Genomic DNA, 121354 nt, shown 5'->3' with positions numbered 1-121354 from the left:
TGAAACTTGAAGCAGCAGCCGCAGCACAATCAATCAGAAATGGACAGCTCATAGTGCTGAAAGAAGGCAAATTCAAGCAGTCATAATTCATTTAAACCATCTTCATTTGAATTAGACTTTACTAACAACAAGAGGGCTTTGTGTTGAAGACTATTTCTTCCTATTTAAGAAAAAGGAGGTAGGCCTACCTGTTTGACAAACAAAATTAGGCTTTTGACTGCTATATCCATTAATTTGTAGGTCAATTCCTCCACCAACCATGCACTCTTTAAATAGCCTACCTGTCAGTTGAAGGGCTGTTAAGATAAAACCAAGACACCAATTGAGAGGGTGTGAGAGGGTATGAGAGGGTATGAGAAGGTATGAGAGGGTATGAGAGGGTATGAGAGGGTATGAGAAGGTATGAGAGGGTATGAGAGGGTATGAGAGAGTATGAGAGGATATGAGAGGGTATGAGAGGGTATGAGAGGGTATGAGAAGGTATGAGAGGGTATGAGAGGGTTTGAGAGGGTATGAGAGGGTATGAGAGGGTATGAGAGGGTATGAGAATGTATGAGAGGGTATGAGAGGGTTTGAGAGGGTATGAGAGGGTATGAGAGGGTATGAGAAGGTATGAGAGGGTATGAGAGGGTATGAGAGGGTATGCCATAGGCCTACTTTTTGTTAAAGAAAATGTCAAAAAGCACACGCCTCCACTTTTTATCTTACGGATACGATTATGTAAAGTGATCTATTTGATCCGTAATGCTTTATGATAGAAATATGTATGTGACTCCAATGCATATGGGGATATCATTGTTTACTTTCTTTGACATTCAGAGTCCGAGCTACAACCTTCTATAACCGAGGAGACAAAAAATTGACTTTGTTTTGGAAGTAATCTAATTCTGTTACAATCAATTTTTTTAGTTATTCACTTTCTGTATGTAAAATAGAAGATGTTTAAACCCAGACAGCTTTTAGAGAAACACTTGGGACCTTCTCTCATTGTGTTAAACCACAGAAGAAGAGTAGCCAGCAGTTAAAGCTTACATTTTTCTGCGTCGGTAGGTTCTACTCTGTCCGGGGTGGAAAGGTAAGCCTAACTTTTGAAAGTACCATGTTCAGATTCCTAATGGCTTCTCAGATGTAATTATTTGCAAACAGGAACAGTTTCATTGCAAACAAGACACACTGATTTGGCATTGGAGAAATATGACAAGATGAACACACTCTGTCCATTCTTGGCCTGTAATTTGGGTAATGTGTGTGGGCAATCTTCTGGCCCGCAGCCTGGGCACAATCAACATTCCTGGGCTGCCATGTAATGCTTCCTGGATGAAGAGCAGTTTGTAAAACTGCATATCTAAGACTGGCCTGTCCAAGAAGTGAGGGTAAATGGTGAACATGTTCTCTGCTATCCACTTTATGCTTGGTTTATTGTTTTGGATACAGACAAGGGCATTTTGTTTCAAGCGTTCGTTCGGGGAGGGTTTAGGTCAAATATATTTTTGCTGAAGGGAGGGCCAATCCACTTTCATTTCAGAGAGATCTGACTTTCTCCATGTAACGCTTATTCTAAATAACTTCAACAGCAGGGTTAGATTACGGTCTTAGACCAATGATGTACTGTAACCAGTGAACACAGCAGGGTTAGATTACGGTTTTAGACCAATGATGTACTGTAACCAGTGAACACAGCAGGGTTAGATTACAGTCTTAGACCAATGATGTACTGTAACCAGTGAACACAGCAGGGTTAGATTACGGTTTTAGACCAATGATGTACTGTAACCAGTGAACACAGCAGGGTTAGATTACGGTATTAGACCAATGATGTATTGTAACCAGTGAACACAGCAGGGTTAGATTACGGTTTTAGACCAATGATGTACTGTAACCAGTGAACACAGCAGGGTTAGATTACAGTCTTAGACCAATGATGTACTGTAACCAGTGAAACACAGCAGGGTTAGATTACAGTCTTAGACCAGTGATGTACTGTAACCAGAGAACACAGCAGGGTTAGATTATGGTTTTAGACCAATGATGTACTGTAACCAGTGAAACACAGCAGGGTTAGATTACGGTTTTAGACCAATGATGTACTGTAACCAGAGAACACAGCAGGGTTAGATTATGGTTTTAGACCAGTGATGTACTGTAACCAGAGAACACAGCAGGGTTAGATTATGGTTTTAGACCAGTGATGTACTGTAACCAGAGAACACAGCAGGGTTAGATTATGGTTTTAGACCAGTGATGTACTGTAACCAGTGAAACACAGCAGGGTTAGATTACGGTTTTAGACCAGTGATGTACTGTAACCAGTGAACACAGCAGGGTTAGATTACGGTTTTAGACCAGTGATGTACTGTAACCAGTGAAACACAGCAGGGTTAGATTATGGTTTTAGACCAATGATGTACTGTAACCAGTGAACACAGCAGGGTTAGATTATGGTTTTAGACCAGTGATGTACTGTAACCAGGGAACTTGAAACTGCACTTGCACACTAGCACTGTTGTACTTTGTGTAGTTTATTTAATGATCTCGAGGATTATGTGCTGATGGTTTCGGTTTCTCTCTCTCTCTCTCTCTCTCTCTCCCCTGCCTTAGAAACTGTGTCAGTATCAGTATATGAAGTCAGTGGGGACGTTCCAAATGGCACCCTATTCCTTATATAGTAGTGCACTTTATAGGGAATAGGGTGCCGTTTGGGATGCACAGATTGCTGTCCTTGGTGCTTTGTCTCAGGGAGGAAACCTTCACCAGGAGGGATAAGGAAGGGAAGGTGAAGAGAATGGATAAGGAAGTCAGTTTGGTTTTAGATTCCTTTCCCTCTGAGTGACTTCACCAGTCCTGACTAGCCTGCACCCACGTCACATGATCACCCTGACATGTCTCCACCTGTTCTATGCTTTTCTGTTTTTAAATCATGAATAATAAACAATCATTTTAAATCATAAATTAGTACTTTCTGGAATCTGGTGTTGCCTCAATATTCATGTCAGAGTACAGCAAGTGTCAGGATAAGTTCAAAGTGGTAAGCTACTGAACAGACAGACAGACTGTAATGTCTTTCGTTCTCAACCCTCAATTCGTTCCCGACCCCCAGGTTGTAGATGTGAAGTCTTAAAGAAGCGATGTGCTGCAGAGGGTGAGGACATTCTCTCTCTGTGTCTCAAAATGGCACCCCAGTATGAACACAATACAACGACTAAACACATGGACCTATGGTCAAAACAAGTGCACTACATAGGAAATAGGGTGCCATTAGATATGTAGTGTCTGTCTCTTTAGATTGTGTTTGTCTCCAGACAGGCCTAAGGAGAAGCTCCACAGGGAGGGGGAGTGTGTCCAGGGAGATACTTCACATGAAGGTCCCGGAGAGACTCCATCCACAGTGAAAAGAGGCGTGCTAGGATGTATTGAAAATTACGCCGCACAGCTTCCACAAAATGTCACTTTCAAACTATGAATTTGTGGCTAATTGAGCTTAAAACATTAATTTAGCTCATAAATGATGTATGTATGAGCTACAAATTGACACATCCAGCCCAAAGCGAGAGGTTAAAAAAATACTTTAATCACTGAAATGTAATTATTCACTGGAGGAAAGATACAGTCTCACATTCACTCCAATACTAACTGTTGAGGAATGGCTTGGCGTATCTAGACTCATGCCATTGCAGGGATAAACACTTTATGTTAGAATGCTTGGTATGTCATTTTAGGAACATGTATCCAAGATGGATGTTTTACACCCAAAAATGTTCACACGGAAATCTATTTTAACTCCCTAATCTGATTTTGATTCAATCATCCTCACTGCCATTTTAACACACAGTTATGGTATAGACTAAATATACAAAACATTCAGAACCCCTGGTCTTTCCCTGACACAGACTGACCAGGTGAATCTAGATGAAAGCTATGATCCCTTATTGATGTCACTTATTAAATCCACTTCAATCAGTGTAGATGAAGGGGAGGAGACAGGTTAAAGAAGGATTTTTAAGCCTTGAGCCATTTGAGATATGGATTGTGTACTGTATGTGTGCCATTCAGAGAGTAAATGGGCAAGACTAAATATATAAGTGCCTTTGAACAGAGTATGGTAGTACAGTAGGTGCCAGGTGCACTGGCTTGTGTCAAGACCTGCAACACCGCTGGGTTTTTCCACACTCAACAGTTTCCTGTGTGTATCAAGAATCGTCCACCACCCAAAGGACATCCAGCCAACTTGACCCAAATGTAGGAAGCAATGGAGTCAACATGGGCCAGCATCCCTGTGGAACGCTTTCAACACCTTGTAGAGTCCATGCCCCGATGAATTGAGGCTGTTCTGAGGACACAACTCAATAATAGGAAGGTGTTCTTAATGTTTTGTACACTAAGTGTACTTTTGGTACTTGATTAAGTCAGCACATGGTCTACCACATCTAAGACATACAAGTTAGACTGTGTTAATTAAGAGGGTAGTAATGATATCATTGTGGCTCTATAGTTAGACTGTGTTAATTAAGAGGGTAATTATAATATCCTTGTGGCTCTATAGTTAGACTGTGTTAATTAAGAGGGAAGTAATGATATCCTTGTGGCTCTATAGTTAGACTGTGTTAATTAAGAGGGAAGTAATGATATCCTTGTGGCTCTATAGTTAGAATGTGTTAATTAAGAGGGTAGTAATGATATCATTGTGGCTCTATAGTTAGACTGCGTTAATTAAGAGGGTAGTAATGATATCATTGTGGCTCTATAGTTAGACTGTGTTAATTAAGAGGGTAGTAATGATATCATTGTGGCTCTATAGTTAGACTGTGTTAATTAAGAGAGTAGTAATGATATCATTGTGGCTCTATAGTTAGACTGTGTCAATACAGAGAGTAGTGGCTCTATAGTTAGACTGTGTTAATTAGGGGGGGGGGGGGTTGTAATGATATCCTTGTGGCTCTATAGTTAGACTGTGCTAATTAAGAGGGTAGTAATGACATCCTTGTGGCTCTGTAGTTATACTTGGTAAGGATCCGACCCTTTTTTTCAATCTTCGCCTAAAGTTACATACCCAAATCTAACTGCCTGCCTTCAGGCCCTGAAGCAAGGATATGCATATATCCATATTTAAAAGGAAACACTTTGAAGTTTGTGGAAATGTGAAATTAATGTAGGAGAATATAACACAATAGATCTGGTAAACGATAATACAAAGTTTTTTTGTTGTACCATCATCTTTGAAATGCAAGAGAAAGGCCATAATGTATTATTCCAGCCCAGGTGCAATTTAGAGTTTGGCCACTAGATGGCAGCAGTGTATGTGCAAAGTTTAAGACTGATCCAATGAACCATTGCATATATGTTCAAAATGTTGTATCAAGACTGCCCAAATGTGCCTAACTGGTTAATTAATACATTTTCAAGTTCATCATTATGCACTCTCCTCAAACAATAGTATGGTGTTATTTCACTGTAATAGCTACTGTAAATTGTTAGATTAACAACAACAATTCTTAGATTACTGTAAATTAGATTAAGAATTTAAGCTTTCTGCCCATATCAGATATGTCTTTGTTCTGGGATTTTTTTAGTTACTTACAGCTCCATTCTAATCACATTAGCCTACGTTAGCTCAACCGATCCCAGGACACCGATCCCATAGAGGTTAATTAAGAGGTGGTAATGATATCCTTGTGGCCCTATAGTTAGACTGGTCAAAATGAGTACACTATGTAGGGAATAGGGTGCCATTTGAGACAAAGGGCTCTGCATTTGCATGAATACCTGGGGGATATGGCATAGTCTTTTCCTCATCCTCCACTGAGTCTGCTCACAGACTACTCCTCCTCTTCCTCCACTGAGTCTGCTAACAGACTACTCCTCCTCATCCTCCACTGAGTCTGCTCACAGACTACTCCTCCTCTTCCTCCACTGAGTCTGCTCACAGACTACTCCTCCTCATCCTCCACTGAGTCTGCTCACAGACTACTCCTCCTCTTCCTCCACTGAGTCTGCTCACAGACTACTCCTCCTCATCCTCCACTGAGTCTGCTAACAGACTACTCCTCCTCTTCCTCCACTGTGTCTGCTCACAGACTACTCCTCCTCATCCTCCACTGAGTCTGCTCACAGACTACTCTTCCTCATCCTCCACTGAGTCTGCTAACAGACTACTCCTCCTCATCCTCCACTGAGTCTGCTCACAGACTACTCCTCCTCTTCCTCCACTGAGTCTGCTCACAGACTACTCCTCCTCATCCTCCACTGAGTCTGCTAACAGACTACTCCTCCTCATCCTCCACTGAGTCTGCTCACAGACTACTCCTCCTCATCCTCCACTGAGTCTGCTAACAGACTACTCCTCCTCATCCTCCACTGAGTCTGCTCACAGACTACTCCTCCTCATCCTCCACTGAGTCTGCTAACAGACTACCTACAACATTGTAGAACATTGTTCTACTGAGGAAACACTTGATGAGCAAAGTGTTTCCTCAGACAATCTATTGGGTGGGTAGTGTTTCCTCAGACAAACTATTGGGTGGGTAGTGTTTCCTCAGACAAACTATTGGGTGGGTAGTGTTTCCTCAGACAAACTATTGGGTGGGTAGTGTTTCTTCAGACAATCTATTGGGTGGGTAGTGTTTCCTCAGACAAACTATTGGGTGGGTAGTGTTTCCTCAGACAAACTATCGGGTGGGTAGTGTTTCCTCAGACAAACTATCGGGTGGGTAGTGTTTCCTCAGACAAACTATTGGGTGGGTAGTGTTTCCTCAGACAATCTATTGGGTGGGTAGTGTTTCCTCAGACAAACTATTGGGTGGGTAGTGTTTCCTCAGACAATCTATTGGGTGGGTAGTGTTTCCTCAGACAAACTATTGGGTGGGTAGTGTTTCCTCAGACAAACTATTGGGTGGGTAGTGTTTCCTCAGACAATCTATTGGGTGGGTAGTGTTTCCTCAGACAAACTATTGGGTGGGTAGTGTTTCCTCAGACAAACTATTGGGTGGGTAGTGTTTCCCATTGCACTCGATCTTGCCGAGAGACTCAGAGAGCCCTTAACAGTTTAATTCACATAAACCCACTTGTTTATGTCACAAACAATATGAATGACGTAATAACATGATGCCTTGTCAAAACTGTGGTAAACACACATTACTTGACTCATAGTGAGACCAGTACACTTAGCATGCATATGATGTTATCCTCTGCTTTAGTAATGTTGTCATTTTATGGGATTTTAGCAAGTTATCTGCTTATGACAATAGCCATTTGTTACTCTCAGCAACCGGCGATGCAGCCAACCTGACACACATGATCACCTTTGGCATAAAGGGCCACAACAGCAAACCAATACCTATGGGGATATAGGAGTTAATGACAGGTGTCTGCTGCTTGAGGATACCTCAACACCCCCGTTCCCCTTCCATTCCCCTTGGACACTCTGGCCTGACTGAGGTGACAGCGTATCTGACTTCCCATCTGGAGGAAAATGATGTATGGGATGCATTTGTATTCATTGTGCAGCTGACGTTCCTCCTCAGCCCGTAACCGCTGAGGGACAGCCCTTCTAAAGACTAGCTGATCTGTCTGGTTAAGAAGGAGACTTTAAACCAAGGCTCTAGCGATGAAGTCCTTGTTTTGTTCCTCCAGTAAAAAGCAGATAAATGAATGTTTCAAGTTTTTATTTGTCACATGAACCAGTTCAGTGAAATGCTTAACTTGCAATCCCTGCAGTATTCAATATCAAAATAGTATAACTAACAAAACATATACAGTATAAACATTTTAAAAAACATTAGAAATTAGAGAAGAGATGAATGTGCTGTGTAGTCTATCTGTGCGTCCCAAATGGCACCCTACTCCATATACATAGCACTATGAACCCTGATCAAAAGTAGTGCACTAAATAGGGAATAGGGTACAATTTGAGACACAGCCTATAAATGTAGTAGAAACGTCCAGTTATGGATTCTCAAAGAGAAGGATGGGAGGACACCTGCCAATTCCTCGTGGCTTTGGAAGAACAAAAAGGAACATATCCTCATGGAACTCAACTGAAGCTCACATGGTGGAGGATGCAGGGAGGGTACCCCTTCTGATACTGGAGACCAGAGAAGAGAACAGGGGTATTTCTCATTTAGCTTTTGTGTGCATCAGCAGTTTTCTTCCTGTACAGTTGAAAGGCTTTGCTAAGACCCAGTCAACTATCACAGTACAGTTGAAGGGCTTTGCTAAGACCCAGTCAACTATCACAGTACAGTTGAAGGGCTTTGCTAAGACCCAGTCAACTATCACAGTACAGTTGAAGGGCTTTGCTAAGACCCAGTCAACTATCACAGTACAGTTGAAAGGCTTTGCTAAGACCCAGTCAACTATCACAGTACAGTTGAAGGGCTTTGCTAAGACCCAGTCAACTATCACAGTACAGTTGAAGAGATTTGCTAAGACACAGTCAACTATCACAGTACAGTTGAAGGGCTTTGCTAAGACCCAGTCAACTATCACAGTACAGTTGAAGGGCTTTGCTAAGACCCAGTCAACTATCACAGTACAGTTGAAGGGCTTTGCTAAGACCCAGTCAACTATCACAGTACAGTTGAAGGGCTTTGCTAAGACCCAATCAACTATCACAGTACAGTTGAAGGGCTTTGCTAAGACCCAGTCAACTATCACAGTACAGTTGAAGGGCTTTGCTAAGACCCAGTCAACTATCACAGTACAGTTGAAGGGCTTTGCTAAGACCCAGTCAACTATCACAGTACAGTTGAAGGGCTTTGCTAAGACCCAGTAAACTATCACAGTACAGTTGAAGGGCTTTGCTAAGACCCAGTCAACTATCACAGTACAGTTGAAGGGCTTTGCTAAGACCCAGTAAACTATCACAGTACAGTTGAAGGGCTTTGCTAAGACCCAGTCAACTATCACAGTACAGTTGAAGAGATTTGCTAAGACACAGTCAACTATCACAGTACAGTTGAAGGGCTTTGCTAAGACCCAGTCAACTATCACAGTACAGTTGAAGGGCTTTGCTAAGACCCAGTCAACTATCACAGTACAGTTGAAGGGCTTTGCTAAGACCCAGTCAACTATCACAGTACAGTTGAAGGGCTTTGCTAAGACCCAGTCAACTATCACAGTACAGTTGAAGGGCTTTGCTAAGACCCAGTCAACTATCACAGTACAGTTGAAGGGCTTTGCTAAGACCCAGTCAACTATCACAGTACAGTTGAAGGGCTTTGCTAAGACACAGTCAACTATCACAGTACAGTTGAAGGGCTTTGCTAAGACCCAGTCAACTATCACAGTACAGTTGAAGGGCTTTGCTAAGACACAGTCAACTATCACAGTACAGTTGAAGGGCTTTGCTAAGACCCAGTCAACTATCACAGTACAGTTGAAGGGCTTTGCTAAGACTCAGTCTGCTCTGGCACATATCATACTGAGAATGAATGTCCTTGTTTTAGTCTGCTCTGGCACATATCATACTGAGAATGAATGTCCTTGTTTTAGTCTGCTCTAGCACATATCATACTGAGAATGAATGTCCTTGTTTTAGTCTGCTCTAGCACATATCATACTGAGAATGAATGTCCTTGTTTTGGTCTGCTCTGGCACATATCATACTGAGAATGAATGTCCTTGTTTTGGTCTGCTCTAGCACATATCATACTGAGAATGAATGTCCTTGTTTTGGTCTGCTCTAGCACATATCATACTGAGAATGAATGTCCTTGTTTTAGTCTGCTCTGGCACATATCATACTGAGAATGAATGTCCTTGTTTTAGTCTGCTCTGGTACATATCATACTGAGAATGAATGTCCTTGTTTTAGTCTGCTCTGACACATATCATACTGAGAATGAATGTCCTTGTTTTGGTCTGCTCTAGCACATATATGTCCATATATCCTACCACACTCTATCAAGGAGCACATCTTTCTCTGTTCCCGCTACGATCAAATTATAATTTGTCCTGTCACTTTTGTTTTTCAAATGTCCTATGTAGAGTTAATTCAAACATTTCCCAGGACATAGACATACAGTGCCTTGCGAAAGTATTCGGCCCCCTTGAACTTTGCGACCTTTTGCCACATTTCAGGCTTCAAACATAAAGATATAAAACTGTATTTTTTTGTGAAGAATCAACAACAAGTGGGACAAAATCATGAAGTGGAACGACATTTATTGGATATTTCAAACTTTTTTAACAAATCAAAAACAGAAAAATTGGGCGTGCAAAATTATTCAGCCCCCTTAAGTTAATACTTTGTAGCGCCACCTTTTGCTGCGATTACAGCTGTAAGTCGCTTGGGGTATGTCTCTATCAGTTTTGCACATCGAGAGATTGAAATGTTTTCCCATTCCTCCTTGCAAAACAGCTCGAGCTCAAGGAGGTTGGATGGAGAGCATTTGTAAACAGCAGTTTTCAGTTCTTTCCACAGATTCTCGATTGGATTCAGGTCTGGACTTTGACTTGGCCATTCTATCACCTGGATATGTTTATTTTTGAACCATTCCATTGTAGATTTTGCTTTATGTTTTGTATCATTGTCTTGTTGGAAGACAAATCTCCGTCCCAGTCTCAGGTCTTTTGCAGACTCCATCAGGTTTTCTTCCAGAATGGTCCTGTATTTGGCTCCATCCATCTTCCCATCAATTTTAACCATCTTCCCTGTCCCTGCTGAAGAAAAGCAGGCCCAAACCATGATGCTGCCACCACCATGTTTGACAGTGGGGATGGTGTGTTCAGGGTGATGAGCTGTGTTGCTTTTACGCCAAACATAACGTTTTGCATTGTTGCCAAAAAGTTCAATTGTGGTTTCATCTGACCAGAGCACCTTCTTCCACATGTTTGGTGTGTCTCCCAGGTGGCTTGTGGCAAACTTTAAACAACACTTTTTATGGATATCTTTAAGAAATGGCTTTCTTCTTGCCACTCTTCCATAAAGGCCAGATTTGTGCAATATACGACTGATTGTTGTCCTATGGACAGAGTCTACCACCTCAGCTGTAGATCTCTGCAGTTCATCCAGAGTGATCATGGGCCTCTTGGCTGCATCTCTGATCAGTCTTCTCCTTGTATGAGCTGAAAGTTTAGAGGGACGGCCAGGTCTTGGTAGATTTGCAGTGGTCTGATACTCCTTCAATTTCAATATTATCGCTTGCACAGTGCTCCTTGGGATGTTTAAAGCTTGGGAAATCTTTTTGTATCCAAATCCGGCTTTAAACTTCTTCACAACAGTATCTCGGACCTGCCTGGTGTGTTCCTTGTTCTTCATGATGCTCTCTGCGCTTTTAACGGACCTCTGAGACTATCACAGTGCAGGTGCATTTATACGGAGACTTGATTACACACAGGTGGATTGTATTTATCATCATTAGTCATTTAGGTCAACATTGGATCATTCAGAGATCCTCACTGAACTTTTGGAGAGAGTTTGCTGCACTGAAAGTAAAGGGGCTGAATAATTTTGCACGCCCAATTTTTCAGTTTTTGATTTGTTAAAAAAGTTTGAAATATCCAATAAATGTCGTTCCACTTCATGATTGTGTCCCACTTGTTATTGATTCTTCACAAAAAAATACAGTTTTATATCTTTATGTTTGAAGCCTGAAATGTGGCAAAAGGTCGCAAAGTTCAAGGGGGCCGAATACTTTCGCAAGGCACTGTATCTGATATTGGCAGAAAGCTTAAATTCTTGTTAATCTAACTGCAGTGTTCAATTTACATTAGATATTACAGTGAAAGAACACCATGCTATTGTTTGAGGAGAGTGCTTAATTTTGAACAAGAAAAGCTATTCATCAACAAATTAGGCACATTTTAGCAGTCTTGATAAAAAACATTGAACAGAAATGCAATGGTTAATTGGATAAGACTAAAACTTTGCACATACACTGCTGCCATCTAGTGGTCAATATCTAAATTGTACCTGGGCTGGAATAATACATTATGGCCTTTCTCTTGCATTTCAAAGATGATGGTACAACACAATACAAAAGAACGGTTGGCTTTTTCTTTCTATTATTTTTATCAGATCTATTGTGTTATATTCTCCTACATCCCTTTCACATTTCCACACACTTCAAAGGGTTTCCTTTCAAAGGATACCATAAATATGCATATCCTTGCTTCAGAGCCTGAGCTACAGGCAGTTAGATTTGGGTGTGTCATTTTAGGCAAAAATTGGAGAAAAAAAAGTTGCGGATCCTTAAGAGATTTTCTACGGCAATTAAATAAATATCAATTTACAAATGAGACCTACTCAGCCATCATCACATGCATCCCGGTGGGGTTCTGTAGGAGCTAGGGTGTGGAAAGGACTTTCAATTTCACTCACACCCAACTCTTCAGTCTGGCCCACCTATTCAATAACAGAAAGTACAGAATGGAGCAAGGACAGGACGAGCAAAACGGCAGACCAACCTGTGACAGACCAACCTGTGACAGACCACCCTGTGACAGACCAACCTGTGACAGACCACCTTGTGACAGACCAACCTGTGACAGACCACCCTGTGACAGACCACCCTGTGACAGACCAACCTGTGACAGACCACCCTGTGACAGACCACCCTGTGACAGACCACCCTGTGACAGACCAACCTGTGACAGACCACCCTGTGACAGACCACCCTGTGACAGACCAACCTGTGACAGACCAACCTGTGACAGACCACCCTGTACAGACCAACCTGTGACAGACCACCCTGTGACAGACCAACCTGTGACAGACCAACCTGTGACAGACCACCCTGTGACAGACCAACCTGTGACAGACCACCCTGTGACAGACCAACCTGTGACAGACCAACCTGTGACAGACCACCCTGTGACAGACCAACCTGTGACAGACCACCCTGTGACAGACCACCCTGTGACAGACCAACCTGTGACAGACCACCCTGTACAGACCAACCTGTGACAGACCACCCTGTGACAGACCACTCTGTGACAGACCACCCTGTGACAGACGCCCCTGTGACAGACCACCCTGTGACAGACCAATCTGTGACAGACCACCCTGTGACAGACCACCCTGTGACAGACCACTCTGTGACAGACCACCCTGTGACAGACCACCCTGTGACAGACCACCCTGTGACAGACCAACCTGTGACAGACCACCCTGTGACAGACCACCCTGTGACAGACCACTCTGTGACAGACCAACCTGTGACAGACCACCCTGTGACAGACCACCCTGTGACAGACCAACCTGTGACAGACCACCCTGTGACAGACCACTCTGTGACAGACCACCCTGTGACAGCAGCACTGAACGTTCTATCAACTAAAATGTCTTGCTCTGTCGGTCATAGTTGGAAAGTGAACCCAGATTCGTCCACTGTGTTTACCTCTGTGTTCTCTCAGGGGGTCCAAAACCCCCCTACCTTCCCCTGTCTACCCCTCCCCCCCAGTGTTCACCCACCCAGGCCCAGTCCATCTCAGACAGCATGGACAGGGGGAGGTAGAGATAGTGGAACTTCCTCTGCAGGGGCTGGTCTTGAGTGGTTTACCAGATGTTTCCTGATCCCCTCTCTCCCTCTCTCTCTCTCGCCCTCCCTCTCTCCATGTCTCTCCCCCTCTCTCTCTCTCTCCCTCCCTCCCTCTCTTCCTTCCTTACTTCCCTCCCCTCCCTCTCTTTCCCTCCCTCTCTCCCCTCCCTCTCTCCCCTCCCTCCTTCCCCAACAGTGAAAGGGAAGGGAAGGAGGCAGTAGCAGTCAGTATCTCTCTCCCTCTGGATCTAAGCATATAGAACACAGGCACCTGGAGTCCATGCTGTTTCACAGCCCTCTCTATCTCTCTATTTCTATATATCTGCAGGCCAACCAGAGAGCCAGCCGGAGCTGTTGTTGGTGCTTCTACAGGGATCTGCTTTGGCTCAGTGAGAGGAGGCCGTAACTCACCTGCGCTCACAGACACACACACAGAGACAAACAGCCAGACAGACACACACTCAAGGTTTCCTGGCCCATCCCCCACACACACACCTTTGGAGTGCACTGTGAGAGAGGAGGAGAGGAGTACACCGTGCTGGTTCTACTCTATAGTAATGTCGTGGGACTGTGGCCTGAAGTACATGTTCTCTGTGTCCCCGGCGCTGAAGCCGGGGGGTGTGTGTGCCCTGCACGACAAGGAAGACCTGTCCCATCTGGAGATGGTCCAGAGACTGGCCAAGGACGGATGTCGCTTCCTCCAGAATCACAACAACAGCAGCAAGGCCGCCCCGGAGAGGACAGCAGAGGTGAGAGACAACGTCGCGCTGCATTCACAGAATATTAACACTGTGACAGAGCTAGAGAAATCATCACACTCTCAAACACTGTGACAGAGTTAGTCTAGAGAAATCATCATACTCTCAAACACTGTAACAGAGTTAGTCTAGAGAAATCATCACACTCTCAAACACTGTGACAAAGTTAGTCTAGAGAAATCATCACACTCTCAAACACTGTGACAGAGTTAGTCTAGAGAAATCATCACACTCTCAAACACAGTGACAGAGTTAGTCTAGAGAAATCATCACACTCTCAAACACTGTGACAGAGTTAGTCTAGAGAAATCATCACACTCAAACACTGTGACAGAGTTAGTCTAGAGAAATCATCACACAGGGAGTGGTGCTCTATAGGGAGTGGTGCTTATAGAGGGAATGGTGCTCTAGAGAGAGTGGTGCTTATAGAGGGAGTGGTGCTCTAGAGGGAGTGGTGCTTATAGAGGGAGTGGTGCTCTAGAGAGAGTTGTGCTCTAGAGGGAGTGGTGCCCTAGAGGGAGTGGTACTTATAGAAGGAGTGGTGCTTATAGAGGGAGTGGTGCCCTAGAGGGAGTGGTGCTTATAGAGGGAGTGGTGCTCTAGAGGGAGTGGTGCTCTAGAGGGAGTGGTACTTATAGAGGGAGTGGTGCTTATAGAGAGAGTGGTGCTCTAGAGGGAGTGGTGCTCTAGAGGGAGTGGTGCTTATAGAGGGATTGGTGCTTATAGAGGGAGTGGTGCTTATAGAGGGAGTGGTGCTCTTCCAAGATGGCGTAGCAGTGAAGACGCGTTTTGTTCGTGTCTTGTGCACTTTTGTATTTTTCGTATTTTTTGTATATATATATTTCAATTTTATTTTCCATCTATTTTCGATTTTTAATTCAACTATACCTTCCGGTAACCTGCCTCACCCAATGTGATACGGTATCGCTATTATTTTTTATTTTAGAACACATTCAAGAACCTCCAGAAGCTAACCAGCTAATTAGCTATTCAGTCATTGTTAGCCACTGCTAGCGGCTTTTACCTTCTGCACAGATACCAGCCCTGTTCTTAGCCTGGATAATACTTGCCAGTCTACCAGTATCGTACTGTATCTCCACAACAACGCCGGATTCCTGCCGTAATCCCTGGACCACTACTTCGGATCTTCACAGCTAGCTTGCAGCTAGCTAGCTCACCGTGGCACCCAGTACCGAAGCTATCCCTGAGGCCCACCTCCCGGCCTACTCAGCTGTTCACCAGAACCCCACTCATACACGGCTAGAGCCCAATACTCCACCGGATCCTTGCTGTAAACTCTGGACCTTGGCACCGGATCACCGCTGCTACCGATTGGCTATAGTGACTAACACCACTGCCACGAAGCTAGCATCAGTTAGCCGTGAGCCAGGCACATCTCCCGGCCAGGCAAACTAAATTCTACAATACCTCTTTCGCCATCTGGCTTGGATTCTCTGTCGACACGGCGCCCCGCCGCACCACCACGACTGGTCTGCCGATGAATACTCCCTCTATAAGCACCACTCCCTCTATAAGCACCACTCCCTATATAAGCACCACTCCCTCTATAAGCACCACTCCCTCTATAAGCACCACTCTCTCTAGAGTACCACTCCCTCTATAAGCACCACTCCCTCTAGAGCACCACTCCCTCTAGAGCACCACTCTCTCTAGAGCACCACTCTCTCTAGAGCACCACCATTCATCCAAATGATCTTAACTTGTCATCTGGTATTATTGGATGGTTCATATCCGGTAATGCCTCTGCCCGGAGGATCTCTCCAGGTACAGGGTTGGAGTGAAAACCTCCTGGAGAGTATCTCTCCAGGAACAGGGTTGGAGTGAAAACCTCCCGGAGGGCATCTCCAGGAACAGGGTTGGAGAACCCTGCCCTAGTGAACCAAGCCTATTGCCTGCCCACTCACTTGTTATTCTGAGAACTAGAAGGATCTAGAGGGGAGTATTATTAAGTCCTACGTAACACTCCATTCAGTTACCTTGGAATACACCTACTGTAAGAGCTATATGGCAAATGATTGACAAACGTCTAGCTAGCTACTGTGACTGCCTTATTAACCTGTTAAAAACAAATAGATTCATTTTGTTCCTAACTACCGTTTACTTAGAACCATCATAATGTCAATACCGTTAACTGAATCCAGTGTTATTGGGTGGTTAAGAGCGCTCACTCAATTTTGTGTTAAAATCCAACAGCCTATTAGAACACCTGAGAGGAGGTGGTGTCCTGATTGGCTAGCTCGGTGTAGAGTGAAGTTGCCACTAGATGCTGATCTCAGGAAAATGTAGCATTTTGCCCACTCATGGTTAAGGTCAGGACTGGGGGAGCGAAGCTGATCCTAGGTCTGTACCTAGAACCACCCTGGAGCGCTGAGTCCATGATGGCCTCAGTTCTTCCCTTCCTGCCTGGCCAGCTGTGTTTCTATCAGTGCAGCAGAACGACACAGCAACAATGGCAGGAAGAGCTGACGTAAGTTCCACAGGCCCCTGGCTGGCCCCACCGTGGGCTGGCCCCTCAGTCTCCCCACCATGCCAAGACATTGTGTTGGTTTCAGGGTGGATTTCAATTCTGTAGGTCCCTGACCTTTTCTCTAAAACACTGGGGATGAGTCCCAAACTGCACCTTTTCCCCTACATAGTGCACTACGATTGACCAGAGCCCTATGGACCCTGGTCAAAGTACTGTAGGTCACTATATAGGGATCCATTTGGGACACAGCCTGGAGCAGGGTTGGTTACTGTAACCCTGCTTGTCATAATTCACCACAATGAATGTGACTCTACTGTACACCGTAGCATGGCCTTAAATGCCATCTTAGATGTGATAACAACACCTCCTTGTCGTTGTGTCGTTTCAGTAAATGTCACCTTCTTATTCAATAGGACTAACTCTTCTACGTCAAGTGGGTGTCTCAAGTAGGGCTGTGCCCTCAAACCTATTTTTATTCTCAACCTTTTTAATATAGCCCACATCAAAAGAAAGGAGAAAATGTTTTGTTTTGTTGGTGGGATCTGAGTATGACCAAGAGGCAAAGATCTGAGTTGATTTATGTCATTGAAAATAAGAATTTGTTCTTAACTGACTTGCCTAGTTAAATACATTTTAAAAAGTGATGTGATGCTTCTTGAAAACTTTACAGCTTGACTAATTCTTAAAGGAAAATACCACTCAAAAATATGTTTTTATTACAGGATCTGTCTTGAATGTAGTCTGAATGCTAAAGCAACATGTTCTGAAATGCAGGTAGAAAAACATTTCCTTCATGAAGAATAATAATGTATTCTACACCTCTTCTAGTCTGTTACCGTTGTCGTTCTATGCATCGCATGTTCAGGGGCAGCTGTGTACTTCTCTCTGTGTGTACTCGTATTGCTACCTCTAACGCCGTTGTCGTTCTATGCCTCGCATGTTCAGGGGCAGCTGTGTACTTCTCTCTGTGTGTACTCATATTGCTACCTCTAACGCCGTTGTCGTTCTATGCCTCGCATGTTCAGGGGCAGCTGTGTACTTCTCTCTGTGTGTACTCGTCTTGCTACCTCTAACGCCGTTGTAATCTATAGCATCTACATAGAAAATGCTTTGCTGAGCATTTTTCATTCCTAGCCTACCAGGACAAATCCATTTTGAACACAGAGATAACTCTCCACAGTAAAGTACATACAGTATCTTAGCACTAAAGCCAGTGTCCTACATGTTGTTGTGAATGGGTGATTTTTCATGTCTGCCAGCACAGCATAATGTATGGTACTGATTATGAGACTTGTCATCTTCACTAGGAAGCCTGTGTTGATATGGAAGGTTATTGCTGCCTGGTCGTAAATATTCCACAAGCTTATGTTTCCCTATGTTAGATAGCTCCTATGTTTCCCTATGTTAGATAGCTCCTATGTTTCCCTATGTTAGATAGCTCCTATGTTTCCCTATGTTAGATAGCTCCTATGTTTCCCTATGTTAGATAGCTCCTATGTTTCCCTATGTTAGATAGCTCCTATGTTTCCCTATGTTAGATAGCTCCTATGTTTCCCTATGTTAGATAGCTCCTATGTTTCCCTATGTTAGATAGCTCCTATGTTTCCCTATGTTAGATAGCTCCTATGTTTCCCTATGTTAGATAGCTCCTATGTTTCCCTATGTTAGATAGCTCCTATGTTTCCCTATGTTAGATAGCTCCTATGTTTCCCTATGTTAGATAGCTCCTATGTTTCCCTATGTTAGATAGCTCCTATGTTTCCCTATGTTAGATAGCTCCTATGTTTCCCTATGTTAGATAGCTCCTATGTTTCCCTATGTTAGATAGCTCCTACGTTTCCCTATGTTAGATAGCTCCTATGTTTCCCTATGTTAGATAGCTCCTATGTTTCCATATGTTAGATAGCTCCTATGTTTCCCTATGTTAGATAGCTCCTATGTTTCCCTATGTTAGATAGCTCCTATGTTTCCCTATGTTAGATAGCTCCTATGTTTCCATATGTTAGATAGCTCCTATGTTTCCCTATGTTAGATAGCTCCTATGTTTCCCTATGTTAGATAGCTCCTATGTTTCCCTATGTTAGATAGCTCCTACGTTTCCCTATGTTAGATAGCTCCTATGTTTCCCTATGTTAGATAGCTCCTATGTTTCCCTATGTTAGATAGCTCCTATGTTTCCCTATGTTAGATAGCTCCTATGTTTTCCTAAAGGATCAGTGGATCAATGTTTTGATCATCCAACACAGTCTTCTTTGTTTTCTTGTTCATTGTATTTTTTTTGTCCACTTGCAGAACAGAACAGTTTGAGATAATGTGCAGATGTCATGTTTATCTATGTTCATCACAGAGCCAATTCCTAGAGAAGGACTGGAGGTTAACGGCCTAAGCAGGAATTTGAGTAACTCACTTCTGGATAGTAACCTAGGCAGACTTGTGTCACATCACATCAGTAAAAAACCACTTCTTCTACAGACATCTGATGTAAACACTTCTCAGTGGGAGAGAGAATTATATGTGTATCTGTGTTCTATCAAGACCCCGGAGGTCCTGCTGCGGACTTCATAGCGAACGTGTTTGAGATGCCTCAGCCGTGGTTACACAGAGAATGCCAACACATCCCTTAAGCCTGCACAGTGCCTCTGAACGGGAGAACAGCGTCTGGAGTGTTTCCATTTAGAAAGCTGTTACTACCCTGACTTAAAATGTTAAGTGCTATTAACTTATCAAACGTACGTTTTATCAGCTCAACTTGATTTCTTCGGATTTGACATAACTTAAGCAGTCATTTTTTACATTTGAAATAACTAAGCAAGCCAACAGAGGGAGCTTCACTGCTTACCCACAGTAGTGGGTTAGGAGTTCAGCCAAACTGGACGTGACCTATCAGGGTCTAAGTGATGGATAGTGTTTCTCCTCCACAGTGTTTATGTTAGGAAACATTCTAGTGGTACTGGAGGTCACCTCCACCACTTCTACAGGAACACTGTGTCCCAGAGAGAGAGAGAGAGAGAGAGAGAGAGAGGAGAGAGAGTTGCACTCTGCCTCATTAAAAGCATCCAGTCTGGAGTGGAGGCCAGTGCCATTGTTTATAAATGGACACTTGTGGTCAGAAAGGCCAGCCCATCCACAGAGTAGCACAGCAGCTGCAAAGATGCGATCAATAACTGTTGGGGGGGAGCACGCCTGGCCTGATGCTGGTTGACTGGTCAGAGGCACTCTCTGATTTCTGATTCTACTCCCGAGTTTGGTTTACTGTTCAAGGTGCCATAGCACGAAATACAGTATCTGTCTTTAAGGTTGTTGTTTTTTTAGAGCAGGGGTTCTCAAACATTTTGGGGCCTTTTGTGATAGCAAATTCTTCAAGAAGCATTGCCTGATGTGAACCATGCCTCGAACAAAAGAGACCTCAGAAGACTGTTGACTTGCATAAAGCTGGAAAGGGTTACAAAAGTATCTCTAAAAGCCTTGACGCTCATCAGTCCATCAGTCCACAGTAACGTGACACGTCATGCACTGCCAAGCTGTTGACTGCTGTGGATCAGTGGATAATCTGATTATGTTAAATACTGGACAACCTGTGGTTGGAAACGTACATGAGGTGACATCCCCATGTAGGTTTCAGATGAAGTGAGCCTTGTCCGAGCCAGAATGCCCCAGGGCACTGGTCTGTCACAGCCACTGTACAGGGCACTAGTCTGTCACAGCCCCTGTACAGGGCACTAGTCTGTCACAGCCCCTGTACAGGGCACTAGTCTGTCACAGCCCCTGTACAGGGCACTAGTCTGTCAAAGCGCCTGTACAGGGCACTAGTCTGTCACAGCCCCTGTACAGGGCACTAGTCTGTCACAGCCCCTGTACAGGGCACTAGTCTGTCAAAGCCCCTGTACAGGGCACTAGTCTGTCACAGCCCCTGTACAGGGCACTAGTCTGTCACAGCCCTTGTACAGGGCACTAGTCTGTCACAGCCCCTGTACAGGGCACTAGTCTGTCAAAGCGCCTGTCACAGGGTTCATAGAAAGCAGCTGTGTTGTTAAGCTTTCATCATGGTGTGAAGCAGGATGCCGAGAAGCACAGCCCTCAGATTCTGGGAAACTGTTATGTTCTGCAAATCCCACCTTGACTCACTGCCTGCATCCCAAATGGCACCATATTCCCTACATAGTGCACTGCTTGTCACCAAAGCCCCATCAAAAGTATTGCACTATGTAGGGAATAGGGTGTCCTTTGGGACACAGTCACTGTACTGTGTAAGGAACTGCCAATAACATTACCATTAATGGTCTTTTTGGATACGCATGTAAAAGTCCCTCCCTGTAAGATCTGCGTCAGAGACGGCACCTTTTCCCTATACAGTGCACTCCCTTTGACGAGGGGAGATGGGCTGCCATTTGGGAGTCCAGATCTGATTGTGTGAATTTTGTACTGCCTGTGTTGGGGAAAGTGCTCTGCTCATTGATGGACAGTTTTTTACTTATGTGCATTAGTTTGTGCATGTGTGTGTGTGTGTGGCCATGCTTTGGGATCAGTTGAAGTGTGTCAGGAAGTGGTGCTGTGCTAAAGGTCCCTGGATGCCTCAGTGCAATAGTCAATTAGAGCAGAAAACTGCAACCACTTCCAGCCTGTCTGCCTGCCTAATGGCATGCAGAGGCTTGTGTGTGTGTGTGTGTGTGTGTGTGTGTGTGTGTGTGTGTGTGTGCGCGTGTGTGTGTGTGTGTGTGTGTGTGTGTGTGTGTGCGTGCGTGCGGCATGCAGTAGACTCCTCATTATGTAATACTAAGTACTCCAGTCCAGACCCAGCAGTGTCAATCACTCAACGGGCACCAATTACTCCAGCTGCAGACATGATTAGAATGTGCATGGCTACTGTACCCTACCATCTAGTAATGTACTGTACTCTACCATCTATTAATCTACTATATATTAATCTACTGTTCTCTACCATCTATTAATCTACTGTACTCTACTATCTATTAATCTACTGTACTCTACTATCTATTAATCTACTGTTCTCTACCACCTATTAATCTATTGTACTCTACCATCTATTAATATATTGTACTCTACCACCTATTAATCTACTGTACTCTACCATCTATTAATCTACTGTACTCTACCATCTATTAATCTACTGTACTCTACCATCTATTAATCTACTGTTCTCTACCATCTATTAATCTACTGTACTCTACCATCTATTAATCTACTGTACTCTACTATCTATTAATCTACTGTACTCTACCATCTATTAATCTACTGTTCTCTACCATCTATTAATCTACTGTACTCTACCATCTATTAATCTATTGTACTCTACTATCTATTAATCTACTGTACTCTACCATCTATTAATCTACTGTTCTCTACCATCTATTAATCTACTGTACTATACTATCTATTAATCTACTGTACTCTACCATCTATTAATCTACTGTTCTCTACCATCTATTAATCTACTGTACTATACTATCTATTAATCTATTGTACTCTACCACCTATTAATCTACTATATATTAATCTACTGTACTCTACCATCTATTAATCTACTGTACTATACTATCTATTAATCTATTGTACTCTACCACCTATTAATCTACTATCTATTAATCTACTGTACTCTACCATCTATTAATCTACTGTACTCTACCATCTATTAATCTACTGTACTCTACTATCTATTAATCTACTGTACTCTACCATCTATTAATCTACTGTTCTCTACCATCTATTAATCTATTGTACTCTACCACCTATTAATCTACTATCTATTAATCTACTGTACTCTACCATCTATTAATCTACTGTACTCTACCATCTATTAATCTACTGTACTCTACTATCTATTAATCTACTGTACTCTACCATCTATTAATCTACTGTTCTCTACCATCTATTAATCTACTGTACTCTACCATCTATTAATCTATTGTACTCTACTATCTATTAATCTACTGTACTCTACTATCTATTAATCTACTGTACTCTACCATCTATTAATCTACTGTTCTCTACCATCTATTAATCTACTGTACTCTACCATCTATTAATCTATTGTACTCTACTATCTATTAATCTACTGTACTATACTATCTATTAATCTACTGTTCTCTACCATATATTAATCTACTGTACTCTACCACCTATTAATCTACTGTACTCTACCATCTATTAATCTACTGTACTATACTATCTATTAATCTACTGTACTCTACTATCTATTAATCTACTGTACTCTACCACCTATTAATCTACTGTACTCTACCATCTATTAATCTACTATATATTAATCTACTGTTCTCTACCATCTATTAATCTACTGTACTCTACCACCTATTAATCTACTGTACTCTACCATCTATTAATCTACTATATATTAATCTACTGTTCTCTACCATCTATTAATCTACTGTTCTCTACCATCTATTAATCTACTGTACTATACTATCTATTAATCTACTGTACTCTACTATCTATTAATCTACTGTACTCTACCATCTATTAATCTATTGTACTCTACCATCTATTAATCTACTGTACTCTACCATCTATTAATCTACTGTACTCTACTATCTATTAATCTACTGTACTCTACCATCTATTAATCTACTGTACTATACTATCTATTAATCTACTGTACTCTACTACCTATTAATCTACTGTACTCTACTATCTATTAATCTACTGTACTCTACCACCTATTAATCTACTGTACTCTACCACCTATTAATCTACTGTACTCTACCGTCTATTAATCTATTGTACTCTACCACCTATTAATCTACTGTACTCTACCATCTATTAATCTATTGTACTCTACCACCTATTAATCTACTGTACTCTACCATCTATTAATCTATTGTACTCTACCACCTATTAATCTACTGTACTCTACCATCTATTAATCTACTGTACTCTACCATCTATTAATCTACTGTACTCTACCATCTATTAATCTACTGTACTCTACTATCTATTAATCTATTGTACTCTACCACCTATTAATCTATTGTACTCTACCACCTATTAATCTACTGTACTCTACCATCTATTAATCTATTGTACTCTACCACCTATTAATCTACTGTACTCTACCATCTATTAATCTATTGTACTCTACCACCTATTAATCTACTGTACTCTACCATCTATTAATCTACTGTACTCTACCATCTATTAATCTACTGTACTCTACCATCTATTAATCTACTGTACTCTACCATCTATTAATCTACTGTACTCTACCACCTATTAATCTATTGTACTCTACTACCTATTAATATATTGTACTCTACCACCTATTAATCTACTGTACTCTACCACCTATTAATCTACTGTACTCTACCATCTATTAATCTATTGTACTCTACCATCTATTAATCTACTATATATTAATCTACTGTACTCTACTATCTATTAATCTACTGTACTCTACTATCTATTAATCTACTATCTATTAATCTACTGTACTCTACCATCTATTAATCTACTGTACTCTACCATCTATTAATCTACTGTACTATACTATCTATTCATCTACTGTACTCTACCACCTATTAATCTACTGTACTCTACCACCTATTAATCTACTGTACTCTACCACCTATTAATCTACTGTACTCTACCACCTATTAATCTACTGTACTCTACCACCTATTAATCTACTGTACTCTACCACCTATTAATCTACTGTACTCTACCATCTATTAATCTATTGTACTCTACCACCTATTAATCTACTGTACTCTACCATCTATTAATCTACTGTACTCTACCATCTATTAATCTATTGTACTCTACTACCTATTAATATATTGTACTCTACCATCTATTAATCTACTGTACTCTACCATCTATTAATCTACTGTACTCTACCATCTATTAATCTATTGTACTCTACTATCTATTAATCTACTGTACTCTACCATCTATTAATCTATTGTACTCTACCACCTATTAATCTACTGTACTCTACCACCTATTAATCTACTGTACTCTACCATCTATTAATCTATTGTACTCTACCATCTATTAATCTATTGTACTCTACTATCTATTAATCTACTGTACTCTACCATCTATTAATCTATTGTACTCTACCATCTATTAATCTATTGTACTCTACCACCTATTAATCTACTGTACTCTACCACCTATTAATCTACTGTACTCTACCATCTATTAATCTACTGTACTCTACCATCTATTAATCTACTGTACTCTACCATCTATTAATCTACTGTACTATACTATCTATTAATCTATTGTACTCTACCACCTATTAATCTACTGTACTCTACCACCTATTAATCTACTGTACTCTACCACCTATTAATCTACTGTACTCTACCATCTATTAATCTATTGTACTCTACTATCTATTAATCTACTGTACTCTACCATCTATTAATCTATTGTACTCTACCACCTATTAATCTACTGTACTCTACCACCTATTAATCTACTGTACTCTACCATCTATTAATCTATTGTACTCTACCATCTATTAATCTATTGTACTCTACTATCTATTAATCTACTGTACTCTACCATCTATTAATCTATTGTACTCTACCATCTATTAATCTACTGTACTATACTATCTATTAATCTACTGTACTCTACCACCTATTAATCTACTGTACTCTACCACCTATTAATCTACTGTACTCTACCATCTATTAATCTATTGTACTCTACCATCTATTAATCTATTGTACTCTACTATCTATTAATCTACTGTACTCTACCATCTATTAATCTATTGTACTCTACTATCTATTAATCTATTGTACTCTACCACCTATTAATCTACTGTACTCTACCACCTATTAATCTACTGTACTCTACCATCTATTAATCTATTGTACTCTACCATCTATTAATCTATTGTACTCTACTATCTATTAATCTACTGTACTCTACCATCTATTAATCTATTGTACTCTACTATCTATTAATCTATTGTACTCTACCACCTATTAATCTACTGTACTCTACCATCTATTAATCTATTGTACTCTACTATCTATTAATCTACTGTACTATACTATCTATTAATCTACTGTACTCTACCATCTATTAATCTACTGTACTCTACCACCTATTAATCTACTGTACTCTACCATCTATTAATCTATTGTACTCTACTATCTATTAATCTACTGTACTATACTATCTATTAATCTACTGTACTCTACCATCTATTAATCTACTGTACTCTACCACCTATTAATCTACTGTACTCTACCATCTATTAATCTACTGTACTCTACTATCTATTAATCTACTGTACTCTACCACCTATTAATCTACTGTTCTCTACCACCTATTAATCTATTGTACTCTACTACCTATTAATATATTGTACTCTACTATCTATTAATCTACTGTACTCTACTATCTATTAATCTACTGTACTCTACCATCTATTAATCTACTGTACTCTACCATCTATTAATCTATTGTACTCTACTATCTATTAATCTATTGTACTCTACCACCTATTAATCTATTGTACTCTACCATCTATTAATCTACTGTACTCTACCATCTATTAATCTATTGTACTCTACTATCTATTAATCTATTGTACTCTACCACCTATTAATCTACTGTACTCTACCACCTATTAATCTACTGTACTCTACCACCTATTAATCTATTGTACTCTACTACGTATTAATCTACTGTACTCTACCATCTCTTAATATATTGTACTCTACCATCTATTAATCTACTGTACCCTACCATCTAGTAATGTACTGTACTCTACCATCTATTAATCTACTGTACTCTACTATCTATTAATCTACTGTACTCTACCACCTATTAATCTACTGTACTCTACCACCTATTAATCTACTGTACTCTACCACCTATTAATCTACTGTACTCTACCATCTATTAATCTACTGTACTCTACCATCTATTAATCTATTGTACTCTACTATCTATTAATCTACTGTACTCTACCATCTATTAATAATGTGCATCCCAAATGTCACCCTATTCCCATCCCCCCACCCATATGCCTCTGGTCAAAAGTAGTGCACTATACAGGGAATAGGGTACTATTCTGTCTCTGTATCTACTGCCCACATATCACCAACTTTACTGAATGTCAAATGCTTCAACCATTAATTTAATTGGTTTATTATGCAAACTGTATACTTGTCAGAAATCCTCATGCATGGCTGCTTGCAAAGCTGACATGTTCAGACATCCGATGAGAGAAATAATGAGATGGAATGGAAGAGAGATGTAGAATCACTAGTCCTGGTTCAACCAGTCCATTACAATCACCATTACAGGTCCATTACAATCACCATTACAGGTCCATTACAATCACCTTTACAGGTCCATTACAATCACCATTACAGGTCCATTACATTCACCATTACAGGTCCATTACAATCACCTTTACAGGTCCATTGCAAGCACCTTTACAGGTCCATTACAATCACCATTACAGGTCCATTACAATCACCTTTACAGGTCCATTACAATCACCTTTACAGGTCCATTACAATCACCTTTACAGGTCCATCACAATCACCATTACAGGTCCATTACAATCACCATTACAGGTCCATTACAATCACCATTACAGGTCCATTACAATCACCTTTACAGGTCCATTACAATCACCATTACAATCACCATTACAGGTCCATTACAATCACCATTACAATCACCTTTACAGGTCCATTACAATCACCTTTAAAGGTCCATTACAATCACCATTACAATCACCATTACAATCACCATTACAGGTCCATTACAATCACCATTGCAGGTCCATTACAATCACCATTACAGGTCCATTACATTCACCATTACAGGTCCATTACAATCACCTTTACAGGTCCATTACAATCACCTTTACAGGTCCATTACAATCACCTTTACAGGTCCATTACAATCACCTTTACAGGTCCATTACAATCACCATTACAGGTCCATTACATTCACCATTACAGGTCCATTACAATCACCTTTACAGGTCCATTACAAGCACCTTTACAGGTCCATTACAATCACCATTACAGGTCCATTACAATCACCTTTACAGGTCCATTACAATCACCTTTACAGGTCCATTACAATCACCTTTACAGGTCCATCACAATCACCATTACAGGTCCATTACAATCACCATTACAGGTCCATTACAATCACCATTACAGGTCCATTACAATCACCTTTACAGGTCCATTACAATCACCATTACAATCACCATTACAGGTCCATTACAATCACCATTACAATCACCTTTACAGGTCCATTACAATCACCTTTAAAGGTCCATTACAATCACCATTACAGGTCCATTACAATCACCATTACAATCACCATTACAGGTCCATTACAATCACCATTACAGGTCCATTACAATCACCTTTACAGGTCCATTACAATCACCATTACAGGTCCATTACAATCACCATTACAGGTCCATTACATTCACCATTACAGGTCCATTACAATCACCTTTACAGGTCCATTACAATCACCTTTACAGGTCCATTACAATCACCATTACAATCACCATTACAGGTCCATTACAATCACCATTGCAATCACCTTTACAGGTCCATTACAATCACCTTTAAAGGTCCATTACAATCACCATTACAGGTCCATTACAATCACCATTACAATCACCATTACAGGTCCATTACAATCACCATTACAGGTCCATTACAATCACCTTTACAGGTCCATTACAATCACCATTACAATCACCATTACAGGTCCATTACAATCACCTTTACAGGTCCATTACAATCACCATTACAGGTCCATTACAATCACCTTTACAGGTCCATTACAATCACCATGACAGGTCCATTACAATCACCATTACAGGTCCATTACAATCACCTTTACAGGTCCATTACAATCACCTTTACAGGTCCATCACAATCACCATTACAGGTCTATTACAATCACCTTTACAGGTCCATTACAATCACCATTACAGGTCCATTACAATCACCATTACAGGTCCATTACAATCACCATTACAGGTCCATTACAATCACCTTTACAGGTCCATTACAATCACCATTACAGGTCCATTACAATCACCTTTACAGGTCCATTACAATCACCATTACAGGTCCATTACAATCACCTTTACAGGTCCATTACAATCACCATTACAGGTCCATTACAATCACCATTACAGGTCCATTACAATCACCATTACAGGTCCATTACAATCACCATTACAGGTCCATTACAATCACCATTACAGGTCCATTACAATCACCTTTACAGGTCCATTACAATCACCATTACAGGTCCATTACAATCACCATTACAGGTCCATTACAATCACAATTACAGGTCCATTACAATCACCATTACAGGTCCATTACAATCACCATTACAGGCTATTTTGTTGAAGAATACTATTTTTGTGTGTTTATGTATTCGTTTTCCAGTATTCATCCACTCCCTCTACTAATCCCTAATGCTCTCTGAGGTAACTGAACAGTGATTTCCATCTGGTATTTATGCATCCATGTGTGTTTGTGTTTGTCCAGTTATGACCCAAACAGCTACAAATGTTTGAATGTGACTTCCTTTTCCCAGTTCCCACAACCCCCCACTACACTTCTCTTGCACATATTCCCAACCTCGATTCCTAAAAGGGCCTTCATGTGTCCCTCGGTTTCCACTCCAGCCAATATCCCCCGGCCTAATTGGTTCAATTAGTTACTTCCCCTTCGTCTGCATTGGTGCCGGTGTTAAACCCTCTATGCAGATTATAGTGGTGATGTAACTCTCTTTCTAATTTACACACCCTTCAACACATTATTGTCTTATTGAACCAATGGTATTGATAAAGATAATGTACTCTTGATTAGGACTTAAGGGGAAAAAAACAACACACACACACACACACACACACACACACACACACACACACTTTCATTGCCTCTTAGTCTCTTAGTCTAATCTAGAGCGACACTAGCAATAACCTCGTAATATTATTTAACACCATTATCTGGGACAGTTACTACTACAATATCCCAATTCAACCCATGGGTATTCCCACAGAGTGAGTGGACTGCATAATCTGGCTACTACTGAATATACATGATGTACTGTATAGTAATTGATTTTGCTTCACAACTTATTCTCCTCTACTGCATGTGAGGAACAGTCATAAGTTGTAGTTGTTGTTGTGGTAATTGTCTCAGTGGGTTAAACTGCTATCCTTGACCCATGACTACATGAGACTGGGTGGCCAGAGGACAGGCATTCACAGCAGAGGAGTTTGTTGTTCCTGTGTGGGTGGAAAGAGAAGGGGGGGGGGGAGCGAGGGAGAAACAGTGAAGGGGGGATGGAGTGAGAGAGAGAGAGATGACCAGTTAAGTGTTTTCCCTATGTGCCTGAAGGCTGGGAAAGATTGATAACACTCTGGTGATTAAGTGACATTGCCGTTGCGGTGTGTGTGTGTGTTCCTGCGTGTGAACGTGTCTTCTGCACCAGTCCCTATCTCTCTTCCTTATGAAACCCTCACACAGAGCACACAGGGGTGAAATTAGAAAACCCAGAGCTGTCTCCTCTGAGGCCAACAGCAAACCCTTTAAAGCCAGTGTTTTTACTCCACACTAAGACCTGCTCCTCACATAAAACACATCCAAAGTGTTACGGAAGACAGATAGATAAATCATGGTCTAAACAGCATTCATATCCTCTAAAGAACAATTGTTCATTAAAATATGCTTTCATTTGATTGTAAATACAATTCCTGACTGGGGTTTACTGATAAAAAAATGAATGAATGATTATTGTAATCTATGGAGAGGGTCTTTCATTCAGAGGACTGGATGTGACAGGGCTATTGTGATGGAAATCAGTGGGATGCGGTGAGAGGAAAAGAAAAGACAGGGAATCTCCTTAGTGATTATGCTCCTCCCTCCCTCCCTCCCTCCCTCCCTCCCTCCCTCCCTCCCTCCCTCCCTCCCTCCCTCCAGGCCCACAGTGACGAGGCAGTCCGTGTATGTTTGCGGGAGCGGGGCCAGGAGGTGCTGGTGCTCCAGAGAGTGTCGTCACAGCGGCCAGCCCCCTCCGCATCGGCCAGGGGAGGGGGGAGACCCGAGGAGGGGGACAGGAGGTAAGCCTCTGTCTCTCCGCTTTCACCCCTCCCTCTCACTCTCTCTCTTTCCTCCCTCCTTCTAGTCCTTCTCCTCCTCAGTCTCCACACACACACACACACACACACACTTCTAAACACAGGCGGCGTGTGCTTGCATTGCAGCTCACAGCACACAGATGGATGGAGCTAGCGTGTGTGTGTGAGAGAGAGTGAGTTAGCCGGGAGTGAGCCGTTGCTGGCTGACTGGCTGACTGGCTGTGCAGACACAGGGGAGAGTGTCACCGTCTCAGGCTGGGTGTGGAGAACTCTCTCTGGGGTAGGGAGACCACAGGACCAGGGTTCTCCCAGGGCTCTATAGCAGCTGCAGCAGGTGGACAGCTAGCCGGATGGGCCAATGGGTGGCTGAGGGAAGGCATGCAGCAGTAACCACGGCAACAGTGGTACCGGCTGTAAGGGGCACAGGGACATGCTGAGGATGGGCACTCGGCCGCGGCAACCCCCGGACCTGCGGCAGCGGGAGAAGGGCAGGCTGCTGGCAGCGGTGGCTCTGGTGGAGCAGGAGGAGGATGAGGAGGAAGACTCAGAGGAAGGCAGCAGTGGAAGCGGGGGCAGTGACAGCGCCAGCCGGGCAGAAGAAGGGGCCAAGGCCACCAAAGTCCCCACCTTCGATGTCCCCTACTTCCGCTACATAGACGAGGAGGAGTCAGAGGGAGAGGGGGATGGAGAGGAGGTGTGGAGCAGCAGTCGCTCTCTGTCCTCCATCGAGGACGACTCGTCCAGTGACAGTGTTGTCTCTGACAGGTACGTGGTGGTGTCAGGGACCCCAGAGAAGATCCTAGAACACCTGCTGTCTGTCTTGAGGCTGGACAACCACCGTGATGACCAGGGGAGCACACAGCAGATCAAGGAGTCAGGTCAGTCACTTACCCCCCCAAATCAATATGTTTGGCCTCTGGCTACTACTTTTAATCTATGTTAAACTATGTTAATCTATGCTAAATTATGTGAATATTTTTAAAGCGGCGTGAGAGAGATAGAGAGACTGTTCATTTTTTGTTGTATATTTCACTTTTGTTTATTGTCTATTTCACTTGCTTTGGCAATGTAAACATATGTTTCCCATGCCAATAAAGCCCCTTAAACTGAAGAGAGAGAGAGAGAGAGAGAGAGAGAGGAGTGTCTCTTACTAAAGAGGGATCTTTGACTATGTATGGTGATGAGGAAATAGGGTGATAGAGAAAGAGAGAGAGAATAGATTGAGAGAGATAAAGTGAGAGATGCAGGCTGCTCCTGGGAGAGTGATATATAGAGTGGTGGTAAATGGGAGAAGAGAGGTGGGAGGCTGATATATAGAGCAGTGGGAGATGAAAGAAAGGAGATGGGAGAAGGGAAGCTGATATATAGAGCAATAGAAAATGGGAGAAGGGAGACTGATATATAGAGCAGTGGGAAATGGGAGATGGGAGGCTGATATGTAGAGCAGTGGGAGAAGGGAGGCTGATATATAGAGCAGTGGGAGATGGGAGGCTGATATGTAGAGCAGTGGGAGAAGGGAGGCTGATATATAGAGCAGTGGGAGAAGGGAGACTGATATGTAGAGCAGTGGGAAATGGGAGATGGGAGGCTGATATATAGAGCAGTGGGAAATGGGAGAAGGGAGGCTGATATATAGAGCAGTGGGAAATGGGAGAATGGAGATGGGAGGCTGATATGTAGAGCAGTGGGAGAAGGGAGGCTGATATATAGAGCAGTGGGAGAAGGGAGAAGGGAGGCTGATATATAGAGCAGTGGGAGATGGGAGAAGGGAGGCTGATATATAGAGCAGTGGGAGATGGGAGAAGGGAGGCTGAAATATAGAGCAGTGGGAGATGGGAGGCTGATATACAGAGCAGTGGGAGATGGGAGAATGGAGATGGGAGGATGATATTTAGAGCAGTGGGAGATGGGAAATGGGAGGCTGATATACAGAGCAGTGGGAGATGGGAGAATGGAGATGGGAGGCTGATATATAGAGCAGTGGGAGATGGGAGAAGGGAGGCTGATATATAGAGCAGTGGAAGAAGGGAGGCTGATATATAGAGCAGTGGGAGATGGGAGAAGGCAGGCTGATATATAGAGCAGTGGGAGAAGGGAGGCTGATATATAGAGCAGTGGGAGAAGGGAGAAGGGAGGCTGATATATAGAGCAGTGGGAGATGGGAGAAGGGAGGCTGATATATAGAGCAGTGGGAGAAGGGAGGCTGATATATAGAGCAGTGGGAGAAGGGAGAAGGAAGGCTGATATATAGAGCAGTGGGAGAAGGGAGGCTGATATATAGAGCAGTGGGAGATGGGAGAAGGGAGGCTGATATATAGAGCAGTGGGAGAAGGGAGGCTGATATATAGAGCAGTGGGAGAAGGGAGGCTGATATATAGAGCAGTGGGAGAAGGGAGGCTGATATATAGAGCAGTGGGAGAAGGGAGGCTGATATATAGATCAGTGGGAGAAGGGAGGCTGATATATAGAGCAGTGGGAGATGGGAGAAGGGAGGCTGATATATAGAGCAGTGGGAGAAGGGAGGCTGATATATAGAGCAGTGGGAGAAGGGAGAAGGGAGGCTGATATATAGAGCAGTGGGAGATGGGAGATGGGAGGCTGATATATAGAGCAGTGGGAGAAGGGAGGCTGATATATAGAGCAGTGGGAGAAGGGAGGCTGATATATAGAGCAGTGGGAGAAGGGAGGCTGATATGTAGAGCAGTGGGAGAAGGGAGGATGATATATAGAGCAGTGGGAGATGGGAGAAGGGAGGCTGATATATAGAGCAGTGGGAGAAGGGAGGCTGATATATAGAGCAGTGGGAGATGGGAGAAGGGAGGCTGATATATAGAGCAGTGGGAGAAGGGACAAAGATGCAGCCGGTCCAAGATGAGTTCCCTATCAGGTTACCTGCTCCATACCTTGCTTCTGCCAGACCACATCATTGCTCATTCTGATGAGTAAGTGTGTGTTTGTGGCTTCACTGAACTGATCTGAACACCTAGACCTTTTCCAGAGAGGGTTCTAGAATCACCAGCAAATGCAGGAAGCAGTGTAGAGGACTATCAGGAAATTGTGATTTTTGGGTCAATTTGATGTTCAGATCGGGTTTCTATCAGCAGGGGATAGCGACTCAGCTCTGTATGTCCCAATGAGACACTGATCGCCTGTCAAAGATTCTTCATACAGGAACTCCAGAGTCCATTCAGTCCTGGCTCCTCTAAACTAGTCATCTCTCTCTCCTCTCCCTCCCTGTTTTCACCCCCTCCCCTCGCTCTCTCTCTGTTCAATCTGCAACCCTGCTAATGCTACTGTTGGGGCCCTGGGCGGCTCTCACTGCTCCCTCCAGAATAACAAGGGGGGGGGAGATCATACGGGATAATATGGAATCTCAGCTTCACTAAAAACCATGCAACTATAAAATATTGTCTCTACTAAACCTGTCACGAGGAGATGGAGATGGTGGTGTTCTGATGAGAAGTCATTAGCTTCACGCAGGCAGCCGGCCATGAGAAGACTATAATGCTGTGTTCCAAATGGTACCCTGTTCTCTAAGTAGTGCACTACTTGGGGAATAGGGTGCCATTTAGGACGTCGTAGTCAATGTGTTGGGGGTTGATGATAAGCAGAGCTAATATAAATCTCCTCATATATAATTGATATCACAATGAAGTGAAAAGAACAATCTTTACAAATATAATATTCAAGCTGCTATAGCTGTTGAGGGTTAGTTCCCAGATACCCAGGCTAACCGAGACCTTATAAAGATATCTTTCTGCCAGAGAGCACTTATTTTAAAGAACACTACAGGCATGTTTTAGGAAGATGTGATTTTTAAAATATTTTTATTTAACTAGGCAAGTCAGTTAAGAACAAATTCTTATTTTCAATGATGGCCTAGGAACAGCAGGCAGAACGACAGATTTGTACCTTGTCAGCTTAGGGATTTGAACTTGCAACCTTCTGGTTACTAGTCCAACACGCTAACCACTAGGCTACCCTGCCACCCCATGAGCTGATAATATAATGTACAGCTCTAGTACAACACCATTGTATTCTACTATATACTATATTCCAGTGGTAATCAAAGTCGGGGTCATGACCCCTGTTGGGGTCACGGGGAAACTACTTTGGGGAACAAAGAAATAAGAGTACAGATTACTGTATGGGACAATATACACGTTTTTGAGATAATAATGACACATTTAATTTTATTGAGTAAATGTATCTATTAGATTCTTTTCATTTTGAAGATAATTTTTTGATGTAAAAACCTAAATGTACCGATTTTAAGGTTGCGTCATTAGATTTGGGGTGGGGTCTCGAAAAGTTATGGGATCCCAGCTGAAACAGGTTGAATACCACTGCTCTTGTCTAATGTAGCACACTATGAAGGGAATAGGGTGCATGTGGGATACACTATGAAGGGAATAGGGTGCCATGTGGGATACTCTATAAAGGGAATAGGGTGCATGTGGGATACACTATAAAGGGAATAGGGTGCCATGTGGGATACACTATAAAGGGAATAGGGTGCATGTGGGATACACTATGAAGGGAATAGGGTGCATGTGGGATACACTATAAAGGGAATAGGGTGCCATGTGGGATACACTATAAAGGGAATAGGGTGCATGTGGGATACACTATAAAGGGAATAGGGTGCCATGTGGGATACACTATAAAGGGAATAGGGTGCCATGTGGGATACACTATAAAGGGAATAGGGTGCCATGTGGGATACACAATAAAGGGAATAGGGTGCCATGTGGGATACACTATAAAGGGAATAGGGTGCCATGTGGGATACACTATGAAGGGAATAGGGTGCCATGTGGGATACACTATAAAGGGAATAGGGTGCCATGTGGGATACACTATGAAGGGAATAGGGTGCATGTGGGATACACTATAAAGGGAATAGGGTGCATGTGGGATACACTATAAAGGGAATAGGGTGCCATGTGGGATACACTATGAAGGGAATAGGGTGCCATGTGGGATACACTATGAAGGGAATAGGGTAACATGTGGGATACACTATAAAGGGAATAGGGTGCCATGTAGGATACACTATGAAGGGAATAGGGTGCATGTGGGATACACTATGAAGGGAATAGGGTGCCATGTGGGATACACTATAAAGGGAATAGGGTGCATGTGGGATACACTATAAAGGGAATAGGGTGAATGTGGGATACACTATAAAGGGAATAGGGTGCCATGTGGGATACAATATGAAGGGAATAGGGTGCCATGTGGGATACACTATAAAGGGAATAGGGTGCCATGTGGGATACACTATAAAGGGAATAGGGTGCCATGTGGGATACACTATGAAGGGAATAGGGTGCATGTGGGATACACTATAAAGGGAATAGGGTGCCATGTGGGATACACTATGAAGGGAATAGGGTGCCATGTGGGATACACTATGAAGGGAATAGGGTGCATGTGGGATACACTATGAAGGGAATAGGGTGCATGTGGGATACACTATAAAGGTAATAGGGTGCCATGTGGGATACACTATGAAGGGAATAGGGTGCATATGGGATACACTATGAAGGGAATAGGGTGCATGTGGGATACACTATAAAGGGAATAGGGTGCCATGTGGGATACACTATAAAGGGAATAGGGTGCATGTGGGATACACTATGAAGGGAATAGGGTGCCATGTGGGATACACTATAAAGGGAATAGGGTGCATGTGGGATACACTATGAAGGGAATAGGGTGCCATGTGGGATACACTATAAAGGGAATAGGGTGCCATGTGGGATACACTATAAAGGGAATAGGGTGCCATGTGGGATACACTATAAAGGGAATAGGGTGCCATGTGGGATACACTATAAAGGGAATAGGGTGCCATGTGGGATACACTATAAAGGGAATAGGGTGCCATGTGGGATACACTATAAAGGGAATAGGGTGCATGTGGGATACACTATGAAGGGAATAGGGCGCATGTGGGATACACTATAAAGGGAATAGGGTGCCATGTGGGATACACTATAAAGGGAATAGGGTGCATGTGGGATATACTATAAAGGGAATAGGGTGCATGTGGGATATGCTATGAAGGGAATAGGGTGCCATGTGGGATACACTATAAAGGGAATAGGGTGCCATGTGGGATACACTATAAAGGGAATAGGGTGCATGTGGGATACACTATGAAGGGAATAGGGTGCCATGTGGGATACACTATAAAGGGAATAGGGTGCATGTGGGATACACTATGAAGGGAATAGGGTGCCATGTGGGATACACTATAAAGGGAATAGGGTGCATGTGGGATACACTATGAAGGGAATAGGGTGCATGTGGGATACACTATGAAGGGAATAGGGTGCATGTGGGATACACTATGAAGGGAATAGGGTGGCATACACTATAAAGGGAATAGGGTGCATGTGGGATACACTATGAAGGGAATAGGGTGCCATGTGGGATACACTATAAAGGGAATAGGGTGCCATGTGGGATACACTATAAAGGGAATAGGGTGCATGTGGGATACACTATAAAGGGAATAGGGTGCATGTGGGATACACTATAAAGGCAATAGGGTGCATGTGGGATACACTATAAAGGGAATAGGGTGCCATGTGGGATACACTATGAAGGGAATAGGGTGCATGTGGGATACACTATAAAGGGAATAGGGTGCATGTGGGATACACTATAAAGGGAATAGGGTGCCATGTGGGATACACTATGAAGGGAATAGGGTGCCATGTGGGATACACTATGAAGGGAATAGGGTGCCATGTGGGATACACTATAAAGGGAATAGGGTGCCATGTAGGATACACTATGAAGGGAATAGGGTGCATGTGGGATACACTATGAAGGGAATAGGGTGCCATGTGGGATACACTATAAAGGGAATAGGGTGCATGTGGGATACACTATGAAGGGAATAGGGTGCCATGTGGGATACACTATAAAGGGAATAGGGTGAATGTGGGATACACTATAAAGGGAATAGGGTGCCATGTGGGATACACTATGAAGGGAATAGGGTGCCATGTGGGATACACTATAAAGGGAATAGGGTGCCATGTGGGATACACTATAAAGGGAATAGGGTGCCATGTGGGATACACTATGAAGGGAATAGGGTGCATGTGGGATACACTATAAAGGGAATAGGGTGCCATGTGGGATACACTATGAAGGGAATAGGGTGCCATGTGGGATACACTATGAAGGGAATAGGGTGCATGTGGGATACACTATGAAGGGAATAGGGTGCATGTGGGATACACTATAAAGGTAATAGGGTGCCATGTGGGATACACTATGAAGGGAATAGGGTGCATATGGGATACACTATGAAGGGAATAGGGTGCATGTGGGATACACTATAAAGGGAATAGGGTGCCATGTGGGATACACTATAAAGGGAATAGGGTGCATGTGGGATACACTATGAAGGGAATAGGGTGCCATGTGGGATACACTATAAAGGGAATAGGGTGCATGTGGGATACACTATGAAGGGAATAGGGTGCCATGTGGGATACACTATAAAGGGAATAGGGTGCCATGTGGGATACACTATAAAGGGAATAGGGTGCCATGTGGGATACACTATAAAGGGAATAGGGTGCCATGTGGGATACACTATAAAGGGAATAGGGTGCCATGTGGGATACACTATAAAGGGAATAGGGTGCCATGTGGGATACACTATAAAGGGAATAGGGTGCCATGTGGGATACACTATAAAGGGAATAGGGTGCATGTGGGATACACTATGAAGGGAATAGGGCGCATGTGGGATACACTATAAAGGGAATAGGGTGCCATGTGGGATACACTATAAAGGGAATAGGGTGCATGTGGGATATACTATGAAGGGAATAGGGTGCATGTGGGATATACTATAAAGGGAATAGGGTGCATGTGGGATATACTATGAAGGGAATAGGGTGCCATGTGGGATACACTATAAAGGGAATAGGGTGCCATGTGGGATACACTATAAAGGGAATAGGGTGCATGTGGGATACACTATGAAGGGAATAGGGTGCCATGTGGGATACACTATAAAGGGAATAGGGTGCATGTGGGATACACTATAAAGGGAATAGGGTGCATGTGGGATACACTATGAAGGGAATAGGGTGCCATGTGGGATACACTATAAAGGGAATAGGGTGCATGTGGGATACACTATGAAGGGAATAGGGTGCCATGTGGGATACACTATAAAGGGAATAGGGTGCATGTGGGATACACTATGAAGGGAATAGGGTGCATGTGGGATACACTATGAAGGGAATAGGGTGCATGTGGGATACACTATGAAGGGAATAGGGTGCCATGTGGGATACACTATGAAGGGAATAGGGTGCATGTGGGATATACTATAAAGGGAATAGGGTGCCATGTGGGATACATCCATCGCTCAGTGTTGGGTAGGGTTCGTACTTGCCTTCTCTCCCTGAGACAAACCTCTGAGTGCTGCTATTGATTCCCCCTCAGCACAGATTCACTCATTACCAGAAAGTACACGTCACAATACAAACAAACAAACAAAGTCCTACTGGAACATTGTGTTACCATCTACTTAACGAGAGAAGAGATTGTCAACAAAGAAGATTGATGATTTGGTTTGAGGTCTGTCCTGTTCACTAACGAGCAGACTGATTCTTAACCCGTAAGGCGTTGCAATTCTGCTTCTTTGGAATGTGTCCCAAATGGCATCCTATTACCTATAGTGCACTACCGTTGACCCAAGCTCTCTTTAAAAGTAGTGCACTACAAAGGGAATAGGGGAACATTTGGGACACACTCATAGTAGGCCTACATTATTTTTAATGTGCTATTTTTAATAACCAGACCACTGTGATTGTAAGCCTTCATTATGAATCTATGTAATTGCTCTCTGGTGTATTGTCAGAGATGACTACTGGTATATTGTCAGAGATGACTACTGGTATATTGTCAGAGATGACTACTGGTATATTGTCAGAGATGACTACTGGTACATTGTCAGAGATGACTACTGGTATATTGTCAGAGATGACTACTGGTATATTGTCAGAGATGACTACTGGTATATTGTCAGAGATGACTACTGGTATATTGTCAGAGATGACTACTGGTATATTGTCAGAGATGACTACTGGTATATTGTCAGAGAGGACTACTGGTGTATTGTCAGAGATGACTACTGGTATATTGTCAGAGATGACTACTGGTATATTGTCAGAGATGACTACTGGTATATTGTCAGAGATGACTACTGGTAGATTTTCAGAGATGACTACTGGTATATTGTCAGAGATGACTACTGGTATATTGTCAGAGATGACTACTGGTGTATTGTCAGAGATGACTACTGGTATATTGTCAGAGATGACTACTGGTATGTGGTCAGAGATGACTACTGGTATATTGTCAGAGATGACTACTGGTATGTGGTCAGAGATGACTACTGGTATATTGTCAGAGATGACTACTGGTATATGGTCAGAGATAAATGCTTATTGAAATGCATAGTTGGGATGCTTGTTGTATAATGGGAAAGTAGATCTGGTTTGACCTGAGTGTTTGGATGAAGTCATGGCTATTGTATGATAGATTTGCATGCACATGCTACAGTAATAATAATAATCGTACACTTACAATTTTGCTTACGTATTCATTCCACATTAGCTTTCTCTTCCAAGTAACTTCACTTGTAGGGAGAATATGAATAGATAGCAATGCCCATAGTACATAGAGATATAGATGAATAACATCAACGTACAGTTTCTCATGCAATTTGCATGCAAATCCATTTTTATCTTCTGGAGTGCCTCTTTCTCTCCTTCCCTGATTAAGTGGAAGATGTGGACTGTGTCCTCAACTAATCTCTCCCTGGTCAAGTTCTAGTGGTAGTAACAGGGGCTGTGGGCCTATCTGTGCTGTGTTCAGAGAGGTAAAGGCAGACCAGATTCTGTGTCCCAAATAGCACCTTATTCCCTATGTAGCGTACTACTTCTGACCAAAGCCCTATGGACACTGGTCAGAAGTAATGCACTATAAAGGGAATAGGGTGCCATTTGGGACACATAGAAATTGACTGACCGTTGGTTAATAGAATAGAGTCCATGTCCCCAGGCCATTCACTGATCCTTTAGACTGCCTCAGCATGAAAACAGTAAGGAGGACGACCTGAGCTCTTATTGTAGTGAACTGTGTGTAATATTTATAATGTAAGAGATATTTCCAGCATGGCTAGACTTGCAAAAGGATGGTAACTTTCCTAATATTCCCAGGAATTCTGGTTGAAGGATTCTGGACTTCCGGCTTCTGTCCTCCTGAATCCAGAACCTTTCCAACTGGGATTTCAGGAAAACCTGATAATTTTACAATTTTGCTCAGCCCATAGCCTATTCTTTCCTTTACTGTGGTCTCCTAAAGCTTCTTAGGGCTAGGCCCCTTTTTTCTCCACTTCCTGTCTGAATGACATGCCCAATGTAAACTGCCTGGAGCTCAGGCCCTGAAGCCAGGATATGCATATAATTGGTACCATTGGGAAGAAAACACTTTGATGTTTGTAGAAATGTTAAAATAATGTAGGAGACTATAACACAATAGATATGGTAGGAGAAAATCCAAAGAAGAACCAACCGGAACTTTTTTTTCTGGAGAAAAAATGCAAGAGTAGAAATGCAAGAGTAAGGTCATATTGAAAATTAGCTCCCTGGATGCAATTCCTATGGCTTCCACCGGGTGTCAGCAGTCTATGTTCAAGGTTTCAGGCTTGTAACTTCAAAAACAATTAAGAAATATCAGTTTTAGCAGAAGACACAGTCTTGGAAATTCGTGTTTGCGTGCACTATAAAGGCAATACGCACCTGTTAAAATCAGTTTCCTAAAGAACATACTTCTTTCTGTAATACATATTATAGTTTGATTATATTTTAGGGTATCTGAGGAGTAAATAGAAACCTATTTTGACTTGTTGAAACAGAGTTTAGGGTGTAGATTTTCGGATTCCTTTCTCTGCATGTTGAACGAGTGGATTACTCAAATCGATGGCGCCAACGAAACACTTTTTGGGATATAAAGAAGGACTTTATCTAACAAAACGATACTAGATGTTATAGCTGGGACCATTCGGATGACAAATCAGAGGAAGATTTTCAAAAAGTAAGTGAATATTTAATTGTTATTTGTGAATGTATGAAACCTGTGCCTGTGGAAAAATATTTTAACGTGGGGCGCCGTCCTCAAACAATCGCATGGCATGTTTTCGCTGTAAAAGTTACTGTAAATCGGACAGTGCAGTTAGATTAACTCGTTACCTGTATAAAAGACACCTGTCCACACACTCAATCAAACAGACTCCAACCTCTCCACAATGGCCAAGACCAGAGAGCTGTGTAAGGACATCAGGGATAAAATTGTAGACCTGCATAAGGCTGGGATGGGCTACAGGACAATAGGCAAGCAGCTTGGTGAGAAGGCAACAACTGCAATTATTAGAAAATGGAAGAAGTTCAAGATGACGGTCAATCACCCTCGGTCTGGGGCTCCATGCAAGATCTCACCTCGTGGGGCATCAATGATCATGAGGAAGGTGAGGGATCAGCCCAGAACTACACGGCAGGACCTGGTCAATGACCTGAAGAGAGCTGGGACCACAGTCTCAAAGAAAACCATTAGTAACACACTACGCCGTTATGGATTAAAATCCTGCAGCGCACGCAAGGTCCCCCGCTCAAGCCAGCGCATGTCCAGGCCCGTCTGAAGTTTGCCAATGACCATCTGGATGATCCAGAGGAGGAATGGGAGAAGGTCATGTGGTCTGATGAGACAAAAATAGAGCTTTTTGGTCTTAACTCCACTCGCCGTGTTTGGAGGAAGAAGAAGGACGAGTACAACCCCAAGAACACCATCCCAACCGTGAAGCATGGAGGTGTAAACATCATTCTTTGGGGATGCTTTTCTGCAAAGGGGACAGGACGACTGCACCGTATTGAGGGGAGGATGGGTGGGGCCATGTATCGCGAGATCTTGGCCAACAACCTCCTTCCCTCAGTAAGAGCATTGAAGATGGGTCGTGGCTGGGTCTTCCAGAATGACAACGACCCGAAACACACAGCCAGGGCAACTAAGGAGTGGCTCCGTAAGAAGCATCTCAAGGTCCTGGAGTGGCCTAGCCAGTCTCCAGACCTGAACCCAATAGAAAATCTTTGGAGGGAGCTGAAAGTCTGTATTGCCCAGCGACAGTGTCACACCCTGGTCAAAGTATTTTGTGTTTATCTTTATTTATTTGGTCAGGCCAGGGTGTGGCATGGGTTTTTGTATGTGGTGTGTATGTATGGGGATTGTAGCTAGTGGGGTGTTCTAGCTAAGTCTATGGCTGTCTGAAGTGGTTCTCAATCAGAGGCAGGTGTTTATCGTTGTCTCTGATTGGGAACCATATTTAGGCAGCCATATTCTTTGAGTTTGTCGTGGGTGATTGTCCTTAGTGTCCTGATGTCATTGTTCTTTGTTAGGTTACACAAGTATAGGCTGTTTCGGTTTTCATTAAGTTTATTGTTTTGGTAGTGTTTGTGTTTAGTGTGTTACTTCATTAAACATGGATTGCAATAGACACGCCGCATTTTGGTCCGACTCTCCTTCACATACAGAAAACCGTTACAGAATCACCCACCACAAAGGGACCAAGCAGCGTGTCAACAGGCAGGAACAGCCCAAAGTGGAGTACAGTATGGACTATACTTCTTGGGAGGAGATAGACAGGTGGGCGGTTGACCCAGGGAGAGTGCCGGAGCCCGCCTGGGAGTCGATGGAGCAGTGCGCGGAAGGATATAGGAGAATGGAGTTTGCGAAGCAAGCAAGGCGGCGCGGACGGAGGCCCCATAGTCAGCCCCAAAAAAATTCTTGGGGGGGGGCTCAGAGAGAGTGTGGCAGAGTCAGGAGCCAGACCTGAGCCAACTCTCCCTGTTTATCGTGAGGAGCCAAGGAGGAGACCAGAACCAGAGCCGGTGTTGGAGGTGAGCGAAACAGAGACTGTGAAGGAGTTAATGGGGAAATTGGAGGAGAGAGAAATGAGGGAGTTGCTGTGTTGGTGTTTTAAACATGGAATTCGCCCGACGGAGCGTGTCGGGGATTTGATGGCACTTGGGTCAGCGCTCCATACTCGTCCTGAGGTGCGTGTTAGTCGGCTGGTGAAGATGGTGCCAGTCTCACGTACCAGGCCTCCTGTGCACCTCCCTAGCCTTGCACGTCCTGTGCCAGCACCGCTCTCAAGATCTCCAGTACGCCTTCACGGTCTAACCCATCCTGTGCCACCTCCACACCCCAGCCCTCCGGTAGCAGCTCCCCGCACCAGGCTTCCTGTGCGTGTCCTCGGCCCAGTACCACCAGTGCCAGCACCACGCATCAGGCCTACAGTGCGCCTCGCCTGTCCAGCGCTGTCGGAGCCCTCCTCCTCTCCAGCGCTGTCGGAGTCTCCCGCCTGTTTAGCGCTGTTAGAGCCTTCCTTCTCTACAGCGCTGCCGGAGTCTCCCGCCTGTTCAGAACTGCCAGTTAGCATAGAGCTGCCAGTTAGCATAGAGCTGCCAGTTAGCATAGAGCTGCCAGTTAGCATAGAGCTGCCAGTCTGCATAGAGCTGCCAGTCTGCATTGAGCTGCCAGTCTGCAAGGAGCTGCCAGTCTGCAAGGAGCCGCCAGAGCTGCCAGTCTGCAAGGAGCCGCCAGAGCTGCCAGTTAGCATGGAGCAGCCAGAGCTGCCAGTTCGCATGGAGCAGCCAGGGCCGCCAGTCAGCATGGAGCAGCCAGGGCCGCCAGTCAGCATGGAGCAGCCAGGGCCGCCAGTCAGCATGGAGCAGCCAGGGCCGCCAGTCAGCATGGAGCAGCCAGGGCCGCCAGTCAGCATGGAGCAGCCAGGGCCGCCAGTCAGCATGGAGCAGCCAGTCAGCATGGAGCAGCCAGTCAGCATGGAGCAGCCAGAGCTGCCAGTCAGCATGGAGCAGCCAGAGCTGTCAGTCAGCATGGAGCAGCCAGTCAGCTTGGAGCTGCCAGTCAGCTTGGAGCTGCCAGTCAGCATGGAGCTGCCAGTCAGCATGGAGCAGCCAGTCAGCATGGAGCAGCCAGAGCTGCCAGTCATCATGGAGCAGCCAGTCAGCATGGAGCAGCCAGAGCTGCCAGTCGACCAGACTCTCCCAGATCTGCCAGTCGACCAGACTCTCCCAGATCTGCCAGTCGACCAGACTCTCCCAGATCTGCCAGTCGACCAGACTCTTCCAGATCTGCCAGTCGACCAGACTCTTCCAGATCTGCCAGTCGACCAGACTCTTCCAGATCTGCCAGTCGACCAGACTCTTCCAGATCTGCCAGTCGACCAGACTCTTCCAGATCTGCCAGTCAGCCAGGATCTGCCAGTCAGCCAGGATCTGCCAGTCAGCCAGGATCTGCCGAAACCACCAGCCAGCCAGGATCTGGTAGATTCATCAACCTGCCTGAGCTTCCTCTCACTCCTGAGCTTCCTCTCACTCCTGAGCTTCCTCTCACTCCTGAGCTTCCCCTCAGTCCCGAGCTGCCTCAGTCCCGAGCTGCCCCTCAGTCCCGATCTGCTCCTCAGTCCAGTGGGGTTCTGGGTGAGGACTACTAGGCCATGGTCGGCGGCGAGGGTGGACTATCCAGGGACGCGAGGAGAAGGGACTAAGACATTGATTGAGTGGGGTCCATGTCCCGCGCCGGAGCCGCCACCATGGACAGACGCCCACCCGGACCCTCCCTATTGTTTTGAGGTGCGTTCGGGAGTCCGCACCTTAGGGGGGGGGTTCTGTCACACCCTGGTCAAAGTATTTTGTGTTTATCTTTATTTATTTGGTCAGGCCAGGGTGTGGCATGGGTTTTTGTATGTGGTGTGTATGTATGGGGATTGTAGCTAGTGGGGTGTTCTAGCTAAGTCTATGGCTGTCTGAAGTGGTTCTCAATCAGAGGCAGGTGTTTATCGTTGTCTCTGATTGGGAACCATATTTAGGCAGCCATATTCTTTGAGTTTGTCGTGGGTGATTGTCCTTAGTGTCCTGATGTCATTGTTCTTTGTTAGGTTACACAAGTATAGGCTGTTTCGGTTTTCATTAAGTTTATTGTTTTGGTAGTGTTTGTGTTTAGTGTGTTACTTCATTAAACATGGATTGCAATAGACACGCCGCATTTTGGTCCGACTCTCCTTCACATACAGAAAACCGTTACAGACAGCCCCGAAACCTTAAGGATCTGGAGAAGGTCTGTATGGAGGAGTGGGCCAAAATCCCTGCTGCAGTGTGTGCAAACCTGGTCAAGAACTACAGGAAACGTATGATCTCTGTAATTGCAAACAAAGGTTTCTGTACCAAATATTAAGTTCTGCTTTTCTGATGTATCAAATACTTATTTCATGCAATAAAATGCTAATTAATTACCTAAAAATCACACAATGTGATTTTCTGGATTTTGTTTTAGATTCCGTCTCTCACAGTTGAAGTGTACCTATGATAAAAATTACAGTCCTCTACATGCTTTGTAAGTAGGAAAACCTGCAAAATCGACAGTGTTTCAAATACTTGTTCTCCCCACTGTAAATGATTAAAATCCATAACATTTCAGATTATTTATTTGAATTGCGTGCCCTCCAGTTTCACCGCTAGCGGGACTCCTATCTCTGACATTGCAGGATTACAATAGTTATTGCCATTGGACCTCTCCATCCATACGAGTTGGATTTTCTCTTTTTAATGTCATATCTTTGGTACAAGCAGGGAGACTCATTTCAGGATGTCATGGTACTATTGTAGCCATCTTCTCATAGAAGATAACTTGCCCTGTTTAGTGAGTATTAATATTTATTATGGATACTGCTGGCCCATCCTACAGCTCAGTGGGTATTAGTATTTATTATGGATACTGCTGGCCCATCCTACAGCTCAGTGGGTATTAGTGTTTATTATGGATACTGCTGGCCCATCCTACAGCTCAGTGGGTATTAGTGTTTATTATGGATACTGCTGGTCCATCCTACAGCTCAGTTGGTGGTAGTGTTTATTATGGATACTGCTGGCCCATCCTACAGCTCAGTGGGTATTAGTGTTAATTATGGATACTGCTGGCCCATCCTACAGCTCAGTGGGTATTAGTGTTTATTATGGATACTGCTGGCCCATCCTACAGCTCAGTGGGTATTAGTGTTTATTATGGAGACTGCTGGCCCATCCTACAGCTCAGTGGGTATTAGTGTTTATTATGGAGACTGCTGGCCCATCCTACAGCTCAGTGGGTATTAGTGTTTATTATGGATACTGCTGGCCCATCCTACAGCTCAGTGGGTATTAGTGTTTATTATGGATACTGCTGGCCCATCCTACAGCTCAGTGGGTATTAGTGTTTATTATGGATACTGCTGTCCCATCCTACAGCTCAGTGGGTATTAGTGTTTATTATGGAGACTGCTGGCCCATCCTACAGCTCAGTGGGTATTAGTGTTTATTATGGATACTGCTGGCCCATCTTACAGCTCAGTGGGTATTAGTGTTTATTATGGATACTGCTGGCCCATCCTACAGCTCAGTGGGTATTAGTGTTTATTATGGATACTGCTGGCCCATCCTACAGCTCAGTGGGTATTAGTGTTTATTATGGAGACTGCTGACCCATCTTACAGCTCAGTGGGTATTAGTGTCTATTATGGAGACTGCTGGCCCATCCTACAGATCAATGGGTATTAGTGTTTATTATGGAGACTGCTGGCCCATCCTACAGCTCAGTTGGTGGTAGTGTTAATTATGGATACTGCTGGCCCATCCTACAGCTCAGTTGGTAGTAGTGTTTATTATGGATACTGCTTGCCCATCCTACAGCTCAGTGGGTATTAGTGGGCACCCTAGTGGTTCAGCGGTCTAAGCCACTGCATCTCAGTGCTAGAGGTGTCACTACAGACAACTTTGTTCAAATCCAGGCTTTATCACAGCCGGCGGTGATTGGGAGACCCAACGACGATGCACAATTGGCCAAGCGTCGTCTGGTTTTCACCAGTGTAGGCAGTCATTGTCAATAAGAATTAGTTCTTAACTGACTTTCCCAGTTAAATAAAGGTTACAAAAAAAATAAAGTGTTTTTCTGGACACTCCTCAGACTGGGGTCAGTTCAGGGTTATCTGGAAAGAACAGACACGAGATGTAATGTAGTACCAGCAGCACACGAGGTGTGTGTGTGTTTCTCTTTTTAATGTAATATTAATAAGAGACTTATTTCAGGATGTCTTGGTACTATTGAACTAAATGTGCCACTAGAGCAGAGTGCGTCATACTGTAGAGAAGTACATGATGGGAAGCAGAACCTGCTAATGAACTAAGCCTCTTGCTGAGTCTAGCCCCATCCCATAATTAAATATTCATTGGCTGGTTTAGGCATCCTATTCCCTATAGTGCACTGCTTTTGGCCAGGTGCCAATTAAGACGCAGTAGTTTTTTTAACTCATAGAAGGCGGCTTGGTCTGCTCAGCGGGTAGTAGTGTTTATTATGGATACAGCTGGCCCATCTTACAGCTCAGTGGGTATTAGTGTTTATTATGGATACTGCTGGCCCATCCTACAGCTCAGCGGGTAGTAGTGTTTATTATGGATACTGCTGGCCCATCCTACAGCTCAGTGAGTATTAGTGTTTATTATGGATACAGCTGGCCCATCCTACAGCTCAGTGGGTATTAGTGTTTATTATGGATACAGCTGGCCCATCCTACAGCTCAGTGGGTAGCAGTGTTTATTATGGATACTGCTGGCCCATCTTACAGCTCAGTGGGTATTAGTGTTTATTATGGATACAGCTGGCCCATCCTACAGATCAGTGAGTATTAGTGTTTATTATGGATACAGCTGGCCCATCCTACAGCTCAGTGAGTATTAGTGTTTATTATGGATACAGCTGGCCCATCCTACAGCTCAGTGAGTATTAGTGTTTATTATGGATACAGCTGGCCCATCCTACAGCTCAGTGGGTATTAGTGTTTATTATGGAGACTGCTGGCCCATCCTACAGCTCTGTGGGTATTAGTGTTTATTATGGATACTGCTGGCCCATCCTACAGCTCAGTGGGTATTAGTGTTTATTATGGATACAGCTGGCCCATCCTACAGCTCAGTGGGTATTAGTGTTTATTATGGATACAGCTGGCCCATCCTACAGCTCAGTGGGTAGCAGTGTTAATTATGGATACTGCTGGCCCATCCTACAGCTCAGTGGGTATTAGTGTTTATTATGGATACAGCTGGCCCATCTTACAGCTCAGTGGGTAGCAGTGTTTATTATGGATACTGCTGGCCCATCCTACAGCTCAGTGGGTAGTAGTGTTTATTATGGATACAGCTGGCCCATCCTACAGCTCAGTGGGTATTAGTGTTTATTATGGATACTGCTGGCCCATCCTACAGCTCAGTGGGTAGTAGTGTTTATTATGGATACTGCTGGCCCATCCTACAGCTCAGTGGGTAGTAGTGTTTATTATGGATACTGCTGGCCCATCTTACAGCTCAGTGGGTATTAGTGTTTATTATGGATACTGCTGGCCCATCTTACAGCTCAGTGGGTAGTAGTGTTTATTATGGATACTGCTGGTCCATCCTACAGCTCAGTGGGTAGTAGTGTTTATTATGGATACTGCTGGCCCATCCTACAGCTCAGTGGGTATTAGTGTTTATTATGGATACTGCTGGCCCATCTTACAGCTCAGTGGGTAGTAGTGTTTATTATGGATACTGCTGGTCCATCCTACAGCTCAGTGGGTAGTAGTGTTTATTATGGATACAGCTGGCCCATCCTACAGCTCAGTGGGTAGTAGTGTTTATTATGGATACTGCTGGCCCATCCTACAGCTCAGTGGGTAGTAGTGTTAATTATGGATACAGCTGGCCCATCTTACAGCTCAGTGGGTATTAGTGTTTATTATGGATACAGCTGGCCCATCCTACAGCTCAGTGGGTAGTAGTGTTTATTATGGATACTGCTGGCCCATCCTACAGATCAGTGGGTAGTAGTGTTAATTATGGATACAGCTGGCCCATCTTACAGCTCAGTGGGTATTAGTGTTTATTATGGATACAGCTGGCCCATCCTACAGATCAGTGGGTAGTAGTGTTAATTATGGATACAGCTGGCCCATCTTACAGCTCAGTGGGTAGTAGTGTTTATTATGGATACAGCTGGCCCATCCTACAGCTCAGTGGGTAGTAGTGTTTATTATGGATACTGCTGGCCCATCCTACAGCTCAGTGGGTATTAGTGTTTATTATGGATACAGCTGGCCCATCCTACAGCTCAGTGGGTATTAGTGTTTATTATGGATACAGCTGGCCCATCCTACAGCTCAGTGGGTATTAGTGTTTATTATGGAGACTGCTGGCCCATCTTACAGCTCAGTGGGTATTAGTGTATATTATGGATACTGCTGGCCCATCCTACAGCTCAGTGGGTAGTAGTGTTTATTATGGATACAGCTGGCCCATCCTACAGCTCAGTGGGTAGTAGTGTTTATTATGGATACTGCTGGCCCATCCTACAGCTCAGTGGGTAGTAGTGTTTATTATGGATACAGCTGGCCCATCCTACAGCTCAGTGGGTAGTAGTGTTTATTATGGATACAGCTGGCCCATCTTACAGCTCAGTGGGTAGTAGTGTTTATTATGGAGACTGCTGGCCCATCCTACAGCTCAGTGGGTATTAGTGTTTATTATGGAGACTGCTGACCCATCCTACAGCTCAGTGGGTATTAGTGTTTATTATGGAGACTGCTGGCCCATCCTACAGATCAGTGGGTAGTGTGTTTATTATGGATACTGCTGGTCCATCCTACAGCTCAGTGGGTAGTAGTGTTTATTATGGATACAGCTGGCCCATCCTACAGCTCAGTGGGTAGTAGTGTTTATTATGGATACTGCTGGCCCATCCTACAGCTCAGTGAGTATTAGTGTTAATTATGGATACTGCTGGCCCATCCTAAAGCTCAGTGGGTAGTAGTGTTTGTTATGGAGACTGCTGGCCCATCCTACAGCTCAGTGGGTAGTAGTGTTTGTTATGGAGACTGCTGGCCCATCCTACAGCTCAGTGGGTAGTAGTGTTTGTTATGGATACTGCTGGCCCATCCTACAGCTCAGTGGGTATTAGTGTTTATTATGGATACTGCTGGCCCATCTTACAGCTCAGTGGGTAGTAGTGTTTGTTATGGATACTGCTGGCCCATCCTACAGCTCAGTGGGTAGTAGTGTTTGTTATGGATACTGCTGGCCCATCCTACAGCTCAGTGGGTAGTAGTGTTTGTTATGGATACTGCTCAGACTGGGGTCAGGTCAGGGTTATCTGGAAAGAACAGACACAAGATATTTAATTTGAATGTAATTTTAGTCACATCTGCACAAGAAGTATCTGTGTGTGTGAGTGTGTGTGCATTAGTGTATGCGTGTGTGTGTGTGTTCTTGCACATCATACAAGATGTGTGTCTGGGTCTTGGTAGTTGTCTACTGTAGTAGCCAGTACCAGTATGCAGTGTTTTAGTGTGTGTGTCTTGAACGTAGCTCTGTGTGCATGTTTCTCCTCATAAAGAGCTGAGTGACTGATGTGTCTACAGCTGTATGCTGTGCTGTGGATTAACATAATGACGTGAGGGTGGGAGTAGTGTTCTGTGGAGCTGAACGCAGCACACAAAGCCCTGGGAAGTACGTGTGAAATTAAAGGGGAGAATGTACAATACTGGGCTGTGAGGCACACTTACACAGAGCTGGGGAGGGAAGACATTCTGACTAATAGGATTTGAACAGCTTGTCTTTGCTCTGTGGCCTGGCGGCATGGCATCCATTCTGGAAACACACACACACGCTCACAGGCATGCACATACACACACACACACTCACAGGCATGCACAGACACACACACACACACACACACACACACACACACACACACACACACACACACACACACACACACACACACACACACACACACACACACACACACACACACACACACACACACTCACAGGCATGCACAGACACACACAGACACACACACGCTCACAGGCATGCACAGACACACACACACACGCTCACACTCACAGGCACGGGCACTCTCCTTCCTCTCAATGACTTGCACAACTTGGACGATCAGTTCTGGCCTTGCACGACACAGAATGTCAACCCGCCCCAAGCTTTTGGACTTCCAAATGTCTTCTTCTCCTGTTTCCTACGTAATAATAGTTTCCAGGACACTCAAGACCTAAATATGTAGTTACAAACAAACAACAAACCTATTACAGTTTTTACAATCACTTTGGCACTAATTTCAGAATCTTGTGGTCATTTTTCAAAACTCTAGACACAAAACTCAAAACGGTCATCACTTGTAACACAGGCTGTCCAATGTTCAAAACATTGCATTGTGCATTCATATCTTTAAAGAAACCTTGCACTTGCAGAATCATTGGTTCAAATAACTAATTTATCATGAAATACCATAGGAACATTCATTTAAATCCCCCACACACAAGATACCAATAGTTTCACTGTGTAGCTGTTCATAAAATCATTAAATATTGTAGTACAAAATATGTGACACGTTTCATTATGCTACTTCACGTAAATACATCACTGTAAAAGGACTAGTAGAGAGAATACTACAGACACAGTGGAATCATTGAACAAAATCTGAAATGTATTGATGAAATACAATAAAATCACAACATAGGTTTCTTTGAATCAAAAAAATAATAATTAGCTACAAAAATATATACAAAATACAGTAAAACATCACTGCAGTGTTTCTCACCTGGCTTACTGTAAAACATCACTGCATTGTTCCTCACCTGGCTTACTGTAAAACATCACTGCAGTGTTCCTCACCTGGCTTACTGTAAAACATTACTGCTGTGTTCCTCACCTGGCTTACTGTAAAACATCACTGCAGTGTTCCTCACCTGGCTTACTGTAAAACATCACTGCAGTGTTCCTCACCTGGCTTACTGTAACACATCACTGCAGTGTTCCTCACCTGGCTTACTGTAAAACATTACTGCTGTGTTCCTCACCTGGCTTACTGTAAAACATCACTGCAGTGTTCCTCACCTGGCTTACTGTAAAACATCACAGCAGTGTTCCTCACCTGGCTTACTGTAAAACATTACTGCTGTGTTCCTCACCTGGCTTACTGTAAAACATCACTGCAGTGTTCCTCACCTGGCTTACTGTAAAACACCACTGCAGTGTTCCTCACCTGGCTTACTGTAAAACATCACTGCAGTGTTCCTCACCTGGATTACTGTAAAAAGCAAAACAAAGGATGGATTACTGTACTTCTATATTTCCATCAACTCTGTCTTGTGGATTTGGCCACAGGTTCTCATCCACATCACAATGGATGTTTTCATTAGCCAAACATCTTGGGAAGAATCTTCAGGGCATGGTGATGTCATTGCATGTGTCATCCATGGCCTTGAGAAGGGTGGCTTGTTCGTGAGGGCGCCTATCATATACCTTCCACCTCCATGTGGAGAAAAATTCCTCAATCGTGTTAAGGAAAGGAGAGTATGGGGGTAAGTACAGGGTGGTAAATTGTGGTTGGGGTGACCATTTGAGCATGGTGGAACCTGACATTATCCCACATAATGGCATAGGTCATGTCATCAACTCTACAGACCTGATTTAGCTCATCAAGGAAGGTTATATTCGAACAGCGAATCATGTGACTGCCTGCAACTCAATATGTAGATTATTAGATGTTGTTCGACCAAACATTAGAACAGGCAAGATGAGTAATCTAAGCAACTTTGACACACATGGTGATTCCAGCATCTCAGAAACAGCTGCCCTCCTGGGATTTTTACGCACTACATTCTCTAGAGTTGACAGTGAGCGGCATTTCTGTGGGCAAAAACACCTTGTTAATGAGAGAGGTCAGAGGAGAATGTCCAGACTCACTCAAGCTAACAGAAAGGCCACAAATGCTCAAATAACAGCTGTTTAAAACAGTGGTGTACAGAATGGCATCTCTTAATGTACAACACCATGATTAATTCAGGCTAGTACTCAGTACTAAATAGGTGTACCTAATAAAGTGGCCGGTGAGTGTACAGTAATGTCAAATCTGAAAACATGGTCTGGAGAAGTGGTACGTGGGACCATAGAAACAGTGTCTGATAAAGAATGATGATGAAACATTACATCCATAGATAATGTCGTCCAATTGGTTCATGTTCCACGGTAATTGGTGTCAATGGATCTCGTTATCCTGAAACTTTCATGATCTAAACATGGAATGTTGTTAGTCAGTTTCCATAAAACTATGCATAAAGAGTAACGCAACAGTCACTTATCATTTTGACCAGTCGTATCAATTGATAGTGAGATCATTGTAATGAAATGAATAGACAGTCATCTCAGATGTAATGTGTGAATAGACAGTCATCTCAGATGTAATGTGTGAATTGTATTTTGAAATGGTAATACTTTGATGTTTAGTTGTGTCATTTTGAACAGGTGATTTTAGTTCAATGAACAAATGATCTTAGCTTTATGTGTATTGTATCCAAGCAATTGGAAAAAGTGTTAAGAGTTTGCAGTTTTGATCATTGGTTGTGAGTTTTGTGTCTAGAGTTGTGAAAAATGACACCAAGGTCCCGAAATTAGTGCCAAAGTGATTGTAAAAAACTGTAATTCCACTGACAAACACAGCAAATAGTCATTGACTAGTTCTCTGATGAGATCCCTTGAAATTCCTCTCAAATGGAACAGTTTATTTTCACAATGGTGCACGTTCACCAAAGAAACACAACAAATGATTAAAACCCCACCATGAATTGATTTTCTAGCTGGGTTGGTATATTCACATTGACCAATCTGTTCATCAGATCACGTTCAGAGACATTGTTTATAATCAAATCAAAGCATATATCTAGGAATGACGTCCTGTAATCTGGAGATGTCTGCACACAAGGACGCAGCAACGTCAATGTTGCTTGTGAACACATTAAAGCAGTGGGTTAAGACTAAGCACATATCAGATTGCCACAACAGCATTGGAAATATAATTTGATTTAGAGCATCGACTGCACCGGCAGTTAGAGAGTCAAGCAGCAGGTTGACAATGTATTGCCTTATCTTCCCCGGTACTCCCTGTAGCAGACAGAGAACAGCCCAGTATACAGTAACGTGAGGCTACGGGGGAAGGAGAAAGTCATTGGGCATAGCTGAAGTATCCAGGGAGCAAATGAAAATGCAACAATCATCATTGGAAAGCGTGTGAGTCATTACCTGAGTAATGACTAGGAGGTCAGGACCAGTAGAAAGATCAACTCACACACATTGAGATCCTCTCTCTCCTCTCTCTCTCTGTCAACCTGTGTTCCAATCCTGTGTTCATTCATTCCCTAGATGGGCCCTGGTCAACAGTAGAACACTAGGGAATAGGTTGCCATTTGATATGTGTTCTAGAGTCATTTTCACATTGCACAAGGATCTTTCACTGATAGTTAGGAGTCATTACTTTCACTGGGTGAGACCTGTCACTATCTAATTAAAAATCCTTTTGCCTTAATGATTTCTTTAAGCCAATGTGCTTTTGCATATTTATATCACAACACTGGGACATTGTTTAGGGGATATATATATTCATAAATTCTCTGCATGGGGGATGCTTTTCTCAATGATTATATTCATATATTCAAATGTTACTTTTTTTCTCCACAATGCATTGGGGTTGCCAGATTGGTTCTTATTTTGTGTCCATCCACAGGTTTGCTAATATGTTTTACACATTGCTCACTGAAGACATTCATTTCAATAGACAATGTAGTGATTGAAAACCTCTGTGGTGTTCTTCCAGGTCAGTAGTAAATGAGCTGGACACAGTGTGAACACAGAGAGGCTGTAGGTGGAGCAGAGAGCTGGACACAGTGGGAACACAGAGAGGCTGTAGGTGGAGCGGAGAGCTGGACACAGTGTGAACACAGAGAGGCTGTAGGTGGAGCAGAGAGCTGGACACAGTGGGAACACAGAGAGGCTGTAGGTGGAGCGGAGAGCTGGACACAGTGTGAACACAGAGAGGCTGTAGGTGGAGCGGAGAGCTGGACACAGTGTGAACACAGAGAGGCTGTAGGTGGAGCAGAGAGCTGGACACAGTGTGAACACAGAGAGGCTGTAGGTGGAGCAGAGAGCTGGACACAGTGTGAACACAGAGAGGCTGTAGGTGGAGCAGAGAGCTGGACACAGTGTGAACACAGAGAGGCTGTAGGTGGAGCAGAGAGCTGGACACAGTGGGAACACAGAGAGGCTGTAGGTGGAGCAGAGAGCTGGACACAGTGTGAACACAGAGAGGCTGTAGGTGGAGCAGAGAGCTGGACACAGTGTGAACACAGAGAGGCTGCAGGTGGAGCAGAGAGCTGGACACAGTGTGAACACAGAGAGGCTGTAGGTGGAGCAGAGAGCTGGACACAGTGGGAACACAGAGAGGCTGTAGGTGGAGCAGAGAGCTGGACACAGTGTGAACACAGAGAGGCTTTAGGTGGAGCAGAGAGCTGGACACAATGTGAACACAGAGAAGCTGTAGGTGGAGCAGAGAGCTGGACACAGTGTGAACACAGAGAGGCTGTAGGTGGAGCAGAGAGCTGGACACAGTGTGAACACAGAGAGGCTGTAGGTAGAGCAGAGAGCTGGACACAGTGTGAACACAGAGAGGCTGTAGGTAGAGCAGAGAGCTGGACACAGTGTGAACACAGAGAGGCTGTAGGTGGAGCAGAGAGCTGGACACAGTGTGAACACAGAGAGGCTGTAGGTGGAGCAGAGAGCTGGACGGCGTTGGAGCCAACCGTAACAGGCGGTGGGAGGAGTTTAGAGAAACACGTTACAAAAGATGTCAGAGGGTGGAATTCACTTTTCACTTTACATTTTTTAAATTTATGAGCACATTTTTGTATGGTCTGCATCTTTGAAGTAGACTACTGACACTTGAAGGTAGCTTTAATGATTATACAATCTTGGTTTGGTCATTCATAATTTAAAATGTTTAATAAATGTATTCAATTTATTAATACATTAATTAATGAATAAATTAAATTCTTTTTTGAATCAGTTTGAATCAGTTTTAGCAGTGGTGTAGTACTTATTAAAAATACTTTAAAGTGCTACTTTAGTAAGTTCGTTTTTTTGAAGTATCTGTAATTGACTTTACTATTGTCACGTTCGTTGAATGGAGGGGACCAAGGCGCAGCGTGATATGAATACATGTTACTTTTAATAAAGACGGACACTAAACAAACTATACAAAATAACAAACCGAACGTGACGCTGTAATATAAATGTACAGTCAACTAAACATAGACAATAACCCACAAATTACACAAACAATATGGCTGCCTAAATATGGTTCCCAATCACAGACAATGATAAACAGCTGCCTCTAATTGAGAACCAATCTAGACAACCATAGAGATACATAACACCTAGACTAGTAAACACCCATAGACATGCAAAACCCCTAGACAGGGCCAAAACACATACATCACCCTCGTCACACCCTGACCTAACCAAAATAATAAAGAAAACAAAGAATACTAAGGTCAGGGCGTGACAACTATTTATAATTTTGGCAACTTTTACTACACTACATTCATAAACAAAATAATGTACTTTTTACTCCATACATTTCCCTGATACACAAAGTACTTGTTACATTTTGACAGGAAAATGGTCCAATTCACACACTTATCAAGAGAATATCCTTGGTCATCCCTACTGCCTCTGATCTGGCGGACTCACTAAACACACATGCTTTGTTTGTAAATTATGTGTTGAAGTGTTGGAGTGTTGGAGTGTTGAAGTGTTAGAGTGTTGGAGTGTTGGAGTGTTGGAGTGTTGGAGTGTTGGAGTGTTGAAGTGTTAGAGTGTTGGAGTGTTGGAGTGTTGGAGTGTTGAAGTGTTGAAGTGTTGGAGTGTTGGAGTGTTGGAGTGTTGAAGTGTTGGAGTGTTGGAGTGTTGAAGTGTTGGAGTGTTGGAGTGTTGGAGTGTTGGAGTGTTGGAGTGTTGGAGTGTTGAAGTGTTGGAGTGTTGGAGTGTTGAAGTGTTGGAGTGTTGGAGTGTTGAAGTGTTGGAGTGTTGGAGTGTTGAAGTGTTGGAGTGTTGAAGTGTTGGAGTGTTGGAGTGTTGGAGTGTTGGAGTGTTGGAGTGTTGGAGTGTTGAAGTGTTGGAGTGTTGAAGTGTTGGAGTGTTGGAGTGTTGGAGTGTTGGAGTGTTGAAGTGTTGGAGTGTTGAAGTGTTGAAGTGTTGGAGTGTTGGAGTGTTGGAGTGTTGGAGTGTTGAAGTGTTGGAGTGTTGGAGTGTTGGAGTGTTGAAGTGTTGGAGTGTTGAAGTGTTGGAGTGTTGGAGTGTTGGAGTGTTGAAGTGTTGGAGTGTTGGAGTGTTGAAGTGTTGGAGTGTTGGAGTGTTGGAGTGTTGGAGTGTTGAAGTGTTGAAGTGTTGAAGTGTTGAAGTGTTGGAGTGTTGAAGTGTTGAAGTGTTGAAGTGTTGAAGTGTTGAAGTGTTGGAGTGTTGGAGTGTTGAAGTGTTGGAGTGTTGAAGTGTTGAAGTGTTGGAGCGTTGGAGCGTTGAAGTGTTGGAGTGTTGAAGTGTTGGAGTGTTGGAGTGTTGGAGTGTTGGAGTGTTGAAGTGTTGGAGTGTTGACGTGTTGGAGTGTTGAAGTGTTGAAGTGTTGGAGCGTTGGAGCGTTGGAGCGTTGGAGTGTTGAAGTGTTGAAGTGTTGGAGTGTTGAAGTGTTGGAGTGTTGAAGTGTTGAAGTGTTGAAGTGTTGGAGTGTTGAAGTGTTGGAGTGTTGGAGTGTTGGAGTGTTGAAGTGTTGAAGTGTTGGAGTGTTGGAGTGTTGAAGTGTTGGAGTGTTGGAGTGTTGAAGTGTTGGAGTGTTGGAGTGTTGGAGTGTTGAAGTGTTGAAGTGTTGGAGTGTTGGAGTGTTGAAGTGTTGGAGTGTTGGAGTGTTGAAGTGTTGGAGTGTTGGAGTGTTGAAGTGTTGGAGTGTTGGAGTGTTGGAGTGTTGGAGTGTTGCAGTGCTGGAGTGTTGGAGTGTTGGAGTGTTGGAGTGTTGAAGTGTTGAAGTGTTGGAGTGTTGGAGTGTTGGAGTGTTGGAGTGTTGGAGTGTTGAAGTGTTGAAGTGTTGGAGTGTTGGAGTGTTGAAGTGTTGGAGTGTTGGAGTGTTGGAGTGTTGGAGTGTTGAAGTGTTGGAGTGTTGGAGTGTTGGAGTGTTGGAGTGTTGGAGTGTTGAAGTGTTGGAGTGTGCCCCTGTCTATCCGGCAGTACAATAAAAAAAACAAGACATTTTTCTGTCTGTTTTGCTTAATATTATGAATTTGAAATTATTTATACTTTTACTTTTACTTTTGATACTTAAGTATATTTAAAACCAAATATTTTTATATTATATTATATACTTTTACACAATTAATATTTTACTGGGTGACTTTCACTTTTACTTGAGTCATTTTCTATGAAGTTATCTTTACTTTTACTACAGTATTACTATTGAGTACTTTTTCCACCACTGAGTTTTAGCCAGTTCTATTGGATGCTGTTGTAAATTATGTGTTTCCTGTTTTACAGAGCCTCTCCTGGATGACTTCCTGCTGACATACCTGGTGTTCATGTCAACCAGTGATCTGTGTCAGGCTCTCCTGGGACAATATCCTTTTACTTCAGGCTGTAGTGGTCACCTGTAGAATATAGTACACCACCCTAACCTCTAGACTACAGTACACAACCCTTACCTCTAAACTACAGAACCTTACCTCTAGACTACAGTACCTTACCTCTAGACTACAGAACCTTACCTCTAAACTACAGTACCTTACATCTAGACTACAGTACACCACCCTTACCTCTAGACTACAGTACCTTACCTCCAGACTACAGAACCTTACCTCTAAATTACAGTACACAACCCTTACCTCTAGACTACAGTACCTTACCTCCAGACTACAGTACCTTACCTCCAGACTACAGTACACCACCCTTACCTCTAGACTACAGTACCTTACCTCCAGACTACAGTACACAGCCTCTTACCTCTAGACTACAGTACCTTACCTCTGGACTACAGTACCTTACCTCTAGACTACAGTACCTTACCTCTAAACTACAGTACCTTACCTCTAGACTACAGTACCTTACCTCCAAACTACAGTACCTTACCTCTAGACTACAGTACACCACCCAACTCTAAAGTTACTGACTGTACCACACACACACACACACACACACACACACACACACACACACACACCCCTCACCCTTAAACCCACTACACACATACACCTCCAACTTGGAAAAATTAAAAATAGTGGTGTTGATCCTGTTGGCCAAGCTAATGTCAATACACACAAAGCCTACTTACTGAGAGTCCTCTCTCCTGCTGTGCTGATGCCTTAACTCACGAAGCCCACCTATTGTTCTAAGAGACACCACCGGGGGAAAGAGGAAGGGAAGGAGGTTCTGGACAGGAAACGTCAGGTCCTGCACCTGGTGACACAGTGGACAACACTGTACAGGGACTTCCTACGAGAAGACGAGCATGTTAAACTCTTCATGAAGGTATGCTGGAGCGAGGGAGGAGAAGAAGAAGGGATATCATAGCCTGTTTCCAGATCTGTTGTGCTTTCTTTCAAACTCTAGTCATTTATAAGGAGTTGGCAAGACAAATGTGGGGCCAGGCTAAGGATATGGGACAGTGAGATGACCCTAAAATAAGTTATATCATGATGATACGGGAGGGTAAAAACAGACATTAGATGTCTTTGTGTTTCAGACATTGTATCGTTTCCTCCTGGATGACCTGTATGAGTATCCAACTCTAGAGAAGGAGCAGAAGGACCTGCAGAAACTCCTGCGGCTGCATCGCAGACAGTGAGTGGCCATAGAAATTGAAGATTAATTAGTTACACTATATGACCAAAAGTATGTGGACACCTGCTCGTCGAACATCTCATTACAGAATCATGGGCATTAAAATGGAGTTGCCCCCCCCCCTTTTGCTGCTATAAAAGCCTCCATGCTTTCCACTAGATGTCGGAACATAGCTGCGGGGACTTGCTTCCATTCAGCCACACAATCATTAGTGAGGTCGGGCACTGATGCTGAGCGATTAGGCCTGGCTCACAGTCGGCGTTCCAATTCTTCTGAAAGGTGTTCGATGGGTTGAAGTCAGGGCTCTGTGCAGGCCAGTCAAGTTCTTCCACACCGATCTCGACAAACCATTTCTGTTTGGACCTCGCTTCGTGCATTGGGGCATTATCATGTTGAAACAGGAAAGGGCCTTCCCCAAATCGTTGCCACAAAGTTGGAAGCACAGTATCGTCTAGAATGTCATTCTATAATGTAGCGTTAAGATTATCCTTCATTGGAACTAAGTGGCCTAGCCTGAACCATGCAAAACAGCCCCAGACCATTATTCGTCCTCCACCAAACTTTACAGTTGACACTATGCATTGGGGCAGGTAGCGTTCTCCTGGAATCCGCCAAATCCAGATTAGTCTGTCGGACTGCCAGATGGTAAAGCTTGATTCATCGCTCCAGAGAACGTGTTTCCACTTCTCCAGAGTCCAATGGCGGCAAGCTTTTCAACACTCCAGCCGATGCTTGGCATTACACATGGTGATGTTAGGCTTGTGTGCAGCTGCTTGGCCATGATAACCCATTTCATGAAGCTCCCGACGACCAGCTCTTGTGCTGCCATTGCTTCCAGAGGCAGTTCGGAACTCAGTGGTGAGTGTTGCATTCGAGGACAGACAATTTTTAAGAGCGACTGTCACTGCCATCGAAAGAAGTGGACCAAAGTGCAGCGTGGTGAGCGTTCATTTTCCTTTCATTTAAAATGTCGCCAACAAACGAAGACACAACCGTGAAGCTTACAGGGCTATAGTGCCACTAACAAAAGTAAACTTCCCACAATGACAGAAGGGAAAAAGGCTGCCTAAGTATGATTCCCAATCAGAGACAACGATAGACAGCTGTCCCTGATTGAGAACCATACCCGGCCAAAACATAAATACAAAAACATAGAAAACAGAACATAGAATGCCCACCCAAATCACACCCTGACCAAACCAAATAGAGACATAAAAAGGCTCTCTAAGGTCAGGGCGTGACAGCTACGCGTTCTGTGAGGTTGTGTGGCCTACCACTTCGCGGCTGAGCCATTGTTGCTCCTAGATGTTTCCACTTCACAATAACAGCAAGTTATTGCAAGCAAGTCAACAGCAGTTGACCAGGGCAGCTCTAGCTGGGCATACATTTTAACTAACTGACTTGTTAGAATGGTGGCATCCTATGACGGCCCCATGTTGAGCTCTTCAGTAAGGTATTTCTACTGCCAATGTTTGTCTATTGAAATGGCTGTGTGCTCAATTTTATACACTTGTCAGCAACAGGTGTGGCTGAAATAGCTGAATGCACTAATTTGAAGGGGTGTCCACATACTGTTGTAAATATAGTGTATTTATGTGTAATGTATGCGTGGATTATTTCTCCTAAGTGTGTATTCCAAACATGTAGCTGATAAACAGGAAATGTGACTTTGTGTGCATATCAAATGGCACCATTTCCCCTGTATAGTGCACTAATTCTGACCAAAGCCCTATAGGCCTATCACCCTACTCCCTATTGGCCTGTAAAGGGGTTGTGTTGTTGTCCCTGTTTGGGGCTATGTTGTTGTGCTGTTTGGGGAGTGTGTTGTACTGTTTGGGGCTGCGTTGTTGTACTGTTTGGGGCTGCGTTGTTGTCCTGTTTAGGGTTGCGTTATTGTACTGTTTCGGGCTATGTTGTTGTACTGTTTGGGGCTGTGTTGTGCTGTTTGGGGCTGTGTTGTTGTGCTGTTTGGGGCTGTGTTGTTATCCTGTTTGGGGCTTTGTTGTTATCCTGTTTGGGGCTGTGTTGTTATCCTGTTTGGGGCTGTGTTGTTGTGCTGTTTGGGGCTGTGTTGTTATCCTGTTTGGGGCTGTGTTGTTGTGCTGTTTGGGGCTGTGTTGTTATCCTGTTTGGGGCTGTGTTGTTATCCTGTTTGGGGCTGTGTTGTTGTGCTGTTTGGGGCTGTGTTGTTATCCTGTTTGGGGCTGTGTTGTTGTGCTGTTTGGGGCTGTGTTGTTATCCTGTTTGGGGCTTTGTTGTTATCCTGTTTGGGGCTGTGTTGTTGTCATGTTTGGGGATGTGTTGTTGTCCAATTTGGGGCTGTGTTGTTGTGCTGTTTGGGGCTGTGTTGTTGTCCCTGTTTGGGGATGTGTTGTTGTCCCTGTTTGGGGCTGTGTTGTTGTCCCTGTTTGGGGCTGCGTCGTTGTACTGTTTGGGGCTGTGTTGTTGTGCTGTTTGGGGCTGTGTTATTGTGTTGTTTGGGGCTGTGTTGTTGTACTGTTTGGGGCTGTGTTGTTGTACTGTTTGGGGCTGTGTTGTTGTGCTGTTTGGCGCTGTGTTGTTTTCCTGTTTGGGGCTGTGTTGTTTTCCTGTTTGGGGCTGTGTTGTTGTCCTGTTTGGGGCTGTGTTGTTGTCCCGTTTGGGGCTATGTTGTTGTCCAATTTGGGGCTGTGTTATTGTGTTGTCTGGGGCTGTTTGGTTGTGCTGTTTGGGGCTGTGTTGTTGTGCTGTTTGGAGCTGTGTTGTTGTCCCTGCTTGGGGCTGTGTTGTTGTCCCTGTTTTGGGCTGTGTTGTTGTCCTGTTTGGAGCTGTGTTGTTGTCCCTGTTTGGAGCTGTGTTGTTGTCCCTGTTTTGGGCTGTGTTGTTGTCCTGTTTGGAGCTGTGTTGTTGTCCTGTTTGGAGCTGTGTTGTTGTCCCTGTTTGGGGCTGTGTTGTTGTCCCTGCTTGGGGCTGTGTTGTTGTCCCTGCTTGGGGCTGTGTTGTTGTCCCTGCTTGGGGCTGTGTTGTTGTCCCTGTTTTGGGCTGTGTTGTTGTCCTGTTTGGGGCTGTGTCGTTGTCCCGTTGGGGTATGTGTTGTTGTGCTGTTGGGGTCTCAGACCCTTGAGACAGAGGGTGAGGAACTCAGAGACACATAGGAAGAATATCTGGGAAAGCACAAGTTGTGACAGAGAGGCCTGTTGTTCCATTTCTACTGTTGGTTCTCTTATTGCCAATAGCGTTGAGGATTCCTTCCTTGTTGACAAACGCACACATCCAAGAACACCCAGAATATAGAACATGGTGTCCATCGAGTGGAACACATCCCATGTCAACCCTCCTCCCTCCTCCCTTCCTTCTCCTCACCTACTCCCTCCCAACCAAATTCACATAGAAATGTGAGTTATAGATCTGTTATTATAATTGGAAGCAAGTCTAAGGGGTGGTAAATCATTTCTATGCTTCCCGTTCATGAGATTAGTTTCCGCGTCTTCCTTTGGGTTTTGTACACCAGCTTCAAACAGCTGAAAATACTATATTTTTGGTTGTTGAAATATATTCCACAGCGGTTTAGATGGTACAATGATTCTCTACACATCACTTGTTTTGTCACATAGACTGAAATTAGGGAAACTCTTTGAATGTTAGCAACCAGGAAATGGTGGACCGATTTCTACATATTGCACCTTTAATCAGGACCATGACTCATGTCACCTAACCTTGACTAATCTAGTTGATTGATGTAAAATCACAGTACTACCAGGTTACTAGTTGATTGAAATGGTTCATGTCTCATGGTCTAATTGTTTGATTTTGTTTCTCTCTCCAGTACAGCGGAGGAGTATTCACCCCACAGAAAGGTAAGAGGCCAAACTACATGAGATGAGTATTCACCCTACAGAAAGGTAAGAGGCCAAACTGCATGAGAGGTAATGGAGCTATTATATGACTCACAGGAGGCTGCTGAGGGGAGGACAGTGAATGGAATAGCATCAAACACATGGAAACCATGGAAACCATGTGTTGGATGTTTTTATTTTTAATTTTATTTCACCTTTATTTAACCAGGTAGGCTAGTTGAGAACACCTTTATTTAACTAGGTAGGCTAGTTGAGAACAAGTTCTCATTTACAACTGCGACCTGGCCAAGATAAAGAAAACTGTGCGACACAAACAACAGAGTTACACATGGAATAAACAAGCGTACAGTCAATAACACAATAGAAAAAAACAAGTCTATATACAGTGTGTGCAAATGGCGTGAGGAGGTAAGGCAATAAATAGGCCATATTAGTGAAATAATTACAATTTATGTAACGGTTTTCTAGGTGTGAAGGAGAGTCGGACCAAAATGCGGCGTGTAGATTACGATTCATGTTTAATGACGAACACACTAAACACAAACAATAAACGTAACGAAAACCGAAACAGCCTATACTTGTGTAAACTAACACAGAACAAGGACATCAGGACACTAAGGACAATCACCCACGAAACACCCAAAGAATATGGCTGCCTAAATATGGTTCCCAATCAGAGACAACGATAAACACCTGCCTCTGATTGAGAACAACTTCAGACAGCCATAGACCTCCCTAGAACACCCCACTAAGCTACAAACCCAACACACCACATACAAAAACCCATGCCACACCCTGGCCTGACCAAATAAATGAAAATAAACACAAAATACTTCGACCAGGGCGTGACAATTTAGCAGATTAACACTGTACTTGATACCATTCCACTTATTCCACTCCAGCCATTACCACGAGCCCATCATTGTTGGACAGGGTTTCCCAGCTGGTGGCCCACAGGCCATTTTATTTGGCCCCCAAGTTTTCTGACTTAAAACTCCAGCAAATCAGCTGGTTTTTCATTTTGTAAACCTGTTAGAAAGTGCTTCCATGCATAATAGAGATAAATACATTCATGTGATTGAATACAAATGAAAACCAGGTTTGAAATGATGTTTTAGTAAAATATTATATCTGTTTGGGGCTTCTTGCGGTCAATTTGCAGTCTACAAATGATCATCCCGTCAATAAAAAAATGGGCTCGTGGCTGAATCTAGTTGAGGATCCCTGCTGTGTTTACATTTGAATAGCCAGGTTTCCTTAAAGCCTGTTTACAACAGTTTGGGTCATTAAATACTATTGTCCTCTTGTTTCCTGTAGAAACCACAAGAGTCCAAAAGAGTTAGAATGTTTTCTCACACAGTATGAATGTGTTCTGAATTCTCTGTATGTCCCTGCATTTAGAGCAAAGCTCTTTCCCATCAGCTGAGCCTGAAAGAGAACGTGCTCCCGACCAGAGGAACACAAAGGGAGACCAGGGAAGGTGAGTCGATCCTCAAATCTGTCTGCTTCCCAAATGGCACCCTATTCCCCATATAGTGCACCACTTTTGAGCAGGGCTCTATGGCCATTTGGGATGCAGCCCCTGTCTTTGTATTTCTTCTTCCTACATTCCTCCCAGCATGCATTGTTTCCACAGTTTGTGTCGGCTGATGACGTTCTGTATAGAGCATCTCAGAGCCATTCTTTTTAAGGTAGCAAGCACTGTGAGGAGACAGAGTAACAATGGGAATCCTTGAGGCTGGGCAGAATGAGACTTTTCTGAACAATGATATTCCCAATGCTTTCATGTTCAATGATGTCAGTACATGAGGTGATGCATGTGAATTATGACATCATTGAACATGAAAGCATTGGGAATTTCATTGTTCAGAAAAGTCTCAGTCTGTCCAGCCTCTTCACACACATCACCTCATGTACCACTCTATGTATCAGGTTAGCCATTTGAGAACACCCATGAGTTGACCATTCAAATTGCTATGGTCAGTAGTTCCAACTCCATTCTATTCATTCTACTTCTATGGATAAACAGTGTTCTCTTTCTCTCTGTCTCTGGTTCCTTCCTTCCTCTCCCTCCTCAGTGTTGTGTCATGTGTACGTGAGCATGGACTCATATCTGAGTGTGAGGAGCCTGGCCAGTGTTGTGGCCCAGGGGCTGCTGCAGGAGGTGGCTGAGAGACTGGATGTCCCCCTGGAGGAGCTGGTCCTGCTGGCTGTCACCTACCCTGGAGGTATCTAATCTAATCTAACCCTAACCCAACCATACACAACACACTGGGGGAGCTGGTCCTGCTGACTGTCACCTACCATGGAGGTATCTAATCTAGTCTAACCCTAACCTAACCATACACCTACCCTGGAGGTGTCTAATCTAACCCTAAGCTAACCATACCTAACCATACACAACACACTGGGGGAGCTGGTCCTGCTGACTGTCACCTACCCTGGAGGGATCTAGTCTAACCCTAACCTAACCATACACAACACACTGGGGGAGCTGGTCCTGCTGACTGTCACCTACCCTGGAGGTGTCTAATCTAACCCTAAGCTAACCATACCTAATACAACACAACACACTGGGGGAGCTGGTCCTGCTGACTGTCACCTACCCTGGAGGGATCTAATCTAACCCTAACCTAACCATACACAACACACTGGAGGAAATGGTCCTGCTGACTGTCACCTACCCTGGAGGGATCTAATCTAATCTAACCCTAACCTAATCATACACAACACACTGGGGGAGCTGGTTCTGCTGGCTGTCACCTACCCTGGAGGGATCTAATCTAACCCTAACCTAACCATACACAACACACTGGAGGAGCTGGTTCTGCTGGCTGTCACCTACTGTGGAGGTATCTAATCTAACCCTAACCTAACCATACACAACACACTGGGGGAGCTGGCCCTGCTGGTTGTCACCTACCATGGAGGGATCTAATCTAACCCTAACCTAACCATACACAACACACTGGAGGTAATTGTCCTGCTGGTTGTCACGTACCCTGGAGGTATCTAATCTAATCTAACCCTAACCTAACCATACACAACACACTGGGGGAGCTGGTCCTGCTGACTGTCACCTACCCTGGAGATATCTAATCTAACCCTAAGCTAACCATACCTAATACAACACAACACACCTACCGTGGAGGTAACTAACCACAACTTAACACATGTGGATTCACCAGAGTTTCAATGGTCTGTCTGTCTGACCGCCTGCTTTTCGAAATCATATGAAATCTACTGGTTCTGTTCTACTACTGTAGAACAGAACCAGCCCTACACTCACTGACTCCTGTAGAACAGAACCAACCCTACACTGACTGACTACTGTAGAACAGAACCAACCCTACACTGACTAACTACAGTAGAACAGAACCAACCCTACACTGACTGACTACTGTAGAACAGAACCAACCCTACACTGACTGACTACAGTAGAACAGAACCAACCCTAGACTAACTGACTCATGTAGAACAGAACCAACCCTCCACTGGGACGCTTATCTACCCCAGATAGCAGGTGTCACGCTGGCTGACATATTTATAATGGCTGTGCTGTGTGTGATGCTTCCTCTCTCCAGAGAAACTCCTCCTGAAGCCTCAGGACAGGCTCTACTCTGATTCGCTGACAGCAGTGGGGAGGCTGCACGTGTGCAGAAAGGACCTGAGTGAAGTCATGGTAGGAATCACAATGAGTCCACTTCAATGCAGTTCCTCAGCAGGCTACAATGTGAATGAATCGAGCAGAGATGACAGTCCTCAGGCCTCCTATCAAGCTACTTCTGCATTTGGTTTATCACATTATATTCCTGATTCCTACTGCATCAGCTTCCAGCCTATATCCCACAGGGTCATATCACATCAGAAAATAACATGTTCTTACATGCCCCAACAGAACATAACATATTCCTTTCTCCTCTCAGAGCCCGTTCACAGACAACGCAGAGCTACAACAGAGGTCAGCTCGCATGCTGAGTATGAACACATGGGACGTGGCTGTCACCCTTACAAACTTTGACTGGAGTGTCTTCAACTCAATACATGAGGTCCGTGACATCATCTTTAGTCCATCACCGACACTATGCATGCGTCCCAGTTGGCACCCGATTCACTATAGTGCACCTTTTTACCAGGGCCCATAGAGCTCTGGTCAAAAGTAGTGCGCTATAAAGGGAATAGGGTGCCATTTAGGATACAGTTAAAGATATTAGTGATTCAAAGCTTTCTACAAGCTCACCCGTGTCCTGTCCTGTCTCTCTCCACTACAGCAAGAGCTGGTGTACTTCACGTTCAGCCGTCATGCCAGCAGCGGCCACACGGTGGCGCTGGAGCTGCTGCTGCAGCGCTGCAATGAGGTACAGCTGTGGGTGATGACAGAAGTCCTGATGTGTCCTACGCTCTGCAACAGAGTCCAGCTCATCAAGAAGTTCATCAAAATCGCTGCCCAGTGAGCTCTCTTCTCTTCTCTTCTCTTCTCTGACACAACATAGTGGGCTCCAGCATTTAGAGCAGAGTTGTTACATCCTCAAAATGTAATGTCTTCTTCTACAGAAGTAGAGCAGTATGATTGGTCCATTTCACTAAGGGCCCAATACTTCAACGACAGAACTCTGCATAACACTCTATTATAGTGAGGTCTGCATGGAAAGGATGCCCCCTCCTGTGGTTTAGTGAGGAATTACAGTTTGTATTTCTGTATCATCACTGTATGAAGCTGGTGTTAACAGTGTGTCACTCTTTATTTCCTCAGCTGTAAAGCCCAGAGGAACCTCAACTCTTTCTTTGCCATCGTTATGGGTCTGAACACCGCAGCAGTTAGCCGCCTCAGTCAGACCTGGGAGGTCAGTGTTTGTCTGCTTCTGTATGTGTGACTATGATGTCTTTTAAGCTTTTCAGATAAACTGGTCTTGATTGTCTTTTGCCAAGGGACAGTTTGAAATGTACTGTTTAGATCAAAATAGGAGAGAGTTGTCAAACTTTTTGTTGTTGCTTTGAGGATTATTTTATTTGAGATTTCTTTGGCACAGGGGAGGGTAGTGTGTTTTTATTGGGCAGAGGGGAGGGTAGTGTGTTTTTATTGGGCAGAGGGGAGGGTAGTGTGTTTTTATTGGGCAGAGGGGAGGGTAGTGTGTTTTTATTGGGCAGAGGGGAGGGTTGTGTGTTTTTATTGGACAGAGGGGAGGGTAGTGTGTTTTTATTGGGCACAAAGGAGGGTAGTGTGTTTTTATTGGGCAGAGGGGAGGGTAGTGTGTTTTTATTGGGCAGAGGGGAGGGTAGTGTGTTTTTATTGGGCACAGAGGAGGGTAGTGTGTTTTTATTGGGCAGAGGGGAGGGTAGTGTGTTTTTATTGGGCAGAGGGGAGGGTAGTGTGTTTTTATTGGGCAGAGGGGAGGGTAGTGTGTTTTTATTGGGCACAGAGGAGAGTAGTGTGTTTTTATTGGGCAGAGGGGAGGGTAGTGTGTTTTTATTGGGCACAAAGGAGGGTTGTGTGTTTTTATTGGGCAGAGGGGAGGGTAGTGTGTTTTTATTGGGCAGAGGGGAGGGTAGTGTGTTTTTATAGGGCAGAGGGGAGGGTAGTGTGTTTTTATTGGGCAGAGGGGAGGGTAGGGTGTTTTTATTGGGCACAGAGGAGGGTTGTGTGTTTTTATTGGACAGAGGGGAGGGTAGTGTGTTTTTATTGGGCAGAGGGGAGGGTAGTGTGTTTTTATTGGGCAGAGGGGAGGGTAGTGTGTTTTTATTGGGCAGAGGGGAGGGTAGTGTGTTTTTATTGGGCAGAGGGGAGGGTAGTGTGTTTTTATTGGGCAGAGGGGAGGGTAGTGTGTTTTTATTGGGCAGAGGGGAGGGTAGTGTGTTTTTATTGGGCAGAGGGGAGGGTAGTGTGTTTTTATTGGGCAGAGGGGAGGGTAGTGTGTTTTTATTGGGCAGAGGGGAGGGTAGTGTGTTTTTATTGGGCAGAGGGGAGGGGAGTGTGTTTTTATTGGGCAGAGGGGAGGGTAGGGTGTTTTTATTGGGCACAGGGGAGGGTAGTGTGTTTTTATTGGACAGAGGGGAGGGTAGTGTGTTTTTATTGGGCAGAGGGGAGGGTAGTGTGTTTTTATTGGGCAGAGGGGAGGGTAGAGTGTTTTCATTGGCCACAGAGGAGGGTAGGGTGTTTTCATTGGCCACAGAGGAGGGTAGGGTGTTTTCATTGGCCACAGAGGAGGGTAGGGTGTTTTTATTGGCCACAGAGGAGAGTAGTGAGTTTTTTCCCTGATTTACATTCACCATTTTGTAGGTTTTACTATATAATGTCTTCCATATAGCCATGTTTCCTCATCTGCTTGCATGCACCTCTCCTATATCAAGGTGTTTTGGTACTTCCCTTATGCACTATGCCTTTCTACACTCTTACTAAACCATAGGTCAATGTCGTCTAACAGTCAACTGTCTAACCTGCCCTCTATTCATAGTGACTATAGTAGTAGATGAATCATATATAGTCTACCACTCAGCTGTCTAACCTGCCCTCTATTCATAGTGACTATAGTAGTAGATGAATCATATATAGTCTACCACTCAGCTGTCTAACCTGCCCTCTATTCATAGTGACTATAGTAGTAGATGAATCATATATAGTCTACCACTCAGCTGTCTAACCTGCCCTCTATTCATAGTGACTACAGTAGTAGATGAATCATATATAGTCTACCACTCAGCTGTCTAACCTGCCCTCTATTCATAGTGACTATAGTAGTAGATGAATCATATATAGTCTACCACTCAGCTGTCTAACCTGCCCTCTATTCATAGTGACTACAGTAGTAGATGAATCATATATAGTCTACCACTCAGCTGTCTAACCTGCCCTCTATTCATAGTGACTATAGTAGTAGATGAATCATATATAGTCTACCACTCAGCTGTCTAACCTGCCCTCTATTCATAGTGACTATAGTAGTAGATGAATCATATATAGTCTACCACTCAGCTGTCTAACCTGCCCTCTATTCATAGTGACTACAGTAGTAGATGAATCATATATAGTCTACCACTCAGCTGTCTAACCTGCCCTCTATTCATAGTGACTATAGTAGTAGATGAATCATATATAGTCTACCACTCAGCTGTCTAACCTGCCCTCTATTCATAGTGACTATAGTAGTAGATGAATCATGTTCAATATAAATCCACTCGATAGAAGAGTAGCTGAGAGGCATCATTACTTCATGAAAGAACAGTGAAGACATGAAAGATGCAGCTCAAAAAGCTCCCCTATTGATCTTGTTAAGGGACAATACAGTTATCCTACCTAGATTACTGGACCCTACTACACCATAATACAATGAAAAGTTGCATCACTGTATTCAATTGAGTACAGTTCTACTCTAGGCTGTAAACTGAAAATGCCATTTGAATAATGGCTCAAAAGCTGTGTTATTTGAATGTTTCATTCCATGGATCAGTTATGGGTCTACTCTGGACAGATTCTAGAAAAGGCACAGTAGCAGGCCAGTCTGGCTGGATTTTTACTTCTGATGCTGATCGTCATTCTCCTAAGTCTTCTTCACGTAGGCCTGTGCTCCCAGCAGGCCCAGTTATTCAGGGAAACTGAACACGCGTTCGGCCTCCTTTCCCATCTATTTCTAGACCTAGAAGCTAACGCCTAAATCTAGTCGCAATGTTTCAGTCTGAAAACGCTACTTCAAAAGTCTCCTGTAGGCTACCTGCTCACATCCATCCACTCCACTATACACCCAGTGTACAAAACATTAGGAACACCTTCCTAGTATTGGGTTGCACCCAAGTTTGCCCTCAGAACAGACTCAATTCGTAGGGGCATGGACTCTACAAGGTGTCCAAAGCGTTCGACAGGGATGCTGACCCATGTTGACTCCAATGCTTCCCGCAGTTGTGTCAAGTTGGCTGGATGTCCTTTGGATGGTAGACCATTCTTGATACCCACAGGAAACCGTTGATTGTGAAAACCCAGAAGCATTGCAGTTCTTGACACACAAACTGGTGCGCCTGGCACCTACTACCATACCCTATTCAAAGGCACTTAAATATATTTTGTCTTGCCCATTGACCCTCTGAATGGAACACATACACAATCCATGTCTCAATTGTCTCATGGCTTAAAACTCCTTCTTTAACCTGTCTCCTCCCCTTCATCTACTCTGATTGAAGTGGATTTAACAAGTGACATCAATAAGGGATCATAGCTTTCACCTGGATTCACCTGGTCAGTCTATATCATGGGAAGGGCAGTTCCTATTGTTTTGTACACTCAGTGTAGTTCCAGCATCTTAACTGTGCAACGGCCATTCATCAATGGAAAGAGACATCTGTTACAAAACAGCATAAAGTTGAATGACATTCGTAGATTGCGAGGCCAAGCCTTCGATACTGAGTAAGTCTACAAGGTAGCGGGGATGTATTCTCTGTCAGATAGACATTCTCTACTTGATTGTGGAGTTGAAAACACAATCCATGATGATAAACGCTCAGTCAGTAAGCAGTATGCATTTATGCATTTCATATTGGTTGTGTGTGGTGCATTGGCACAGAAACCTGTTGGTGGAAAACACAGGAGGTTGGTGGCACCTTAATTGTGGAGGACGGGCTTATGGTAATGGCTGGAGCAGAATTAGTGGGATGGTATCAAATGCATGATTTCCATGTGTTTGACAACATTCCATGTTCTCCGTTCCTGGCTATTGTTATGAGCCGTCCTCCCCTCAGCAGCCTCCACTGGTGGAAAATTCATTGCAAATATTTTATACAATTATAAATATAGCATCAAACTGTTAGAAATCTGATTTCCCCTTAGCTGATCATTGTCTGCTGCCAGCTCTGATTGTAGTGTAATGAGACAAGCAGGGAGAGTGAGCTCGTCCTTGGTGGTCGAAAAAGTGGATATCCACGGTTATAAACACAGGGTCGCTACAGGGATTGTTATTTCTGGTGGTAATAATATTGTATGAGGAGGGTGTGCACACTGTTTCACAGGACAAGGAGGAGGTCTGAGTCGACCCAGTAAATGTTGTGGCAACTAAACCTGTTTTTCTTTCCATCAGAAAGTTCCAGGAAAATTCAAAAAACTGTTTTTGGAACTGGAGATGTTGACAGTAAGTTCATTATGTTTTATTGTGTAGAGATCCTGTAATAATGAATGGGACTATACATGGAATTATGTGTTGTACGTTTAGTACTAGGAACATATTGGGTCATCTGGTCATTAAATAGGCTACATGTTTTCACTGTTGAGTTAATAAAAGCAGGAGGCTTTATTAATTATCACTAGTTCTGGTCATCTTGGGACATAGTAACAGATGTTAAGGGGTTGTGAGGGCTTCTGTAGTGCACATGTTCGAGTCCCAAAAGGCACCATATGCCTTACATAGTGCACTCCTTTTGACCTGATCCCTATGGGCCCTGGTCATAAGTATTCACTATATAGGGAAGATGTTGGCATTTGGGACGCAACAGACCACGTTTCTCCCCAAAGACAAGCGTCACACATCACATCTGTCTCAACATGTCTTCACAGGACCCCTCTCTCAACCACAAAGCCTACAGGGACGCTTTCAAGAAGACCAAGACGCCCAAGATCCCTTTCCTTCCTCTGCTACTGAAAGGTGCCTAGACTCAGAAAACACTGCATGTTACTGTCATCACTGCCTCCTGAACCCTGCAGTGGTCTGTAATGTTACTGTCATCACTGCCTCCTGAACCCTGCAGTGGTCTGTAATCTTACTGTCATCACTGCCTCCTGAACCCTGCAGTGGTCTGTAATCTTACTGTCATCACTGCCTCCTGAACCCTGCAGTGGTCTGTAATGTTACTGTCACCACTGCCTCCTGAACCCTGCAATGGTCTGTAATGTTACTGTCATCACTGCCTCCTGAACCCTGCAGTGGTCTGTAATGTTACTGTCATCACTGCCTCCTGAACCCTGCAATGGTCTGTAATCTTACTGTCATCACTGCCTCCTGAACCCTGCAGTGGTCTGTAATGTTACTGTCACCACTGCCTCCTTAACCCTGCAGTGGTCTGTAATGTTACTGTCATCACTGCCTCCTGAACCCTGCAGTGGTCTGTAATATTACTGTCATCACTGCCTCCTGAACCCTGCAGTGGTCTGTAATCTTACTGTCATCACTGCCTCCTGAACCCTGCAGTGGTCTGTAATCTTACTGTCATCACTGCCTCCTGAACCCTGCAGTGGTCTGTAATGTTACTGTCATCACTGCCTCCTGAACCCTGCAGTGGTCTGTAATGTTACTGTCATCACTGCCTCCTGAACCCTGCAGTGGTCTGTAATGTTACTGTCATCACTGCCTCCTGAACCCTGCAGTGGTCTGCAATGTTACTGTCATCACTGCCTCCTGAACCCTGCAGTGGTCTGTAATGTTACTGTCATCACTGCCTCCTGAACCCTGCAGTGGTCTGTAATGTTACTGTCATCACTGCCTCCTGAACCCTGCAGTGGTCTGTAATGTTACTGTCATCACTGCCTCCTGAACCCTGCAGTGGTCTGTAATGTTACTGTCATCACTGCCTCCTGAACCCTGCAGTGGTCTGTAATGTTACTGTCATCACTGCCTCCTGAACCCTGCAGTGGTCTGTAATCTTACTGTCATCACTGCCTCCTGAACCCTGCAGTGGTCTGTAATGTTACTGTCACCACTGCCTCCTGAACCCTGCAGTGGTCTGTAATGTTACTGTCATCACTGCCTCCTGAACCCTGCAGTGGTCTGTAATATTACTGTCATCACTGCCTCCTGAACCCTGCAGTGGTCTGTAATCTTACTGTCATCACTGCCTCCTGAACCCTGCAGTGGTCTGTAATCTTACTGTCATCACTGCCTCCTGAACCCTGCAGTGGTCTGTAATGTTACTGTCATCACTGCCTCCTGAACCCTGCAGTGGTCTGCAATGTTACTGTCATCACTGCCTCCTGAACCCTGCAGTGGTCTGTAATGTTACTGTCATCACTGCCTCCTGAACCCTGCAGTGGTCTGTAATGTTACTGTCATCACTGCCTCCTGAACCCTGCAGTGGTCTGTAATGTTACTGTCATCACTGCCTCCTGAACCCTGCAGTGGTCTGTAATGCAGACAGAAATATTGTGAGCTGAACTTAAATCAGGATCGACGAACTAGCACTCCATATTTGAACTCTGCTACATTGTTCCCTTTCTCTTAGATATCACTTTCATTCACGAGGGCAACAAAACGTTTCTCGATAACCTGGTGAATTTTGAAAAGCTGGTAAGTCGCTTCAGTATGACGGAAGGGGTTGAACATGTCAGTGCACCCAGTGTTTCTTCAACTGTAGACAGTCTATAACGCAGAAACCAGGTCATCTAAAATATGTGATGGATGTGTATTTATGTGTATGGTGTCCATCTCCTCTTGCAGCACATGATAGCCGACACGGTGCGTCTCATCAGACACTGTCAGGAGGATCACATGGGTGGGTGAAGTGTGTGTGTGTGTGTGTGTGTGGTCTTACTCTCACACAGTCTTAGATCAGCAATGACCATCAACTTTGATGAGCTATCCTTGAACCTCCATACTCATGTCATTACTGACACGCAGTAGACAGGTCACAGTGTTGACTTTCTACAGTCAGCCACTATAACACAGTAGACAGGTCACAGTGTTGACTTTCTACAGTCATCCACTATAACACAGTAGACAGGTCACAGTGTTGACTTTCTACAGTCAGCCACTATAACACAGTAGACAGGTCACAGTGTTGACTTTCTACAGTCAGCCACTATAACACAGTAGACAGGTCACAGTGTTGACTTTCTAAAGTTGTTGTACAGTAAAGATGACTCAACTACAGCAGTCATCAGAATAACAGTATCCAATTAGATCATCAGTTCATCAATAACAACATTATATGTTACTATAGTAAATTGATTGAGTCATTAATGCTGAGAACCCCCTACGGTACACAGCCACTCACAGTAATGAAGACTGTGTACCAACAACTATCTTCTGTCATGGATAATTCTCTGTGTGTGTGTGTGTGTGTGTGTGTGTGTGTGTGTGTGTGTGTGTGTGTGTGTGTGTGTGTGTGTGTGTGTGTGTGTGTGTGTGTGTGTGTGTGTGTGTGTGTGTGTGTGTATTTACTGTGTGGTTTACCTCCTAGGGAACGGGATGCCCCAGAAGAGCAGTCCGGAGGTGCAGGCCTATGTCGACTACCTTCACGTCATTGACAATCAGCAGACTCTGTTTGAACTGTCCCACAGACTGGAACCCCGTGTGTAGATAGACCACATACACTCTCTGAGCCTGCCTCCCTCCACCCCTCGAAGTCAGACCACCAAGGAGAAGGGTACCAACTAGTCTCTGGAAACACCTCTCAGGACTCATAGAGAGACATGGGTTGGCCAACTCTACAGAGCCCAGCTCTAACACACACACACACACACACACACACAGGATTCTATTAATCAGTTGCTCACACAGCAGGACTTGATGAGTTGAATTAGGTGGGTTAATGCAGGACTGGAACAAAAGCCAGAGGGTTAGGGTTGGCCAGAGCCAACAGAGAGATGACTGTGTGGCGCTGGCCAACCACTAGATGGCGCCAAAAGGCATACTGGAATACTGAGCAACGATGGAGCAGAGGTAACCAAAGAGCTTCTCAGTTTAACAAATAGATCTGGACCCATATTGATCAAAGGATCCCCGAGTAGGAGTGCTGATCTAGGATTTGTTTAGCCTTTTGGATCGTAATGAATGGACAGGGACCTAGATCAGAACTCCTACTCAGTGATGTCCTGGTAGATAAATAGGTGGATAAACTTGGATTGCTGGTCGCAGTGAAAAAAGTAATGCTTCCTATTCTTTCAATGCATTTTTCTGCAAAATGTGGGTACATTGTTGGGGCCCTCCCCCCAAAAAGGTGGGTACATTGCTGGGGCCCTCCCCCCAAAAAGGTGGTTACATTGTTGGGTCCCTCCCCCAAAAAGGTGGGTACATTGCTGGGGCCCTCCCCCAAAAATGTGGGTACATTGCTGGGGCCCTCCCCCAAAAAGGTGGGTACATTGCTGGGACCCTCCCCCAAAAATGTGGGTACATTGCGTTTACCCTCCACTACACCAGTGATCCTACTCTGAGACTCTTTATGAACATGGACCCTGCTTCAGTCACTCTGTATTGATAGCTTCAGGTTGTTGTTATCTGCTTCCAAACAGGTGACCACTCCCAGATTATCTATCTACACACAATGAATGAAAGCATCAACCTTCTGGGGACTTCTGGGGACTCTGAACACCAGGACACTACACTTGACAGACCTCCAGTGCATGACCACCACACACTAGACTGCTGTTAAGCTAAATGGTTTTAAACAACAATATTGAAAAGTGTGTGTGTGTGTGTGTGTGTGTGTGTGTGTTGCATAAATGTCACTTCCGAATACTGAAAAAAAGATCATTCAAAATATTTCAGAGTAAAGTGTGAGGTAATAAAACCTTCCTCGACAGCAGAAGGGTTTTGTTACAGGTATAGATAATGTAATAAACCATCCTCAACAGTAGAAGGGTTATGTTACAGCTATAGATAATGTATTAAACCATCCTCAACAGTAGAAGAGTTATGTTACAGCTATAGATAATGTAATAAACCATCCTCAACAGTAGAAGGGTTATGTTACAGATAATGTATTAAACCTTCCTCAACAGTAGAATTGTTATGTTACAGTTATAGATAATGTAATAAACCATCCTCAACAGTAGAAGGGTTATGTTACAGTTATAGATAATGCAATAAACCATCCTCAACAGTAGAAGGGTTATGTTACAGTTATAGATAATGTAATAAACCATTCTCAACAGTAGAAGGGTTATGTTACAGTTATAGATAATGTATTAAACCATCCTCAACAGTAGTAGAAGGGTTATGGTCACAGTTATAGATAATGTAATAAACCATCCTCAACAGTAGAAGGGTTATGTCACAGTTATAGATCATGTAATAAACCATCCTCAACAGCAGAAGGGTTATGTCACAGTTATGGATAATGTAATAAACCATCCTCAACAGTAGAAGGGTTATGTTACAGTTATAGATAATGTAATAAACCATCCTCAACAGTAGAAGGGTTATGTTACAGTTATAGATCATGTAATAAACCATCCTCAACAGTAGAAGGGTTATGTTACAGTTATAGATAATGTAATAAACCATTCTCAACAGTAGAAGGGTTATGTTACAGTTATAGATAATGTATTAAACCATCCTCAACAGTAGTAGAAGGGTTATGGTCACAGTTATGGACTTAGCTGGTGGACTTAGATGTTTGGTCTTAGCTGTGGACACTCAGAGACGTAGCTTGAGGCATCAGATCCTTTGCCTGTCATGTCTCTGTATCTGCACTATGAAGAAACAGCAATACACCAAGTCGACACTTTTGCCTTTGAACATTCTTGTCCAGTTAAAACGCCTTTGCCTTTTTCTTTCAGTGGCAGTATTAGTTAATCTTCTAGAAACGGCTAATAAACTGTACATGTCTATGAGCCATCCACCTGCAGGATGTTGTGTCCTGTTCTAGAGAATCCTCTTGGTGAATGTTTCAGTGGTTTAGAAAAGAGATCAGACCCTGATATAGAGGTTCTTCAGTAGCACCACCAGTTCTCCTGTTGTGGATTCCCCTGATGTGTAATGTGTGTATCACAGAGATGAAACACTTCTATATCTATGGTGTGTATAGTGTTTTGAGGCAGGTCATGTACTATAGATTCCATCTATATACTGTAGTATGTTGTGCGTTCCCTGGTTGGACATGGAGATTTGGAGAAGTATTTATTATTATGATAATAGACTTATTTATTTGCTCGTTGTGCACTACTTTTGACCAGGTAGTGTACTATGTAGGGAATAGGGTATCATTTGTGTCCTTTTTACCTGCCGTGGGGTTCCAATAGGTCAGGACCTGGTCTGCATGACGTGGTAAAGCCATGGATCGACCACCAAGTATAATATGCATGGAACAAAAAGCATTTCCTTGTGAAGTAGTGCTTTTCTACATGTCGCTACAACGCCCAAATCAGCATGTACTAACAAATATTATTTCAGAAAGGGAAACAAAAGCAATACCAAGTCACTGCTCTTCTCTCTCATCACTCTTTATGCTTTTCGTTTTTTACAGTCATTTTGAAATGTTAAATAATAAATGAAATGTTTTGTTGTATGAATACAGTGTGTTGAGTTTCTTTGGAAAGACGTGCGGATACATAGTTAAACTCAGAGGAATGCAGAGGCACCGCAGAACATGAGACGAGTGAGATGTAAGACGTCGTTCTCACCGTCGCACAGCGTCTGCGCATGTGCAAAGGGTTCCTTCACGCTGATTCATAATCTGAAACTACTATCTCATGGTCAAGCCATGAACACAGACGTTGACGTCAACACTTAACTCAACATTTTTTTGTTTCATGTTTCGTAACTAAAATACAACATGCTCTCTCAGAAATAATGCCTTAAAATTTCAGTCCTCATCCTCAAGGTTGCTCTTTCACCAAACAAAAATCTATCAAATATCACTATCTGCTCACTTTGCATGGAGCCTAGTACAACAACAAACAAGACCAGCTTTACTCCAGTTCCCTAAAAGCATCTGTGCCCCAGCCCGATGCCCTCATTGGCCTTAACCAGGTGCCCTGTGTGGCCTTTAACATGCCTCTCTATGACATTCCCCCTGCTGGGCCAGGCTGTACACCCTGCCATTTCCTCCCCAACATCCTGGGCACCCCCTCATTTTCCCGTCACATAATCACTGCCTAGCTGCCGCCGCCGCACGCTAATGGGGGGAAGAGAGGAGGCAGATGAAGACCTAGGCTGTGTCCCAAACGGCACCCTATTCTCTATATAGTGCACTACTTTTGGATTACTTCGGGTCCAAAGTAGTGCACTATGTAGGGAGGGAATAGGTTGCCAATTTGGGACACCGCCCTAGAGCGCGGAGGGAAGGCTTCACATCCCCGTGGAGGATACAACAAACCCACAGAATCAATCTTCCATCTGCTGGCTGTTCTGTTGTTGTAGCCTGACAGTGTAGAAGCCACTTTGGCTCCCAGGAAGGAATTAAGTGCAAGACAACAGCTATTTGCGTCGGAGTGCGTTGGGTGCTGGGTGAGAAGACAGAATCCTTCTATGTGGGACTCCAACTAAAGATTACCGTGGTGACGTTAATTGGTGAATGTGCTCATAGAAGTGTGTAATTTAATGAGTTTAACAACACAAAATGTGCGTCAGTCATATCCGTTTCACACAGGTGTGTGATTTTAAAGGCCCAGTGCAGTCAATAACTAGATTTTACTTGTGATTTTGTATATATTTCCACACTGTGAGGTTGGAATAATACTGTGAAATTGGGAGAATTATGATAATTAACTTTTAGTGAAAGAGCTGTTTGAAAAGACCTCCTGAAATGTCAGCTTGTGTGGCTGGGTGGGTTTTTTGGACCACCTGGTGACATCACCATGCTGTATAAGTTAATAGACCAATAACAAAGAGTTTGTCCTCCTCTCTGCCAATAACAGGACATTTTCAGGTTACACATCCCTCCCATTAGGCTCCTCCAATTATGACCCTCTCTCAGACCACTCCCAGACAGTCCTAGCAAAATGATTGCTTGAGAAATTGCATTTTGCTAAGACAGTAAGAAGCAATTTTTGTTTATTTTTGACCATTTCAATAAGGTACATAAATGTTACCCAGAAATGATTTTGATATTGAGATACAAATGGCTGCAGTGGAGTACTAAGGAACAAGGCCAACAGACGCCGCAGTCTTTATCTGCAGCAGGCAACTGTCATCTCATCAGCTTGAGGCGTCTTTGTGATTTTACCACCACCTCCCACCTTCCCGAGCCACAACACCCCGTATACATCAGCAATGTCAAACAATAATATTGATCATCTTTAAACTGAACATTATGAAATGGTTAGTTATACAGGTATGTAGTTGATTATCATTATTGCATGGGCTACTAGTTTAATCTCTGTGGAGCTGCATGCTCTTTTCTATGTGAAGATAAAAAAATAAAAAATCCTCTCTGGGTGAGAATACGATCAGAACCTTGACTGTGAACCCTGGGTGATATTTCATCATAACACATACAGTAGAGCTCCAGAGAGATCCATCACCAACACTGACATTATGCCTCCCGCCTGGGGGCTTTGGTGAACCTCAAAGGGCACACTATTCTCTATATAAGCCCCATATGGGCCCTGATCAAAATGAGTGCACTATATAGGGAATAGGGTGCCATTTGGGACACTGTCTATGACTCAATGACAGTACAATCAAACTACTGACCCCACGTTTAGAATATTTGGGTTATGGGTTGTTGTTGTTTGTTCATCTAGTTAATCTAGCTCATCATGAACGTCAACTTCACTTCCTACATATTCCCTCCTCTCTGGATCACATGATCTTGTTGTTGTCTGCTCATTCTGTGTGTGGTTTAATTCAGTCCAGAGAGCTTGATAACCAGACTCTATAACACAGAGCATAGAGAAATCAAGGAGGGCTGGTCTAATCTGTAGCTGCTCTTCATAGAGAGGTATCAGTGGGATCTACATCGCCATGCCCTGAATGAATTACACCAGTCTGTTAGTATTCTGTCTCTGGTGTACTAAAAGGTCAATGTCAAACGCAGCTCATTTAAAAGTCAATAGGCGCCGTGCACACATCTCCTGGGAATGCCAGGCCTGGGACTCTGCTCCAGACGCTATTGTGTATCATTCAGTTAGCTGACCTTCCAATGAAATATGCTCTCCATACTGAATTACATGGTCCAAGTAGAGGCATAAGTTCCCGACAAATCCTGCTCCCTATTGGGTAGTAATTCAAACATATTCATGTACACCAACAAGTAAATATTGTCTTAAATTCCTCCTTGTTCATATTGACGTTTTCATTTACATTGGTGTAATACTGAAAGTAATTCAAAAATACATACAGAGAAAAGTATGTCAGTTATTACTTATATAACATATAAATAAGTACTTTTTAAAATCCTAGCTTGTTATCACCAATAATCACCAACAAACTATCAGGGTCCGAACACACCAAGAAAGTCGTGAAGAGGGCACGACAACGCGTTTTACCCTAGATGGCTCGTACCCCAACTAAACAAGGGCCAAGCTTCCTGCCATCCAGGATCTATATGCCAGGCAGTATCAGAGGAAGGCCCCAAAAAAATTCAAAGACTCCAAGCACCCATTTCATAGACTGCTCTCACTGCTCCCGCACACCAAGCAGTAACGGAATGCCAAGTCTAGTTCCAAAAGACTCCTTAACAGTTTCTACCCCCAAGCTATAAGACTGCTGAACAATTCATCAAATGGCCACCCAGACTATTTGCATTGACCCCCCCCCCACCCCCACCCCTTGATTTTACACTGCTTCTACTCACTGTTTATTATCTATGCATAGTCACTTTACCTTCACCTATATGTACCTTGACTAACCTGTATATTGACTCGGTACCGGTATCCCCTGTATATAACCTCATAGTTATTTTATTGTCTTACTTTTTTTTTACTTGAGTTTATTTAGTAAATATTTTCTTAACTCTATTTTCTTAAAACTGCATTGTTGGTTAAGGGCTTGTAAGTAAGCATTTCACGGTAAGGTCTACAGTTGTTGTATTCAGCATTTCACGGTAAGGTCTACAGTTGTTGTATTCAGCATTTGACGGTAAGGTCTACAGTTGTTGTATTCAGCATTTCACGGTAAGGTCTACAGTTGTTGTATTCAGCATTTGACGGTAAGGTCTACAGCTGTTGTATTCAGCGTATGTGACACATACAATTTGTTTGATTTGTAGGTTATAAAAGCTACAAAAATAGAAATAGTTTCTTGTTCTACTATGTATGATTCAAGAGACACACCATAATACCTCCCTACATGACACAGCATGGAACACTATGCTGCTCTATCAATCAATCACTTGTCCTTGTGCTGTGTCAGTGGTTAGATCAGTGTTTCCCCTAGATTATTTTCCAGATGGCGCGTACCTCAACTAAACAATGGCAGGGGAAGTATATGACATACTTTATCAACAGCAGACTTGCAGGATGCCTGATAAATTGAAATAAGTTTGCCGTTATGGAGTTACTGCTGTCTGTTTAGAAAGAAATGTAATAATTCAGAATAGCCAACTACAGTGGGGCAAAAAAGTATTTAGTCAGCCACCAATTGTGCAAGTTCTCCCACTTAAAAAGATGAGAGAGACCTGTAATTTTCATCATAGGTACACTTCAACTATGACAGACAAAATGAGAAAAAAAATCCAGAAAATCACATTGTAGGATTTTTTATGAATTTATTTGCAAATTATGGTGGAAAATAAGTATTTGGTCACCTACAAACAAGCAAGATTTCTGGCTCTCACAGACCTGTAACGTCTTCTTTAAGAGGCTCCTCTGTCCTCCACTTGTTACCTGTATTAATGGCACCTGTTTGAACTTGTTATCAGTATAAAAGACACCTGTCCACAACCTCAAACAGTCACACTTCAAACTCCACTATGGCCAAGACCAAAGAGCTGTCAAAGGACACCAGAAACAAAATTGTAGACCTGCACCAGGCTGGGAAGACTGAATCTGCAATAGGTAAGCCGTTTTTAATCCTAGTAGAACGTCCCTGTCTTAGGTCAGTTAGGATCACCACCTTATTTTAAGAATGTGAAATATCAGAATAATAGTAGAGAGAATGATTTATTTCAGCTTTTATTTCTTTCATCACATTCACAATGGGTCAGAAGTTTACATACACTCAATTAGTATTTGGTAGCATTGCCTTTAAATTGTTTAACTTGGGTCAAACGTTTCGGGTAGCCTTCCACAAGCTTCCCACAATAAGTTGGGTGAATTTTGGCCCATTCCTCTTGACAGAGCTGGTGTAACTGAGTCAGGTTTGTAGGCCTCCTTGCTCGCACACACTTTTTCAGTTCTGCCAACATGTTTTTTTTACCCCCTTTTCTTCCCAATTGCGTGGTATCCAATTGTTAGTAGTTACTATCTTGTCTCATCGCTACAACTCCCGTACGGGCTCGGGAGAGACGAAGGTCGACAGACATGCGTCCTCCGAAACACAACCCAACCAAGCCGCACTGCTTCAGTGTGTCGGAGGAAACACTGTGCACCTGGCGACCTGGTTAGCGTGCACTGCCTACGGCCCGCAACAGGAGCCGCTAGTGCGCGATGAGACAAGGATATTCCTAACGGCCAAACCCTCCCTAACCCGGACGACGCTAGGCCAATTGTGCGTCGCCCCCACGGACCTCCCGGTCGTGGCCGGCTGCGACAGAGTCTGGGCGCGAACCCAGAGTCTCTGGTGGCACAGCTAGCACTGCGATGCAGTGCTGCCAACAAATTTCCGATGGGATTGAGGTCAGGGCTTTGTGATGACCACTCCAATACCTTGACTTTGTTGTCCTTAAGCCATTTTGCCACAACTTTGGAAGTATGTTTGTGGTCATTGTCCATTTGGAAGACCCATTTGTGACCAACTTCTTGACTGATGTCTTGAGATGTTGCTTCAAAATATCCACATAATTTTTCTACCTCATGATGCCATGTAATTTGTGAAGTGCACCAGTCCCTCCTGCAGCAAAGCACCCCCACAACATGATGCTGCCACCTCCGTGCTTCATGGTTGGGATGGTGTTCTTCGACTTGCAAGCCTCCCCCTTTTTCCTCCAAACATAACAATGGTCATTCTGACCTAACAGTTCTATTTTTGTTTCATCAGACCAGAGGACATTTCTCCAAAAAGTACGATCTTTGTCCCCATGTACAGTTGCAAACCGTAGTCTGGCTTTTTTTATGGCGGTTTTGAAGCAGTGGCTTCTTCCTTGCTGAGCGGCCTTTCAGGTTATGTCAATATAGGACTCGTTTTACTGTGGATATAGATACTTTTGTACCTGTTTCCTACAGCATCTTCACAAGGTCCTTTGCTGTTGCTCTGGATTGATTTGAACTTTTCGCACCAAAGTACGTTCATCTCTAAAAGACAGAATGCGTCTCCTTCCTGAGCGGTATGATGGCTGCGTGGTCCCATGGTGTTTATACCTGCGTACTATTGTTTGTACAGATGAGAGTGGTACCTTCAGGCATTTGGAAATTGCTCCCAAGGATGAACCAGACATGTGGAGGTCTACAAATTCTTTTTTTCTGAGGTCTTGACTGATTTCTTTAGATTTTCCAATGATGTCAAGCAAAGAGGCACTGAGTTTGAAGGTAGGCCTTGAAATACATCCACAGGTACACCTCCAATTGACTCAAATGATGTCAATTCGCCTATCAGAAGCTTCTAAAGCCATGACATAATTTTCTGGAATTTTCCAAGCTGTTTAAAAGAACAGTCAACTTACTGTATGTAAACTTCCGACTTCCATTATCTTTGTACACACTTTCTATTTGGTTTTTCATCATTTCGTCAATTTACACTGAAAGTGTTTTTTTCATACCGAAAATTTGTGAAAAAAATAAATCCTCCCGTGACCAACTTGGACTCCCGACCCTTAGTTTGGGAACCACTGTATTATAAAACGGGTAGTATAATAAACTCACTGTAAAAAAAAAATTATGTGTCATTAAAGATGAAGATGAATTGCTTCAATTTTTTTTACATCTTTTAAACACACAAAAAAATGTATAAGGTTGAAAATAAGCAAACTGAATTTTTTCCAAACAGAGCAGAATTGAGTCAACTAACTTTTTTCTGGAGGTATTCAGAAGTACTATCAATGAGGTAACCTCAGTTGTCTTGGAGGCAGGATCATGGAACATCCTTTTCAGGAAGTATTTTTCAAGACAATAGAGTTTAGCATGTTTTGTGTTCATCCACAGCTGTAGGGTCATTTATATCCTGGCCTTCAGGACGAAGGCCTGCACAGAACCTCAAGGTCAACACACACACACACACACACGAGGAAGGCCTACACCACACAGAACCTCAAGGTCAACACACACACACACACACACACACACACACACACACACACACACACACACACACACACACACACACACACACACACACACACACACACATACACGAGGAAGGCCTACACCACACAGAACCTCAAGGTAAACACACACACACCAGGAGGAAGGCCTACACCACACAGAACCTCAAGGTAAACACACACACACCCCGAGGAAGGACTACACCACATAGAACCTCAAGGTAAACCTACACACACACCCGAGGAAGGCCTACACCACACAGAACCTCAAGGTAAACACACACACACACCACGAGGAAGGCCTACACCACACAGAACCTCAAGGTAAACACACACACACCCCGAGGAAGGACTACACCACACAGAACCTCAAGGTAAACACAGAAGGTCTTCTTGGTATGAGAGGTCATCATGATTAACATAGTCATTAATAATGGATGTAAAGCCTGACAGAATTTATCGTAGATTATTTAGGCATGATAAGTTATTGCAATGAATATGTGAATAGATATCACGGGGCAGAGCAGGATTTCAACACCAAGAGACATATATCTGTCAATAGAAAAACTTCCTGTAGTATAATAAATATCTTTATCCCAGCCAATCACAGTCCGCCATATTGTGCGGTGAACCGCACCACAGGAGAATAATAATGCAAACCGTCTGTGATTCATTAAGAGAGATCAATGTTTCTTTTAGACACAGTTCTCTAGGATCAATACCCCTCTGGCTGCTAGCAGTTGTATTGATCTCATCTAGTCCTGTTCTCTCTCTCTCTCTCTCTCCTCCCACAGGAATCATTGTCAGATGCTATTAAGGAGCCCTGTAAAATATTTAAATATCTCATTGGTGAGGCCTTATCCCTTTAATCATCTGTTTAAAGATCACATCTGCCTGTCAAACGGCTCCCTAATTCACTATGTAGTGCACTACTTTTGACCAGGACCTATAGCGCACTACATAGCAAATAGGTTGCAATTTGGGACCCAAAACAGAGTCCTCTCTCTCTCTCTTTCTGCAGCGTCATGGTGATGAGCCACTTCATTGATCTTGGACACCTCCAAATTCTTCAATGAGCACCATCGTGTTGAATGTGTATTTTCAGATTACACCTCAACTTTCACTGCTTGAAGATAGTTAGAGAATCAGCTTCCAATAAAGTGTTTCCACTGTCTATCTGGGTTGTGTTTATTGTGGCACACGAGGGAACACCTCTTTCCCTTTCATTACGCCTTTTTTTCTGTTGGCTTCCTGGTGAACACACTCCTAGGCTCTACAGTGTAGGTGGACTTGGCTGAGGACTGGAGTAAAAAAAACAGAACAACCAGCTCTGCTTACTGTGTTCTGTTTCAACTGACACTGACTGTTACTGTGTTCTCTACTGACCCTGACTGTTACTGTGTTCTCTACTGACCCTGACTGTTACTGTGTTCTCTACTGACCCTGAATGTTACTGTGTTCTCTACTGACACTGACTGTTACTGTGTTCTCTACTGACCCTGATATTTACTGTGTTCTCTACTGACCCTGACTGTTACTGTGTTCTCTACTGACCCTGACTGCTACTGTGTTCTCTACTGACCCTGACTGTTACTGTGTTCTCTACTGACCCTGACTGTTACTGTGTTCTCTACTGACCCTGAATGTTACTGTGTTCTCTACTGACACTGACTGTTACTGTGTTCTCTACTGACCCTGATATTTACTGTGTTCTGTTTCAACTGACACTGACTGTTACTGTGTTCTCTACTGACCCTGACTGTTACTGTGTTCTCTACTGACCCTGACTGTTACTGTGTTCTGTTTCAACTGACCCTGACTGTTACTGTGTTCTCTACTGACCCTGACTGTTACTGTGTTCTCTACTGACCCTGACTGTTACTGTGTTCTCTACTGACCCTGACTGTTACTGTGTTCTCTACTGACCCTGACTGTTACTGTGTTCTCTACTGACCCTGACTATTACTGTGTTCTCTACTGACACTGACTGTTACTGTGTTCTCTACTGACCCTGACTGTTACTGTGTTCTCTACTGACCCTGACTGTTACTGTGTTCTCTACTGACCCTGACTATTACTGTGTTCTGTTTCAACTGACCCTGACTGTTACTGTGTTTTCTAGTGACACTGACTGTTACTGTGTTCTCTACTGACCCTGACTGCTACTGTGTTCTCTACTGACCCTGACTGCTACTGTGTTCTCTACTGACCCTGACTGTTACTGTGTTCTCTACTGACCCTGACTGTTACTGTGTTCTCTACTGACCCTGACTGTTACTGTGTTCTCTACTGACCCTGACTGTTACTGTGTTCTGTTTCAACTGACCCTGACTGTTACTGTGTTTTCTACTGACCCTGACTGTTACTGTGTTCTCTACTGACCCTGACTGCTACTGTGTTCTCTACTGACCCTGACTGCTACTGTGTTCTCTACTGACCCTGACTCTTACTGAGTTCTCTACTGACCCTGACTGTTACTGTGTTCTCTACTGACCCTGACTGCTACTGTGTTCTCTACTGACCCTGACTGCTACTGTGTTCTCTACTGACCCTGACTGTTACTGTGTTCTCTACTGACCCTGACTGTTACTGTGTTCTCTACTGACCCTGACTGTTACTGTGTTCTCTACTGACCCTGACTGTTACTGTGTTCTGTTTCAACTGACCCTGACTGTTACTGTGTTTTCTACTGACCCTGACTGTTACTGTGTTCTCTACTGACCCTGACTGCTACTGTGTTCTCTACTGACCCTGACTGCTACTGTGTTCTCTACTGACCCTGACTCTTACTGAGTTCTCTACTGACCCTGACTGTTACTGTGTTCTCTACTGACCCTGACTGTTACTGTGTTCTCTACTGACCCTGACTGTTACTGTGTTCTCTACTGACCCTGACTGTTACTGTGTTCTCTACTGACCCTGACTGTTACTGTGTTCTCTACTGACCCTGACTGTTACTGTGTTCTCTACTGACCCTGACTGTTACTGTGTTCTCTACTGACCCTGACTGTTACTGTGTTCTCTACTGACCCTGACTGTTACTGTGTTCTCTACTGACCCTGACTGTTACTGTGTTCTCTACTGACCCTGACTGTTACTGTGTTCTCTACTGACCCTGACTGTTACTGTGTTCTCTACTGACCCTGACTGTTACTGTGTTCTCTACTGACCCTGACTGTTACTGTGTTCTCTACTGACCCTGACTGTTACTGTGTTCTCTACTGACCCTGACTGTTACTGTGTTCTCTACTGACCCTGACTGTTACTGTGTTCTCTACTGACCCTGACTGTTACTGTGTTCTCTACTGACCCTGACTGCTACTGTGTTCTCTACTGACCCTGACTGTTACTGTGTTTTGCTTCAACTGACCCTGACTGTTACTGTGTTCTCTACTGACCCTAACTGTTACTGTGTTCTCTACTGACCCTGACTGTTACTGTGTTCTCTACTGACCCTAACTGTTACTGTGTTCTCTACTGACCCTGACTGTTACTGTGTTCTCTACTGACCCTGACTGTTACTGTGTTCTCTACTGACCCTGACTGCTACTGTGTTCTCTACTGACCCTGACTGTTACTGTGTTCTGCTTCAACTGACCCTGACTGTTACTGTGTTCTCTACTGACCCTGACTGTTACTGTGTTCTCTACTGACCCTGACTGTTACTGTGTTCTCTACTGACCCTGACTGTTACTGTGTTCTCTACTGACCCTGACTGTTACTGTGTTCTCTACTGACCCTGCAAGTAACTGGGAATTACAGTTATCAATCAATCCCTCCCTCTCCTGTCTCGTTGGTGGTGTTGACTGTGAGTCTGTTTCCCCAGGTGAGGTCTCTGACCGGTTCAGTGTGAAGGAGGTGGATGGTATTGTAGCAGGGGGAGGACCGAGGTCCAGGGGCTGGGCCTGCTGGACACCAGAGACGACTGCTGGAGGTTTTTCATCGACCAAGTCCGACTCAAACTCAAGGTCCAGTTCAGTAAGACACTTGACTCTTTCTAACCTGTAGGTAGTCTGCTTCCTGTAAATTCCCCTCAGAATCTAGAGGGAGATAGTCAGTTAAGACACGGCTCCTTGAATTGTGCCCTGTTGAATGGTTGTTATGGTTAGATGCCTTGCCAGAGCGACAGAGACACAGGGGGCTAAAGGAGAGGAAAGAAAGAGTCAGACAGTGCACATGTTCCAGGTCCAGCTAATCCATCCATGGACCCTGACAGGCCTCTACTGGGGTGTCCTGTCTGTTAGATCCAAACTCAGGTTGTGGCTCACTGCACATGTCAGACATGCCCCACAACGGACTGAAAGAGAAGGAGAGAGCGAGAGATGGAAAGAGAGGGAGGGGGGGGGAGAAAGAGAGGAAGGATGGAAGGAAGGAATGTGAGTGAGAGGGAAAGAGAGAGGGAGGTAGAATGGACAGGCTGCCAGTTTGTCTCACTCTATTAAAAGAGGATGTTTCCTATTTGGTTGCATCTGCCATGTCAGTGGTCTATGACTGCGTGTGTGTTGTCATACAGTATGTGCATTTGGGCATACATCCTTTTATGTCTGTGTTGGACAATGTGCACATATGTGTCTGTGTGTTTACCATGTCTGCCAAAAGTGTCTGGTGGTTAGCCACCCAGAGCCCCGTCTCTCCCAGGGCCTGTATGTTCATGGCTTTGTGGAGTACAGGGTGCTGTTTGGGACGCAACCGCAATGAACATAGTAGGACCATATGGGCCTCCCTATGGGGCCTGGTCAAAAGTAGTGCACTAAATAGGGAATAGGGTGCCTGCCATGTGTCCATGTCTGTCTGAACCTCACTTCCTTCTTCCTGCCATAAGGATGGTGTCTCTCTCTAGCTGGTTCTGTGTCTGTCTCCTGTGGGCAGTGCCCTGCGTCTCAGGGCCCGTCTCTTCCCTGCCCTGGTCCACTGCACCACCATGGACTGGTTCCACCGCTGGCCCCCTGAGGCCCTGCAGTCTGTCAGCCTCAGGTTCATCCAGGAGACTGAGGACATTGAGGTGAGGCCTGGTAGCTACTAGACAGCTTCATTAAATGTACCGGACACTTTCAACAAGGTACTGTAGTCTTCTTTACCAGGCCTGAGCTCAGTCTGTAGTCTTCTTTACCAGGCCTGGGTTCAGCCTGTAGTCTTCTTTACCAGGCCTGAGCTCAGTCTGTAGTCTTCTTTACCAGGCCTGAGCTCAGTCTGTAGTCTTCTTTACCAGGCCTGAGCTCAGTCTGTAGTCTTCTTTACCAGGCCTGGGTTCAGTCTGTAGTCTTCTTTACCAGGCCTGAGCTCAGTCTGTAGTCTTCTTTACCAGGCCTGAGCTCAGTCTGTAGTCTTCTTTACCAGGCCTGAGCTCAGTCTGTAGTCTTCTTTACCAGGCCTGAGCTCAGTCTGTAGTCTTCTTTACCAGGCCTGAGCTCAGTCTGTAGTCTTCTTTACCAGGCCTGGGTTCAGTCTGTAGTCTTCTTTACCAGGCCTGAGCTCAGTCTGTAGTCTTCTTTACCAGGCCTGAGCTCAGTCTGTAGTCTTCTTTACCAGGCCTGGGTTCAGTCTGTAATTTCTTTACCAGGCCTGGGTTCAGCCTGTAGTCTTCTTTACCTGGCCTGGGTTCAGCCTGTTTTCCATTTCTTTCAAATAATTTGAAACGGGTACAAAATTCATCATTCATTTTGAGTGATTTTCAAAACTATGTGAAATGTGTTTTACACAGCTCAGATCTGTTCCAGTAGATGAATGACACCACAAGGCCGTGTAGTTGTACTGATGTGATGGTGTTTTACACAGCTCAGGTCTGTTCCAGTAGATGAATGACACCACAAGGCTGTGTAGTTGTACTGATGTGATGGTGTATTACACAGCTCAGATCTGTTCCAGTAGATGAATGACACCACAAGGCTGTGTAGTTGTGCTGATGTGATGGTGTATTACACAGCTCAGATCTGTTCCAGTAAATGAATGACACCACAAGGCCGTGTAGTTGTGCTGATGTGATGGTGTATTACACAGCTCAGATCTGTTCCAGTAAATGAATGACACCACAAGGCCGTGTAGTTGTACTGATGTGATGGTGTTTTACACAGCTCAGGTCTGTTCCAGTAGATGAATGACACCACAAGGCCATGTAGTTGTACTGATGTGATGGTGTTTTACACAGCTCAGATCTGTTCCAGTAGATGAATGACACCACAAGGCCGTGTAGTTGTACTGATGTGATGGTGTTTTTGATCTGGATTTCTTTCTCTGTGGTCTATGTTCAAATCAAATCAAATCAAATGACATTTTCTCACATGCGTGGAATACAACTGGTGTAAACTTTACCGTGAACTGCTTTCTTACGAGCCCATCCCAACGACGCAGAATATTAAAATAGTAAGGAGATTAATGAAATAAAATACACAAGGAAGGAGCTACATACAGTAGAGTCAGGTTGACAACAGCATTCTGCTATACAGTACAGTCAGGTTGACAACAGCATTCTGCTATACAGGTTAGACGTAGTTGTTGTAATTACTGTCCTAGATTAGAACAACAGTTTACACTGTGCTGTAGTGTGTTTTGGCCATGTCCTTCCTAATGACACTCGTAAAGGGTTTAAGACTTAGTCAGTTAGACTTTTAATGAACATCTTGTAATTACAGCAGTGCAGCTGTATTAACTTTACCATAGATCCCTCATCATTACTTCTCCACTGAGACTCACTGAGCTACTGACAAATGGCTGCTCGCATGGCAGATGACTGCTGTGTGTGTGTGTGTGTGTGTGTGTGTGTGTGTGTGTGTGTGTGTGTGTGTGTGTGTGTGTGTGTGTGTGTGTGTGTGTGTGTGTGTGTGTGTGTGTGTGTGTGTGTGTGCAAAGTAGACGTATCATTGTTTTCCCTCATGGCAGTGGAACGATCATTACCCAGGATCATTTATGTTAATGAGAGCAGAGTGATTAATACGGTAACGACGACCCTCTCAGGAGGCACAGCTGTCACCGCACTAACAAGAAGGGCCTTCACATGCTGATGCTGTGGGGAGCTGTGGGAGAAGACTATAGGAGTGTATGTATGTGTGAATGTGTCTCTCTCTGTGTGTGTGTGTGTGTGTGTGTGTGTGTGTGTGTGTGTGTGTGTGTGTGTGTGTGTGTGTGTGTGTGTGTGTGTGTGTCTCTCTGTGTGTGTGTGTGTGTGTGTGTGTGTGTGTGAGTGTGTGTGTGTGTGTGTGTGTGTGTGTGTGTGTGTGTGTGTGTGTGTCTCTCTGTGTGTGTGTGTGTGCACGTGGCAATGGTACTGACCCTTTTCTCCAGTACAATGTGTTACTCCAAAGCTGTATGATCAGAATGACCCACTTCCAACAGTTGAACACAGGGTCACTGGCCTCAACTCCAAGCACTTGAGTCTGGCAGCGCTGAAAACATCCATCAAAGGAAAATATGGAAATATGTCTGCCTTGTATGAGAAGTTGAAACCTGAAATCAAATAATTATTTGTGAGAAATTACATATAAAGTGATAAATATTTAAACATGTTTGTCTTGTTAAAGAAGTAGCGAAACACAATTAAATAAATGTTAAATTATATGGAGTTTAAAAAATGCACAAGCCACAGTTAATGGATGAACTAGGAAATCAATGAGAACTTTGTTGCTCCGCGTCTCAACTGAACATGCAACACTTTGTCAAAAGGCATTATGTCAGATCTTAATTACTAATGATTTTCCCCACTGGTTCCTGGATCATTGTCAACGGCCTTTTGTGAGTGATGTTCAGGTTTTAGCCCTGTTCAATGTGCCACTTTGTTTTTGCATTAATTGATCACTAATGGCATGTGATTAATTGTGACATGGTGGTGCATTGAGCAGCACTATGATAAATACCCAGTCAGTAGGGCTGTGCTGTAGCTTCTACACTGTGTGCAGTAGAGTACTGTGTGAAAGAAAGTTGAAGGACATGAGGGATAATGTAAACAGAGCCTCTGCGTTATGCACTGCATGTCACAGGCCTTAAACACATTATTTTCCCAGTGGTTTCAAAGCCTAATCAGTCCTGCTAGCTGCCCCTAAATTTGAGATTGAGTAAGTCGAGGCTGGCCAAGTAAAATGGCAAAACTTGTAGATGAATTCAGAATTTATGAAGATAATATTTCAGGGCCCATCAGCTTGGGGACGTTAAACTCCACTCAATCCAGAGCGCCCCAGATATGCTCCCCCCCCCCAACCCCCCTCCCTACCTCTGCTTATTTTTACAGCCAGCAGTCCAGAAATCCATTAGTCTTTTCATGGCCTATGTTCACACCAGTGTCAACCAGGCAAGTGAAAAATACCCGGCGCGATGAGAAGAGGTACAATTACAACACTCCAAAAGAGCTTTCTCCAGCAGATCATCCTGTAGAGTAAGTTCCTGGGGAAGAGCCGGGCTCAGATCCGTGGGAAGATGAAGCGGCTCGTCAGCGGCCTTCAGAAGCTCCAGACTACCGCCGCTCAGGTAGGAGTCTGAGTGCGTCCCAAATGGCACCCTATTTTCTACGGTGCACTACTTTCAACCAGGCCCTCTGCACTATATAGGGAATAAGGTGCCATTTGGAATGTATGGAATAGGGTGCCATTTGGAATGTATGGAATAGGGTGCCATTTGGAATGTAGGGAATAGGGTGCCATTTGGAATGTATGGAATAGGGTGCCATTTGGAATGTAGGGAATAGGGTGCCATTTGGAATGTAGGGAATAGGGTGCCATTTGAGAGGCAGCCTTTAACGTTATGTTAATATCAGAACCTCAAGGCTGTGGGACGAGATCAGAGGAGGTTTGAGTAACACATTTGTATAATGCCTTTTGCCTTTCCACTGATTGAATGCTGCTGATAAACCTTGAAATGAATGTAAATCACATTTTATAGCTATTGCCGCAAAGAGTACAACATTGGATTTCCATTTATTTAATCAGTTTTTATTGCAAAAAAATGCCATCAGAAGATGTATTATAATATCATTAACACAGACGTGACATGAATCAGATTCTTTATCCAAAGTATGATGATATTCATGTATTGCTCAAATGGTACCCTATTCTCTAAATACTGTACGGTGCCTTCAGAAAGCACTCAGACCCCTTGACTTTTCCCACATTTTATTACGTTACAGCCTTATTCTAAAATGGATTAAATAGAAAACATGTCTTCATCAATCTACACGCTATACCCCATAATGACAAAGCGAAAACAGATATTTTTGACATTTTTGCTAATTTATTACAATTTTTAAAAAGATACCTTATTTACATAAGTATTCAGACCCTTTGCTATGAGACTCGAAATTGAGTTCAGGTGCATCCTGTTACCATTGATCATCCTTGAGATGTTTCTACAACTTGATTGGAGTCCACCTGTGTTAAATTCAACTAATTGGACATGATTTGGAAAGGCACACACCTGTCTATATAAGGTGCCATAGTTGACAGTGCACGTCAAAGCAAAAACCAAGCCATGAAGTCGAAGGAATTGTCCATAGAGCTCCAAGACAGGATTGTGTCGAGGCACAGGTCTGGGGAAGGATACCAAAACATGTCTGCAGCATTGAAAGTCCCCAAGAACACAGTGGCCTCCATCATTCTTAAATGGAAGAAGTTTAGAACCATCAAGACTCTTCCTAGAGCTGGCTGCCCTGCCAAACTGAGCAATTGGGGGAGAAGGGCCTTGGTCAGGGAGGTGACCAAGAACCAGATGGTCACTCTGACAGAGCTCCAGAGTTCCTCTGTGGAGATGGCAGAACCTTCCAGAAAGACAACCATCTCTGCAGCACTCCATCAATCAGGCCTTTATGGTAGAATGGCCAGATAGAAGCCTCTCCTCAGTAAAAGGCACATGACAGCCCGCTTGGAGTTTGCCAAAAGGCACCTAAAGGACTATCAGACCATGAGAAACAAGATTCTCTGGTCTGATGAAACCAAGATTGAACTCTTTGGCCTAAATGCCAAGTGAGTCTGGAGTCTGGAGGAAGTCTGGAGGAAACCTGGCACCATCCCTACAGTGAAGCATGGTGGTGGCAGCATCATGCTGTGGGGATGTTTTTCAGTTGCAGGGACTGGGAAACTAGTCAGGATCAAGGGAAAGATGAACGGAGAAAATTCTAGAGAGATCCAGAGCGCTCAGGACCTCAGACTGGGGGGAAGGTTTACCTTCGAATAGGACAACGACCCTAAGCACACAGCCAAGACAATGTAGGAGTGGCTTCAGAACAAGTCTCTGAATGACCTTGAGTGGCCCAGCCAGAGCCCGGACTTGATCCCAATCAAACATCTCTGGAGAAACCTGAAAATAGCTGTGCAGCGACTTTCCCCATCCAACCTGGCAGCGCTTGAGAGGATCCGCAGAGAAGAATGGGAGAAACTCCCCAGATACAGGTGTGCCAAGCTTGTAGCGTCATACCCAAGAAAACTCGAGGTTGTAATCACTGCCAAAGGTGCATCAATAAAGTACTGAGTAAAGAGTCTGAATACTTATGTAAATGTGATATTTCAGTTTTACATTTTTAATAAATGTGCAAAAATGTCTAAAAAACTGTTTTTAATTTGTCATTATGGGCTATTGTGATGTTATTATGGGGTATTGTGTGTAGATTGATTGTGTGTCGATTTTTCTTTAGAGTAAGGCTGTAATGTAACACAATGTGGAAAAAGTCAAGGGTTCTGAATACTTTCCTAATGGTCTGTAGTGCTCTGGTCCAAAGTAGTGCACTAGATAGGGAATAGGGTGCAGTCTGAGATGCATCCTCTTATGGGACTGTGTGGTTTACTGTAGGTTAAGGAGCTAAAAGCCAAACCGGCGTCCCAAGAAGAGGATCTGACCCTGAAGTATGCTGATGCAGAATCTCTCGTCCGTTAGATTGGACAGCAGACTGAGATGTAGCTACCAGAGAGAGGCTGCAGATGTAGCAGGTCATCTTGTTAAATACCCAATCAGACATGGCTTAATTAAATATCAAATATCTTTATTACTAGACGGCATTTTTAATACTTGAGTGGCGCTTGATCTACCCGGTGTAATGGACAATAGAATAGTCCCAAAAGTGCAAACCCCAATCTCAATCAAGCGCACCTCAAATATCAAGACAAATACTTGACATTATGTTTTTGACCCAGGTCTATTATTTCACTTATTTCACTATTTCACAAAAAAAGATCAAGCCCTCTTAGTTGAAGGAGTGACTCTGTGCCACAGTGTCTCCTGACCCCTCCTGTCTCAGCCTCCAGTATTTATGCTGCAGTAGTTTGTGTCGGGGGGCGAGGGTCAGTCTGTTATATCTGGAGTATTTCTCCTGTCTTATCTGGTGTCCTGTGTGAATTTAAGTATGCTCTCTCTAATTCTCTCTTTCTCTCTCTTGGAGGACCTGAGCCCTAGGACCATGCCTCAGGACTACCGGGCATGATGACTCCTTGTTGTCCCCAGTCCACCTGGCCCGTGCTGCTGCTCCAGTTTCAACTGTTCTGCCTGCAGCTATGGAACCCTGACCTGTTCACTGTGATTATTATTATTTGACCATGCTGGTCATTTATGAACATTTGAATATCTTGGCCATGTTCTGTTATAATCTCCACCCGGCACAGCCAGAAGAGGACTGGCCACCCCTCATAGCCTGGTTCCTCTCTAGGTTTCTTCCTAGGTTTTGGCCTTTCTAGGGAGATTTTCCTAGCCACCATGGTTCTACACCTGCATTGCTTGCTGTTTGGGGTTTAGGCTGGGTTTCTGTACAGCACTTTGATATATCAGCTGATGTAAGAAGGGCTATATAAATAAATTTGATTTGAATTGTGTCAATCACATCATCGTCTGTCTGAGGGATACCAGTGTAATCTGGGTCTGGCCTTGACCCTGTATGTACCCTGCATGTCTCATCCTGACAATTCAGCTGGATGATGGCTCTTTGAATATAGTTCTGAATGGAGCCAGCGCCACTGCACTGTACGATCCTCTGGGCTCGAAGATTAATGTTCTTTGATTGTCTTTATTATGTTGGCTCAGCAAGTCCATCAACCAATCCGACAATAGTCTGCCTTGTGACATCATCAACATGTGCAAGACGTGTTTTACAGTCAAAAGCGGTGTGTTCCACTTGACTGACAACAATACATCACCCTTTCTACATTAATTTGTATTGTATCTTGATGCAAACATGTCTCCCTGTGGCTTCCAGGTGATGACCTCCTGCAGGCGCTGGTATCGTATTACAAGGACCACATCGCTGAGTCATGTCTGGTGGTGAAGGCCAGCATCCCGGAGTCGTCTCTTCACTGCTGATGTTGAGACTGGTGTTTTGCTGGTACTATTTAATGAAGCTGCCAGTTGAGTACTTGTGAGGCTGTAATCGAACCCACAAATGCTGATGTTCCAGATACTCAACTAGTCTAAAGAAGGCCAGTTGTATTGCTTCTTTAATCAGAACAACAGTTTTCACCTGATGAAACTGGAGGTAAGAAGTGTTGTATTATAACACGCTGGGTTGAAATCGCCAGCTCTCACAACGACCATATGCCACTCAGCCTTGTCTTGTCATGAAGCCTATCTAATCTGTGATTCTGTGGTGGTTCTAACAGGGGTTGGATATCAACCTACAGAGCCTCACAGTCCAGTTTGAGAAGGCTGCTGATGACAAGGTCCAGTGCCAGGAGGAAGTGACCCACACCAACCAGACTATCGAGCAGGCCAACCAGCTGGTCAAGGGCCTGGAGGTACAGAGAGGAGGGGCTGGGGTGGGGGTCAGTCCTGTCATGCCTGATACACACTATAGAGCCAAACCCAGCTGCTCTGGGCCGGGTAGTGGTTACACATCCACCATAGTTTCTGGAACCATGCTGCAAAGGACAATGGGAAAAGAAATTACCTGAGCCAGCAACGCACTGTTCGGCCATATAGTGTGTATCAGGGATCAGTGTGTCTCACCTGGCATAGAAGAGACTGGTGACAGAGCCCGAGGCACGCTGTCTACCAGGAGGTGGGGTTGACAGAAGTGTATCAGGGATCAGTGTGTCTCCTCTGGCATAGAAGAGACGGGTGACAGAGCCCGAGGCACGCTGTCTACCAGGAGGTGGGGTTGACAGAAGTGTATCAGTAATCTGGATGAGGACTTGTTATAATGTCCCTGTGATGTGGCTGTGTCTGGCTGGAGTGTGGTGGAGGGGATGGAGCTTCAGGTCTGGCTAGCCAGCCTGTTGGGGATCAGGGAGGATGGAGAGGGAAAGAGGGATGGACCACAGCAAACGCACCATTAAACTGGGCAACTGTCTCTGTCTGGCCCACAGCCCAGTGGAGAAGAGAGATGGCAGGAAGGCTGCATGGACCGTACACTCAAGCTGGGCAGCAGACTGGCCTGAAGAGGTGTGTGTGTGTGTGTGTGTGTGTGTGTGTGTATTCGGTACACGTATAGATGTGTATACATTGTAATTGATGCTGCTCTTTAGATAATTCCTATTTTGGCTACAGTGTCTTCTATTCTACTCACATCAAGTCCAGGTGTTGCATGTTAAAACAAAGTGGTCCAGTGGGGATCCAAAATGTTTACGTCGGTCAGTTAATGTGAAATCCAATAGGAGCCATGTTTTTCTGCCGTGGCCACATTCACACGTTCTACTTTCTTATTCAACAAAACAAATGTGGCCAGCATGGGACAGCTTGGCTTTTCCACATATCAAGATAAATGATATGTCTTTGTGGCATTGATCTGGAAGCCACAGTGTTTAGACTAATACATCAGACTATATTTAATCATTAACTTACCTCACAGGCTCAACAGCTGTTGGAAATTAAAAACGCTTCACCCCAAGACTGAGTGATATTACAGACAACCCATAATGCATTAGGGTAAAATGATAGTGATTTTTAACTGTCTGGGAATTTACTAAGCCACATATTCTGCCCCCTTGGGCCCTTGTGAAGAAAGGCCAGGCGTGATTTACCGTGTTCAGGCTGTCACAGCTGGTCATACTATGGAAGGATTCATTGGACGCTAAATAGATGCTGAGTGAATTTGCAGGAAAACTTTCAAAGCCAGTTTGGTGGAATTAGTGTTGTATACTTTATTGCTTTAGGTTTTTCTAGTCTGGCTGATAGACTGAGGGGAAACACATTTCAGCCTAGATGAACCTTTCATCCCAGAGTTTGAAATATTTGAGGTGCTTTGAAGTTAAATGCATATAACAAGTTTCCAGTTGATTCTAAAAGTGATTTTATACATACTGTGGACTACGTTTCATAGTGCTTTTGGTGGTGAATATTGTCATGAAGAAGCCTGGTTTATGTGTGTGTCCCAGTCAGAAAAGGAGTGGTGGCCCCAGGCAGAAGACTCTGAGTGGTGATGTCCTCCTCACCTCAGCTTCTGTCTCCTACGTGGGTCACTTCACCAGGCCCTACCGACACCAACTGCTCTACGAAGCCTGGATACCCTTCATACAGTCACAACGGGGAAGATCCCAAATGGCACCCTATTCCCTATGTAGCGCACTACTTTTGACCAGCGGGGCATTATCAAGCTGCTCCTTTATCCTTTATTGTGTAGATATGTCCTAAGCTGTTTTTATTCGTGGTCTTTAATTGATTTAATTTGAATAATTTGATTTTGGATGTAAATTTAGGGATAACCCGCCTGGAAATGAATCTTGGTGAAACACTGTTGCCTCTCTCGCTATCGGCCTGCATGGTTGTACAGTCGGTACCCCACACACAGCCAACCGAGTCACATCACCGCCTCACTGCTGTCAGTTCCAAATGCCACCCTATGTATTATTTAGTGCACTATATAGTGAACAGGGTTCCATCTGTCTGTCTCTCTGTGTGTTCCAGGTCTCCATCCACCAGACAGACGACCTGGACCCTGTCCTCATGCTTCCAGACGATGCCACCGTGGCTGCCTGGCACAACCAGGGCCTGCCAAACGATAGGATGTCTACAGAGAGCTCTGCCATCCTGACCACCGGCGAGTGCTGGACTCTTATGATGGACCCCCAGCAGCAGGGCATAAAGTGGATCTGCAGGCGCTGTGGGCCAGAGCTCAGGGTGGAGCTGCTCCACCAGATGGAGTGAGAGAGGGAGGGCGTTGTTTTGACGCATTTCATTAATGATAGTAGAGATTTCAGACGGGGGTGAAGAAGGAAGGGAAACAAGTTGGACTTGGAACATTGATGGTCACAAGGGTTTGTTTTGTATCACTGGACAGTGTCTATCCAAGTGGTCCAATCTGTTTGTACTTTAGCCAAACATATACAGTAGGGTATGATAACCATAGAAGATTTGGTGCCTGGACAGTAGATACAGGATGGGACCAGGCTAATCACTGGTCACTACTAATTATCAGCTACAGTTTGAAAAGTATTCAGACCCTTTGACATTTTCCACATTTTGTAACGTTACAGCCTTATTCTAAAATGGATTAAATTATACATTTTCTCATCAATCTAAACACTATACCCCCTAATGACAAAGTAAAAACAGATTTTTAGATTTTTGCAGAATTATTACAATTTAAATACAGAAATATCTTATTTACATTAGTATTTAGACATTTTGCTATGAGACTTGAAATTGAGCTCAGGAGCCTCCTGTTTCCAATTATCATCTTTGAGATGTTTCTACAACTTGATTGGAGTACACCTGTGTGGTAAATTCAACTAATTGGACATGATTTGGAAAGGCACACACCGGTCTATATAAGGTCCCATAGTTGACAGTGCATGTCAGATCAAAAACCAAGCCATAAGGTCGAAGGAATTGTCTGTAGGGCTCAGAGACAGGATCGTGTCGAGGCACAAATCTGCTGGAAAGGTACCAATCATTCTTAAATAGAAGAAGTTAAGAACCATCAAGACTCTTCCTAGAGCTGGCTGCCCAGTCAAACTGAGCAAGCAATCGAGGGAGAAGAGCCTTGGTCAGGGAGATGACCAAGAACCAGATGGTCACTATGACAGAGCTCCAGAGAATCCTCTGTGGAGATGGCAGAACCTTCCAGAGACAACCATCTCTGCAGCACTCCATCAATCAGGTCTTTATGGTAGAATGGCCAGACGGAAGCCACTCTTCATACTTAGGTAGCCTGGTTTCACTTTTGAGTTGTGGGTGTTTATTTTCCGTGCCAGTGTTTGTGCCACACAGGACTGTTTCGTTTGTGTCGTTTAGTCATGTTTATTGTTTTGTATTTCAGTGTTAATTTTTGATTAAACATTGTGGACACTTACCATAATGCGCATTGGTCCTCTGATCCTTCTCGCTACTCCTCCTCAGAAGAGGAGGACGAGATCAATTACAGTGAGGATGTTTTTCAGTGTCAGGGACTGGGAGGCTTGTCAGGATCGAGGGGAAAATGAACGGAACAAAGTACAGAGAGATCCTTGATGAAAACCTGCTCCAGAGCGCTCAGGAACTCAGACTGGGGAGAAGGTTCACCTTTCAACGGGACATTGACATTAAGCATGCAGCCAAAACAACACAGGAGTGGCTTCAGGACAAGTCTCTGAATGTCTTTGAGTGGCCCAGCCAGAGCCAGGACTTGAACCTGATCTCTGGAGAGACCTGAAAATAGCTGTGCAGCAATGCTCCCTATCTAACCTGACAGAGCTTGAGAGGATCTGCAGAGAAGAATGGGAGAAACTCCCCAAATACAGGTGTGCCAAGCTTGTAGCTTCATACCTAAGAAGACTTGAGGCTGTAATCGCTGCCAAAGGTGCTTCAACAAAGTTAAGGGTCTAAATACTTATGTAAATGTGATATTTCATTTTTTTATGTATATATTTTTTCCAGAACCTGTTTTTGCTTTGTCATTATGGGGTATTGTGTGTAGATTGATGAGGGGGGGGGAAGTATTTCATCCATTTTAGAATAAGGCTGTAACATAACAAAATGTGGAAAAAGTCAAGGGGTTTGAATACTTTCCGAGTGCACTGTATGTTTTTTTCAAATTGATTGATGAGAAAAGTATCATCCAATCCATGGGTTCTCTCACTGCACCCTCATATGCCATGTCTTGAAATATACAGACAGGCGTATTAAAATAAATGTACATTGTTATTCTTCTGACAGACAACATTCTAACTCCGCCCATCCATGTGTCATTGGGCTTGCCGGTTACCAAATGTAAAAAAGTATTCAAGTTACCTATTCCAGTGAATCATTCGGGTTACACTTTAAATGAAATACCTACTGTACGATTAATGCTTTATAACATCCTTTATAATGCCTTATAATACAATTGTAAGTGTATTATAAGTTATTATACAGGATGCTATAAAGTATAATTCTCTCTAAAGTGTTACCATCATCATTCTCTACAGGTATTTGGATGTGTTAGAGCGAGCCCTTGCCTATGGAGAGACTGTTCTGATGGAGAACCTACAGGAGAGAGTTGACCCAGTCCGGGAGCCACTACTGGGGAGATAAACACAAGAGACTGTTCTGATTGAGAACCTACAGGAGAGAGTTGACCCAGTCCGGGAGCCACTACTGGGGAGATAAACACAAGAGACTGTTCTGATTGAGAACCTATAGAAGAGAGTTGACCCAGTCCGGGAGCCACTACTGGGGAGATAAACACAAGAGACTGTTCTGATTGAGAACCTACAGGAGAGAGTTGACCCAGTCCGGGAGCCACTACTGGGGAGATAAACACAAGATACTGTTCTGATTGAGAACCTACAGGAGAGAGTTGAGCCAGTCCTAGTGCCACTACTGGGGAGATTAACACAAGAGACTGTTCTGATTGAGAACCTACAGGAGAGAGTTGAGCCAGTCCTAGTGCCACTACTGGGGAGATTAACACAAGAGACTGTTCTGATTGAGAACCTACAGGAGAGAGTTGACCCAGTCCGGGAGCCACTACTGGGGAGATAAACACAAGAGACTGTTCTGATTGAGAACCTACAGAAGAGAGTTGACCCAGTCCGGGAGCCACTACTGGGGAGATAAACACAAGAGACTGTTCTGATTGAGAACCTACAGGAGAGAGTTGACCCAGTCCGGGAGCCACTACTGGGGAGATTAACACAAGAGACTGTTCTGATTGAGAACCTACAGGAGAGAGTTGAGCCAGTCCTAGTGCCACTACTGGGGAGATTAACACAAGAGACTGTTCTGATTGAGAACCTACAGGAGAGAGTTGAGCCAGTCCTAGTGCCACTACTGGGGAGAAACACCATCAAGGAAGGAAGTCAAGCAGTGACTATGGTCCTTGGTTTGACCTGTCCCTATACAGATCTACTGGCTCAGGAATCCACCAATGAAATCTCTAGGTGGGGCAGTTTCCCAGACACAGATTAACTTTAGTCCTGGACTAAAAAGCACTTTCAACTGAGAATGTCCATTGAAAGTACTTTTTACTCTAGGATTAGCCTTAATCTGTGTCCAGGAAACCAGCCCTGGAGGAGACAAACAGTGAGATTTTTGTCATTAAGACAGAGTAGCCCTATACAATTACCATACTGTGCACTGTGCTTTCTCTGCAAAAGCTATTTATTCTATAGTTGTGCCTATAGCCTGTAACCAGTCTTGTCTACACATTACTAATCGATCCATGGTTTTATATCCCTTTTGATATACAAGTCAATACTTTCCCAACGTGTCTAAATATGGGCCTGAGGGACAGTATTAGACCATATCTGCCATCCCGAATGGCTGCGAACCCTATTCCCTATATAGTGCACAACCCTATGGGCCCTGGTCAAAATTAGTGCACTGCATAGGGACTAGGGTGCCATCTGGGACACAGACAATGCCAGAGGATTTGCCTGACTGACGCTAGAGTCTCACTGAGCGGTGGACAGCTCCAGGGACATGACTGACTGGGATATGATTGCTCCTTGCTCTTTAGATTATAGATGAATTTGTATTGCGTGTTCTGAATCCCTGAGGCAGACGTATGGATCGCCCCTCTGACGCCTGGTGATAGATGTTCATTGGCCTGCTCATAGTCTTTATGTGGTGAATACTGAGCAGTTATTCTTCAGTGGTTAGCCCTGAATAGTGGGCGGCCAGCCTCTCTTGTGGGTAAGGGACTTGTGCCTTTCCCTCTCTGAAAACGAATGGGAACAACACAGCACCACCACACTCAACAGTGGTCAGGAGTGTATCCAGGACAATCTCCAATACAGATCATTAGGCTACATAGGCTTATTATTAGGCTACATAGGTCTATCACTAGGCAACGTGAGCCTATAGTTTGTAGTTGATTTGGTCATTTGCCGTAGCGTAGGTTATGGAAAGAATGATCAATTCACTATGATGTGAAATGGTTGTGGATGTATTTCAATCTATTACACTGAGTCCCTTTGAACCAATGGAGCAAATAATCCAATCCCCAAGCATATTAATTCACCTCCACACCACCATTGTTATGATTATCTGAGTTCAATCCTCTAAATGAACAACATATCACAATGTAACAGGAAGTATCTACGGTGCAAACGGAAAAATAAAAATACTATAAATCCGCCTCCTCTTCTCAACCATCAACACACATCTTTCTTGTTCCTTCCTTTCCCTGTGAAACCAACGTGTGTGTGACTGTTATTGAACATCTGAGACGGGACATGAACTCCTAACAGACACAGTGCTGCTGTTGTCTGTCGACCCATGACAATTCATCCCTGTGGTAAATCTGATTATAAATTCATCCGCTGTAGATGACCTGCGCTTGTTTCTGCTTGTGATTAATACAACCTGCTGTGATGGCCATGATGGATACGATGGGGCTCCACAGCTGAAGTTCATTAATAATTGGAATGTTGTAGAGTGTGAAGTAATGAATACTAATTATTTCCTTTCATGGCTGACGGAGGACTACAAGCCAATCCATCAGCCCAGGACTTTCATTTGGTGGAGTAATGGTTCTATCAATAGTACATTCATTTTTGCTTGTGAAGATATAGAGTGTAACAGGATCCGGGCCATGGGAAACGTGGGCCCTGAAAAATGGGGTCCGTTGCCTGACATGGGAAGGGTAATTAGTGAAAAATGGGGTCCGTTGCCTGACATGGGAAGGGTAATTAGTGAAAAATGGGGTCCGTTGCCTGACTTGGGAAGGGTAATTAGTGAAAAATGGGGTCCGTTGCCTGACATGGGAAGGTTAATTAGTGAAAAATGGGGTCCGTTGCCTGACATGGGAAGGGTAATTAGTGAAAAATGGGGTCCGTTGCCTGACATGGGAAGGGTAATTAGTGAAAAATGAAAAGCCACCGGGTCGGGTTTGTCGAGCCTCTGCTAATTGAATTGAAATGGAGGAACAGATAAATACTGTATTGGTTACTTTGGGAGACGATAGATTATCTCCTGGATACATTTAAGATTATTTCCTTGTGGTTAACATTTTAAACCTTTCAAAGTTTGGAGAAGCATGAGGATTTCTGACCAGAGGGCTTCTGGTTTAAAGGGATACTTTGGGATTGTGTCTACTTCCCCAGTCAGATAAACTCATTGATACCATGTTTATGTCTCTGTGTCCAGTATGAAGGAAGTTAGAAGTAGTTTTGCGAGCCAATGCTAACATAGCGTTAGCGCAATGACTGGAAGTCTATGGGTATCTATTGGCATACAGCGTACCCCCACAATTTATTTTGCCGTACCGGACCGGATGCCGAGCCAGACCGCACCGGCTAACTTTCACCCCTGTGTGTGTGTGTGTGTGTGTGTGTGTGTACATCGGAGGTGTTGGGGGAAAAGCAGAAGACATACAGTATTTCCATCCCATGTGGACTAATCTTAGTGTATAATTATGTTCATGATAACCAGGTTAAATGAATCATACAGTAGCCTGTAGTTTAGTATCACTGGTGTTAGAACAACAAGGGAAACATGTACTGTTCAGCCTCTCTGATGTACAGTAGTATCTGGGAGTTTAGTATCACTGGTGTTAGAACAACAAGGGAAACATGTACTGTTCAGCCTCTCTGATGTACAGTAGTATCTGGGAGTTTAGTATCACTGGTGTTAGAACAACAAGGGAAACATGTACTGTCCATCCTCTCTGATGTACAGTAGTATCTGGGAGTTAAGTAGGTCTGGTTTAGGATGTGTACTAGCGTCAAGACTTAAATTCCATGTGTTATTATATAGGCCTACTGTTTTATAGTCTAGTTAGTAGAGCAATGCGCGCTCCATTTCACCGTGTTAGCTGCAAATGAAATGTACTTATGGCTACGCTGAAATGGGGAGGAATCTGGAGCATGACTGAGGCCCTAGTTCATAGCTCATTGTGTTAACTGACACATACACACACAGGTGGTGGAGGCCAGAGAGATCAAGACAAAGATCAACGAGGCCAGAGAGCTCTACCGCCTTGCTGCCCAGAGAACCTCTCTGTTCATCATCTACAACCTGCACAGAATCAACCCCATCTCTGTACCTGTCTCTCTGTACCCGTCTCCCTGTGTTCAGCTCCCTGTACCTGTCTCCCTGTACCTGTCTCTCTGTACCCGTCTCCCTGTACCTGTCTCCCTGTACATGTCTCTCTGTACCTGTCTCCCTGTACCTGTCTCTCTGTACCTGTCTCTCTGCACCTGTCTCTCTGTACCTGTCTCCCTGTACCCGTCTCCCTGTACCCGTCTCCCTGTACCCGTCTCTCTATACATGTCTCCCTGTACATGTCTTTCTGTACCTGTCTTTCTGTACCTGTCTCTCTGTACCTGTCTCCCTGTACCTGTCTCCCTGTACCTGTCTCCCTGTACCTGTCTCTCTGTACCTGTCTCTCTGTACCTGCCTCCCTGTCTCCCTGTACCTGTCTCTCTGTTCCTGTCTTTCTGTACCTGTCTCCCTGAACCTTTCTCCCTGTACCTGTCTCCCTGTACCTGTCTCCCTGTATCTGTCTCCCTGTACCTGTCTCCCTGAACCTTTCTCCCTGTACCTGTCTCCCTGTACCTGTCTCCCTGTACCTGTCTCCCTGTACCTGTCTCCCTGTACCTGTCTTCCTGTACCTGTCTCTCTGTTCCTGTCTTTCTATACCTGTCTCCCTGTATCTGTCTCCCTGTACCTGTCTTCCTGCACCTGTCTCTCTGTTCCTGTCTTTCTATACCTGTCTCCCTGTACCTGTCTCCCTGTACCTGTCTTCCTGTATCTGTCTCCCTGAACCTTTCTCCCTGTACCTGTACCTGTGCTCCAGACCTTCAACACAGTCTTCCACAAAGCGATAGAGCGAGCGGAGTGGGACGAGGACGTGAGGGCCAGAGTGCTCTCCTTGACCGAGGCCGTCACCTACTCAGCATTCCTCTACACCAGCCGGAGCCTCTTCCAGAGAGACAAGTCAACCTTCCTGTCACACAACGCCTTCCAGGTAAGTGGCCCGGGGCCGCCCCAAAAGGTTGGCCCCCCCTGTCATTCTCATAAATCTAAGCACTTATTCTGGCCCCACATTAGCTTCAATTAGAGGCCGTCAGTGGGACAGAAGGACCATACGCTGCTTTTGATTAGCTCTCCCACCTGGCCTGGCCAAAGCTGTTCAGACTGTTACCTCTGACAGGGGGTGTGGCCTGACGGCAGAATGCTAATAGCTGTCATGGCCACCTGCCTGTCGCCAACTGTTCTCAACTCCACTGTGAGAAAGTGTCTACAGTAAGGCTGTCATTCGCCTGGTCTTGGCTTCACAAGTCTCTGTTTCAGATTAATGTTTCTGGTAGCCCGAGGCCATATTCTAGTTTGATCAAAAACTTTATTGATAGGATAGAAGTTCTGACCTGAATCTAATCTATACCTGTTGTTATATCTCTGTTGTCTCTCCTCTCCAGATTCTGCTGACCCGTGGGCAGATTGAGGCCCAGGAGTTGGACTTCCTGTTGTATTTCCCAGTGGAGCCCAGCGTAGCCAGCCCTGTCCCGTTCCTGTCCCCACAAGCCTGGGGAATCGTCAGGGTAACACACATCTCCAAGGCTGCACCTTTAAATCACACCCTATTCCCCATAGACTGCACTAATCACACCATTTTCCCCATTGAGTGCACTAATAACACCCTATTCCCCATTGAGTGCACTAATCACACCCTATTCCCCATTGAGTGCACTAATCACACCCTATTCCCCATTGAGTGCACTAATCACACCCTATTCCCCATTGAGTGCACTAATCACACCCTATTCCCCATTGAGTGCACTAATCACACCATATTCCCCATTGAGTGCACTAATCACACCCTATTCCCCATTGAGTGCACTAATCACACCCTATTCCCCATTGAGTGCACTAATCACACCATATTCCCCATTGAGTGCACTAATCACACCCTATTCCCCATAGACTGCACTAATCACACCATATTCCCCATTGAGTGCACTAATCACACCCTATTCCCCATAGACTGCACTAATCACACCATTTTCCCCATTGAGTGCACTAATCACACCATTTTCCCCATTGAGTGCACTAATCACACCCTATTCCCCATTGAGTGCACTAATCACACCATATTCCCCATTGAGTGCACTAATCACACCATATTCCCCATAGACTGCACTAATCACACCCTATTCCCCATAGAGTGCACTAATCACACCCTATTCCCCATAGAGTGCACTAATCACACCATATTCCCCATAGAGTGCACTAATCACACCCTATTCCCCATTGAGTGCACTAATCACACCCTATTCCCCATAGACTGCACTAATCACACCCTATTCCCCATAGACTGCACTAATCACACCATTTTCCCCATTGAGTGCACTAATCACACCATATTCCCCATAGACTGCACTAATCACACCCTATTCCCCATTGACTGCACTAATCACACCATATTCCCCATTGAGTGCACTAATCACACCCTATTCCCCATAGACTGCACTAATCACACCATTTTCCCCATTGAGTGCACTAATCACACCATATTCCCCATAGAGTGCACTAATCACACCCTATTCCCCATTGAGTGCACTAATCACACCCTATTCCCCATAGACTGCACTAATCACACCCTATTCCCCATAGACTGCACTAATCACACCCTATTCCCCATTGAGTGCACTAATCACACCATATTCCCCATAGACTGCACTAATCACACCCTATTCCCCATAGAGTGCACTAATCACACCCTATTCCCCATAGACTGCACTAATCACACCATTTTCCCCATTGAGTGCACTAATCACACCCTATTCCCCATAGAGTGCACTAAAATGAGTGCACTAAGAAGTACAGTAGCACATTGTGTTTGCGATCCAACTGGCACCTTATTCCCTATGTAGTACACTATTGACCAGGGCCCATAGGGAATAGGGAGCCTGCAATGGGACATTGGCAGCTTATGGTGGTGTGATGATGATGATCTCCTCAGACCCTGTCTACCCTGGATGAGTTCCGGGGGGTTGGACCGGGACATTGAGGGCTCAGCCAAGCGCTGGAGGAAGATGGTAGACTCAGAGTGTCCTGAGAGAGTGGGGTTTCCTCAGGACTGGAAGAATAAAAGCTCCCTACAGAAACTCATTATGCTGAGAGCCATACGCCCTGACAGAATGACCTACGCCCTCAGGTGAGACATCGGTTATGTCCCAAATGGCCCCCTATTATTCCCTATATAGTGCACTACTTTTGACCAGGGCCCAAGGGTTCCATTTGGGACTGAGACATCAGCACTACATATTCTACAGTATTCTTTCATTTCTGGTGAGGAAGTGTGGCCTCTGCACTTGTTTGTAAACGGACTTGGACGTGGTGAATGTAAATGCAACAGTTTTATGCACTTCAAGCTTTGCCAGTAAGGAAATGATAGTAACATACTGTATTTCACCTCTATCAGTCCCATAGTGAGTAAGTAACTAAATCTGTGACAGGAGCTTTGTGGAGGAGAGCTTGGGAGCGAGAAATGTGGACGCTGCCAAGCTGGAGAGTAGCCCCTCCAGCCCTGTGTCCTGCATCCTCTCTCCTGGAGTGGACCCACTCAACAATGTGGAGAACCTGGCTACACAACACACTAACACCGGGCTGCCAACCCTCCTCCTAGAGAGCTACTGGGTTGAGCAGCAGACTCCAGTCCTGTTCTCACATTAACCACCTGATTCAGATACATCCTGATGATAAGAAGCACGTGGGGACTGTGGAGAGATATTCTGAGTGTCTTGTGTCCTGTGTTGTGGGATTGAGGCTGGGTTTCTCCATAGAGCTGGGGACACTACACAATGTGTCTCTGGGTCAGGAGGAGGTGGCTGACAGGGTCCCTGCAGAAGGCCTCTCAACACAGACACTGGGTCATCCTGCAGGTAGGGAACAGCAGACACTGGGTCATCCTGCAGGTGGGGAACAGCCGACACGGGGTCATCCTGCAGGTAGGGAACAGCAGACACTGGGTCATCCTGCAGGTAGGGAACAGCCGACACTGGGTCCTCCTGCAGGTAGGGAACAGCAGACACTGGGTCATCCTGCAGGTAGGGAACAGCAGACACTGGGTCATCCTGCAGGTAGGGAACAGCAGACACTGGGTCATCCTGCAGGTAGGGAACAGCAGACACTGGGTCATCCTGCAGGTAGGGAACAGCCGACACTGGGTCATCCTGCAGGTAGGGAACAGCAGACACTGGGTCATCCTGCAGGTAGGGAACAGCAGACACTGGGTCATCCTGCAGGTAGGGAACAGCAGACACTGGGTCATCCTGCAGGTAGGGAACAGCAGACACTGGGTCATCCTGCAGGTAGGGAACAGCAGACACTGGGTCATCCTGCAGGTAGGGAACAGCAGACACGGGGTCATCCTGCAGGTAGGGAACAGCAGACACTGGGTCATCCTGCAGGTAGGGAACAGCAGACACTGGGTCATCCTGCAGGTAGGGAACAGCAGACACTGGGTCCTCCTGCAGGTAGGGAACAGCAGACACTGGGTCCTCCTGCAGGTAGGGAACAGCAGACACTGGGTCATCCTGCAGGTAGGGAACAGCAGACACTGGGTCATCCTGCAGGTAGGGAACAGCAGACACTGGGTCATCCTGCAGGTAGGGAACAGCAGACACTGGGTCATCCTGCAGGTAGGGAACAGCAGACACTGGGTCATCCTGCAGGTAGGGAACAGCTGACACTGGGTCATCCTGCAGGTAGGGAACAGCAGACACTGGGTCATCCTGCAGGTAGGGAACAGCAGACACTGGGTCATCCTGCAGGTAGGGAACAGCAGACACTGGGTCATCCTGCAGGTAGGGAACAGCAGACACTGGGTCATCCTGCAGGTAGGGAACAGCAGACACTGGGTCATCCTGCAGGTAGGGAACAGCAGACACTGGGTCATCCTGCAGGTAGGGAACAGCCGACACTGGGTCCTCCTGCAGGTAGGGAACAGCAGACACTGGGTCATCCTGCAGGTAGGGAACAGCAGACACTGGGTCATCCTGCAGGTAGGGAACAGCATTTGTCAGTATGGAAATATTTGATTGAGGTTGCATGGCTCAGTGGAACAAATGGAACAGTCCACAAAGTGCAGACAGTACCCTGGGCTTCTGGCACTCAGACATTCAAACTACTTTCTGAAAACGGTATTACGGTGTACAGCAGGGCTGCCATATTCCTGTCCTGGAGGGCCCAAAATCATTCATTCTACCTGGTAGTTAATTACACTCACCTGGTGTCCCAGGTCTGAATTAGTCCATGCCGCATTGGGCCAGTAACCGAAAGGTTACTGGATCGAATCCCGAGCTGACAAGGTTAAAATATGTCGTTCTGCCTCTGAGCAAGGCAGTTAACCCACTGTTCCCTGGGCACCGAAGACGTGGATGTGGATTAAGGCAGCCCCTGGCACCTCTCTGATTCAGAGGGGTTGGGTTAGATACAGAAGACACATTTCAGTTGAATGCATTAGGTTGTACAACTGACTAGGTCTTTCCTTTTCCCTTTGATTAGAAGGAGAGAATGAAAACCAGAAGTGTTTCGGCCCTCCAGTACAGCCTGCTGGACACGGTAATACAGTAGGTAAGTCTATACTAGTGGTAGTCTGGAGGGTCATAGTGACTGTATGATGTTGTTCCAGTAGCCAGACTAGACTAGTGGTAGTCTGGAGGGTCATAGTGACTGTATGATGTTGTTCCAGTAGCCAGACTAGACTAGTGGTAGTCTGGAGGGTCATAGTGACTGTATGATGTTGTTCCAGTCTGCCAGACTATACTAGTGGTAGTCTGGAGGGTCATAGTGACTGTATGATGTTGTTCCAGTAGCCAGACTAGACTAGTGGTAGTCTGGAGGGTCATAGTGACTGTATGATGTTGTTTCAGTCAGCAGCCAGACTAGACTAGTGGTAGTCTGGAGGGTCATAGTGACTGTATGATGTTGTTCCAGTAGCCAGACTAGACTAGTGGTAGTCTGGAGGGTCATAGTGACTGTATGATGTTGTTTCAGTCAGCAGCCAGACTAGACTAGTGGTAGTCTGGAGGGTCATAGTGACTGTATGATGTTGTTCCAGTAGCCAGACTAGACTAGTGGTAGTCTGGAGGGTCATAGTGACTGTATGATGTTGTTCCAGCAGCCAGACTAGACTAGTGGTAGTCTGGAGGGTCATAGTGACTGTATGATGTTGTTCCAGCAGCCAGACTAGACTAGTGGTAGTCTGGAGGGTCATAGTGACTGTATGATGTTGTTCCAGTAGCCAGACTAGACTAGTGGTAGTCTGGAGGGTCATAGTGACTGTATGATGTTGTTCCAGCAGCCAGACTAGACTAGTGGTAGTCTGGAGGGTCATAGTGACTGTATGATGTTGTTCCAGTAGCCAGACTAGACTAGTGGTAGTCTGGAGGGTCATAGTGACTGTATGATTTTGTTCCAGCAACCAGCCAGCAACAATAGAATAGAGCACCTGATTCAACATGATTATCTGCCTTCTTGATCTGAGCCAGGGAACCTAATTGGTTCAATTTGGTTCAATTTGGTTCTATCAATTTGGTTCAATCAGTTTGGTTCAATCTAAAGCGTGATTAGATTAGATCAGCTAAATCCGCTGCTTCGGTACTTGGCTGGAACAAAAGTGTTTAGGTCTTGTTTCTAGAAACATTTCCCCTCATTGAGAAACGCTAATGAACACATAAAATACAATAAATACAGTTTTGTGTGTGTGTGTTGTTTCGGTCAGAAAGTGCACCTGTTGACGCATTGGTTGCCCACTCTGGAAGCCCTCCTGGAGAGTACCGGGGTGGACACCATGACTACCGGATGTTCATCAGCAGGGAGCCAGCGCCCAGCCCTGACCAGCACGTCATCCCCAGAGGCATCCTGGAGGACGCCATCAAGATCCCCAACGAACCACCCACCGGCATGGCATGCACGCCAGTCTGCACGCTGCCCTCCACAGCTTCAACCAGGTCAGAGGCAAACATATGGCTGATTTAAAAAAGTTGTTTTGTACATATAGAATTTAACTCTTAATGTTCAAGTGATGCCTTGTGAAATGAGCAGGGTTCAGAGTTGTTCCTGGTCAAGGTCATGCAGTGAAGGAAAACTCAGTACCCTACAGTAGTTAATATTTACAGCAGCTGCCTTTCAACTGTAGTGAAGCTCTATTACTGCAGATGCCTTTCACCTGTAGTGAAGCTCACATACAGCAACTTCCTTTAAGCTGTAGAGAAGCTCTCTTACAGCAGCTGCCTTTCACCTGTAGTGAAGCTCACATACAGCAGCTGCCTTTAAGCTGTAGAGAAGCTCTCTTACAGCAGCTGCCTTTCACCTGTGGTGAAGCTCACATACAGCAACTGCCTTTAAGCTGTAGAGAAGCTCTCTTACAGCAGCTGCCTTTCACCTGTAGTGAAGCTCACATACAGCAGCTGCCTTTAAGCTGTAGAGAAGCTCTCTTACAGCAGCTGCCTTTCACCTGTAGTGAAGCTCACATACAGCAGCTGCCTTTAAGCTGTAGAGAAGCTCTCTTACAGCAGCTGCCTTTCACCTGTAGTGAAGCTCACATACAGCAGCTGCCTTTAAGCTGTAGAGAAGCTCTCTTACAGCAGCTGCCTTTCACCTGTAGTGAAGCCCACTTACAGCAGCTGCCTTTCACCTGCAGAGAAGCTCACTTACAGCAGCTGCCTTCCACCTGTAGAGAAGCTCTCTTACAGCAGCTGCCTTTCACCTGTAGAGAAGCTCACTTACAGCAGCTGCCTTTCACCTGTATTGAAGCTCTCTTACAGCAGCTGCCTTTCACCTGTAGAGAAGCTTTCATACAGCAGCTGCCTTTCACCTGTAGAGAAGCTATTACAGCAGCTGCCTTTCACCTGTATGTATGTAGATTTAGTTCTTCATTTATTTATTTATTTTCAAATCAGGACTACCTGGCATGATGACTCCTTGCTGTCCCCAGTCCACCTGGCCGTGCTGCTGCTCCAGTTTCAACTGTTCTGCCTGCGGTTATGGAACCCTGACCTGTTCACCGGACGTGCTACCTGTCCCAGACCTGCTGTTTTCAACGCTCTAGAGTCAACAGGAGAGGTAGAGATACTCTGAATGATCGGCCAACTGACATTTACTCCTGAGGTGCTGACTTGTTGCACCCTCGACAACTACTGTGATTATTATTATTGGACCATGCTGGTCATTTATGAACATTTGAACATCTTGTCCATGTTCTGGTATAATCTCCACCCGGCACGGCCAGAAGAGGACTGGCCACCCCTCATAGCCTGGTTCCTCTCTAGGTTTCTTCCTAGGTTTTGGCCTTTCTAGGGAGTTTTTCCTAGCCACCGTGCTTCTACACCTGCATTGCTTGCTGTTTTAGGCTGGGTTTCTGTACAGCATTTTGAGATATCAGCTGATGTAAGAAGGGCTATATATAAATACATTTGATTTGATTTTTCATTTGATTTTCTAATGATCTGTCGCTCAGGAAACATGCCTGGGCGAGAATAAATAAAAATAGCAAGCAAGCATGGGCTTAGATCACGACAGAACAACAGACGTCGTCAGCAATGGAATATTTATAGGAACAGACAAAGCAGTAACCTTCTAAACAGTGCTAAGTAGACAAACAACCATATGCCCTCAGAAAAGTCTACAGACAATAACTAGATTGATAGCTAGAACAACAATGACTAGTCACGGATTATGATTCACACACACAATGTTTTGAGAAGGGGGGACTTGTGCCCCTCACTGTGTGAGTGATTAAGAGCCGCACGTGTTTCTGTCGGGGGGAAATGAGAGCCGCATTTTCTAATCCAATTCAATCGTTGCACCAGCCTCAACCAATACCCCACCTGTTTCTTTAAAGATAGACAAGCTAATAGTTGTTTAGAGCACACAGCGCTTCACACTGTTTGAGTGAAAGAGAGATGCGTCCTGGCTGACCAAGGATAATACAAAAAAAAGACTTGTCATAATCGTATTCGCAAAATTCTCCATATCCGTTACGATACTCGTTTTTTTCCAAGTACTCGGCACACCCCTACTACTAACCACTTTTCGGACTAACTACTGCGCTCAAATCATATCCTGATGTCAACAGTAGATGAGAGTTATATTCATAACATTGCTAACTAAGTTAGCCAACATACATTTAGAAAAAACAAGTTATATTAACTGGCTAGCTAGCCAGCTTTAGCAATGCTAGGTGGTCAATGTAATTTATACCGGGAGCTACAGTAGATAACCAGCGGAGCTAGCAAACAATGTAGCATTCGAAAAATACTCCTACAGGCTCTGTAGCAAGTACTCCTGATGCACTGTTATTAGCCATTTAAACTATTTGTTTATGCTGTCTTTACAATGGCCTCCATGCATTTAAAATGTGAGCTTGTCTGACGTGCGCTGCGATTGGTTGCCCCAAATTCTGGGGTGGGGCTTAACGAAGGGTCAATTAGTGTCAATTGGAAACTCATCCAAGATATGAGATTTGTGTTAAAACATATTTTGATCAATTACATAAATTTGTGTTTTTTAAATAGTAATACAAGTTATTTAGATAAGCAAAACAAGTACAGTTAGTAAATGTTAAATTCATATGCAGTGAAATATTCCACACTTAAAAAAGGAGATAATTTCCATTCCTATCATACACTGTATATACAAAAGGATGTGGACACCGCTTCAAATGAGTGGATTCTGGTGGTAGGCTACACAAGCTCACAGAAGTGGTAGGCTACACAAGCTCACAGAAGTGGTAGGCTACACAAGCTCACAGAACGGGACCACCGAGTGCAATGTACACGCAGCACATAAAACTGAAACGCGCAGCACATAAAAATCGACTGTCCTCGGTTGCAACACTCACTACCGAGTTTCAAACTGCCTCTGCAAGCAATGTCAGCACAAGAACTGCTCGTCAGGAGCTTCATGAAATTGGTTTCCATGGCCAAGTAGCCGCATACAAGCCTAAGATCACCATGCCCAATGCCAAGCGTCAGCTTGCTGCCATTGGACTCTGGAGCAGTGGAAATGAGCAGTGAAAATGCATTCTCTGTATTGATGAATCACGCTTCACCGTCTGGCAGATGAAACTGGGTTTGGCGGACACCAGGAGAAAGCTACCTGCCCAAATGCATAATGTCAAGTGTAAAGTTTGGTGGAGGATAATTAATGGTCTGGGGCTGTTTTTCATGGTTTGGACTAGGCCCCTTAATTCCTGTGAAGGATAATCTTAACCCTATAGTATACAATGACATTGTAGACAATTCTGCGCTTCCAACTTTGAGGCAACAGTTTGGAGAAGGCCCTATCCTGTTTCAGCATGACAATTCCCCCGTGCACAAAGCGAGGTCCACACAGAAATGGTTTGTCGATATCTGTGTGGAAGAACTTGACTGTCATTATTATACTGTTGTGCCCCTCATTCACACTAACAACACATAATGTGTTTTTCTCTTCCTATTACTCCGGTCACAACCAATTATCTCCTCAGATTCTGCCCCCCCAAAAACGAATGTCCTTCATTATGTTAACCAAACACTAACCTGTATGTGCTTACACAGAGAATTCATTAGGGGGGCAATGAAGCGTTGTTCTCGGTGTAATTACACGCAGGCCGACGTGACAGTTCGCCACGCCGCATAAGTGATCGCTGCAATTAGTGCTGAGGAAGGAAGTCATTTGCTAAACAATACAGGTACAAATGGTTGTGATCTCCATTTTTTGTCATTTGTTATTATAAATCACGTTTCTTATCTTTCCTCCTTCACCCTCACGGATCATCATCAGTCGTTCTGCCCCTGAACAAGGCAGTTAACCCACTGTTCCTAGGCCGTCATTGAAAATAAGAATTTGTTCTTAACTGACTTGCCTAGTTAAATAAAGGTAAAATAAAAAAATGTATCTTCTCAGAGATGGCCTATACGCCAAACGGCACCCTATTCCCAATGTAGTGCACTACTTTTGACAAGGACCCGTAGGACTCTGGTCAAAAGTAGTGAACTCTGTGGGGAATAGTGCACCATTTGGCATTAAGAGAGTGTGAATGTTTGTTCGTTTCAGATAAAAGTTGATCTGCAATTGCTATGATCCATTTTGACACCTGTTATGTCGTCTGAGAAAACGTGGCCTTCAAAACAAATCTGCTGCCTGCTAGTGTAGCAGACATGAGTCGGTCGCGGATGCTCATTGTGATGGGTAGCCCCGCCGGCGACTTCAAAATCAGTGTTGGCCCTAGGGCCAATAGGGTATTTCCTCTTGGTCTAATGGTCGTTGGTTTCTCCAGCATTAAGCCTGGGTTCATCCCTCAGGTTACACTAGCCCAGTTATCCAATTTGTTGTTAATTCAGTATCAGCTTTGATACTGTGGCACCTTGGATATATTGTGCCATGGCTTATGGCTTTTAGTAGCAGATAACGGCAACATTCAGTGTGTTGTGTTTCAGACAAACATTTTAGACTGATCCAATGAACCATTTATTTATGTTCAAAATGTTGTATCAAGACTGCCCAAATGTACCTAATTGGTTCATTAATAACTTTTCAAGTTCATAACTGTGCACTCCTCAAACAATAGCATGGTATTATTTCACTGTAATAGCTACTGTAAATTGGACAGTGCAGTTAGATTAACAAGAATTTAAGCTTTCTGCCAATATCAGATATGTCTATGTCCGGTGAAATCTTCTTCTTACTTACAACCTCATGCTAATCGCATTAGCCTCAACCGTCCCGCAGGGGATCCACCGATCCTGTAGAGGTTTTTTTTAAAGTTCATATGCAGCTATGATAGCTTTCACTTGTAAGCTAGCTGATAGCAGATTTGATTAATGAAATTGAACATTTGATCCTATTTAGAAAATTGATTTCTGTTACAAATGCAAGCATTTCATAATCCCCCCCCCCCCCCCCCAAAAAAAAAAGCTCAATTAAAATGACCTAGAGCAGTTTCCCAGTTTGACAGTAACAGGATGTCGCCGGTTTGACAGTAACAGGATGTCCCAGTTTGACAGTAACAGGATGTCCCAGTTTGACAGTAACAGGATGTCCCAGTTTGACAGCAACAGGATGTCCCAGTTTGACAGCAACAGGATGCCCCAGTTTGACAGCATCAGGATGTCCCAGTTTGACAGCAACAGGATGTCCCAGTTTGACAGCAACAGGATGTCGCAGTTTGACAGTAACAGGATATCCCAGTTTGACAGTAACAGGATATCCCAGTTTGACAGCAACAGGATGTCCCAGTTTGACAGTAACAGGATATCCCAGTTTCACAGTAACAGGATATCCCAGTTTCACAGTAACATGATGTCCCAGTTTCACAGTAGGCCATTGGCATACTGGGACACTGTCAAAATGTCAACATTCAAAATCAGGTGAGATTAGTAAGAAAAGCATTTACAGTCATTTTGATTCACAATTACATACAAAATATGTTGTAATGAGACACTGAATATCCTTTCTTAGTTGTTTATAACCTTCACATTATTTACCTCCGAACGCTATGTCATTTGACTTAGTGTTATGCCTCTGGAGACGCAGGTCATTACACGGGGTGCCACGCACACAATGATGACGTCGATCCCATTGAACCAATGGTTTATCATCACATACTTTTTCACTATCACACAGGCATCAACTGTAGGTTGTGTTATTGTGCACATTTAAAGATATCCATTACAAAGCTTAAGTCTCCCACTTTGCTACGTTTCCCAATACTCACCTTACATTAAACACCATGTTTTGGATTAAGAGCATCTGTATGTATCCTAAGATCTTATTTTATTTCAACAGAAAAGGATACATTTTAGGTGTTGCACTCAAATGAATCCTTTTCGATTACATTGCTTAGCTACCAAAACCCGATCATCCCAAATTGGTCCAGCTCAAGCTGTTCTGGAAACTTTGCTTTGAAACAGATGTATTTAGGTGGTAATCAATAGGTGGGACAGCAGTGTTAGTCGGAGATGGATGTTGCTGCGCTATACAGCCAAACACATTGACAGATGACTGCTAGTCCTGGGCCCAAATAGCACCTTGGTCAGGAGGAACAGTGGTGGGGTGAATACATACCTGACTGCTTTAAGGTATATCTGATTGTGTAGAGCTGTAATCAGAGCCGGTTGACATTTATTGTCATGAGTCTTGTCCTGGAGGCAGAACTGAGCGATTTCCCCTTAGATAGGCCAGCTGCAAAGTCAGAATTGTCTATTTAAAAAAATCATGAAAGCAAAAATGAGCTTTTTGGTCTCAATTTAAAGTTCAGTTAGCAGTGTTGTTAAAACCCTTTCCTGCAGTCAAATGACCAAATAACCCTCTAGTGGTCTTATGGGTGGAATGTTATTCATATTTTTCATAATTATGAAAATAAAACATTATAAAAAAATCAACCACAAAAAAATCCATTGTTTTTATGTCAAATGGTTTTGTTATATTTCAGCCCTCCGTGATGTATATAAAGTGTAATATTGGGATGCAAAC

General features: G+C 44.1%; 1 protein-coding gene across 3 annotated transcripts; it reads left to right on the top strand.

Annotated features, from left to right (window-relative positions):
* Positions 1 to 13654: 13654 nt before the first annotated feature.
* LOC110535184 (rap guanine nucleotide exchange factor 5) lies at positions 13655 to 78043 on the top strand. Of its 3 annotated transcripts, XM_090221306.1 has the most exons (18): positions 13655 to 14224; positions 30710 to 30849; positions 31633 to 31745; positions 59475 to 59553; positions 60314 to 60461; positions 60676 to 60773; positions 64579 to 64609; positions 66011 to 66089; positions 66688 to 66837; positions 68194 to 68291; positions 68536 to 68658; positions 68881 to 69059; positions 69363 to 69453; positions 73669 to 73719; positions 74142 to 74229; positions 75800 to 75864; positions 76015 to 76069; positions 76757 to 78043. In XM_090221306.1, the coding sequence occupies exons 1-18, from the start codon at positions 14033 to 14035 to the stop codon at positions 76873 to 76875; spliced, it is 1899 nt and encodes a 632-aa protein (XP_090077432.1). In that variant the 5' UTR covers positions 13655 to 14032; the 3' UTR covers positions 76876 to 78043. The 3 variants fall into 3 exon arrangements, with proteins under 3 accessions (XP_090077432.1, XP_090077430.1, XP_090077437.1); XM_090221304.1 differs by lacking the exons at positions 13655 to 14224; positions 30710 to 30849 and having other exon boundaries at positions 30920 to 31745; positions 76757 to 77048; XM_090221311.1 differs by lacking the exons at positions 13655 to 14224; positions 30710 to 30849; positions 31633 to 31745; ... (1 more) ...; positions 60314 to 60461; positions 60676 to 60773 and adding an exon at positions 62157 to 62226 and having other exon boundaries at positions 76757 to 77020.
* Positions 78044 to 121354: the final 43311 nt, after the last annotated feature.

Source organism: Oncorhynchus mykiss, chromosome 3, assembly GCF_057628025.1.
Source record: "Oncorhynchus mykiss isolate SJ-2025 chromosome 3, ASM5762802v1, whole genome shotgun sequence".
Taxonomy (NCBI): Eukaryota; Metazoa; Chordata; class Actinopteri; order Salmoniformes; family Salmonidae; genus Oncorhynchus; species Oncorhynchus mykiss.
Note: the sequence above shows the minus strand (reverse complement) of the source record. Positions and strands in the feature narration are given on the sequence as shown.

Coding starts and splice junctions, on each gene's coding strand:
- LOC110535184 (XM_090221304.1), top strand. CDS start 31,298: ATGCTGAGGATGGGCACTCGGCCGCGGCAACCCCCGGACCTGCGGCAG. Junction 60,774..64,578: donor CTGCGGCTGCATCGCAGACA/GTGAGTGGCCAT, acceptor TTCTCTCTCCAG/TACAGCGGAGGAGTATTCAC. Junction 69,454..73,668: donor GCCTCAGTCAGACCTGGGAG/GTCAGTGTTTGT, acceptor TCTTTCCATCAG/AAAGTTCCAGGAAAATTCAA.